Genomic DNA, 130,243 nt, shown 5'->3' with positions numbered 1-130,243 from the left:
GTTTCTCAGCCCAGATTGAGTGTAACCTCTAATATTCAAGTTAAGCGTGTGATTCTTTGCCATGTTTGTGCATCTCACTTGGATACAGTTCCTGCATAGTACCTAATGTATGAACATTCGATTTCCGAATTCGGCATTAAACCAACTCCGTAACATAGACCAATTTAATTATATATGTTTGCATCCGCCTCTCCTTCTTATTGGCGTCTAGCTCACAGGTAGTAAAACATGGGTACTAGCGGAGGGTTCAAAAACATTAATAATACGTAGTACAGTTGACTCACAAGTGGATGCTTCCTAAGCCATCTTGGATTATATTCCACACAAACACTCCATCTTATTTCTAGCATTTTCGTAGTTTAGGTCAAGATTTTGATACTAAATTTTAGGTTATTATTAGCTTAGGTTCCAGTGTTTATATATATGGCTCTATATACCTGTTATGATAGATAAAGCCTCTACTGTATTCCTGCCTGGTTATTGATTCTCAGTGGTTTTTCGTCTCACGTATTGGTGGGTAAAATTGATGAATCAAATCAAACTATTGTAGAATTGAATTAAACTGTAAAAGTGATTCGGCCGATCCGAATCAAACTGCATGGGCAATAGTTTAGACAAAATGAACTAAACTGCTTTGAATTGACTGGACTGATTTTGAACTATTATCCGTAAATATCTTATTTTGAAGTATATTTTACACAATTTTCAACCTCACAAGTTATAGTTAAATTTGGTTTAGGGATAAAACAATTCAATTTAGTTTTCATTCAAAATAGTTCGGTTTTTGATTTTTTGTAGTGCAGTTCTATTTGGTTAGATACCAATTCAATTCTGCTCGATTTATTTTAACAGCCCTACTCTTACGTCACACACACAAACAAGTGAAAGAATCCAGTTAGTTATAACTTCTGGTTCATTATCATCAACATTTAATTTGCTATCCGGGTCATGATTATTTTCTTTATGCAAAAAGTGAAACGTGCTGCTGGGTTATGTAAGTCCAACATCCGTCTGAATTAGTGATTAATATTCACCATATTAATAAAGACACTCTGATGGTTGTGTTATTTCATGAGTCTCTCCATGAATTGTGATGGGAATATCTATAAAGACAATCTCATGTTTAAATTAAAACATAAAGATAAGCAAAGTATCAATAATATAGGAAGAGATTAAATAATATAATTTTAATATTCTTTTTTCAGATAATATAAATAGGAATGTCTTATCTTTTCTCTAATAAAAGATACTTTTTAGTATTATGATTATATTTTTATCTTATGACTAAAGGATAAAGTTTTTCTCTTATCTTATTTAAATCTCCTAGATGTTCGTGATCTAAGTAATCAACTCGTCCGACCACCGAGTACGGGGGTTACCAAGTCCGAGTAGAACATATGTCCCCTATGATCTGAAGTTGGTTCTAAGAGCTTATAGAAGTAAAAAAGTTCTATTTCGAGCCGACTATTGGTGTTAGTCTTTGGATTTAGTCAAGTAATTGAGTTTTTTGATCCTTTTCACAACCAAAATTTTAGCTAAGTTATCTGTGGTCTAAGTCAACTATACATAGTGATCTTATTTAAGTCGTCTATGAGTTTTAGTCTTTGGATTAAGCTACGTAACTCAATCTTTTTACAACCAAAATTTTAGTCAAGTTATATGTGGTCTAAGCTGACTGCATGTAGCAGTCTTATTTAAGCCTTCTGCGAGTTTCGATCTTTGGACTAAGTCACGTAACTCAATCTTTTTTGGTCTCTGTGATGTAAGCCGATTGCGCATAGCGATCTTTATTTAAGTCGTATGCAAGTTTTGATCTTTTGATTTAGCCAAATGACTCGGTCTTGTGGTCTTTTTCACAATCAAAATTTTAGTCAAGTTATTTATGCCGACTACGTGTAGTAGTCTTTATTTAAGTTGTCTATGGGTTTTAGTCTTTTGATCAATGAGCCAAACATGAGTTTAGTCTGATTGAATTTTTCGATAAATGGGTGTACCAATGAAGTGTTGCTCCCCTTAGGGTTGTCGGGAATACTCGACACATGATGACATCGTCATCAATGAACATGTTTATTAGGGTGACGAATGCATCTACGTGTTCATATGGGTTAGAGAGTCTTTCGTATTTATCTATCATCAGCGTCTTCCACCTAGGTGATAGCAGTGTCTCCATGATGTCATCAATGAAAAGATGGAGTTGATTCTCCACACTATGGACTTGCTGAGTGACCAACAAAGTTCGTTCCTCCATGCCGTGCCAACTTCATCGATCTCTGGCAGATAATCATCAGGCACTTGACATAGCATCTTTACCATTGTTGTTGGGCTCCCATTTTTAGGGGTTCCCATGGTAGGCATGCCAAACAAGTTGGCCGCCTACTCTAGTGGTGGTACTCTTTGGTTGCCTGTGAAGGTATTATGGTCATTTGTTGTCATTGATAATGATGATGTGGTCAAAGGAAAAGTTTTCTCTAACCCCATGATGGATGCCAAAAGTTCTTATCATTTTTTACAAGACCTGCTCATGGTGGTGCTCCTTCAGAAGTTTCTCCATGATTTGTGATGGGAATACCTTTAAAGACACTTCAATACTCAAGTAAGATATATAAAAATAGACAAATATTAATAGTATGTGAGTGAAAATTAGAATGTTTTACCTAAATCTCGATGGTTTATTATATAGGAAGATATTAAATTATCTAATCTCAATCTTCTCCTTTTAGATAATATAAATAGAGAAAAATAAGATAATTATTTTATATTTCCTCTAATAAAAAATATTTTTTAGTATTATGATTATATTTTTATTTTATGATTAAGGGATAAAGTTTTTCTTTTACTTTATTTAAATCTCTTAAATATTTGAAATCTAAGTAATCGACTAGATCGACCATTGAATATGAGATTACATTCAACATGTTACTTTGAAGTAAAATTAATCATATTTATACCAATAGCAAATACAGAAGTAAGAATAATGAATCATTGCAAAAGAAGGGTCGGAGAACTGTAGAGGATATTTTGGCATGCAGAAAAAATCTCGTACTTCGCGAATTGACCTGGGGTACATCCCTTTACCATCTTTTTCAGATGATGGTGGAACGTCACATTTTTAATTAATACAGTCGAAATGTTGATGATGATCGGAATTGCTTTGAGAAAGAAACAAAGAGACGCCTATCACGAAAATAAACATGACAAGGTCTAATTATTTTGGTCAAATTAATTAGGATCTATCCTGGATCATTAGACTCATCGTCGAGGAGCTCCGAGATTGGTTTTTTTAATTTCTATTGTTTTGAGCTGGTAATTTGAGACTATATATTACTTAATTTCACCATGCATCGCTACAAATTAGTACGTAAACAATAGAAACTGGTTTTCCATAATAAATGTAATGTAACAAAAGAGATAGTGTTTGAAGTTACTAGCTAGCACCGACAAAATTGAGTCTGAAGGGACTTATTGAATTTTGGTTTGTTTTGAATCCTTCCTTCCCTTTCGATCGAAGAAAAGTCACTAGGCAGTAGCGGAATTGAATTGGTTTACAGAATTTACAAGTTGAACGAACGGTACGTCCCTTCCCCCCTAGCCCTTCCTGTCTCCATTTTCGCCATAGCCAGCCACTGTCAATTTGCAACAAGTTAGTGTGTCACCTTATCACTTTCGCTAGCTACCCGACAAAATCATCTAGAGCGTGTAATTTTATTTTGTTTTCACTCAACTACAAGGAATCCCAATTCCCAAGAATGAAATTCAGAATTAGGAGAAGCCATGCTGCCTGCGAGACAAGTGAGATAAATAGTCAACCTGTACGGAGCAGTCAAATGTTAATACAAGTAGACACATGTTCCATATCATTCTACTTTTAATACACCATAATACATCATATCAACTCTTCGTTATTATTTATAAGATATAAATTAAAAATTATATTTATTTTTTTATAAGATTTAATTTATAATATTTTTATTAATTATTTTTATATTAGAATATTCTTAATTTAAAGAAAAGAAAAAATATATTGACAACCAATCAGAAGAGAAAAAAATATTAATTACAAGAATAATTTTGAAAAAATTATAAATTTAAAGTAAAATTATTTTTATTAATTAAGTTAATCATTTTTCTTAATTTTAAAAAAAATAATTATTTTTGTTTTTAATTATTATCCTCGTTATGTAAAAAAAAATATATTATTATCATTGTTATTGGAGTGAGCAAAATTGTTTCAATTATTGAAGGAGATGAAGCAATTGCAAGATTACAAATAGAGAGCTCAAAAGGCAATTAATCAGAAGGCTAGAAAATAATGAATAAAAAACGATAATGCCCTCAACTGCCAAAGTGACAAGAAGGAAAATAAGCAATTATTTAAAGGAGAAAGCTTACGTCATGATTAGAAAAAAAAACAAAGAAGCTAACATCAGAAATAAAGGTGACCCAACCAACGAAATGAAGAGCGTTTAAAATAAGGTTGAATGGTTGATTTGGTTACCTTCGGGCTCAAAATATTTAATCCGATTAAAAGTGAACATTACTATTTTCGAATCATTTCTTATATATATTGTATTTTAAATAATAATGTTGGCCTTACAACTTAGGTAAAATATAACAAAGTCGTTTCATCCAAATAATTACCCACTGGGAGAGGGTAGATGAAAAGGTTCGAAGGTGTTAATACTTTTCTACATTTTATTGACGCTATATATAGTTTTTGTATCCACATGCTTTTACTGTTAATTATAACATTAATCCAGTAAGTGATGATCGATTGCTTGAGTGGTTATATTTGTTTGTTTAATAATTTTTATGGATATTAAATTTGATCAATCTAATCAAGAAATAGAAAATTTATTTAATGAATAAGAATTTAGCATACAATCGTAATTATATATTTTTGGGTAAAACTAAGTAATAGTGGGCTTGTTGAAGTAAGCCAAAACACCAACAAAAGGAGCATTGATGAATGTTGTTGGCTCTGATTGACCAACATTATAGCGCGAATCCCGAAAAGAATCATCTTCCGCAGGTCCTCCAACCACAGCCCCAGTAAGTTTTGGAATATTGGTCTCCTTCACGACACTGGATATGTTGTGGGTTCACATCCACAGGCGGTGGTGTATCTTCTCAGGATACTTGGCTCCATACCCCACCATGTATGACAAAATCAAAACTTACATACTAACTAAACTCAAATTTTATTGAAGAGAAAATGAAAGATGATCGAGTAACCTGCGAAACAAGCATGCTTGGAGCGAGTCCCCATCCAAATTCATCAGGATTGCCCATGGATTGGATGTTTGCTTTCACAAAATCCCGATAATTGGACCTATTAGTGGCTTTATACAACCATGCTGCTCCCCAAATCAACTCATCCTGAATTTGGTGCATTAATAATAATAATTTGATTTTCCCTTTAAAAATTATAAGCTTGAAAATTGTAACAATGTAGCCACTATAATCACAGTAGAAGGGGCATGCTCCCGCACCGAGGCAGTTATTATAAGATCTACGGTATTTATTATTTGCAAAGTCAAACACCTAAATATCCCGTACATAGGGACATAAACTAACATTAATTAGATTTGAAATTGAAATTAATACATTTAATTTAATTAATAGCGTATCCTAAATGCCAAGGAAGATGCTTCAAGTGCGGCTGCAATCTCAGGTTTTAGAAACAAAGTACGAGGTTCGAAGAGTGTCCATGACTCCATGTCTTCTGGTCTCTCCCAACAATCGTGATCGGCATTGGGATTGCCAACTTGCGCCACAACTACATTACGATATTTTGTGGCTTTAAGGAAATAAACACTTCCCCACCGGATTGCTTCCCATGCATTTTGCAACTCTGAACCCATCAGATCTCCAAATTCTAAGACACTCCAACCTAGCATGCTCATTGTGAATGCCATAGGAAAACTGAATTTCACATTGTCGCCAGCGTCATAGTATCCACCTGCCATATTTATCTGAAATTTCCAATAATACAACATTCTATTTTATGAGGTGGGGTGAGAATAGAACTTTAATATTATATTAAAAACTGCAAATATCGATCAATATAATTTTCTGTTAATGCTAAAAGATTAATCAATCTGGTTTGGAGAAAGTAGTATACTATCCTTATCCTTGTCAATAACATTGTTTTAACTAATTCACTAAATTTAAAAATTATTGGGACACTCACTATTTTATTATTTTCACCTAATTTTTTAACCTAATTACCAATTAATATGTGCTAATCATCTTCAATCCTCACAAGAGAAAAAATAATTATCTTTTATTAATTCATAATATTTATTATTGAATTTAATGGTCATATGATGATAACTCTATTGATATTATACATAATGTGTATAACATAGCCTATTATCTCTTTATTGTTTATTAACTAAAAAGTTATAAATAATTAGTATTTTAGCCCATGTAATTCAGGGTTAAATGTTTATTTTATACAACTAAATTTTTTGATAAAAAATACTTCTAAATATATAAATTATATTATAATTAATGTATTTAATTAATAAATATATTTGTACTTATAAATTATATTTATACTTATAATAAATAATTTAAATCATGATATACCGTTATATTTAATTATTGATAATTTCTTTTAAAAAACATTTAAAAATCAAGTTAGAACTAACAAATATATTTTTAAAGATAGAACTAAAGATATTATAGATTAAAAAGAGATAAATATTTAATTGAAATAATTAAGATATTAAAAATATTGGAGAATATACTAGGTACATGCTAGAAATATGTTTGAATTTAAATATGCATTTAAAATTAATTTTGATATTCAATTACAACTGGCTAAACGATTTCGTTGATATTAAATGGAGAAGTTTATTATTTCATGAGAGCGGAATGACAACACTTATAATTTGATATAAAAAAAATGAAAGAAACAATTTAAAAAATCTTATAAATATAAATAAACAAATTATCCCAAAAAAAAAGTCTCACATATATATAAAAAACAAAGATAATATAACCGATTAATATGAAATCTCCAAAAATAATTTTAGATATTGAAAATATAAACACGCGCAAAGAGAAGAAGTTTAATAATTACATGAATATCAGAGCCATCATGAAGTGCAGAGTCTTTCCGCCATTTGATGCGTTGAGAAGGTGGTAACTTGCCAGACCTCTGCCCTTCAAAAAACAAGATGCTCTTTGCTAATGCTTCTGCATAGTTAATTGAAGCTTCCCTTTGTCATTGTGATTGTTACTAACAATGATAGTTTTGACGACATAGCTGCGTTGTTTGCTCTCATATTTTACGTAGTTATGTACCTTTACAATTACAAGTATATGCTACTGTGCAGTGTGAGCCTTCATTCACCTCTGGAACACTATAAATAAGCATACACGTCCCTATTATGATATCCTGAAATGTGCATGATCACAATATTACCATGCATATTAACAGCATCTAACAAGAAGTAGTTAAGATCGTTAGGTTAGTTAGAATAATCAGTTACAACTAACCTAAAGATCCTTCATGTACATATATTGACAAACCTACGTAATGAAAGTATGATGCATATTTCTGTTTTTTTCCAGAACTGAGTCTTGATTCTCTCTGCATAATACGATATCTTTACATTATGGATACAGCGTCTTCTTCTTCATCACGACATATCACGTTTTCTCACATGGTATCAGAGCTCTTCAAATGAGGAGCTCTGCTGCGCACTCACTATTCTCCTATCTTTCTTTCTTCCAAACATTCGTTGTTCATCATGAACGAAGCTGCATTCAACAATGTCGAGAGTTATTTGTACCTTCATCCTAGTGAAAATCCAGCTGCTGCTCTTGTCTCCCCAGTGCTGGACTCAACCAACTACCATTCATGGAGTCGCTCCATGATCACTGCACTTAGTGCTAAGAACAAGCTAGAATTCGTGGACGGAAGCGCACCGGAACCACTTAAAACGGACAGAACATACGGTGCTTGGCGACGATGCAATAATATGGTGGTATCCTGGATAGTACACTCAGTTGCTGCTTCTATAAGACAAAGCGTGCTCTGGATGGACAAAGCCGAAGACATCTGGAGAGACCTGAAGTCGAGATACTCGCAGGGAGATCTTCTGAGAATCTCCGATTTGCAGCAAGAAGCATCGACATTAAAGCAAGGAGCCCTCTCGGTGACAGAATATTTCACTAAGTTACGCGTAATTTGGGACGAGATTGAGAACTTCAGACCTGATCCAGCTTGCACCTGTAATAGCAGGTGTTCCTGCTCAGCTTTCGCCATTATCGCGCAAAGAAAGCTTGAGGACCGAGCTATGCAATTCTTGCGAGGCTTGAATGAACAGTATACAAACATCCGATCCCACGTATTGCTTATGGATCCTATACCAGCCATATCAAAGATCTTTTCATATGTGGCACAACAAGAACGGCAACTGCTGGGTAATTCCTCTTCTCCCAATCTTAATTTTGAGTCTAAAGAAATCTCCATTAATGCTACGAAGTCCATTTGTGATTACTGTGGTCAAATGGGGCACACTGAAAGTGTGTGCTATAAGAAGCATGGTATGCCTCCCAATCACGAGATGAGAAACAAAGGCAATGGAGGAAGGAAGACTTGTACACACAGTGGAAGGATAGGACACACTGTTGATGTGTGTTACCGGAAGCACGGATACCCGCCGGGATATAAACCCTTCAATGGAAGATCCACAGTCAATAACATGGTGACGATGGATAACAAAACCATGGATAATCAGACTCAGCATCACGAATCCCAGGATCTCGTTCAATTTTCCCCAGAGCAATATAAGGCTTTACTTGCTTTAATCCAGCGGCCATCAATCGGAAACACGGCGTCGGAGCAAACCAAACAAGTTGCTTCAATATCGTCTTGCACCACTGATAAGCTTCCTAACCCAGGTATGTCTCGACCTATCATGAGCTCCTGGATACTAGATTCAGGAGCCACGGACCATGTAACATGTTCCCTAAACAATCTTCATTCATACGAGTCGATTAACCCAGTTACAGTGAAGCTACCTAACGGTAATTACGTTCACGCTACCCATTCAGGCACTGTGCATCTTTCAAAAACCATAACCTTGTTTAACGTTTTATACATACCCACATTTACCTTTAATCTCATTTCTATTTCTAAACTCGTATCTTCCACTAACTGTACCTTGATTTTCTCTTCCACTTCATGTATGCTACAGGACACGAACCTTCGTATGAAGATTGGTATAGTTGAAGAGAGACATGGCCTCTATCACCTTATACCAGACCAAAACGACAAAGCTATTTGCTCAACCATTGTTCATCCTAAATGCAATATTATACCCATAGATCTTTGGCATTTTCGAATGGGCCATCTATCAACAGAAAGGCTGCAATGTATGAAATCTTACTATCCTATTCTAAGAAATGATAAAGACTTTGTGTGTAATACATGTCACTATGCCAAACACAAAAAGCTTCCCTTTTCCTCGAGCATATCACATGCATCACATACTTTTGATTTGCTTCATATGGATATATGGGGTCCATGTTCAAAAACGTCTATGCATGGGCATAAGTACTTCCTAACCATTGTTGATGATCACTCACGATTTACATGGATACATCTTATGAACACTAAAGCTGAAACGCAAAACATCATCATAAACTTCATTGCATCCACTGAAACTCAATATAATAGGAAAGTCAAAACGATCAGAAGTGACAATGGGTCTGAATTTCTCATGCCCAGTTTCTATGCATCAAAAGGAATCATGCATCAAACAACATGTGTAGAGACACCCGAACAGAATGGCATTGCTGAACGCAAGCACCAACACTTGCTTAATGTGACACGTGCACTCTTGTTTCAAGCTAACTTGCCTTCGAGTTTTTGGTGTTATGCATTATTGCACGCAGCATACTTAGTAAACTGCATCCCTACTCCCTTTCTACATAACGCATCTCCCTATGAAAAGTTACATGGACATATTCCAGATATATCTCATCTCCGCATTTTCGGTTGCCTATGCTATGCTAGCACACTCAAAGCAAACCGAAAGAAATTAGATCCTAGAGCACATCCTTGCATTTTTATCGGATTTAAAACAAACACGAAAGGATATTTGATTTATGATTTACATTCACATAGCATCACTACATCCCGAAATGTTGTGTTTTATGAAAATCATTTTCCGCAAATCATTAACCCACAACATTCAGATATAAAACCCAGCACACTACTCCCAGAACCCTTCTCCATTACCCAACATGACCCAATTACAGGAACCTCACCAACACTACCTCCAGTACATGAACCCGTAAACATTACACGTGTGGAGGAACCCATTTTCTCACAACCCAGACGCTCAACACGACCCAAACAAGCACCATCGTACCTACAAGACTACCACCGTGAACTCTCTTCACACGATACCAATACTTCAACGAAGGTTTGTTACCCCCTGAGCTCGGTTCTCTCTTATTCACGGTTGTCACCCACACACAAGCACTTCGTTATGTCCATTACATCCACAGTTGAACCTTCCTCCTATGCCGAAGCTTCTCAGCATGACTGCTGGCTTAAAGCAATGAAAGCTGAATTGCAAGCTCTGCAATTGAACGAGACTTGGCAGCTTACTCCTCTTCCTCCTCATAAGACCGCCATTGGGTGCAGATGGGTATACAAGGTTAAGCATAAAGCGGATGGCTCCATAGAAAGGTACAAAGCACGTCTTGTAGCGAAAGGCTACACACAAATGGAAGGGCTTGATTACCTTGACACGTTCTCTCCAGTGGCGAAGCTAACCACCGTTCATCTCCTCCTTGCTGTTGCTGCCATGAACCATTGGCATCTGAGACAGTTAGATGTTAATAATGCCTTTTTGCATGGCGAACTCGAAGAAGAAGTCTATATGCAGGTTCCACCTGGTTTAACGGTTACAAATCCGAATCTGGTATGTCGTTTGCAGCGTTCGCTTTATGGGCTCAAGCAGGCAAGCCGTCAATGGTTCATGAAACTTTCCGGTTTTCTAACAGTGCATGGGTTCCAACAGTCTCACTCAGACCATTCTCTTTTTCTCCGCTTTAATGGTTCAGTCACCACGATACTCTTAGTCTATGTAGACGACATTATTTTAACAGGTAACAGCAACACTGCCATACAGGAGGTGCTCACATTGCTTGATCAAGCTTTTAAAATCAAGGATCTCGGAAACTTAAAGTACTTCCTTGGCCTGGAAATCGCGCGTTCCTCTGAGGGAATTCATTTGTCCCAAAGAAAGTACACTTTGGACATATTGTCTGACTCAGGAATGTTGGGTTGTCGGCCAAACACAACCCCGATGGATTCCTCTACCAAGCTTCACGCCACGACAGGAACTCCATTATCGGCAGAGGCTTCTTCTTCTTACCGGAGACTCATTGGCCGACTCATATACCTCAATAACACTCGTCCCGACATCGCGTACGCAGTACAACAGCTTAGCCAATACATGTCTAGTCCCACGGATGCCCATCTCCAAGCAGCCTACCGCATATTACAATACCTCAAGGGCACACCAGGCTCCGGCATCTTCTTTTCCGCCACCGGAACCCCTCAGCTCCGAGCTTTCAGTGACTCGGATTGGGCCGGATGCCAGGATTCCAGGAGATCCACCACTGGTTTTGTCGTTTATTTCGATTCTTCTCTTATTTCATGGCAATCTAAGAAGCAGTCCACCGTTTCACGAAGCTCGTCGGAGGCTGAATATCGAGCCCTAGCCTCAACCACATGTGAACTTCAGTGGTTAACTTACCTTCTTCATGATTTTCGAATGACATTTGTTGAACCAGCTACCATTTACTGTGACAACCATTCAGCAATTCGGATTGCCACCAATCCTGTCTTTCACGAACGAACAAAGCATATCGAGATCGATTGCCATGTTGTCCGTCAACAGGTCACCTCGGGTCATCTCAAATTGCTCCCAGTATCATCCTCCTTGCAACTCGCGGATATTTTCACCAAAGCTCTACCTTCCACTATCTTTCAGCCTCTTTGTAACAAGCTAGGAATGTTAAATATCCATTCCCAGCTTGAGGGGGGGATATTAACAGCATCTAACAAGAAGTAGTTAAGATCGTTAGGTTAGTTAGAATAATCAGTTACAACTAACCTAAAGATCCTTCATGTACATATATTGACAAACCTACGTAATGAAAGTATGATGCATATTTCTGTTTTTTTCCAGAACTGAGTCTTGATTCTCTCTGCATAATACGATATCTTTACATTATGGATACAGCGTCTTCTTCTTCATCACGACATATCACGTTTTCTCACAATGCATCTAAATAGAAATATAAGAAGAACAAGATCTAGAGAAATAAAAGATACTATAACATACACGATATGTTAAACAAAATAAATAAAAAATTTAAAGCATTAATTTAATGAATATTTGTAATATTAAAATATTAATGTATGTATTATCAAACAAAATATATTCAGCCAACAAAGATTATTCCAATTGATAAGAAAAACTCATATCTTTATGAGTTTGATTCCATTATCAATATAAGAGTCTTATTAATAAATAATATATAAGTATTTGTAAGTAATTACTTTTTGAATCTTGAAAACATGCATGTATCCTTATTTGGACAATTAATTACATTGGATTGCCTTTGTTTACGCTAATATTGTGAGATTAGTGCAGTGTTTTTTAATTTAGATCGGCCATTTAATTTGATGTATCGATGACCCACAAAGCAGACGAAGAGAGGCCGGAGAGGGTACTAAGGGAGAGGATCCAGATCCATCCACTGAATCATGTACTTTTATTTATAAAATTTAAGTTTAAAATGATGTTTATTTTTTTATAAGACTCAATTTATAATGGTTATTGTATTAATTACTTTTATATTAAAAATGTCTCCCATCAAAAGAAAAATATATATATTAACAAAGAAGAAAAATACTAATGATAATGAGTTTTAAAAAAAAGTTATAAATTTAAGATAAGTTTATTGTTATCAATTAAATCAATCACTTTTCTTAATCTGAATGAATTAGGAATTAGGTAATTAGATTTTATATGTAAAAACATAGGAAGTAATAAAAAAATATTTAATGTTTAAATTTTTGTCAACCTCTAATTGAAGAAAGTATTGTACGCTTTAATTTTATATTTCTAGAGTAAAAGGATTTCTTTTTTTAATCATTAATTTTATAAATATTTAATCATATATAATATTTATTCAATTAGTATTCTTGAATTAAAATATAATAAATAATTTATTAGTTATCCTGATAATCTGAAAGCAAAGAAAATTAAACAGTTATATTTTTTTTATGAGATGTACGTTATTGATAGTTTAAGATAACCATTAAGAATTTTTAATTGATCGAATCAGTTCAATAATCAGATCTACATTCACCAGATGCATTATTTATATGTTATTATCTTTTATTTAATAAAACTAATTTAATGCTACAGAAAATGAGATCTATATCAATTATTATATTACTATAAAATAAGATTTGGTCGCGTATGGAGAAATGTTACAGGAAATCTAAGTCCGAAAGTTTCTACTTTAGGATGGATGTGAATTGAAGTATGCCAAAACACCTACAAGGGGTGCATTGATGTATGTTGTAGGTTCAGAGTGTACAAAATCTGCTCGAGAATCTGCGTATGAATCCTTCATATCAGGTCCCCCCACAACAGCTCCTACAAGCAAGTTGGGGTTTGGATTTTGGCTGTGAAAATAAAATGATCCTCCTTTGCAACCAATGTGCCCACGGTGCTCATCTACGGATGGCAATGACGACGCACGATGATGTATTCTTTCAGGATATTTTGCACCGTATCCTACCATGTATGACATATTCACTGGATTGCTTCCTAGTATGTAATCCACCTGCATGTACGTACATACATAATAAAATATATGTAGTATAACAATTCAGCAAATATTTTTTTATTCTTATGAGTATCATTTAACAACTTTTTTTCAATATAATTTTATCTTAGAATTCTTTGCTAGATTAATATTTCTTTTACGTATATTATATATTTACCTGGCCTCTTGCTATTTGTTTAAGTCGCTTTGGAGAAGCAAAAACTTTACCGCCACAGTCAATCTCTTTATTCGTCTTTTTCAAATAGCCAGCATAAACCAGAAACAGAAATGAGATTGCTGTTGCATGCTGCAAGTTACTCCCCCCAGGCTTGAATAGAAGCCCACCTAATTTTACAAAAAAGTTTTGGATCAAATCATTAACAGTCAACAAAACAAAAAATGAGAGTTTGGAAAAGGTTCAGAATCCAGTAATGCAAAATATGATAAGATCGAAAGTATATATACTTTAATGTTGATTATACACTTTGGATTATGGGTAATTAATTTACCTGGAGAGTATGAGACCGATACTGAAGGCGATTCAGGTAGCACAGAACAGACAAACTTGTCCGCATTATTGAGGATGAAAGGCTTAGAATTAGAGCTACTATTAATTAGAAGCTGCCAGACATCATAATTAGAAAAAAAATAATCATCAGCCAGATCATAAACGTTATAATGTCGTAAAATATATGAACAAATAAAAAAAATGGCTGCAAAAAAATTACCTTAGAGACGAGCACGTTGATGCCAGCGTCCTTTGAGTCCCATCCAAATTCAGCAAAGTTTTTCAGATTATAAATGTTTTTGTCAATGTAATCTAAGTAGTAAGGGCGTTTAGTAGCCTTGAACAACCATGCTGCTCCCCACACCAATTCGTCCTACCATAGATAAATTAGTTTAAGAATTTTCTTTCTAATATCGCTGGGGGTACGTCATCATAATTAAATATAAAATTTGACAATGTTTGTAAAACTAGAATCCACATCAATCTTAGCACCATCAGCCAAATGAACCAAAGAATGAAACACTAGCTAGGCCTACCTGGTAGCCACTAAAATCACAATAGAATGGGCATACCCACGGTCCGAGGCTGTCATTGTATGATCCTCTGTACTTATCTGCAAAGTCAAAAACCTAATTCCAAAGAAAAGTATATAAATTAAATATTGAGCTAGCCAAAGTAGTATATTTGTGACAAGAAAATGAAGATGTATATATAGGTAGAGGTACCTTTATAGCCCTTTGGAGAAGTCTTGTAGAGTAGCCTATATGATACTTTCTATATACAACTGAAGAGGCTGCAAGTGCTGCTGCTATCTCTGCTGAAACTTCAGAGCCAGGGAAGTCCCTGCTAACAGCAAAGGCTGTTCTTGGGGTGTCCATGTCTTCTGGTCTCTCCCAGCAATTGTGATCAGCATAAGGGTCACCAACTTGTGCAAACACAAAACCGGGGATGCTTGTGGCTTTGAGGAAATACTCTGTGGCCCAACGAATAGCGTCTAACGCATGTTTAAGGTCTGGACCCATCAATTTTCCGAACTCTATTACACTCCAGGCCAGCATGGTTGTTGAAAATGCCATTGGAAAGTTGAATTTCACGTTGTCACCAGCATCGTAGTAACCACCAACCAAGTCAACCTATAGTATTTCGTGTTCATGACTCATTGGAAATCGAAAACCTTTTCCATACTTCATATCTATTATTTCAAAAAATAATTTCCTAAAACCATATCTTTAAGTGAGCCCCAACCCCTTGTCTTATGACTTATGAGACACTGCAAAGAGCCATCTCATTATTTATTACTATTAATTATAATTCCCTAAGCTATACTTTTTATCCTTACAAATAGTCAAGTATCTGTGAAGATCCTTCGAGTACTTTAAAATGAAGTTGGATCTGTTTAAATCTTTTTTATATTTTTTTCATATTTATTTAATTTTTTTAAATATGATTAAATTTAATTTTAATTATAGAGTTTTTGTTCATTTTAATCTATATAAATTAAAATAAAATAAAATTTGTATGACCGCATGAAAAATGATGTAATATATAACAAATCCTATACATTACTTTAATAATTATGACATATCACACTACATATCTAAATAATTTATAAAGATTAAATTAGAATCTCTAAAATAAAATTTAAGCATAAGTACGTATTGTAAACTAGAATTATATTTTACTCTTATACTAGGATGAAGTAAGCAACTATTGATATATATATATTAGAGTGAAGTTAGATATCTTTTCTGTATTCAAAGCAAGCACAAGCATTCCAGTAAAATTAATTCCCAATTTGGGTAAATCTAGTTAAAATTGTAAAGCAAGGAGGCAACCATGAAAATTTAGACTAGGAGCAGAAGAAGACAAGTCAGTGAATTACTTTACGAAGGAAAGGCAAGACAGTAGTATCAGGAATTATATAGACATCTTGAAGCGCAGAATCCTTCCTCCAAGTCATCCTCTGTGTTGGTGGCAACTTCCCTGACCTCTGTCCTTCAAAGAACAATATGCTCTTTGACAAAGCTTCTCCATAGTTATGCTTCAAACCCGTTACACTTAATATGGTACCTGCCAATATAAACAGCAATCTTTGCGGGAAACCCATATCCCTCTCTCTCCACCAACTCAACCCTAAGTTTCTCTTTGTACGTACACCGAGTACTTAATTAGTTGCTTGGAATAGGAGATCGAGGGTTATATATACATAATATAATGTGCGTTAAAAGCGTATATTCTGGAAAAGGATAAGGAAGGGTTGAGGCGTACGGATTATGTTTATCTTAAAAGGCTACGCAAAGCATTTTATTTGCGCTAGAAAGAATGTTGATGATACAGAAATGGAGGAATGGCGGAGCGTGTGTATGAAGTGGCTAAATCATGAATGTTACTCCCAAACCATGCATTTCAATGCTTCTCTCATTCTATACTTATTTCTAATGGCGACTTTCTTTACTTAATTAAATACTGCCTTACTTTGGCTTCACTTCATTTTTGACCTTCAAAACATACATTTGCATACACAACCCATATGAGAATTCAATGTTTCTCTAGAGGCACAAAGAGGAGAGAGGAAATTCTATAATAAAAGTATAAAACAAATAATGTAATAGGGAAATGGAAAAAAATTATAAGTTCTTATATATATTTTTTATTCACATATAAGTTGTTATATGATTTTATAACATGAATAACATTTTTTTTCTTTTCTTTGGCCCTTCCCCCATTCCATGGTACGTCGTGTTCAATGTAAGTATCTTCTTTCAAAGAGAAACGTAGTTAGTGTTTTTTTTCTTCCTAAGGGATGGATTTTATAATATATCCATTCCAATAAATCGTATTTGATTCCTCATTTAATTAAACTCTAGTAAATGCTTCTTCATTCTTAAGAGTTAAGATTGATTTGGTGGTTGAAAGAAAAAGAAAAAAAAAGTCAAGGATTTAAAATTCTCCACTAATATTCTAATAAAAATTAACTACTAACATTTGTTTGTTGATAAAAAAAATATTTTCATTTTTCTTTTAATTTCAAAAGAAATTAGCGAAATCGATTTTAGTTTTCTTGGCTACTTTGTTGCTCAGATTCCACGACTTTATAACAGTTTAAGGCTTTCATAGAAAATATACACAAACTAAATACGTTATGGGCAAGGCTTAAAACGTGTATATCAACGTATGAAAGAGCTGTCATAACAAACTACTCAAATAATATATATTTTTTTAGAAATATTTAAGAGAAGAAAATGATGTCCTAATTAATTCAAGGTCCGAAAAATATTTAAATTCAAAACACTTATCAAAAGCTTATATTTATTTTATCATAAAAGACGGGTGATAATTTGAACTTCTGACCTGTAGACCTAAATTCACTCTCCTGAACTGACACATTTCAATATGATTTTTAGGTAAACATCACCTTCGTTGCTTAACGGTCTATATGATGATCCCCAGACTATGATAATGTATGTATGCGGTAAGTGGTGCATGGAAATTAGTTAGTCAAGTGATTCTATAGGGTCATTCGCAATAACTTTTCTAATATAATTTTGGCTTAACTTGTCCCTAAATTTTGGGATATGTTTTTTAATTCCTGAAATTTAAAATATATTTTTAAATTTTTAAATTTTTAAAAATTATTTATTTTAGTTTCTAACATAATAAACAATAAATTGATACTTTATGATATATTTTTTAAATATTTTGTGATAATTTTTAAATATAAATTCAGTGACTAAAAAAATAAAAATTAATTTAAAACAGTTAAAAATCCTCATAAAATATTAATTTATTATGTCGGGACAAAAGAATACCATTTTTAATATTTAAAAACTAAAAAAAAAAATGCATATTCCAAATTCAATAACAATAATTTAGCCTATAATTTTAGATGAAAGTGCTAAGGTATTAAAGCGCGGGTAGCCTTTCAATCCAATTTTTTTTTTCCGTCGTACGTGTTTAACTGTAACACATTAGTATTAACTTATGAAAAGTGAGAAGTCATCAACGTCCTCTAAACATCTTAATCAATTTGTATATGTGACGGACGAATCATTCTTATTATGTTGCAGTGGCACTTCAAATTAAGGGCTGTTGTAGGATGGTTTGATCTGAGTTTTTAAAACTAACAATGATCCATTTACTTTTATTGGTCAATTATTTTAAGGGAAAATATGCTTTTAATCTTTACAAAAATTATTATCGATTTTAATTTTTATGAATTATAAATTTTTAAAATATTTATATAATATTAACTAAGTACATAATATGTATGCAAACCTCTCATGCATGTTGAATGTTATATATATCAGAATGGTTATTAAATTCAGAAAAAAATAGAGTGATTGTGATAAATCGAGATAGGATTAATTATTTTTTTATCCCACTATTTATTTATTTGTTTCAATTTTGCTCCACTATTAATATACAGTTCAATTCAGAGAGAGAAAATCATTATAATAATTTTTTTTAGGAAAAATAATTATTTTTAATAATTTAATATTATTTATCAAATAAATACTACCATTTTATTTTTAAAAATATTATTAGTAGTAATAAAAACTATCTTTAAGAGATCTAAAGCGAGTATTGGGCTAACCTTTACTGACCATAAGATTGGGCTGACCTTAAGTTTCTGACAAGTATATTTATTTTTAAAGTTGACCATTAAGTCATTATGTATATGAATATATGCATGATTGAGAAAAGAAAACTCAACTCTAGATCTAAACTTATAGTTACGTTAAGTTTTTCCTGTCAAAAGTTTGAGTGATCTAGTCTCTAGTCTATTCCTTGCACCCACGGCTATTTCTTTGCCGTCTCTAGTCTATTCTATGATTAGATCTCAATAACAGAAACATTATTAACTAATTAGTTAAGAAGGAGGGTGAAAACAAACGAATAGATGGTCAGTTTTTCAGTAATTGAAAGGGTATGACTTAATTCGAATATTTTTCCTCACGCGTTTTATTACGAGAGCATGACATAATGGAGAGCTCACCATACAGACGTGTTCTGCCGTGTGAAGAATAAAATACAAGTGTGGTATGTTATACTTACTGTGAAGCAGTTTATTGCATAACTGCGAAACAATACAAAGTTGGTGACTATGATTCCAAATTAAAGACACTTCTTCTAATCCTTTCTATATCTTATTCACATTAACCATAATTGGTATTATCATTTTTAAGGTGGCATAAACCCACATGTAATCATGTACACAATTATTACCATTTTGTGAAAACAAGGTGATGACACAATGGAAACTAGAAAAATAACACAATTATTAAAATGATTAACCCCAGAGGCTATTTCCACGACCTTTTGTTTCATTGATGAAATAAGTTGACAAATCCTGGATATACACAGATAAATAATGTTTATTGTTCTCTTTTAACAAGTCACTTATCACTTTGATGTTAGGCTCGTCTAATACTTGTAATATCATATAAAAATGATGACTTAATTTAACAAACATTACCAGACCCTATACTTTTCTCATTCATGTGGGGGTAGATCATCGTGTAAATAAATAAATAATGGCCTTTGTGTTTTCCGATGGAAAATAAAATAAAATAATGTCCACCCTGATTTGTTTGTAAGGAGCAAGTAGATAACTAGATAAAAAATACAAAAGAAATTACAATGCATGTATCAATATTTTCATTTCCTTCTCCCTAATTTTTGTATGCAGAAAAGGGTAATTTTTTTTTTTTGTCAGTTGGGTAAAAGTTGATATATATATTATAGAGTATATATCCCGTAGTATATATCATGATTACATATTATATTTTTTTATAACAGATGTACCATACCTGAAGTGACACTCACAGCTTTAGCATTTCATGCTCATCTTAGGTACATTATACTCTTGATTTATTTTTGAATCCTACATTCCCATTTTATCCTCGTTCAATGTTACACAACTTCGAGAGGTTCAGTTGGAAAGAAAGGGTAGTCTAAAGGGCAACGTTGTCTTTGGGGAGTATAAAATGTGTAGAGGATAAGCAACCAATACCAACTCTGGCATGGACCCCATAGAAAGCCTACGATTCTGCGAAAAATTGGAGAACATCCATGATGCAAACGAGATAGTGATATCAGAGGTGGGGCCCCATGTGCATTTCAGAAGCCGCATCCCCATTGGATTGCCTTGCCACGTCAGCAACAAGTGATGATTCATCAATGGGGTCTACTTGATTGAATCACAACCCCACATCAAAAGGTCAACTCAGCTTTTTACATTTTCGCATTTATTTATTTTGAAAATTGATTAATGTGTGATTCCGCGAATCCTTATTGGTATTATTATTATTATTGTGAGGTGCAAATAATACCCACGCTCACACAAAACCCAATTATAAGATAACCTTTTCCACAAGAGCCTGTTCAACTAGTACATTGCAAGCCTTGTTCCCATATCCATTTTACACATTTATATTGGTGTACAACCAATATTTTCTTGCTATAAAGACAAAGTAATATTTTGGTTGAAGAAAACACCCACAACAATAATTAGGTTGTGAGTAATAAGTTTGTATTGTTATAATGAGTTGCTCTGCCCACTCGGGGTAAAATTGCACGTGTTGTTGTGCAAAAGTGTGGGAGATGAACATCCCAATTCCCAACAAAAAAAGAGAAGATGGACCATAGTGGGCTCCGCACAACTAAGCCCAACTTGCAATTCTAATCATATAGGCTAGCTCACGCCAGACCATAAGCCGCTACGTACACTCAGCCATCAAACGAAGGTGGGTCCCACATTCCACCACACTGGTCACCGACTCACTGGCTTGGGCTTATATCTCTAAGCCGGCTAGCTTAGCAAGCTTAGCCGCTTTGCAAAAGCCTCGTGAATGGGCCCAATGATTTTACTTTGAAAAACAAAAGCCTTGTTCTAGTTTTTCAGATTTGGGTCCATCTCTCAAGTTTTCTACAAATTTTACAACTGCACATACGTACTCTTGTGCTCATAAAAAGTATAAAAATATTTAACAGTTACAATTCAGGAACTTCAGAATATTTGTAAAATGGATACCACATAACAAATCCTTCCTTCAAAAACAAAGTTATTATGATAACAAATGCACTATTGCTTGTATGTCTATAGTTTGAAACGATTTTGGAATAATCTATTTAAATTTTATGATTGACTTCCTCAAGCTAATTCTCTCAACAACCTAATATACCTTCTAAAAGAATATTATTTGATTTTCCATGCACCCCGGTAGAGTGGTACATTTAATAAAGTCGTTAATCGTTACAAAAGTAACCACGTTTTTTTTTATGTATACAAAAGTAATGACGTTATTTATATATTAAATGTATAACATATATATTAAAAGACCAGAACAAACATCGTATAATGTAAAACGAAAAAAAAAATGTCGCATAAAGATAAAAGCAAATAATGTGAAAGTCTACACAAGAAACTTTAAGAAATCCATAATGGAGATGAAAAAAAATTACTTTCTTTTTTAGCAATTTGTTAATAGTCGTATCTCCCTTTTTACATTTAGGCTGTACAAGCCAATTAGTGATTACCTCTGGGTAACTAAGGCCTAATTAAAATACACTTTTCACAACAACAAAAAAAAGAAGAAAAAGAGGAAGATTCACGCTTAAAGAGAGTGAAGACACTTGGTAACGTTTTTTTTAAAGGGAGTCAAACTCTCTCACAATTAACATCAATTCATTGTTTTCTTTTAATTTAATTTTGTTATTTTAATTCCATTTTAGATATTTTATGTTTGTGTGAACTATATCTCTTTTTTTTTAAAAAAAGAATTATGTATCTAATTTTTTTTTTATATTATTTTTCTTCTCCGGTGTCTAACATCACAAACATGTGACCGATCTTCTAATTAAATCTCACCCAAATGATGATATACAGAGCATACCGGCCCAATTTTAAATTAAAAACTTTATTTTCTTATATGCAGATAAAAATAAAAGTTATTACACATGTGCAAGCAATTAATTATAAAAAAAAAAGTAAAATGATTTTATGGCTAAAAACGAGAGAAAAAAATTGGATGTGAACATCCAGTGTTCAAATGCGAAGGACTGGGGTTTCATGCAATGCTAGCCGTTGATCAAACATGTGAACTCTATCTGAGAACGGGACGGGATTATTTCCAGTTGTTGGGATGGGAACTGAATTCCGTAATAAAGTCCACCACTGAGAGGAGAAACTGTATATACATAGCATCAATTATGACCCTCGATAGTGTGATGGAAACGCATTGGTCGCAAGTAAATTAGTTACATCTAAGTATAATAATGAAATCATGCCAAACCAATGTGGGATTGATTATACACTAATAGGATTTTTTAAAAAATAAAATTGAAAAACATCATTGTGTCGATACTGGAGTAGTGTAGTTGAATAAAAATTTCATTGATCAATCTGTGGTGCACAGGTGATGAATACTTCAATGTTGTATCGATCGATTATGCCTTCTATTCCCTTAATGACTTTAATTCCTTGTAATTAGCATTGCATAATCATCTATCGTATGCAGTTAGGAAGAAAGGAAATTAACTAATTAGTTCGGTGCTTCAATTGAGTTTTCATTTTGGTTGTTTAATTACTGTATTTTTTTAAGAAATAATAAATTCATAAATAACTCGCAACAAATTAACACTTCATCATCTAGCTTTGGATTTCCCAATACTATATCAAGATATAACTATTTTTTTGCGATCTTTCTTGAATGATATTCACAGCACTCCTAAAACAGATACTTTAATTTCACATATATTTGCTAAAGAGTTGGTAATACAGATTTCAATGTACTGTACTAACTCTATTTGGATAAACTCTTCGGTAAGACTTTTGGAAAAGATTTCTCATTTAACTTTGCAAATTTAAAGGGCATAAGTTGATTTTAATTCATCCAATTCATTTACCTTATTTCTTTTATTTCACAAGTGCTTAATTTTCTTTTAACTATAGCATTTTATATTTATCAGTCAATTCACTAGTTGCATACCTGAGAGGTATCCTTGATCGAAAGTTTACTAATTCCTAGGATTTTTTTTTTTTTTGCCAATAATAATGACTTAACTAGCTAATAGATGCTTGTTTGAAAACTTAATTAATTTTATGGAGAGATGAATAATCAATACAGAGGAGTACTTATCAATTGGGAATTCAATTTCAAGCACATAAGAAATTCATGGTCTTATTCAAATTCCTTCATCAATTAATTAACTGAACCCACCCAGCCAGATCATTAATGTATTTCAATTCAAACCTGCCTTTGTAACAATAATTCATGTTTAGATACAGAAAAGTATGTTTCTAGATTTTAATTAATTTCATGTTTTTTTTTCAAATACATCATGAGTTCTACATATATTTTACTAATTCAATCTCTTGGTTTAGTTAATTAGTACCAACTCTGGAATAACAAAATTTATGAAGTACTTATTTTATAAAGTTTAATGCAGGAAATTTTAGTTGCATGAATTTAATTTTTATCTACTTACACTATCATTTAATCATAAATCCTCATTTAAATTATTTTAAAATAATTATTTTAAAAATTAATAAATTTATTATATATAATAAATTATGATTAAATAAATGTGTAAAAATTACATTATTATTGATATATAACTTTTTTCTCAAAGTTATTATCACAAAAAGTTATATAATGTCTCTTAATCAGAAAAGAAAATGTTTGCTTCAAACAATTAATTTTTTTCTTTTGTCTCGCTCAAGACAAATGAAATAATTATTACTTTAAAGACATAAACTTTTTCACATTTACTCTGATATCATTATTAGAGGAACAGCCATCCAATTGTTTGTGAGGGAACAACTTTGGGATTAATCAGGTGAATGAATAAATACATATGTTCTAACTAGTATGGTTAATATCACTACTATAATTTTAGTCATTTGAGATTGATGCAAGGCCTGCAAGAAATGTATCATTAGGCTAATTATAAGACAAACAACCATCACTAGTACTGATACAGAATTAACATGAAAGGGACAAGAAGAGGAACCATTAGCCAAGCCTAGCCTATAGCTTTTGAAGATTTGTCATATATATATGAGGGCCAAATGTCCCGTAGAACATGCACGAGATCCAGTGTCACTTCCAAAGACCATCATCACAATTTAATTACAGTTGAGAATCGAAGGTGGTGGAAATGGTAGGGACTAAGAATGAAGGTGGGGGCCACCATGCCTCATTTGTGTGTGACTTTTTTGTAAAAGCCAGAAAGGGTTGGCTGTTCCAATACGTCACCACCAATTTTGTTTACTCTTTTTAGTGCCTTGTGTTGTGGCAGCCCTTTAAGATTTGTCATTGGCCTGTGCTGTTAGTTCCTCTCTGCCCTTCACAACCTACCTAGCTAGCTAGCTCATATGTTATGCAAACCTTGCAGATTAATTGATACAGAGAATTGAAAGAGACCCTTCTGAGAGAAAAGAAAAAAAAAAGTTGTCTTTCTTGTTTACTCGTTGTTTGTTGGTTGGGTCTCGTTCAGTTTCGGGTAGAGGTGGCACAGCAGAAACAATTTCCTTGCGCCTCTCCCTCTGCCATTTTTCCGCCACCTTCTATCCCTCTCTGACTCAAAAACCTTTCCCACCAATTCAGCTCAACCGACAACGAGACCTTGTTCATGATATATACCATTTATTGTTTGCCAGAAACCAAAGAGAACCATTAGGGTTTTATTTTATTATATTGTTTTTTTCCTTCCTGTTTAACCCTACTTGTCTTCCCTTTTGTTATTCCGTTTCCAGCTTTGATCCTCAGACGTTGCCGCTTTCTGTTCCTTGTTTATGCTTTTTCCTCGGGATCTGATCCCACAAGTAAAACATACACAGCACAGGTTGTGACTTGTGAGAGAACAAAAAGTAAAAATAAAAAGTTGACAGTTTCTATTCCCGAGGACTTGTGTTTGTTACTGTTTGAACCTTTTTTTAGTACTTTTATTGTCGTTGAAAATCTTTGTCTGGTTTAGGAGCTTCCACTATATATGTTGGAGTTAATTAGTTGAGACATATTCCACCACTTTCATCTCAGTTTATATAAACACCAACTCATTTTGGGACGAAAATCGATTTGTGACTGCACCACCGTACCCAGATCTGTGAAGACGGCTATTGCTAGTTAGCTTAATCTGTGAGCTCTCTTTATCTTTCTGTCTAAATTATTTTTGTATCTTCGATTCCTTTTTTAGTTTTTTTAATTTGCTTTGTCTGTGAAGACTGAACCACCTTACCCGGATCCTTTCTTCTAAATCATCGATGTGAACAACTTGTTATCATATATATAGAACTGGGAGACTTCTCACTTCTCAGATCTTAAACTCAACGAATCCTTAAAGGGGCTTTTCAATTCATTTAATTTGCACCACCCTCCTCCCCAGGGGCTAGGGAGGCTCTTTTCTATATGATCTGGGTTATAAACCTTAAGCATACTGTTAGACATTATAAGAAGGTTCATGAACTTTATCCCTACTTTATAAGCATGGCTCATATATTAGTGGCAATCACAATGAGTGACAATCACTTGTATGTTCATCTAGTACTAGTAAGTCTTGTGAGTGTCTCTTATTGCATGTGTGTTGACTATGTGAACATTTCACACGGATAATGATGATCATGCTTTTTCTCCATACATATTATATATATACAAAGAAACAAATACTAAATAGCAACTCTATTCTTCTTCTCCAATATATTCACTATCTGATCTATATAATCTTTAATATTATCAACGTCTTGTATATAGACATTTTGATGAGATGCATGGTAATTTAAGTATATCATTTATTTTTTCTCCCACCTTTCTTTTGGAGAAATTAAAGTTTATTTTAAATTATACAACTTCGATCTCTTACTACTTGAGAAAGATGGGAAGAGAAGAGAAAAAGTGATATAATTAAGATAGGTAATTTGACGGTTAAAGATAGAGAAAAAAAAGAGTTGTAAAAAAAGTATTTCTATATAAAAAAAAGTTAAGGTTTTAGATTAATCCTCGCTTGTGAAAATTTAGGTCAAATAAGTATTTAAATTTAGGATTGCTAATAAACTTGATGTTTATTATTCACTTTATCTTCTGAAGTCAGTACTGTGTAGTAAAGTTATGCAGAAAAGTTGAGCTTATTTGTCTGTACGGTAACCTCATTCCTTAATTTTAAAAAGTTACTATTAAATGTTAAAACTTATGAGTGGAAAACTACTTTTAACTTACTCTAATCATGGTTACTGTCAATACATTCAGGGAAAATATTATTAAACAAAAAGAAAGAAAAGGAACAGAACAATGCCACAATATTTTCTTAATTATTCACGAAGGGTGAAAATTTCAATACAATGATCAAATTTGCCTTATCAAAGTGCAAGAGAACAGTTATTTGTCTTTCCCAATTTGGAATAGCTCAAGTGACAGGGCGGACAGATATTTGATGTTAAAATTGTTAAATTTTTTAATCCATGTGTTAAAGTAGTTAAATTTTTACAATTCTCATCTCCAGTTTCATTTATTAATCCTTTCACCTGGGTTGAAAAGGAAATTAATTTTATGAATATAACTATATCTGGAAAATCAATTGGCTGATCAGTTTCCAAACTATATATTGAAAACTTCCCTGTTGCTTGTTTATTTCTTTAATATGACATTTTTTTTTATTTGTATGCGGTGTACTGGTATACAGTAAACTTGTTGACATGATGATAAAAAGCCAAGTTTACTTGATCATACTTTCTATCATACTGATGTTTAAATTTGGTCAAGCTAGTAAATTACGAAGTATCGGATGGGAGTATCTTATATGATCCAATTTATTTAATTTGCAGGACTGATTACAAGAGTGGGAGAACATGAATACTTTTACTCATGTCCCCCCCGGTTTCAGGTTCCATCCTACGGATGAAGAACTTGTTGATTACTACCTTAGGAAGAAAATTGCTTCAAGGAGGATTGATCTAGATGTGATAAAAGATGTTGACCTCTACAAAATTGAGCCATGGGATCTTCAAGGTAGAACTGATCGAGTTCAATTCATAGCATCTAAATTCTAGAGGGGCGATTTTATTGGTGAAAGATATATTGTTAACTTTGCATTGTTTTTTTCTTTTCGTTTTAAATTTTAAAGAGATTTGCAGAATAGGAGCAGAAGAGCAAAATGAATGGTACTTCTTTAGCCATAAAGATAAGAAGTATCCAACTGGAACTCGCACAAATAGAGCAACTGCAGCAGGGTTTTGGAAAGCAACAGGAAGAGACAAGGCAATCTATTCCAAGCACGAGCTGATAGGCATGAGGAAAACCTTAGTCTTTTATAAAGGTCGAGCTCCAAATGGACAAAAGTCAGATTGGATAATGCACGAGTATCGGCTTGAAACAGATGAAAATGGCACTCCACAGGCAAGTTATAATTTCTCAAGTCATATGCTTTTAAACAAATTAAAACTGTTTCCTGATATTTATTTATTTAATTAATTATAAGTGTTTGTATGAGAGATGGAATTGAATTTTTCCAAAAGTCTTGCTTGACTTATTGATCTGTAGAGAGAGATATAAATAGAAAGTTTTTATAGTGAGTAAAAATTTATGTGGAAAAATCAGACTCTTCAAAATATAAATAACCCTTTTACTAATCTTCACTTTTGAACATCACCCTAGAAAAATAAAGAGCTCCACCTTGAGTTCATTTTATAATTAACAAGTCACAAGCTGTTTGACGAAATTAGTGGAAATTAAATATACAATTGTGCAAAAGCTCTATCGATCGAGTGACAAGCAAGTTAAACGTAATTGGGAATCATTAATCCAACGATAAAAGTAAAGAACATCATGCATGTTGCATTATCTAGTATAGAGTTCATCTTAATTTGATTCCTTATAATTGGTTAGCTTCTATTAGCTTTGTTAATTAGTTAGCTATATGTACAACTTTCTTTTTGGTGAGTCTCTCAATACATCCCCATAAACTAACAATGGTTTTGTCCTCCACGTGGACTCTTTGAATTTTGTATGTCTGCATGGCTGAAGCAGGAAGAAGGATGGGTTGTGTGTAGAGTATTCAAGAAGAGAGTAACAACCATGCGTAAAGTGAGTGAGCATGACTCCTCCTGTTGGTATGATGAGCAAGTCTCTTTCATGCAAGACTTGGACTCACCAAAGCAAACTTGTCAATCTAATTTGGTCTACCAGCAGCTACCATATCCTTGCAAGAAAGAGCTAGATTTGCCGCCATACCAATTGCCTCGTGACCACTTCCTCCAGCTTCCACTTCTAGAGAGCCCAAAACTGCTTCAATCTGCTTCTGCCATAGCACCTATTAATAATCCCATGGAAGGATATGTTCTAGACCATGTAAACCACTCAACTTCTCTGCTTCCCCCATCACTCATACAACAAGAACATGTTGGTCAGCAAAACTTTCAGGCAACCTATGGCAACATTAACAATTCCAATGAACAAGCAGTGGATCCAGTGACTGATTGGCGAGTGCTTGACAAGTTTGTTGCTTCACAACTTAGTCAAGATGCTTCCAAAGAAAATATCTTTCAAGGCACGGACAATAGCAGTGTACAGTTCAGACATTTGGACAAACAAAAGCTAGTGGTGCCTGAACAAAATGCATCAACATCAAACTCCAGCTGCCCAATTGATTTGTGGAAATAGTGTGGCTGCATTATAAATTGGTTTTGGGTACATACTAATTATAGGGTACTTAATTAGCTTAAAACATCACTTGCAAGTATTGTCTAAGTGCCTGTACATAATAAACGTGCGTAATGAGCAAAACTTTAAATATTGTGGAGCTTCTCGTTCCACTACTTCTATCTAAGCTTCTAGCATATTCAATTAAGAAAAATTAATGGAAGGATCAAATAGTCCGTAAAAAGTCATCTGTATTTCCCTGAAGATGGACAGCTTTGCAGGGTTATATAAAAGTTGCATTATATATTGGCTTCGCATGCATGATGGGTTTTAAGCCAAGGTCCAACAGCCACATCCGATGTTTTCATTGGATTATGACCGGGTGGTCGATATATATATATATATGACATATCTATATCTATGTTGTTACCATTAAATGAAATAGTTACAGAATAAATTGTTCTTTTCTCTTTTTTTAATTTGTTTGTTAATTTTGAACATCTATTTAACAAGTTATTGTTTTCTTTAAGAAAAACTCAATTTATACATCAAAACTATACAACTTTTTTCTCCTACAAATGAGAGAATACATACTGGTATTATGATATATATAGAGACAAAGAGAAAGAGAAGAGAGTGTTATATAAGTTGCAAAAAAAGATTTTATAAATATTATATGTCCTTTTCTTAATCAATTTGAACATGGTTTAATTCTGTGTCTGTGCCTTTGTAACAAAGAATAAATACTTCTTTTTAAATTTCTTTATGCTAAGAATTATTATAAATTTATGGTATAAAAAAATGAGATGAAAATATAAAATCTTAATACATATTTGTTTGGTTTTAATTCATAAATACGATCTTCTCCTTCAAAGATTCTTATATTACTCATAAGCTCTCTTTTCTTGGAAACAAAGATTAAAAATATATATAATGATTCGTGATGGTCCATCAAGAATCAATCTTAAATACTAAGACAAATCAAGGGTTATTTAAGGATCTATTCTCAAAAGTTAGAAATCTAATTAAAAGTTCATTACCCCGCACCTATGGGCCTGATCTTGATTTGGCTTGTGTGATAATATTTGATGATGAAGCAACAAAAGAAAACAGTACTTAACACACACACAAGACAACCAGATGATGGTACCGCATATTCTTTGCTCCTAAGTCTCGCAATATATACCCCGCATATGCACTGAAATCTATCTGTGATTTGGAAGGCAAGCAAAAGATGTCATATACCTAGCCTAGCTATAGACTTGAGATTGCGAATACAAGAAGTTAGCTCTTTAATTAGTTATTCCGAGGGCACCAAATCATGCAAGCAAATCATTATAACCATGATAGGAATTTCATGTCCCATATCATATATACGTAACTCCAACGCCTTGTAGAAGACTCCAACTATTTTTAAAACAAATGCCAATATACCCTCTCAAATAAAAACAAATGTCAATATATATGGGACACTATTTTATTTTATTTTATTGCTGAATTATATATGGGATACTATAGCACTACCCTAATAATAGCAATCAAGCACAAAGTGTAATGCCTACAAAAAAAAACACAAAGTGTAATAATATAGGGTTGAGTTAGGTTAAAAAAATTATATTATATTGAGTTAGGTTAATTAAAATAGAATAAATGGGTGACAAATAAATGAAACTTAACATTTCATATTAATCAAAGTGTATAATAGTTTGAGGATCGATCGATAAAGCAACTTTGACCGCAAAAATAAATGTTCATAAGGATTTTCAAAACAAAGTAGACAAAATGTGTATATTCTTATATATTTTCCTAAAAGATGGTTATATCTTTGTTTTGGAAATATGTATATCAAATCTTATTTGAGTCAATCGGTAAATTGTTAAATAATTACCTGTGACTGAATTACACATCTGCTATAACGACCTTTCTATCTAGCAATAGTAAGGGACTAAGGGTAGAAAGAAAGTTGCAACTCAGCCACTTGTGTACTATAAACAGAAAAACATATGAGGTAGAGAATTGCATCACATGCAATAATCTTACTAAGCTTAAAAAAAAATACTAAAGAAGCTCTTCACAACAAATTCAGAGTGTCTGATATTTCTGATGAAATTGTGCAATGCAACACAAGAGAGTGAGTACTGTGCTCGCCGGAAAAAAAAAAGAAAGAAAAAGAAAGTGTGGCAATTTTAAAACTGATATATAAACGGGTAAGATATGAAAAAATATGAATGTCATACGCAGAAAAGCACGTGAAACCTAAGTTTTTTGTTTTTTTTTTTTGTGGAACAGAGAAACAATTCTGATAGTGGTATACCTAGCTACCACAAGAACAATGGCCTAGTAGAGAAGTGACTGCAAAACCTAATGAAGCTAGCTAGCTCGAAACAATGAAGTGAAAAAATATACGAGCTAGCCTACTAGAGCTTAGAGCTTGATTTATAGCAACCTATTGGTTTAATATATACGCAAGAGAAGAAGAAGCAGCACAATGGATGCTGATGGGAAGTGCAAAGGTGAGAACTGTTAGACTTTATTCATTACTTAAATATACATGGCAATGACATTTATTTCTTGTGAAGTCAAGCTTGATCTTCCATGCACTCTTCTTCACTTTTAAGCAATTATGTTCCCAGACGACACACTCATGAACCATGTTCCAGGTGGAAGGAGATAAAGAAACACAAAAATGGAGGCAGTGATTAAGTTGTGGATTCCAAGGTAGTAAAAGAGGTTCAAAGTCATAGCTATTTTCTGACTTTGCTTTCGCGTGTCTATTCCTTTTTGTTATTAAGTTGTGACAGAGAGAGAAAGAATGTGCATGCGTTTAAAAATTAGCCACACCATAGAGAGTGGATGAATAATTAGAGTTTACAGTGTGACATTTTTTTAGAATATACTTATATGTTATTTGTAATGGAAGGAACGGTAAAGTATCATTCGTTCACACATAGGAACATCTCCATGTGAATGCTATTATGTTCTCCCATCCACTACATACACAAATGTAATTTGTGTCCCACCATGCATGAATGTAAAAGCAGCACCCACTCGGCATGGTGTGTTTAGTGTTTGATAGTAAATATTACCCAATTTCTACGAGGGAGAAGTGTAAATTCATTAAGGATGTTTACTTAAAGCGTATAATTAATGTGGTTTAATTTGGAGTGAAGTGAGTTTTACAATATTAATTTCGAAACTTCGTTATTAATAATATGAAATTGGGGTCTCAGTCTAATAAAATCCGTTGTACTGTATTTTTCAGCCGACAAATACAATACAATGATGTTTGGAGCTTTGGACTTTTTCATGATTGATGTCCTGTATGGTATATTGCCAAGGGAGTATTTAATAGTTCAAGTTGTTACCTTATTTTATGGCTATATATGTTGTCGTCTATATAGTTCTATATTCTTTACGTTTTCAAGAAATAAAATGTATTTATACCTACCAAGAAAAAAGGGAAAATAATTTAAAAAAATAGTAATGTCTTAGTTATAAAACTAGTTAAAGAGAAAATGTTTACTTAGAAAGCACGAGTAACATGCAGTATAAAAATCTTTCAGTAAGAAAAACAGTATAAAAATCTTTATAAAGGTAAAGTGAACTAAAAATAAGCTCTTTAAAACTTGGATTGATTTTTTTTTTCCTAGTAAGTTTCTGCAACTCGCAAATACTCGTGATATCAAATAAATTTTCTTATTTGGAGTTTAAAACTAAATATAAAACAAAATATATACTCTCTCAAATATAAGTAACAATTAAGAAATTATGTTAATTAAGAAAAATAGTTAATATCATTTAATTTGGCTACATTCAAAAAATAAAATTTGTTTTCTTGACTGTCCTTTATTAGAAATTAATTTCAAAAATAATAATAATAATCATTTAAATTAAAATGCAATTTTAATTAAATGAATAATATTTTAGAGATTTTTTCATTAAATGTGGTAAAATAAGTTACGATTGATATATGTTCCACAAGTATTTATGGATTTTTTATTTTTATATGAGAAAAAAAATTATATATTCACAGCATAAAATAATTTTAGGTTATTATTGATAAGTTAGACTTTCAAAGAACTTAAAACATTAATGTATTATCCTTATTAGTTATTAAAATTTGACATATGACGCATAATTAAGATTTTTTTATAAAAAAAATAATTAATAAAATAAACATTTAGTTTTTATTAAAAAAATTAAACGGAAGAGTAATAATTATATATGTTATAATGTAACTCTCAAAAGTTGATAAAAAAAATATCGGTTAATAACAGACAAATTTTTATTTAACTTTTGAGATTAAATTAAGTTTAACTTATGTTTTTTAATATAATATTAAAGTTTATATTAAATTTTATAGTGCAGCCAAGGCATCCGAAAGGTCCCCTTAAAAACTGGTTCATAAGGGGATGGTCTATCCAGCTATATAAGCACTTATCATGTTCTTGAATTACCCGATGTGGAACTATTCTTAACAGTTTATGCTAGCTAATTTTAACAGTGAGCCATTCACGTATATATTCGAACTTGTAAGCTTCACTATTTAGTATTTACGTTACGTATCGACTGTCGAGGGGGGGAAATAGTAGAGGAGTTTCTATATTTCTAAATATCTTTTAAAATGGATGTATATTTATAATTATTAATAAAGATAATTATTCTTTTTAATGTACATATTTTTTTTAAATTATCTTTTAATATATAACTGTTTTTATCTTTTTCATAAACTTTTAAGATGCAATTACAATCATTTTTCTTGAAAAAAATTACTATCACTTTAACTGCTTTTTCTTTTTATTTTTTAAAAATATAGATAGAAGCACAAGGTACTTCTTTTTCAATCGGTATAGATAATAAATATTATGTCCTATGTAACAAAAAAGAAAAAGGAATTCCTGTCCGACATAATGATATGTAATATCTATTTCATCACTATCCACTTCTAAGGACACAAAACTGACGTCATTTTGGAATCCATATATCGTTTTATTCAGTAGTATTTCTTAAGGTTTACACATTAATTTATTATTTTGTTTTATTATTTTGTTTCATTATTTTTTCAGTTCTTCGCTAGACACAGATTTTCTGAACTTAAACTGCAGCTATAGGTCTGCAATATTCATCGGCTGGCATTGTGCCTCTCAATTATTTTGAAATTCTCCGCCATTCAAAAGTAAGGCCGAAAATCCTCATCCGATCGATCTTCATTATATTAGAAAAAGAATTGTTCAACTTGAGTATGATCTAGACGTTTGATGGTGCTCTCATTACTAATATAAACTTATATGGTATTTATGATTGTGTGTCAACCATAATGCATTGTTTGGTTTCAACAAGGTAATAGAGATAGAGATTTTGACAATGGAGGAGAGAAAATATATCCTCTTAATTAGTTTTGTTGAAGAAGAGAAAAAAAAATGAAGTTATTTATCATTATATCCTTCAGGTAATAAATAAAGTTATTAAAAGTTTAATTTAATTATTTTTCTTCCACTAAATTCTTACAATCTTAGAGGAGAAACAAGAAAGAGATTTTAGCATATTCTTCTCTCCTTTAGCATTTATGCAACGAGCTATTTTAGACCGAAATCTTCTATTGGTTGTTCTTAATTAGACACATGATAAAAAAAATGTTCTATTCCAAATATCAAAATATCTAATAGTTATTTTTAAGTATTATAAAACATTTATATTATATATATATATATATATATATATATATATATATATATATATATATATATATATATATATATATAGTATACCCTTATAGACACACAATTACTAACAGTTAGTTTTTTTTTTAAAAAAAAATACATCATGTTTCTCCCATTTCTCCATTTCTTCGGGTCAAATACTACGTAAAAGAAATAAAAAAAACAATGATTTACATAAATTTTTTGTGTTTAAACTTCAAATATAGCAATGATAATGTTAGTCATCTAATGCGCAAGAAAGGCCGTTCACACAAACACAAAAAAGGTGCATGGGCTTCCACAAAGGAGACAATCATCTCCCTACAGCATAAGTGGCTTACATATTATTTCTATAATATAAGAAGATTAATAAATGTAAAATAATTTTTAAAAATTAGTAAAATAATAAAATGTGTGTGGTGTTAGTATAGCAGATGACTTTTTCTGAATAGGGACAATAATTAAGTACATGCATATGTAGTTAATTTCAAATCATTTCAACAAATTAATTATCGATTACACTAATTATATTATAACATGCTCTTTTTTATCATAAAATAATTAAATGTCATTTTAATCATTTTTATTATATATATATATATATATATATATATATATATATATATTAAATTTAAATTTTCACTTTAAAACATAAAGACATTTTTATTTTATCAAAATATGATGTGAAATAATTATAATAATATATTATTTTATAATTATTAGACAGTTTTGACAATGTACATTCGTGATATGGTTGGATAGAAATGAAATAGGACGTAAATGAATAAGAAAAAAAATAATAAGGATGGACCTAAAAAAATAGAATGCGAATTATTTAGATGAGTATAAATAAAGGGGAGCGGGGAGTGACGATTTTTTTTTCGTTTATTTGAGTCGGTTAAAAAATAAGTGAAAATAAATAAATTGTATAAAATAGATATTATTTCTAAAATAATAATGCATTTCCCTTCCAAATTCATAAAGTGCTTCTACCGTTATGATTAGTTATGAAGTGGACGCTTTGAGCAGAGACTCGATCGGGCGAAAGGATTCACTGACTAGAGCAAAACTCATTGAAAATGGGCAAGGATGATCCAATAGTAGTTTTTTTTTTTTTTTGTTGAAATAATAGCAGCTTGTGTTAGATTTATGTTGCTTTTTGCATCACATTTATCTTCTCACCCTGATGTTAGTTAAATGAATAAATAGTCATTTAAACTATAAAAAATTATTCTGCTTGATTGTGATTGCCACACAATAAAACATTATACAAACATATTAAATACAATACATAATATCCTCATCATTGAGTCATTGTTACTCACACAATATTTTACATTATTGGTTAATGACAAAAGAAAATTTAATGGTCAGAAATCACACTTTTCTGACTTTTACATTACAAACTTATCTATAAAAATATTAGAATAACACAATATTAATGTTACAAATTATTGCAAATTAGGCTTGTGCAACGTTCATGCTTCATACTTCACTATTTAATGTTATGAAACACAGCCCAGTCGCCATTATTTCCTTTATTAAAGCATGTAAACAAAACATTGTAGAAACAACCCATTTAATAGAGTTGAAAACCCCCATCTTGTACAATTAGTGGGTAAGAAGTATCAGTAGCAAATTCAGCAAAGTTAGAAATCGCAGTATTCTCCACAATCTGTAAAATGTAATGATATAGTAGAATTATTTTCATATTAGAGTATAACATTACAATAATATTATATATATATATATATATATATATATATATAAAAGAAAATTGCATACTTATAAATATAAACGAGCTATTACCTTGTCATGGAGATATTTATTTGCCGCTTTAAGTGTTCCCTCCTTCAATTCAAAAAGGTAAATAGTTTGGTTCACTCATTGATATTAAAAAAATAAGAATTACATACATACACATGAAATATCATTCTAACATAATCGAGGTTCCTTCTGTATGTTAATTATCACATTTCATTAATTAGTTGTTCATGGGGTTGAGTATTTTAAAAGGTTAAGTCTCATGTATATTGCTAGATTTTACAGGTTTTTAATCCTTTATAAATCACCTCGTGTTTTGAATTTTCAAATAATTAAGTTAGTAAAGGCTTGTTAATAAAATGAATATTTATTATTGCAAATCATTAGTGTGAATAATGATTGATGAAAAATGTTTTGCTGTAAAAGTTGTTTAGTGTATTGCACAAATTGGAGTTCAAAATTATAACTTCCTCTAATAAATATTTCTTTTTCTTATAATTTAATTTCTTTACATTATACTGTCTATATAATGACAATTTTTTATACATTTTCTCTAAATGCAATATATAAATTTACTAACAATGATATATATATATATATATATATATATATATATATATATATATATATATATATATATATATATATATATATATTCAATAAGAAGTTTTGCTTACCTTATCTTTCAAAGCTTGAATTTCTTGTAACATAATGTTCATCTGTTATTCATCATATACATGCATACTAGTTACTTATCCATGTCTAACATAAAAGGCAATTCGTTAATATTTTTACTATATAACAAAGTATTTGTCCGTACCTTCATTGAACGAATATGGTATATCCAAGTTTCGAGATTCTTCTCTAGCAGTTGTAATTCATCAATTGCCATAGTCTTATTTCCTCCTTCAAACAAATAACTAAGAAAAATGATAATAAATATTAATTTTCCTACTTGTTTATAAATTTTCTTTCTAATTATAAATTTATAATCATACTTAAATGATTGATTTGTTTTAAACAATTATAGAGGCATAATACAATTATGTCCAAAAGACATTTTTATCTGAAAACAACAACACACGAGATATCCTCTAAAAAAACAACACACGAGATATTTTAGTTTTTATTATTTTGAAGGTAACTATAAATTTTTAATGCATAATGTATTTATGCCATAAAAATTAATTAACTAATATCAGTAATCCAATTTTATTTTTCTCATTGATTTTCTAGGGATTGCATGTGGAGGTGTTTTTCCACCCTCTACAAACTAATGTTATTCCAAGTATCAACTAGAAATACCACATAACCATTTCATTAATATCTATAATCTAGACATAGTCAACAATAAAAAAATTGAAATCTTGATGAAGGACAAAATTAGAAAATTATTCTAATTTATTTTTTAGTTACATCATGTACATAACATTATAATATTTTGTTGGAAGACAAATAGTATAATAAAAAAATATTTGATATTGTGTACCTGATACCCTTTTGCAATGTTTGGATTTCTTGTTTTAGCGCGTTAGTTTCCTCTTTAGCAACCTATACAATAATTACGCGATAAAGTGAGTAGGACTTTAAATAAAAAAAGCATTATCATAATAAACCAAAGATATAAATTGTTAATTATTAATAATGACAATACAAAATACATAATACCAATAGGTTATTGGTCTTGATAGAAATTATCCATCGATAAATCTAATGAATTATAACTTGACTACAATTATAATTAAATACATAATAGGATATAATCAATGTAAAAATTGAAGGCATACCACATACAACATACTATACAATTGTATTAATGTTTCATAACAATTATTTTGTTCATTCATTTTATATTATCATAATTAAAAATCATTTTTTTATTTATATATTAATGATGTAGCATATGATTTTATATAAGAAATGTAAAACATTGTACAAATTTGATGTGGATAAAGGAAAAAAAATTGGGTAGTGAATACGACGTATGAAAGATTCGATCAAAAGCAAGTTTTTAGAGGCATGTGAATGTCTTTTGTTTAATTTAGTGTCTTTCATTGGATAGTATTCTTGTAACTAGGTCTTAATTGAAGACCTAGTCTAAAAACATTCAATTAAGATAATAATATAGCTGGGGTTCTTGTCCACGGATCTTCCCCTAAAGCCTAGTAAGTAGTAACGGTAATCCTCACCTTTAACTCTCCATTAATTGTTTTATGGGCATCCTGTAACGGCATTTCCTGAAAAATCATTACAGCTTCCGATTGATACAGGCTTTAAAAAGGGGGTGGGAGGTTACGCGGATGATGTAACTTTTATTGGAGTGAGTGGTAATGCTTGATATCCAATCGATATAAGACTTAAAGGTACAAGTCCCTAATCGATATAAGAGATTTCAAGTTTGGTCGCATAAGTGTATGACACTTGTACCCCTTTAACTTAATTTTTAAGCAACTAGTCATGCTAGATCATACAAAACATGACATAGTAATTAGTAATAATAGAATCTAACCCTGTATGAAGTGGAGGGAGAACAAAACATTCGGAGATTTTATTATTATTATTATTATTATTATTATTATTATTATTATTATTATTATTATTATTATTATTATTATTATTATTATTATTATTATGCATCATGCAAGCAGCTAGCATCCAAAACCACTGATGATTAGTTCTTTTACAAATTATAATGACAAGAAGGATAACTATTCCATTTTTTAATTTCTTGGACTCCAAAAAAAGTTGCCTTATTGGCTAAGCTATTTTGTTCTTTCTCCTATGATCTTTGCAATTGATTAATGCACACATAGAGAGAAAGGGAGAGTGGTTGCGTACGTACCAGAAGAGGATGTGCTTCAGGTGCTGCTGCTTCAGGCTGAGCCCCTCGTGTGAACTTCATGTACCTCTCAATGAGCCCTTGCATGGTTCTTAATTTCATGCATACATACGAAGTGAAAAGTCGATCGATCAGAGACCATAATAATACATACATATATATCATAAGTTGAGAGAGAGAGAGAGAGAGAGAGACCCTTTGGTGGCTAGTTCATAGAGCTTTCCATGGGCGGAGAAAATGAAAAGGCCAATTTCAGCATCGCACAGCACAGAGAGCTCCTTAGCCTTCTTAAGAAGCCCAGCTCGGCGCTTGCAGAAGGTAACTTGCCTGTGCACAGGGTTCTCAATTCGCTTCAGCTGAACCTTTCCGCGAGCCATTAATTCAAGATCAATGCTTAATTTGTATTAATTCTGAGTATGATGATGACTTTTTCTGTAATTTGTTTGTGCTTCTATGCACACAACCTCCCACTAGTTTGAACTAGCTTCGAGGTTGCTGCAGCCTGCAGGTACGTACTAGTACCCTTTCTCTCCGAGTTTTATCTCTATCTATCGATCTTGCTTCAATTTTGTGGAATTGAAGACCTTATATAACAACCATATATTAAATATAACATTTCGCCTCCCACCAAGGGAATCATCACTTATTTAAATACTAGTAATAATCATGTTAATGACTAGTAATGTATTCTATGAAATATGTGACCACCAACTTTACACCACATTAATTAGCTTTTTGTTTACCTCACTAAGAAGTGTATGGATTCCAATTAATTTGATGATAAATCACATCAAAGCATGTGATACTAAAGGTGATGGACATTATGGTGGCTGCACCCATAGAATATGGTTCATTTTACTAAATTATTTCTGCGTAACGTTACCTTTATTCCTGAATTCCTGTGTGTCGAACTGTATATATTATATCGTGCATATGCTACTCTGTTCTGCGCGCGCCTTTAGGAGAGACTGCTTTTTCCATGTTTTCCATACATTAAATTAACACAAATGGCTTTCATAGTGGATGCTACTGTGAGCTGCGAAAAGTTACAGCAACTTTATCGTTGTCATCCGTTATTCACTCATAGAAAAAGTCACATTCCTGATGAACAACTTGCTGTGAGGAGTAGAATGGTCATCCAATTTGTTTGAGATAATAAGAGTGGTTGTGAGAGTTTTCTTCTTCTTTGAGGAAGAGAATTGTACTTTCACCGTACTTAGTACGTAAAATTGAAAGATCATCTTATATCAAGATAGAAATATTATAATTTTGTGTATACTTCAATAATGAAAATATTTTTAGGTTCCGTGGTTTTTTCTTCTATTCTTACACTTTTATTCACTGAAAAGAAAAATGTGCACTATTAATTCCCGACAATAACTTATACTGAGGATGTAATCGGAAACTCGTTTGAAGCCTTGTAAACAAAATTTTCCACTTTCGAAAGCAACAAACGTACGTAGAAGGAATGAAGGGATGAGTTAGCGTTGAGTTGAATTCCAAACACAAACTGAATAGTGTTTGAATAAAACCAGGAATCAAATAAAGTGGAAGAAAGTAAATCATTAAACGGTCTTGAGCTAAACTATTATTAAATCCTATCAAATCCAGGAACTATTCCCCTGATAGGCTGATATCTATTTTCCTGATCACATTTATTATGATGCACTCTGCACTGAACTACAGAACGAGGAATCACATATTAATATCAGTATATAATCAAAATCCGAATTTTCTTGCATCACAATTGGGTCCAATAATTCTAACTAAATAATAGAATTGAGGACCGGGGATAGCATAGCTTAAATTAAAATTGAGCGAGGAATGTTTCTGAAGAAAGCTGAGTGCCATTAAGTATAAAGTAATTGACAAAAAATATTTTTGAAAAATTCTTATTCATTCCCATTGGCCATTGGCCATTTCTGGCTCTTGCTTGTCACTTTATAAATAAAAAAGTTATTAAGTTAAAGCACGATAAATTAACTTGACGCTGAAGAAACAATTGTCAGGACAGTGTTTATATTCAAGAATAAATATCTGCTGATATGAAATACCATAATAGTAGCAAATGGATAAATATGAATCTAGGAATTGCATCAGTAACGGGAAAAACAATGATACATGGACACAATGACACCCATATGCTATTTCAGAGAATAAGAGGGAAGTGTAAGAATGATATGTATATAATATGATATGAAAATTAAGATAAAAATAAAATAAAACAATAGAAGGCTCTTTTGTATATAATTACTCTAGTGGTAGACTTTAATGACTCTTGACAAATTCCAAATAATATGGATATCCATGGCATGGGTATGCCTACAAGCTGTAGGATAACTCAAGCTAATTAAACTTATCAGCTTTATGCCTTTATGCATGTTGATGCCACAAGACTTTCATTGTTTCCTTAGTTGGCAGGGGCAATAGTAATAACCGTTTACAAAATATATAATGCAAATGTGCATCCATAGCTTTGACTTTCACAACTTCTGGTCAAAGGGGAAGGGGCGTATGAAAGCTGAGTTCAATTGCCAAATCTTGAGCGAGGCCTTGATGTTTATGTCCGTCGCGTTGTTGAACAGAAACAATCTTGCAGCTCCATATATTGCTTCTGTTGGATAAACTCTAGATGTGATCACTGTTCTCCCTCCCTGAGCAAAGCTCTCAATGATAGAATGGTCGACCTGAATCATATTGTAAATTTAATTGTCATATGAACTTACATAATAATGCTAACCAAGAAAGCAGTTTTATCCAAAACTGAAAATGTGTAAGCATTCCTTCGTCCAGAAACTAAATAAAAGCTACAATGGCTAGCTGATGTATACACAATAAGTGTGTGTGTGTATATATATATATATATATATCTTATTCATACTTACCAATACCCTCATTGATAATTTTTCATCACTGAGAACTGGAGCTTTGCTTCCAAAAATGAGCTTTGAAACATCAGGAGCCTTTGATGACCTACATTATCCAATAACATTTCATGCTCATGAGATTAGATTTCACGGTTTTGGTCTTATTAATTCAAGTGATGAAAACTGCCATCTTATTAACCAAATGAAAACTATAGTACCTAGTTTCATCAACACAGAAGGAAGTGGTTAAACTGCCATCTTTAGTAGTACTAGAAAGATGGAAATAAATTGGTGTTAGTTCAGAAAGTTGGTCATCTGCAATAGCCAAAATACCGAATGGTCCAAAAGCACTTCTGTCAACAGCTCCATTTCCACAGTCTACATTGTCCTTGCCAATTCCTTTGGATGCTAAATCTTCGATTTCAAATTCAGCAAATATGTCCAACTGAATTTTTTTTCAAGAAATGTATATATGTATGAGTTCACTAATTCACAACTTATGTAACAAGAACCGAGTAGCTTAATGCTATTAACAAACCTGTGTGGCCGGGCCTATGTCCAGTGGCACAACTGAGCCAGGTTTAACCACAACTCCTTCAAATTCGGAGTTGCTAAGTCTTAAGCTTTCTACTTCTTCCACTGGCCAGTGAAGCAAATTAGTTCTAGTCTTCTTGTCAAACACAACTGTTCTTGGAATAGTCTGATTTAAAAAAAACAAGATTGTGGATGAGAATTCATAACAACCTTAATTAAAAAGAAGAAAATTATGATATTATTGTCAGTTGCCAAAATTCCTTTTCTTCTGATGTGCGAGATAGAGTTACCTTCAGGGGTTTGACAAACTCTCGGTTAGCCTTAATACATCTAACATGGATACACTAGGCAAGAAAAGTATTTACGAATCATTAATATTTTTGGAGCCCTTTAAATAAATTCACTCAAGTCAATTTAAATTGGTGTCCATGTCCAAAATTATCTTTTGATATCGAGAATCTTAGACAAGAAAAAATAAATAAATTAAGTACACTAGATTTATTAAATAATTTGTCCTAACGCTATTGAGAGAAATATGTTCCATGCATATATATATACCTGGAGAGATGCCCAACCCTTTTTCAAGTCAGCGGTTTCACTATCTGATTCATTAATCCAACCCCACAGGATCCTTCTTTGTTTTTGTTGGTCATAGAATGTCTTTGACGCATAGTATCTCCCATAGTCCAATTTCAACCCGATACCCACATCCTCATTCGGGTTATCGGGCACCCATGTATCATTTTCAATGAAGTAGGTTCCAATTGCATAATGATCCACCTTAGTGTCATCCAAACTAGCCTTCAACACATGCTTCACATCTGGCCCATTTTCAGATGTATCCAAACCGTTAGGCCCGTTTACTGAAACCGGGTAAAAGTCAACGCACTCCCACATGCCGGTACCCGGGACTTGATGCAAATAGCGATCACTTTGCTCATAGTGGATGAAATCTTGGGTTTTATAAAGCAACGAAAGACCTGTCTTGTTGAGCTTTGACCCAATAGTGATCCTCCACTTCTCATCTGGCCCAATCCACGCAGTGGTTGGGTCACGAAAATCCTTTGGCCCAATGCCTGGTGGGGGCACCAAGACGGGGTTATTAGCGTATTTGACCCAATCAAGGAGGAGGGGATCAGATAGGTTGGCGGGGTACGCAAGATTTTGGACTTGCACGTTTCGATCGGTGTTACCCGTGTAGAGCATTAGGATTTTGCCATCTGGCAAAAGGGTTGCTGACCCTGACCATACACCACTGATGTCAAACCACTTATCTGGAACCAACGCAATGGGAAGGTAGAGCCAGTGAATCAAGTCTCTGGATACAGCGTGGCCCCATGTTATGTTGCCCCACACTGCTGAATCAGGATTGTATTGGTAAAATATATGGTACCACCCCATGTAAAACAATGGACCTGCAAACATTAAAAATACCATTTCATCATCAATCAATAATCCAATCACCAAACTTTCTAGTGAGTTTTATAAACATTATAAATTTCTCATAATTAATACTATCTTTTAACAAATGCGCAATGCATGGCCAACATTAAACTATTTTCCCAATCTTTGACACCCATATGATATTGACTTTCTTATAAATAAAAAAGTGACCCATGCATGATAGCTTCAGCTGAAAACAGGGTGTTGGGGATCCCCAAGCCGACGTCAAACTCTCAATCAAGCTAGCGTTTAATATAATTTGTTTGTTTTTTCACTGAAACTTCCAAGTTTAACCCTTGACATTAACGTTGCCCAATTCAGAGTTATGAAATTCAAATTGCATAATTTTAATCATAAAAAAGAAAGTATAACACTATAACTTGTCAACACGATGGATTCCAAGCTTACGAGTTTGACGGTAATTAACAAAGCAATGAACCAAATGATCACGATTTTAGTTGCGTTATTAAATTGAATTGAATTTTCTATACCAACAAAATTATCTATCACTATGATATATTATATTATTAATATAAACTTATAATGACTGAGTTTATTTATAATATATTATAGTTAAATAAAAAGTCTTCATTCATTTTAAAGTTGGAAAAATAATTCTCCTATTTTTTCAACGAAAAGTACATCTTTATACGTAAATATGTGATTCAGATTAATTTTATGAAATTCTAAATCAAAAGACTCTATATCACCCAGAATCCCAGATAGAGGCATAGCCTCTTTCGTTTGCCGAACCAAATGACTATACCAATAAAGGCTAATTCAATACTATATGTATCGTTAATAATATTTTTACTCGTGATATAATCAAAATTCTTATTTCATATATGTTTGCAAATATTATAATTCAAGAGATGCCAGCAAGTTAAACAGCATTTATGAAAGATAAAAGAAGTCAAGAACTAACCCAAAAAAAAAAATATAAAGAGTAGTTGGCAAAATGCAAATGAACAGACGACTTACCGTTAGGATCTGCAGCAGATACAACCAAACATGCGCACAGCAACCCCAATAGAACAAGGAGACATTGTTAATTAGCCTCTTCATTATAGAAATGAAAACGAAAGGAAATGAGGAAAAAATGGAATAAGGTGCAATTATTTGAAGAGATAATTAGTCATAAAAATATCAACAATATATTCTTTGATATATTTTTTTTATTTTCTGATTGATTTTCATCGGGATGTTACTAAATAGAAATTTCATTAAATAGCAATAGTCCACTTTAAATATATATTTTCAATAATTTAAACCATGACATCTTTTTAATTAAATTTTATTTATTTTAAATTTTTAAAATGTGCTTTTAGACTGTGATTAATTAATCAGGAACTAAAATGTGGTATTCTATTATTTATGAAATATTAAAAGTAAATATAAATTAAAAATTGATATATTTCATATAATACAAATATACTATAAGTCAAAAATTCATTTAAAGATCATTAAAGCTAGACAACTCCCAAGTTAGTTGGAGAGCGAAAAGAAAAGAAAAAATTAAATAATGTAAATTTGACATTTTGTTGAGTGATTCATTCTTGGTTAAACACATGTGTAATGTAAGCACTTAAATTAATAGCAGTACGTGTAAATATTTGACGTGGCGTCATTACAAAAGTTGAGCTTAATTACCGTTCATCCAGTTCCTTTGAGGTTGAAAATGGAAAGCTGTTCTTTGCCAAGATAACATGGCATTTGTCCAATTATATGAAGCTTTCTGTGATAGATATGGATTTGACTTGGCTGATACACCCTCAGCGACCCCTCTAGCTATAGGTAGTAATGGCACCGTTGTGATATTGTTTTCAAAGCTGGGCTCATGGCTCTGAAGGTTTATGATGATAAATGACAATAGGAAAACAATCGAGACAATGAAAACAAGGGTACCCTTTTGCGTTCTCCTTCCACTTTCCCCTGTTGGAGGATTCAGCAAGGGAATTTGTGGAGCATGCTCAAGATCAGGGTTCATGGCTGCCATGAATGAATTAGTTGTGTTGGTGGGTGTCTATATACTGTAGTGTTAATGAGCAGAAATGACAAAATGAAACTTATATAGACAAAAAAATTACTATAGAAGAAAAAAAAAGGAAGTGTATAATTGAATATGGATAACCAATGATAATGATACGATATGGGAAGTTGGATTGGTGGTTCCAATTAATCTAACTGGAGATTGAGCAAACACGTACGGAGAAAGAAGCAAATTAAAGGGATGAACAGGTAGGCTTCTTTTAATGCATACATATACATATGGATATATATTTTATGGCAACACAGAAGGACAGGTGGGATTTTTGGATAAAAATTTGGAAATCAAAATATACTGTTTATGGACATAAATTATGAAAAATAACAACTTGATTATTTGATGTGCAGGCTTGCACAAGACAAAAAGCTCATCTTGACCGTTGATCAAACAAAGGCTGCACGTAACTTCATACTTAATTAAGGATTTATTTGACATTTTTCTAATTTCAAACTCGGGAACCAAAATGGGGATCTATTCAAATATTAATTGATTATATATATATATATAATTTAAAATATGTCTAATACGTTTGATTGTAAAATTTGGATATTTTTTTGTGCTCTTTTATTGAAAAAAATCTTAATTACGTCCCTACCTATTTATAGACGAGAAAATATGAGAAAACAAATAATTACTAGTATTAATTATTAGCACGAATAGACGCCACGGCATCGTGTGTGGATTTAATAAGGAGATTCCAGAAGAAACCCCAGGACAAGACAGGGGCTGGGAGAAAAGTGCCAAAGGCAAAGTTTCACGCCAATCATCTTTTTCTTTTTTATGGTGAATTTTACGCTAATCACTTAACCCCTGTGATAAGTACTTTCGCTCGTAAAGTGCTGTATGAATGATGAATCTCGTGAATCTATGATGAACTCTCTTTTTTGAAAAATGAAATTCTTTCAGGCTTTCAGCTATATCAAAAAATTAGTTAATTTCTCTATAATTTCAGGCTTTCATCCTTTCAAAATAAATAAATAAATAAAAGGAAGAAAAAGATAATAATTAGTTAATTTCTCTATAAACATTTAAAAAAGTATATCAAAAAATAAAAATACATTAATTTTTTACATAAAAAATATTGGTGTAATATTTTTAAATTTAAAGAGAAATTATTATAAAAAAATTAAAAAGAATGAAGTTTTGTGTAATTTCACTAATTTAATAAAAATTTATAGAATGTTGTTGTAATTTGCTTCTAACAAATTGAGACAACATATTATACTTAAAAGAATATCAGTTCATATTAAAAAAAAACTAGTATAGTTCTGAAAAGATGACTAATTGGTGGACAGCTCTGGTCTTTAAAACCAATATAGTTAACAAAAATATATCGATAATTTATTTTTATTTTTTACGTTAACTATCGATAATTTGATTTAAAGTTCTTATTCCTCAACTCCAATTTCCAATTATTGGGCTTTTCTTTTTTCTAGAGTTTCCAAGTCTAATTACTCATTCGTTTTAGGCCTCCAGCATACAATCAGTCATCTAGTCCTTCCCAATTGACTAATCAGCCTCAGACAATTCCTCATCAACTGAGTCATTGGATCCTTTATACAATTTAAATCCCCTGCCTTGCTTTTTTTTATTACAATTTAAATTAGTGCAATAAAAGCTAAGTAACCTTTTTATTTTCTTTTTTCTTTCAATGGGCAAAAAGAGCTATCACGGACATGAATATCTGATCAAGAACTATCGTAAAATATATTATTCAAACAGTCAAACTACATGCAAAAAGAATTAACAAATGAATGATTTCGCATGTGTAACTCCCGTTTTAGTGGTTAGATATAGTGATTAAAACTGAAGCAGCAATGATTAAATATCAATACATTTGTAACGAGAGGAAACCAAAAAACAAAAAAACTCAGCACATTTTTCTTTAATTCTTTGAGATATTTATAATTATGAGCGACGAATTTACAGCTACCACAGGAGCTTTGAGCAAAACAACTGGGTAGCGACAGCGCTGTTGTTACCAAAAGAGGTTCTTCTGTGCGTAAATCTGGCTCCAGGAAACCTCTTGGAATGTTTCCGAGAAAAACCAAAATCGAAAAAATCTGTTTTTTTTTTTTATGATATAGTATAGTATAGCAGAGTATATTCTCTCCCTCTATACACTATATAAGGCTTTTTAAGGTGCTTGATTTCCACAACACAAGTGACTTGAGAAATTCCATGACCTGTAGATACAATCATATAAGGTAAATTTATGTCAGGACCAAATAATACCAACATGATGCACAACGAATAATGATCTATATAGTAGCATTTAACAGTGTCTGTTGCTAAAAGCCTTTTTAGTACAAAAAATTAACAAATTACTACAAGAAAAATTTCTAACAAAATATATAAACTCAGTTAAAAATGAGATTTACCTCTGATGGATCACGAAGAGAGTAAATTGCGTTGCTTTCTTTTGGTGCTGAAGACACCAAGATCCCATAACCTTTATTTCCCTCTCTCAAAACCTGAAACAGATTGTTCCATACCATATCAGTGTTAAAGAAATCAACAGAGCAAAGTGAAAAATAAAGGGAATAGGTGCAACAGTGCATCACTGGAAGCTAAATATTACCTTAAATGCATCTTCGTCTGTCCGATCATCTCCAATATATATAGGAAGCACATCATCACAATTGTTTAGCCCTAAAAAACAATATGTCTAATATCAGTTACTGCAAAACAATGTACTGTGATCATTAAAAAAAGAAACCATATTAAAAAAACAAAAACGGAACTCACCAAGTGACTCAAGTAGAAACGTGACAGCTTTGCCCTTATCCCAGTTAATCACAGGTCGGATCTCTAAAACCTAAAAATAGTAAGCAGAAATTATAAACGAGAAATTTTAAGCATTGAACAGTTGAATCTCCTAAAAAATGAGTCAAAAGGTTGGCTTTGGCACTAAAAACAGTACCTTCCGCCCATGAGTTAAGCGCAAACGTGGATAGCCCTTCAGAACATCATGAACACGTTGCCCCACCCAATTCCAATACTGTATTATTAAATTGAAAAGAAAAATATTTAAGAACATAGCATGGGTAAAAAGTTCAGAAAAAGGAAAATCAAGATAGCAGAAAATTATAAGTACAAAAGCCTATAACCTTTTCATCTACATTCCGGTAGTGCACAGATACACAAAATTTATTGTTCTCAACTTTAGCTCCTTTAATGTCTTTTGTACACTCTTCAAGAGAATTAAGTACCTGCCCCAAGCATAAGCCAATCAGGATAAAAAGTTCTGATGAAGAAAAAATATTGAAAGATGGCTCATGTTACTAGTTTTCAAATGCATACCTCATTAATCATGGGCAGAAATTCAGCAGCAGGTTGGAATAAATTTACTTCCTTACCCTGTAAATTTAAAGATAATAACAGAAGCCATTTAATGAAATAATTCAAGAGAACAGAAAGTGAGAGAGATATTCACAAAACAGATTGCAGATAGAAACTTTCAACTCCCTGTACCTGCTTGTCTGTAGACCTAATGCAATTTAGGTGATTATCAGATACAGATTGTCTAACAGGGCCAATGATGTCCATTCCATGACTACCAGCGTAATAAAGTTCTGTTAGTCCTACAAATTGATATACCTGAGCCAACAGCGGTAATACGAAAGTTAGAACCAGCAACTGACAAGGAAGCTTCTTGGGAGCAGGAGTGTATGCAGTGGTGCTCAGATAGATAAGGGAATTAAAAAGAGATAGAAAATTGTATGTGTTTTTCTAAAAATTGTTCAACTACCTTATCACGACTTCTTCCACTAATTATTGCCGTTGGAAAATATTCTGCCACCTTCTTAACAGCAGCACGCATCTGCAGAGTTAACAGAATTGTAATTAGCCAAAGAAAAATGAGAATAGAATAAAACCCAATTGATGTTATTATGGATAGTAAACCCAAGGAGAGTACCACATACATTGTCGGACATGAAAGCACAGTCAGGATTATCCACAATCGGTGAAAGAGTTCCATCATAATCCATAAACAACGCAATTCTTTTCCCTTTTGCATAGTTTGTGATTTGATCAAAAGATGTAAGTGCTGATGGGTATTTTAGCTGTGAAATTAACAAATATGAAAAAAAAATAGCATAAATAGCCACCTAAACATAGAGAAATTCAGAAAAGAACCAAAAGAGAAGTATGTAATACCAGCCAGCTAAAATAAGCACCAGCAGTATCAGAATCAGATGATGCAAACCCAAGACCAACATCCTTTGTTATCTTCCTGGCTGGAGGTGAAGATGATTTCATGGCATCCAACCAACCACTACAACGAACATCTTCAAGAATTCCTGTCTTCTTCCTCGGGATAGTCAATAACATTCCATGTGTAAAGGTTGTCCCAGTATGGGAGTAAGGCAACAAACTGGAATGCACACCCAGTCTAGACTTTGTTACAGGTGCAGCATCAGTGAGAACAGGAGTATGATTCGACTTCAAGTCCATGGGATCCAGATTTTAAATCAATTTACAGTCCAGCAACAATGTAAGAACTTTAAGGAGTATTGAGCACCAATTGAACTAATACTTATCGGATTTCCACTTCACCCAACTCTTTTATCAATAAAAAACCACCTCTTTAATGTTTTCTTGTCACTGCTCTTGGGGTAACAGTCCATCAACTGCCGAGCTCCTGAAAATAATGATCATATAATTGATTTACTTTAAAGTACTTGAATATCAGGACTGGAATAATTTAAACAAATGGATATCTTGAGTTTGAGTGCACTTTCATCTTCCTATCAACTATCAGGGATAAAAGAGTTGCAGGCATGTATTGGAAAACATGATTTTTAAATATGTAAAATTCTAATAATAAGAAGCATCCGATAGAAATGGAAAAACAACTTGTAGGTCTGGCAATTGTGAGAGAAAACAGTGCACATGAAAATGCTAAAACCAATATCAAATCAATAAATAACAAAAGATGCTTGAGATGTATAGAAGTTATACTATGAAACACATGAAGCAAGCAGAAGCAAGAATGGGGAGCAGAGAGCGGAAAAGTGAAGGGAGACAGCTTTGGGAACAGCTGTTATCAAATGCTGCACAATTATATAACAGAAAATTTAAATAATCATTTGAAAAAATAAAAAGCAAGGAAGTATTATTGATTCTTCCTATTAATGATTGGTCTAAAAATGCAATTAACTAAAATCCAAATAAAGACATTAAAGGGTCTATCCTACTTGTAGTGAGCTATATACATACACAAAGCACCAGTTGGCCTTAATTGACAACTAAACATGTATATTAGAGTTAAAGGGTCCATCCTAAAGACGTTAAAGGGTCCATCCTACTTGTAGTGAGGTTTTCCTTGAACTATAGTTGAGTAATATATTAGAGTTAGGATCATGTATATTCAGTTGTATATGAAATGGTTGAAAGAGAAAAAGCATCTATGACAATAGTATGCACTTACACTCTTTTGGCTTTTGTAATTATAATATTAAAAAAATAGCAAAAGGGAAAAGGAAACAGTTTATCCTTGATTGTTGCTTATAAAATTGTACAGCAAGAGCAGGTAATGAACAGAAGAATTAGTATCATTTTCACAACATATGTCGCTTGAGTAATTAACTGTTATATTGACAAAAAGAGACACTCATATGACTGGTACCAAAGGTCAAGTCCTGCTTGCAGATTCGAATCTTTCCATATAAACTCAATTACCCCAACTTAACAGGGATAAAAGAAACCCATTTTAAGAAAATCAAAACATAACATAATCTTCCACGCTTGATTACTAAAGAGTACTCCACTCTAGGAAAGGTTTCAATCAATGAGAATTGATCGTGACAACGATGAATGTTGTAGATATTTATTAAAGAATGGACAAACTACTTATATCTACTACAGAGTAACAACTAATTAAATATGACAGATGATAGAAATCACTAACAATGACTACAACATGATGCAGAATAAATATGAAAACAGACCAAACTACACTTAAAAAATCAGGAATGAAAAAATCCAACCACCACTAACAAGAAATAGGAAGATAAAAATTTTCAACGGCTTAAGTGTAAGCTGTTAATGATTAATGAAACAATTAAGAAATTGCTGATTTTCTGCATAATGTAAAGGTGTGCTACCCCACTTAGTGGACACGAAAGAAAACAATACCATATGCAACCACACAATTTGGGCCTACAAAGAGTGGGAGTCAATAATACATATGGACCCAACACATAAATATTCTGCGATGAAATAGACAAACTGACGTAGAATATCAATAAACAATGACAAAGAATACATATTTTCCCAAACTTTGTAAGGCACATTTCCTTCAAAACCAATCGTAAATTACAAGTATTTCCATGGTATAAATTTAAAATACTCCGAAAAACAACCTCATGACCGGGAAATTGAACACAGAGTGATGTAGACTTCAGAAATTGACTTTTTCCTCATTTCCTTTTATATTTGCATTCTTTTAAATGGTTCACATTAGTTTACACGATGAGGACAATAAACAATTAGACTAAAAAAAATCAAGGGTGTAAACAAACAACATCACATCAGCATAATCAAAAACAGCTTCAGGGAAGACAAATCAGAATCAATAATCGACAGCACCCATCTCACGGTCGGGAAAAACTGAAAAAACCGAATTAACCAATCAATCAAGGATCGGTCAAAGTAGAATATGATTAACTAGAAAAAGAAAATGAACCCAAAAAAAAAACAATTTTTCAATCAAAATGAGTTGAAAAGAGAAAATAAAAAGGTGGCTTTGAATCCTAGATTCTGACCAGCTCCCAAAACTTTTAACACCAGATTGAATAATAATAATAATAACAATAATAATAATAATAATAATAATCACTAAAAGCGAAGGTAACACGAAACATTCACAAGTCAAAACGGCACCGACCCTTCTGAATGTCTTAGCGTTTCACCCAATCGGCACCGAATGAAAAGAAAAAAAGAAAAGCAACCAAAAAAATTGGAAGGCAGATAAAATAAACAGAGGAAAGGGGGCAAAGAAAGAGAAGCATACTTTACCTAAAAAACGAGCTCAAACCAAGGGAAGAAAGAAATGAGATTAGTCATGAATCTTCAGAATCAGAATGCGGATTCTCGTTCTCGTCTAAATATCTTCAAAAGCGAAAACGAAGCCACCAGTCAGAAGAGGAATACCAGATTAAAAGGCGCAAACACTGATATTTTTAGTTTGGCGGCCAACAAAAAAATAGGTTATACTAATTTTTTTAATTTTAAAAAAGAAACAAATAAGAAAGGAGACAAAAGGCACAAGTTGTTGTTTGGCAGAAGCTAAAAATGGGGTAATATTATGGGCAGCCAAACACGGACACAGAGAGAGAGAGACAATAGGAAAAGGCAATGCGTTATTTGTACTTTCGGGGAGAAACACGAAAGCGCAATAATAATATTCACCTGGAAAAATAAAAAACAAAGAAAATGGACTAACGAAACGGAACGGTGCGCAACAAAGCAAAGCGGCGAAGAAGGGAAGAAAGGAAAACGTTAATAAGGATCCTGGTATTTATAGCGTTTCGCCCCTCACGAACCGTGCTTTACAAGGAAACCTTCCTCGGTTGTTGAATTGGGAAACACCACCAATAAAATACGCCCCTTATGACTCTATTCATCTTCTTTCCCCCGCGCGTGTCCTTCACTCTCCAACTCTAATGCTGGCAGCGCGTGATCAGAGATGACGGCGCGTGGGTTCCTTATGATTAACGCACAACCAACGTACGAAAAAGGGAAGATTTGATTTCATTGGTTCGCGAACCTTGTTTTGATTATTATAATACAGAGGAGAAATCGCTGGAGTGGGTCCCGCGGAGTGTGTGGAGACACGTGGCGGAGGAAAAGCGCGTGGTGACACGTGTAAATGAGACGAGGTCGACGTGGCCACGTTGGGAAGCGGGGCCCGCCACGTACGTGGGGACGACGTGTGCTTGCGTGTTGTCGCTTTCGGGAAACGAGTGGTAGTCGTCGGTGACGGTGGGGATTGTCGGGGACAGCCACTGAGATGGTCCCACGTGGCAAAAGTGGGGTCCACGTTGGGGGAAATGATGGCCTCATAATGAAGTGAAGTGGCATGGGATGGGCAAGGCCCGATATTGTCATTTGTCAACCCCATCAAAGGGACACATGTCTACAGTAACACTAAATAATGAGGTCAATTTTTTTGAAACTTCCCTCGGATTGCATTCATTGTTACACTTACGTAGGACTACATCGTACAAATACTTTTAATTATAAAAAACATATGTACATTGAATTTAAATAAATACTAAAAATTAAGTAAATTATTAAATATTTCTTGTTATAATTATTAGCAATAATAAAAAAAATCTTACCTCATACACTATATATATTATTAACTTATATAGTCTAAAATATATTTTTTATCTTATTAAAAATGAAAATATTTAAAATTCATTTTTTAAAATTTTAAATAATTTTTTATCCTCGTAAAATTATAATGGTGATTTTTTTATCCTCGTAAAATACTTAGAACCTATGATTTTTAATCTTAATTTTAAAATATGATTTCGGTTGCACGTCTGGGTTGGGGTTTGGGTTTGGGTCGCACGCCATCACCACCACAGCCCCGAGCACCACGCGACCACCCATCCTACCCCGTCTCCTCCACATCATGCCGCCACCTCCTCCTCCGCGTCGCGCTGTCGCTTGTGCCACCTCCTACACGGCGCGCGCGCCTCACCACACCAACCAACATCGTCACCGCGCGCACGAGCAAGCACACTAGATTTGTGCGCATGAGCCAAGAACACCAGATCTACAAGCAAGAGACAAGGACACCAAACATCAACCAGTATCATCTCCTCTATGCCGTCACTGCACGACGTTGACCCTGACGCCATCAGATCTGCGCTCTATTTCATCTCCTCTGTGCCATCATCTGGTTATTGTTATGGTTTGTGTGTTTAGGTTAGAGAGCTTCAAAGAAGATGAAAAAGGAATTAAAAAATTGTGGCAGTTTTTGGGAATTTTGTGGGAGTTTTTTAACCCCAACGAACAAAAAATATTATATTTTAATTTTATGAAGAAAAAAAATATATCAAAAGTTTTACAGAAATAAGTTTTAAATATTTCAATATTTATTAGAAGGGAAAACATATTTTATCCTCTTGTATACAAATGCTAGACGGTGTGAAACGAATTCGATGAAAATATGACAACAATAGTATAGTTGTATAGGCTGATTTCTATCAACTCCCCTCCTGTGTCTCGTTGGTGAGATTATTATTTAACCAATGAGACAGATAATGATTCGTCGTTTTTACGTACAAAAAATTTTTGTACCATAAAGCTTATATATAACCTAGCACTAAATTTTAAATATATGATTATAATTTATTAAAAAATATTATTTTCATTATTATATGCTTTATGTCAAATCTTCAATCATTTTAAAGAATATAAAATTATTTTTTTAAGGTTTTATTTTCCAATTCCCACACATGAATGTATCTATCAAATATTAAATTAGTAAAAAAAATATTTCAAATAAATGATGAGAAAATTAAGTACTCCAATATACAAACTTTAAAATTAATTAACTCCTTTAAATTAATGAGCTAAAGTTAAGTTTTTTTTTTTCTTCCACAATTGAGGCTAAACTTTAAATTCTTAACACAACTACACTCCAAAATATCAATAAATGTGTTTTAAAAAAATTCATAAACATCAATATTCAAAATATCTAGGTATAATTTCTCATGCATCTTAATTTGGTGCCATAATTGCAAGTGGTGTGATTCTTGAGGTGAGTTGTTTTCCTAACAATGAAACGCCAATCTGGGCCCATGCTCAGATGAATGGTCTTCAATTCCGATCCGTTGCATTAACATTAATCTTCACCGGCTAGCTTCTTAATTTCATTTTGAGTCATTGACAGAGATGCAAGCATGACATCATCAATATGAGAAACTTTTAATCAGACCTAGCTATCAAGTTTTTAATGCAAGAAAGCCACGTTTGACAGTGAAAGAGTAGATTGTGTAACTGTAACCTTCCCTAAATGCCAAGCATGCATGTGGTTTCTTTACCACCACACCCCAGATCCAAGCTATATATAATACTATCGTAGGTGGTTCTTAATGTAGCTTAATAATGCAAGCATTACAAATTTACATAACTGGAAACTGGGGGAGGGGGTTCATTTAAGACCCACCAAGATGTAGCATCCCACACACACATATACGGATGTATAAATTAAGTAAGATGAAGTAGTTAACTAGTTATACGAAAGTGTGAGAAACTCTTGCCTAAACACAAATTTAACACATTGTTTTTAGGCACAACCCAATAAATATAATAATTTTTGTCTTTTTAATCTAATAATTTTGGGTTTGAATCCTGACATTTATTTGAAATATACCCATGTTGAAAAGAGAAAATTGTGTATCTTTTAATATTTTATATTGTTTTGTTAGTGTGTTTGACCAAGATTTTAAATTTAAAAAATGGTACTGTAATGTGATTGATTTAATGTTTGAATGAGGTTTTAAAAGTGTTTGAATAAAGCACTAAAATATTTTAAAAAAAAGTTTGAATTTTGTGATTGGAAAAGTTGGAAAGAAATTTTGTATCATAAACAAAAAACTATTCAGGAATAAAAGAGAGAATTTCAAAATTCAATCCTAAATATGAATATTTAAATTTTAAGTTTGTATTACAATTTTTTTAAAAGGCTTGACCAAATTAACTATAATAAACAAGTTTTGCACATTGGTTCTAGGTTTCTTTCCTAAATTAAAACTTGTGAAATGAATTTCAAGTTTCAATTTTTTTATCAATAAGAATTAAAAAAATATCAAAAAATTTATAATAATGTATGTATTTTGTTCATCTAAATAAGTTAAATTTGTTTTTTTTTTGTCTGGTGATAAGAAAAATGAATCAAAGCAGATTCATTTTTTCATCACAACACATAAAACGTAATTCATTTTATCAAGTTTCGATTTAAATATAAGGTTCAAAAGGCCGGCTCGAATTGGATCTAAAATGAATTACATTTTTCGTCCTGTGATAAAATAAAATAAAATGAAACTGATTTTATTGAAGTGGTTATGTGTGATTGCGGCATCTACAACCATATATGAGGTGAATGTGAATCTACGTTACTCTGAAATATCATTTCATCATCTTAAAGTAAGCCATGGCTTCAACAGCATTGGACCTTTCACCAACTTCAGATTCTATACTTCAGATTCTATATGTTCTGCAAATTGGTTGCTACAATCGTCTTAAATTATCTATTGTCTCGTTCCACTAAAAAATATGTCATCTAATTAATTTTGAAGTCCTATAATTTTAGGTAGAAACAAAAAGGGAGGTGTGGGCCGAGTCCTCGCTGGCGACAGGAGAATGTAGTAGAAGTGATGGAATATGATAACGTCATAGTAACTCTTTGGGCAACCCAAACCAAAGTGCTTCCATTTTCTTTAAGAAAGAATAATTGATATTGGTTTGCAAAATTCAACGCCGTGATATTAGGGCATATATACAGATCACAATCAACTGTCTAGGGCAGGCAATAGGCAATAGGCATAGCACACCACACCAAAATACTTTCAATAGTCTTCCACTCTAGAAACTCCAACTTTCTAGGCTTCAATGCCAACAAAGTAAACCAAGTTTACTAATAATATGTTTAGTTTAGGAGGGAAAAAAAATGAAAGAAAACTCCAACCAGAATGCCCTTCTAGAATTCTAGTTCTAGGTTTCTACAAGCCACGCTTCCATGCCAAGTAAACCAAGTTTACTTACTAAACTCAACCATATATTTCTATTAAAGATTTTTCTAATAATTTTATCTCGCAGATTTTGACTTTTCTACATTTTTTTTTAATTTTGTGATGTATTTCTAAAGTTTAATTAAGATTGATTTGACTTAACAATCAATAATAGATCACTACATTTATTTATTTCTGCAAAAGTAATAAATTTATATTGAAATGGTCAAAAAGGCTATTAAAGAATTTAATAAGATGTTTATGTAGTATTAAAAAAATATTGATCATGTAAAAATATTAATATTTTTTTTTCATTATAAACACGCACATGGATATGTATTACTGAATAGCACAAAATCTTATTTTGGTTTTTTGCAAGTATTTTTCACTTTTGCTCTAAGTCATGTGTAAGATCATAAAGCTTTTTTACATTCAGTGTTTAATATAATTCTATAGTTATGACTCAAACTTGAAACTAATTATATTACTATATTTTACCAGATTTTTATTATAACATGTTTTCTTTTAAATTTTAAAAATAGGATTTAAACTGTTGGGTTCGTGAAATATTACTGGCTTTAGTTATGTCTCACGGATTAGTCTTTCTAAAAGACATCTTAATGAGTTAAGAGAAAATAATATAGAATAAAATATAATTGTTGTCTCTTATATTTTTAAATTTGTGATTTTAATTTCATTATTTTTTAATTGAAACATTTTGTCTTTTATTTTTTAAAAAATTCATAATTTTAATCTCCTTATTTTTTAAAATTAAGATATTTTATTCCCACTTTTTAAAAAATATGCAATCTTAATTTTCTTAGTCAATTTCAAACTTATTGACAATGTACTTTTTAATAAATTAAATTTATTAACAATTAAATAATTAAAAAAACATTTTTCATGTGTATAATAAATAAAGAGAGACAGTTTTCAAAGTATATATGTCAATATTTGAAATTAGTGACAAGGATTAAATTTCTGAATTTTTTTAAAATAAATGACCAAATGTATAAATTAAAAAATGAGAAATAAAATCACAAACTTTTTAAAAATAAATGATAAAATACCTCAATTAAAAAGTAAGTAGACTAACGGTGCATATTTTAAAAAATCGAAAAACAAAAATTACATTTCATCCTAACATTTATAAGCTACTTTTGATCGGTTTTCCAAAATAATGTGAATCTTTTTTATATACCAAAACAATAAGTTAAAAAAAACTTATTTTAATAAAGTTACACATAGATAATATTGGAATAAGATTACAACATTAAAAAGGTTTATGAGGCACATACATAAACTCAAATAAATTCTTCCAAATGGTTTGATATCTAAAATCCAAGTGTGGCCAAGGAGCAGGAGGGAAACCTTCAGTTCAGAGTAGTGCCACGAGAAAGAAGATGGGGGTAATAATGGAAGGTAGAGCTCCTTACTGTGAGTGACTCAGCATAGAATGAGGGAGGTATCTCCAGATTTGGACTTGGCATTCCAATTTGGATTGGGCTGACATAGATGAGCTCTGAGGCATTCAGTAGTTTTAACTTTTAAGTCAAAAGGGGGATTTTTTTACAACAAAAAAACCGAGTTCGTTTTTCCAATTACAATAATTTAATAAATAAATTTACATATTTATAAGTATGAAAAAAATAAAGCCCAAATAAAAATACCGTAACATTATTTATTTTAAATAATTAAAATAAGTATACTCTTTTCTATCTTTTGAGAAAAAGAATTTGGATTAAAGCTGCCTCTTACGTCAAAAAGAGCTTAGATTAAATCCTGGATTTCCAACCCCTAAAGAGCAATATAACATTTTTATATATACACATGAACGTAGACAAATTTGAATTTAGGAATTATAAACTTACACTCACTCATATAGAACTAGTGTATAAATAGGAAGAAAACCAAGCAGCTTTGGAAAAACATAGTCAACCATTTAAAGCGAGTAAGGTGTGGGATCACATCTTTTTATTTCTCTATTTCTCTGCTGCTACTTGTGTGCTAACATGGTACCGTAAGTATATCAGTATCAGCATTAACTATTAAATGACTCTTAACACTTGTGTTGCTCACTCACCAACAACCAAATTATCAACCCAACCAAACCAAGATCACTCGCCATAACTCAAAGATTGTGAAAGCTACCAACCTGTTATTAACTACCCTTTCCCTGTGATCTCAACCGTCCATTTGCATCACGTATCTTACATCTACAGCTTATTCTTCAAAGGATGTGAACAACATCAGGGAATTATTTTACTTTGCACGTCAATCATTTCCATTGAATAAGTTCTTAAATCATATGAAGTTAGAGTAAGAAGAGTTGAATAAAAAACATCCAATGTACATTGGCATTTTTTTTTAGTGAAACATGTCAAATGGCTGAAATATCATGTTCTGATCATGATTGCCATTAAGCTGGAGCCTGGATGGTAATCATGATCAGCATATGACATTTCAACTATTTGATACTCTTCACTAGAAAGAAAGAAAAAAATGTCAATAAACCAAATCAATATGTAATGTTCTGATTCATGTCTTCCTACTCTAACTTTATGGCCCAAACATGGGATGAGTACAGATAACATTAAAATCAAGTCACAAATGTCAAATATCAAAGAATAAGTTTTTAGGTATTTCTTTGTCTGAAAGTACATCAACAAATAAAGTTCTTCTCTTCAATCTCTGCAAGGGCAATGATTTAAGAACTTTCTACGTGGAATTGATTGAAGTGTAGCGTAAAATCATTTCCTGATGCTGTTCAGTGTCCACAAAGATCATCAGCGTCAATTAAATAAGAAACCTCCAATTCCTGAGCCACGTGGGAGACCTTGATGCACAATAGTTTTTGTGATAAACTGACCAAATTTTTCTGAATCGTTTGACTTGTATTTGCTAAAACCAACTATTGTAATCTTGAACTTCGAGTTGTTATTAGACTGGCTTGAATAGTTTTGACTTGTAATTTGCTGAGTTTAGCAACATGACTTTTTTTTTTTAATCAATATTTAGCAACATCACTTGATTACACTTGATGAGGAAACCAACAACACCAAAGAAAACAAGAGCAAAAGATAGCAGCAGTTTTTAATCCTTGTTGCAAATGGCCATTACTTATTTATGGTAGTTATTAGCAATTGCATTGCAAGAACAGTCTTTAGCCTTCTTACTTTAAGATTAAACCAATTCAACTTAAAAAACAGCAGAAATCATAACATAAAACTGAATTCATGTCGCTATAATGTACTAAACAAACAGCATTAAGATCATAGTAAGCCTTCAAAAACATATAAACACCTGCTGAATACCTATCATGATCCGCATAACTCATTTCCACCAATTTGCATCCGTGTCTGCTAAACCACGTTGAGCAACTTCTCACAAAACGCCATTCTCATATTTATTTGGTCTTACTGTGACATATCTTCTTTTCTAAATAATTAGTTGAGTTGATTATCTTACTACTTTATATGAAAAAGTATTAAATAAAAAAATCATTTAATGCCTTAAAAAAATCAAAACTAGGAAAATCAATAAGAAAATAGTATATAGGCTTAATTATATATACTTTTGGTCATTGTTTAATTTCAGTTCATCAAATTTTAATTGTCTAAATTGGCTCTCTTAAATATAAAAAAATGTAAGAATTTAATCCACATATTCTAATTGAGTCAATTAGGTCTAATTGGTATCGCAATTGTATGATTGTAATTCTTTCACCAATAAAAATTTGATGATGTGACATTAACGATGACATGTCACTTTTCATGAACTTGTGAAACCAAACAAAAAAAAAAAACCTGCACAAAGACTAGAATACTCTTAAGGTTTTTTTAACAAAATATTTTTTTTAACTGTAATTTAATGATGTTAAAATTTAGTTAACCTTTGGCTTAAAACTCCAATAATAATTTTGAGGTCTGAATCATATCCAAAAAGAAAAGAAAAAAGTTATATCCTAAATAATTTTACATTTTTATCTAATCATAAATTATCATATATCATAAATTTATTAATTTTTAAAACAATTACATTAAAAAATTATATTAATAATAATTTATAATTAAATAACACTATAAAAATATCTTTTATTGTCAACCATTAATTACCAATAAAATCAATTGAAAAGTTATAGAATTGATTTTTTTTTATATCATCCTAATTAAGATCTTAGATTTTTCAAGATCAAGATATCTTCACAGATTTAGATTCTTTGAATCAATTATGAAACTAATTATTAATCAAAACTTAATCAGACTTAAACTTCATCGTCCCAGGTCCTCTCCCCGAATTCATTCGGTAATTTACATTAAAATTGTGAGGAAATAACTGATGAATTAAAACTCCAGAGAAGTTACATGGAGTGTAATTCATCCTTAAAAGAAACTTCTCTATTCTCTATTCCCACACACATATTATTGTCTCTGCTTTAAATGGCTTAGCGAAAGATAGAGTAGAGCTAGGTGTTATTCCGCCCACACCTCGTTTAAATAGATATATTCGCGAACGATAGAAAAGAATTACCTGAACAGAGAAATAAGATGCATCGCATAACCTATGTACAAATGAACAAGGTTCTGAGTCGTTAGTTAAATAACACAGCTCTAACACAAGCCAATCTTTTCGTTCAGAAAGTGCCAAAAGTTCAGCAAAACAAATACCATTGGATGGAAAGCCTAATTTAGAAGTCTTGAAATCTTAGACTAAAATACGTCTCTGCAAACAAACTACAACAGCAGAAGGAAAACACGAAATAAACAGATAGATATTACTTTCTTGATCTCACGGTCATGCTTCACTACTATTCTCTGCTTCTTCAAGCATTTGCACAACCTGTGCAACCCCTTCTTCTATTTCCTTCCTGATGACTCCATCAGGCATATCAAATGTCCTTCTTTTGAAGTAGAGCGATGCTGATCTTCCACCAGGCTGGGGATCTACCACATCAAGCATTGCTTCCAGCTCATCCACCATTGACCTCTTCGCAGATCTTACCATAATATCAGATCCCTAGGAAACAGGAAATGAGCAACTCTGTTAGAAAAACCAATAAATGGTGGTATTCTGTTCCTTTATGGTGTTAGGCAACTGTCAAGTATTTCTCCTTACTCTGACTGGTATGCAGTTCCTTCCCGTTTCTTTGGCTAGTAAAACATGACTAAATAGATAAAGTATAAATGCCCATTTGGTTTAGAATGAGTTGATTTTTAGTGACTCGAATTTTTAATAACTGTATTTTCATTCACATCATCAGAATCACTGTTAAAATTCTATAGAAATAAGAGAACTTCCATGCCTAATTCCTGAACCAAATATAGAGAAATGTATATTAGAAACAGTGTCCGGGATGCTTGCATAACTGTTAAATAAGGTAGTAAAGATAACGATAAAAACGACGTCAGCTACCTATGAATATTCAAACTCATCTATATATACATGTTTTCTACTAGGTTATATTGTGCTGTCTGGACTATAAAAGTAAATTACAGACTTACTAATATATTAACATTTGATATGACGTTTAGCAGTTCAAAAATTGTGGAAAAAGTTCAATCTGTTCCACAAAGAAAGATCCAAAAATGGAGATCACTACCTCAATGGCATCAACAGTGAGGAGCAAGACAATGATTTTCTCAGAAAACCGCTGGCGTTCCTCCGCATCACGAGCTACATGACGTCGGTAGGAAAAGTTATTGAACTGGGCTCTGATTTCCTTTAATTTAGACTTTGCAATGGCCAGTTCTCTAAGGGCACGGAGAGCCTTTGACCTACGGATCAAGTAAGCTCTAAAGCTGATCTGGATCAACAAGGCAGCATCTTGAGGAGACAGGTCCTTCTTTTTGCCCCTCTCATTTTGAACAGCTCCAAACCTCTTGGCAAATGCCTTCCTCAATAAGAAGTTAGATAAAAACAGAAAAACTCAGCATACTCAAAATCTTCCAAATTTTAAATATAGTAGCATTTATTTGTATGAATCTAAAATTCATTAAAATTTAAAAAAAAAAAATACACCGGGGATGATAAAGGTGAAAAGCAGCAAATATGCCACCGGCAGAAACTCCAATGCTCACGGACATGTTTATTTGATAATGCATAGTGACTGTCACGGGCACAAATCAGAGTTTACCTCAAGTCATGTTTCAAGTTAAAACCAAGCCATGCTCTCTACTTCCTACCTACTTGTCTACATCTAAATTAAATCTACAGCCAAAAGGAAATAAACAAAAAAAATAAAAATAAAAAATCGAACGTGCAAGCAATGGACAGGTTAGTATGAAAGAGGCGCAGAGCAACAAGGAAAGAAAACATGAGATGAATAGCCAAACGACGTCGCATTTAAACAACCTAACAGTGAAAATCTAAATGCATCACTGTCATATGACCCTGATATTCACCTCAACAACCAAATCACTGGCCTACCAATTTAATATTCAGAAACTTCAGCCAACGAAAATGAAACAAGATCACATGGCAAAACTCAAAAAAGGGAGTTAAAAGCTACCCAACCTGTCTCAAAACCACATCTCTATGACCAATTGGCTCCTGAATCTCCACAATACGCAATCCATTCCCATTTCCCTTGTTCTTTTTCTCCTTCTTCTCAGCATCCCCACTCTGCACCTGAAAAGTGTACTTCCTCGAGCTCCCACTGTTCTCCCCTTTTCCCGTGATCTCAGCCGTCCATTTCACGTTCCTCGCAACGCCCTTCAGCAACTTCTTCTTCTTCTCCTCTTCTTCCTCAGCATCCTCATTCTCCAGCTGAAGAGTCCACCTCGCGCTCTTATCCTTCAGCACCTTCACCTGCTTCTTCTTATTCTTCTTCTTCTTCTTATCTTCCTCCTCAGCGACCTCCGCAACCCACTTGTACTTCCTATCGAACCCGTTCTTCTCCGCTCCCTTGATCTCCGCTGTCCACGTGTACTTCCGATCTCCGCCGAGCACACGGTCGAACCGCGACTCCAGCTCCGCCACACGGTCAGAGAGGCTCTGCAAACGCAACTCATTCTCGAGATGCCTCTCCACGCGCCGGTAAGCGAACGACGGCGCGTGCACCAGATCTGCGAAAGCGTCGAAGTGGCTGGGAAGTGGCAAGAGGTCGAGGTCGAGAGAGAGTGAGTCTTGGAGGACGAAGGAAGGGAAAGAGTAGCAGGAGTGGAAGAAAGGTGGTTGTTCTATGAGCTCAAAACGCCTGAATCGGCTCATGGTTGAGTGAGTGGAATCGGTGTCAACTCGTTCGGAGTAAAATAATAATGATGATGGATGTTTGTATGTGTCAGCTCATTGTGATGTTGAAAGGGAATGGGTTTAAAGGGAAAGGGAATGGAGATGGCGACAAAGAAATGAGGAGTACGAGGACGAGGAGGAATCAAAATAATGAGGGTATAAGTGGAATTTTAACTGGGTGGTATTGGTTTTGCGATGGAGGATTAGGTGTGAACTTGGGGCGCCGCGTACTGAATTGACCAAAGTGGGGTCCGGGGTTGGATTAAATTACTCGTTGAGGATGATTTTTCGCTTCTGTGCTTGCCATGTGAGCTTTTTGCCCTTTTCTGATTTCTTCACCCCACCTCTTTCCCACCATTTTTTCTCCCTTCTCCTTTCTTGTTTAGTTAAAGGTAACTTTTACAATTTAATTTCAAGATCGGAGGAAAGTATTTCTGGAAGCAACAGCCTTAATAATGTGACATCAGTATATCCTTCTGGTGTCAGCATTTTTATTTCTTACTTAAAAAAAGTTTAAATCAGTTAAAGTTTACATGGGTTAAATTTGATCAGACTTTAAGATTTCTTTAAGCCTTACAAATTGTCTTTATAAATGTACTTATAAATTATTTTTCAACAAAATCCTTGTATTAATAATAAAATTTAAGCATATCTTCTTTGTAAAATATGAATTCAATTCTTATTATTTGGATAAATTTTTATTGGCACTTTTTTTTATATAAAGCACATGTATAGTATAAGAAAGATAATAATCCTGCTCAAATCTACTAACATCAATTACGGGTGGTCCAATTTTTAAATTTTGATTGGACCAATTCTAACTCATTTCTAAATTCAAATAAACCTAATTATCCGTGGATAAAATTTGAACCAGGTGTATTTAGGATCGGATCGGATTAATTTAGAATATGAGTAACATAAATATTTACTTTTATTGTATAAAAAATATTTATGTTTAACTAATGTGATTGAATTTTCAAGAATGATTTGTAATTCATCATTGTACATGAAATTATTTAAATTAAGCAATGGTGACTTAAAATTCTTAGAAAAAAAAATTACGTCTTGGCATAAGTCTTATGAAAAATATACAAAAAAAAGTTAATGAGTAAGAATTTTTTAGTCAAACACAAATAATGAAATGTATAAAAAAAAAAATACATAATGACTGTTAGTAAAGTTAGGAATGAAAAATTGACGCCTTGGATTGGGTCGAGTTATGTTTGACCTTAACTTGTCCCTAAATTCATTTAGTCAAATTTTTGAGACTTTAACTCATTCTTAGACTCCAATTCATCTAATATTTATGAGCTAATATAAGATGAGTTGGGTCAAGTCAAATTTAAAGAATCAAAATAGCTTCAAATTTTGCACCTACTTGGATTCACTCGAAAATATAACATAAGGTTTGTTTAATTGTTTTTTTTTTAAATCATTTTAAACATAATTATTATAAAATATTTTCCAAATAGGAGTGCATGTGTTAGAGGCTTATTTTTATTTGTGTGCTGTGAATATCTAAAGTGGTTCCACTATATTTCTCATCCATATATCACTCACTCAAGAGAGACCTTCACAGGACTTATTTATATTCTTTTTGTATGCATTATTTGAGAGGATGACTAGGGAGCTTAGTGTAATGTATCATAAGAGGATGATTATTGAGCTTGCTTACATTTATAAGAGCAACACTTATTGTCACTCACACAATTAGAAAACAAGTTCTCCTTGTGTATTGTAAAGTGACACACACTGCTACTTTCAACTACTACGTAACACAAACTTATTTTCACTGTATATGTGGAGTAGATACAAAACATTTTTTTTCTGTTATGTATTTTTGTTTAGCTACACAACAACATAAATTTTTTTCCATCAAATTTAATTTTGTAAGAAAAAAAGGTTGTAAAGTGAAAAGACAAAAAAGAGGGATATTGCTCCCTGATTTATTTTTTTTCGGAATGATGAATCTAAAATGTAAAATTACATTTTGCGGAGCACTCTCTTTTTCGGCTTTCAGATGATCTATTGGAAAGATAAAAAAGCATTCCAAAAAATTGCTAATAACAAGGCCCTAAAATCAATTCAGTAACTTTAGCTAGGATATTTCTAAACACAGCTCCATCTTTACTTGTGCACCTCCTTACACTCATTATTTTTCCAACTATATCCTGTTTTTTTCAGAAGTTAGTGCACCCCCTTCTCTGTCCCCTTTATTCTTTATTTCGTTCCATACTAGTATCTCATTGTCATTATCACCGAATGAAATCATACAAATGAGCAACATTCAAGTAAATGAGTAACACTAAAACTCCAAAACCTTATCAAGGAATCTGATTAGGGAAACTCCTTGCCCAAACTCTCTCACAGTAATTAAAAAAAGTTTGTGCAGTGAACCCAGTCATGGCAACACAAATTCCAAATTTCTAGGCCTACTAAAAGACATTAAATTAATTATTGAAGCAACCATCAATGAATTCAAATAACATTGATTGCTGCAATTATAGTTTTATACCTGTGATTTTAAATCAAAGTGAAGCAACAGGTTCTAGGGATTGGGTTCTGTGCAATCTAAACAATAAAATGAGAATAAAATTGTGCTAATCAATTTGTCATAAGGGTAGATTGAGTTTGATTTGGGTGCTTCATTTGGATTTAGGTAATTATAAGAGATGGGGAGGGTAAGTTTTGTCTCAAGTTGCAGAATAGAAGGGGGTGTAGTGATCTTCATTGAAAGAAAAGGAAAGGATACACTTGAAACAAAGAAGTAGAAGTGGGTGTAAAAGTAAAGATGGAAGGTGTATTTAGCAACATCCCTTTAGCTAAAATTTAGGCCCAGCCTAAAGTAAATGTGAAGTGGAATAAGCAGCCCAATGAAAAGTGTCAGAAATTTTTTGGGTGAAATGAACCAACCGGGTGGAACAGTTTTCATCAGAAATTAAGAACCGAGGACAATATACGAAGGTGAAGAGGGTTGAGTTGAGAGTTCAGACTTGAGAGAGTGTCGTCGTTGATTCCAATTCACGACGCAGGAGTGAGGAATCACAACCTCCACCGGCGAAACCTGTAACTGTCGGCGACGCTCAACACTCGCACTACGCCGACAGGTAAACCTCACCAACCGATTTCACTCTCTACTGCATGATAATCACTATCTTTTCACTGTTTATTTGTTACAACTTGCTAGAAATATTGAAGAATTGGAAATTCTGTACTAGTTTTTTATTTTAATTTAGGTTTTATAAATTTTGTTGCGTTGTGTTGATGAATGTTGACGTGCAACAGTGATGGAGAGTGCTTTTGCAAGCGCTTCTGCGATTACAGACCAGAGGCAAAAGATAGAGCAGTATAAGCAAATACTTGCTGCCGTCATTTCATCTAATGACATTGTTCAGGCTAGGAAATTCATAGATCACAGTTAAGTCTCTTTTCCCATCTAGGGTTTTTATGCGGTTAGTGTTCAACATTATCAAGCTCTCAGACCTTCGAATTTCATATTTCAGTGTTATCAGATGATGTTCCATTAGTAGTGTCTCGGCAGCTTTTGCAGACTTTTGCTCAAGAGTTGGGAAGATTGGAGCCTGAGATACAAAAAGAGATTGCTCATTACTCCCTTGCCCAAATTCAGCCTCGTGTTGTGTCATTCGAAGAGCAGGTTTTGAATTTTGTGCATTCGGCTAACATACTGCATGCTTGTAGTAATGTTTTCTCTCGGTAAATAGGAAACGTTTAGTTATTACTTCTTAACTGCAATTGGGATTTTGTTGTTGAGAACAAAATCGAAAAATTAAAATAAAACTACGGCTCTGTGTAAGCATGCTTGTCATTTTGTTGACTAATCCTCTGCCCTTACTTTGCTAATAATCAATTATCTTGTAAATTTTCATTTAGTTTCATGGATATTACTTATTTACGTGTTTAGGGATTAAATTCTACAGTACAAAAGATAAGCATAAAAAAAAAGGCAATTTAGTTATTTGAACACAACAATTGTGCTCTTTGGCCCAATTGCATAAATTGTAGTGAGGTGGTGGCTGGGAGAGGAATGAATCATTCTTTTTATTCAGAATAACAGAATCACAAATTTTAGTTATGCATTCAAAGACTTCATAAAAAAAGTATAGTCATCAGGGTTTTTGATGTCTGGAGAAGTTGAAACAAAAAGTGAAGTTAAATTTTGAGAAAATTAAATAAATTATTTTGTACTAAGTATTGTATGAGGAAACTTGTAACAAAAAAAAAGTTCTATGATGAAACTGGCTAATTGTAATTGTGAATTTGGTCTTTGCTTCTAAGCAAAAAGTTTCTCTCATCATCACATTATGTATTTTTGTTTTGGCCCATCACCCAATGCATGTTTAAGTATACATTTTTCCTTCCTCTTGCATTTGGTTGACTCAATTCAATTACTCTAATGGCCACTTGTTGTTTTATCATAGGTTTTAGTTATTAGAGAGAAACTTGCTGAGCTTTATGAATCTGAGAAGCAATGGTCAAAAGCAGCTCAAATGCTCAGTGGTATTGACCTTGATTCAGGAATGAGGTTTCAGAATTTCTTACCTCCCATATTTATTTTCTTGTGTAAACTATTATAATTATAATTCAGCCAAAATTTAAGATGTCTCTCTTTTACTTATTTGTACTTTCATTTATTTTATCAGGGTGATTGATGATGGATTCAGGTTGTCAAAGTGTGTCCAAATTGCTTGTTTATATCTTGAGGTATTGACTCTTTTCTGCAATGAAATCTATATTTGATTGAAGTAGCGGCTATTGGGAGTCATAGCAAGCCACACAAGAACATGAGTATCCATATCTATAATTTTTAGTCTTAAAGCATGCCCTACCTGTTCTTGTTCTACATCTGCATATTCAAGAAGGTAATATTTTTATAACTGAAATGTTTATGTTTCTCGTACTCTTATACACATGCCTAAGGAATAATTTTAATGCAGTAAGTATGGCAACTATTCTTCCTTTTTTTAAATATGATTGCACACTTGTTATTAATGCGAGAGCCATAAAATTTATTTGAAAAAAAATTTGCTTATTTGGCAGGACGATGATGCTGTCAATGCTGAAGCTTTTATTAATAAAGCATCATTCTTGGTCAGCAACAGTCAGCATGAAGTTCTGAATTTAAAGTACAAGGTTTGAAAATGATAGCTGCTAAAGGGTAACGGAGCTTAAAAGATAGATGCCTGTGCCTAGCCTTATCTGTTTTTCCCATTTTTTCCTTTTTGTTTTCAGGTTTGCTATGCAAGGATTTTGGATTTGAAGAGGAAGTTTTTGGAAGCAGCATTACGATATTATGATATATCTCAAATTGAGAAAAGGCAAATAGGAGACGAGTATGTATTTTCATGTTATTTTTCCCTCCCTTAGGTTTTACATAATCATTTTAGGGTGAATGAAGAGAATCTGTTTGCATATATCTTGACTTTGTGTCATTGTACCCCCCATCCTTTTTTTTTTTCTGTCATGGGAATAGTCTCTCGCGTTTGCCTATATATTCTTCAGCTTATATTTTCTTTTGAAATCACTATTGTTGCAGATCCCAGAATTTAGCTTGATACTACAATCCAAATCCTTGTTTCAATTGAGAAAATAAGGGGTTGTTTGGTTTGAGAACTTTTTTTTTTCATTCTCTGTTTTTTATTTTTAATTACAAAAATGACACCCTATTATTGTTTTCTACCCAAATTTTTGAAAATAGTAAATAGAGTGAAAACAAGGTGGCATTTTTATATATTTATAATTGAAAGTAAAAACAGAAAACACTTTTTCATATCCTATGGCCCCTAGGATTCCAACTAACAACCATACATGAATGCTTGATTGAATGCTTAATACTTGTGTACCTGATATTTGTGCCAGAGTATGAATCTTTGACATTGTAAACGAAACTGCCTAGTGTGTGTTTGAAAAACTATCAGAAACTGCATTTGATGCCAATACACCATTTACTTTCTTTCACATTTGATGCCATTGAAAGTGGGGCAACACATACAAACACACTGTTTTCAAGTAGTTTTTGCAAACTGCAATTTATTTGTTAATCTTGTGCATTAGTACTAGATAAGGGTTGTTGCCTTCCTTAATTCTGATGATAACATTCACATTTTTTGGGTCCATAATGAATCTATTTCCTAAACTGCATTCTAGTTTGGTCTACAAACAGTATTACTTTCTCAGTCCATTGGGAGGCAATATCTACATCTTGTAATTGACATTCTGTGTTTTAAATGTGGTATCTCAGAATTTATTAAACCTATAGAAGAACTTAATATGTGAGTGAGGGCCAAATGATGCTAAATGTTATACATATCATGAACATGGGCCTTCAACTTGGCTGGTCCCCTGGCCAGGAATAAGCTCATATTTGTAATATCTTTGGCATGTGTCCAATGTGGTTTATGTTTAGCCTATATATTACATTTATCTGGAATGCTATGGCTCATAGGCAGGCAGTTATCTTTATTTATAATATTATAGGGAGATTAATGAGGAAGCACTTGAACAAGCTTTATCTGCTGCTGTTACATGCACAATATTGGCAGCTGCAGGACCTCAACGTTCCCGTGTTCTTGCCACTTTGTACAAGGTGAATGTTTACACATTAAACAATATACAGATTTTAGAATCCTGTTTGCAAAGGTCAAATCTCATAATATATAATGTTTGTGGGCTTGGATTAGGATGAGCGGTGTTCAAAGTTGAAGATCTATCCAATACTGCAGAAGGTATCTCCCCCTCCCCATCCCTCCTCTCTCGTATGGCCTTCCACACGGATCACATAACATGAATCTCTTGAATATCAGGTGTATTTGGAGAGAATTCTCAGAAAACCAGAAATTGATGCTTTTGCAGAAGAATTGAAACCACATCAGGTTATTTTAGTTATATGGTATCTTCATATATTTTGAAGTAATAGTCAGTATGCTTCAGCTTTTACTTTTCGAACAGCAAGCTCTTCTTCCAGACAATTTCACTGTGCTGGACCGCGCTATGATTGAGCACAATCTTTTGAGTGCTAGCAAACTCTATACTAATATCAGGTTTGGGAAATTATACTACCAGTTTATTTCTTATGTCTAGATCATTTTAACATTATTAGGTTACACGCATTTTAAGCTATGTGTGCCTCTCTTGCAGCTTTGATGAGCTAGGCACGCTGTTGGGGATCCCACCTCACAAGGTATAGAATTTTGTGTCAAACAGTTATACTTATTTTTTGGCAAAGAGCAAATAACAGCGGTGCCTTTTATAGAAAGAAATATACTTCTCTGTAATTTACCATGTCATGTTTCTGGTGTATGTCCCTTTTTCATGTTGAAGATTTATTTTTGTTTAATCATCCAATTTAAATAATGAAAAAATGTTCAATGTTCCCAAGGATTGACTTGGTGATGATGACTCGTGTTAATTACTGAACGAAGGTTACAAACGAGGAAAATTGCTCTTGTATTTTTTCTCTAGGAATGCTAGCAACACAGTTTAATATACTCTATTATTGGTTAAAAATATTTTGGAACTACAAAATCATGAACGAGACATTAAATATGAAGTGAGACCACAAAATTTTATAATTTCCAATAAGATTATGCCTATCATAAAGAGCGTGTTATAAAGAATGTGACAATGTGTTGTTAGTTCTCTCTCTCTCTTTATTAACGTTCGATGGTCCTAAAGTTTGTTATATTCTATTTATGTTGATATTTCTTTCTCTCTAATAATAACTTTTCTCAGGCCGAGAAGATAGCATCAAGAATGATTTATGAGGATAGGATGAGGGGCTCTATTGATCAGGTATAAATAACAATTGCGACCTCTGTTTATAAAAGTATTCTAAGGAAATAGGAATAATAGTTGAAGGAATCTTCTTGTTGGATTGCTGTATGGGAACTAGGAAAAGGTTTAGGGTATGATGTAGGAGGAGAGTTTTTAGCTGTTCTGAGAGTGGGGAAAACATTATTGCAAGGTTTTTTTAGTTTCTAAACCTCTTTAAAAAGTTATGGTATATTTTTATGATTTATTGCAGGTTGAGGCTGTGATACATTTTGACGATGACACTGAAGAGTTGCAGCGATGGGACCAGCAGGTAATTTTGTTATAAACATCTGATACTTTGGATGTCAGTGGTTGTAGGTTGGATTAAATGAATAATCGGGGAATGATTATAGGTGGGTTAAATGAATAATCAGGGAATGTTTGTAGGTGTATTAAATAAATAATCAGTGAATCTCACACTCTCACATCTGTTGCAGTTACATAAAAGTTGTGAAAATTTCAGTGATATATTATAGCACACATTTGAATTCTTTTAAAAAAAATATGAATAGCTAAAACTCTGAAAAATTAAACATTCTTTCCAATTTTAATATTTCTTGAAGAATGAATCTCAGAAATAAATAAGTTGATGTTGAGTTTAAGTTTTCGATATAATCAACTCCCATGGGCCTCAAGAAAAGGAGAATTAGAAAAGTAATAGTTGACTTGTATACCTTATGTATGTTACTTTTGTGCTTAAATTAAATGTACTTGTAGGATGGACTTGTGTTTACATTATAGCACGTATACTGTGAGGACCATATTGTTTAACTTCTGATTGAGCGAGTCAGCGAGTTGTGCCGCTTTAGTAACCATCAATAGTTCAATTTCCTCACCCTTTTACTGATGATGGTTTTCGTTGCAGATTGTGGGCTTATGTCAAGCCCTCAACGATGTTTTGGATAGCATGGCCAAGAAGGGTTTTCCGGTTCCTGTTTAACGTGGATGGTTGACAATTTCTTTGTTTATACATTCTTAGTAAAGCATCTTTTTTTTCTTTTGTTGATTTTTTGTGAACTTCATTATACAAACGAAACCATTAATTTCCTCATATATTTGGTCCAAATTTGGTTTACCCCAAGGGCTTGTTTAATTACTGCTTCTGCTTAACGAGTTTCTGAAGCACATCTTTGTTGTGCTTTTTGGTTCTCCGCAGGTATTTACATTCTCGAAAATTTTATTCGGGACATCTTTTGTTTGTGGTTAAATGATGTTGTCCACTTATTTCTTATCTATGGCATTTTATAAGCAACTTTATTTAATAACGAGAAAGATTGTGTTCCACTAGTTTCGATAAAACATCTGCAGGCCATTCAGGGAAAAAACCCGCAGAACTCTTCTAGTTATTTCGTTATTTACAAACAATTCAGCTACGAAGTATCATAGTCACGACTTGCCACACGAATACCACAACGTCTATAAGTGAATGCATTAGTTTTTATAATTGTAAGATATGTTTGGAATAAAATATTAGTATAAAATTTCGTATTTTTTTTATATTAATATATCACAAAAAAATAGTGTAATATTAATGTAAAACCAAAAATCCTAAATCAAAATAAAGATAATAGTTCATAAATTACAATTGAAATTTGAATGTGATGTTGATATAACAAATTTTCATTTATTTAATCAGTATGACATTGCATTATTACTTTTAATACTGATAAGAATATGAAACTAATTAGTACTAATTTAGTAAGAGTTATATAATATTGATATAATATTCTTCAGTTTTCTTCATCACATAATTTCTCTTATAATAAATTTCTTCTTTCCCCACTTTCGTACAAAATATTGTAATTTTTAACACGTTCAATAATCAACATTTATTTGATATCACAAAAAAAAAATCATGCCTTATTAAATCTTTTAAAAAAATAGAAGTAAAAATAAGGAATGAGGAACAATCAAGCAGGGATGACTAATCATTGTAAAGAATAACTTCTATTTCTATGAAAATGAAAGATATTCATCTCTCAAAGATATCCTTCTCTTACCATGGGATTAGTAAGTAACACAAATATGAGTATTTTATATTTCTAGCTGTTTTTGTAAAACTTGTACTAAACATGAAAAAGTGATATTCCTAAGTCTGCATTCTCAAGAATCTTTTTTGATACCTTGAAACAAATGTCTCTTTACAAAGAGATGAAATATTCAAAATTCATCCACTCAAGTCAGAGTTAGTTTGAATATACACAATATTTTGACAGAACTGATCTAAATCATAAATACGAAGTACTTATCAACCATAAGAAGTAATTTTGTAGAATGTCTTTGAAGTAAATTGTGTGCAAGAAACACCAGATGCTTAATTTACCATTATTTAGCTGCCCTATTTCTAAGTTGGAACGGCATAGCTTGCTTCTTCTGCATAATGAAAGCAAGCAGAAATATTTACCATAATGAAGCCCATCAATATCATGCCAATGACAAATCTCCAGCAGCCAGTGCACAACATCTCTCCCCAAATGTACTGTGTCTACTTTCTTCTGTTTCCAAATAATTTTCCTTCTTACCCTCAGGTTTTCTAAGTAATGCACCCTCAAATTCCACAAGTCCCTTGTCTCCGGCAAAGTCTTCTAAAAAATCATCTGCGTCTTCATAATCAAAAGATTCCAACTTGTCAAATCCATTCTTCATTTCTTCCGTCTGTTTCTCTTCATCAACATAGCCAGTTGCCTCAGCCACAGCACCACTATATTCCACCATAGCCTTCTCACAATTGGAATCAAGCAAAAGCCTTTCTGGGTCTTCAAAAGCAATCAAATCAGTTTCATCATCATTGTTGAGACACGAATCGGAGCAAGAGCAAGTAGAGAATCTATGTCAAAATCATGACAGGGGAGTGATCTAAAAGAGTCCCAATGATGAAAATCCCTCTCCATTGTGGATAACCTCTCTGAAATGTGGTGCAAATGATGGGGTTTTGATGGATGATGAGAAGAAACTTGGGCAGCTAACAGGTTTCCTATGAAAGCGAGTTTATGTTTGATGTCGTTGGAGATGGAGTCCTGGGACTGAGTCTCGGGGCCAAGCAGCAACGCTTGGTCGAGTATAGATTGGAGTTCTTGGAGTTTTGCCTGCAAATTTTTGTAACTCTTTGCCATTTTCTTCAGGCTTCAAACACTGCCTATTGTGTTTCGTGGAAACGTTTCCACAATTGTCTCTGATTATAGATGGTAACTGTCACCCCATTTACTCAACCGTTTTCTAGATGAAATCAAAATTATTGTCGTGCCAATCAATAGGTCGTTTTTATTTATAAATACGAGTATAATTTTTTTTACATATTTTAAAGAAGATTGAGTATCAAACAATTTTGCATTTTAAATAGAATTTATATTTATTTTTGTCCCATTAATACTTCCTTTTTTCTATTTTAGTATTTGAATGAATATTAAATCAAATGAACATCAAAGAAATTATAATTTCTCAGAGGATAAAAATCACAGATTGGATAGGATAAATAATACGATAAGACAATCACATCAAACAATTGATTCAAATTAATAGGATAGAATAATTTACTAACGGGATCTTAAAAGGATAAATTTAAGTATAAGTATGTTAATATTATTTTTAATTAGCAATATACTTTCCTTTTGTAACTCCCACATTACTAGGAGGAAACTTCAAGTTTAATTAAAAAACAGTGCTACCTATTATTTTCCCATAATATTTTAATTAAAAGCAGTAGTAAAAATACTTGCAGGATTGTAAGTAGATTGTTTTCATACTAAATAAATATAGAGGTTTCTAAAGATTCTTTTTATTATATAATTCTAAGCATATAATATAAAATTATTAAAAATTAAATAGAATATATGTTTACCATGTAAAATCATGAATTATCATAAGATTATCAAATTTTGTAATAATAATTTTAAAAATCATATCTAAAGTTATTTTTAATTAAATGATAAAAAAAATTAACTTAATTATATTTCTAATCCCTAAAATTTGAAATAAATTCAATTTTGGTATATCTTATTTTATAATAAAATAAAAGATTAAAAGTATATCTTAACCATAAATTTATCATATTGCCAAATTTAAAATATTTTTCTAGTATTATCTATATAAATTACTTGCTCCGAAATTAACAAACATTGATAAAGTATATATAAAAACATTTCCATATATCATTTGATGATGCCCTTTTCCCTTGTGTTATATATTTTTGAGCAATCTACATCGATGAGGTGTTGACAAAGGAAACGTGTAGTACGAGGGCCAATTTCCAAAAACCTTTTGTCTCGCAACCTCACCTCTTCCTCCTTCAATCTCTTTCGGAATTTCCCAAAATCCTTAGTGGGAGGAAGAGATGGTTCTGACTCAGAAGATTCACGAAGCTTTCAAAGGCACCGTCGAGAGGATCACTGGCCCCCGAACCGTTTCCGCCTTCAAAGAAAAAGGAGTTCTCAGTGTCTCCGAGTTCGTCACCGCCGGCGATAATCTCGTTGCCAAATGCCCCACCTGGTCCTGGTAATTCTAATTTTCATTTTTCCGTCTTTTCCTGATTATATTCAAATTGCCTCTTTTAGCCTTTCGAAATCCCAATTTGAATGATTTAGTAAATGTGTGATTCTGTTTTCCAATAGGGAATCGGGTGATCCAGGCAAGAGGAAGCCATACTTGCCACCTGAGAAACAGTTCTTGATTACTAGAAATGGTATGATTGAGATCTGAGTATGCCTTTACATCATGCGTGTTTTTTTCTTCTTCTCCTAAAAGCAAGCAGTAATATCTGAGAATTTCCTGTTCTGTTTCATGGTCATGCTGATTTTTGGAGTACTTAACAGTGCCTTGTCTTCGGAGAGCTGCATCTGTTGAAGAAGAATATGAAGCTGCTGGAGGGGAAGTTTTACTAGATGATGAAGATAATGATGGCTGGCTAGCAACTCATGGGAAACCTAAAGGTATGTATTGCTATTGGACTGGAGGCTTGTAAATTGTGTTTTGGCTTTAATCCTTTTATCTTTTGCCTTTGCATTCTTCTTCTTTTCAAGAAACCAAATCTGACGAGGATGAGAATTTACCTTCCATGGAAAGCCTAGAAATCAGCAAAAAGAATTCTATTAAGAAAATTCCTTCCTACATGGGAGCTGAGGAGGAAGAAGATATTCCAGATATGGCAGAGTTTGATGATACTTCCAATGTTATTGAAAATGATCCTGTAAGTTGATACCACATTGTTGGAACTTGGAAGTGGGCTTTCTGTTTCCTAACTGTCCTGCATCAATTTCAGACTTGATGTTTCAGTTTTATTGAATCAAATGAAGGACAATAGAAATATACAGTCTGCTATTTGCAGATGTAGTGTCATAGGTCAAAGTTTCTTTTAGGCTGATATTTCCTAGCGTTTATATTCTTTAATTTTGAGAGAGAAGTTGGGAAGAGATGTCTGAAGAGCAGTCATGCTGCTGCACAGTAGTGTCATCACATTTTCAGTATACATTTGAGATTTTGGGTGTCATCACTTATTCAGAATAATCTTCATGCATATGATCAAGGAATAACCTAAAGACCTGTTTATTTCTGTTTACTACTATAACTATGCTTTTCCCCTGCCTTCTCCTTTTAGAGGGCTATTAACTTCTCTAATGGCTGAAAAGCCTGAAATCCTTTATTTAAAGTCAGTTGCCATTTACTAAGTGATCATAAATGATTTTTTTAAAATGACCATCCAAGTATTTTACTAATTCAGTAACTCCAAAATGGAGGTTTGTGTATCTTGATTGAGCATGGTATGCACCAAACCCAGTTGTTTCAGGGTACATCATGTCAACAAATATAGCTGAATGTGCATGCATCATTACAACCTCTTTGAGAATTTAGAATGAAGCCTAGAGTGACCCTAGAACCACATGTTAATGGCACCTAGTTTCTCTACTCCTCATTCACAGTTAGTATGATGGTTCAGGAGATAATTTGAGTTAAATGACTGTTTCACTATTCTCTTCTAATGTTTAAGTAGGTAGGCCATGACGCACCTGATGGTTTATTTAGTTTTTATTTATTTATATAATTTGTAATAATATTTCATATATTTCTCCATTTGATTTATTTATTTATTTATTTTAAGAATTAATTCACTTTACCAGTTCCTGCTATTTATTTGATACTGATTCAATAAATGTGATTCATGTCTTTAATTTGTTCTTATGCTAATGGAGGCCACTCTTCAGTCCACATATCTAGTCGCTCATGAACCTGATGATGATAATATTCTTCGAACCCGAACTTACGATGTCAGTATCACGTAAGATGTGTTTCAATATAAATTTTCTTGACTGTCATTTTATGCATGCTACTCTCTACTTTGAACTCTCCACTAGGTTTATTAAATCTCTCCCTCTATATTAATAATTTTTTATGACTTTAATATCTATAACACAAATTGTTGAAGTGGAGTTCTTGCATCTTCGAGGGTGACTCTTTTCCCCCAAACTCGTTATAAGATAGGATTATGTCTATGGCTTCTCTTTAATGTTTTCATTATGGTTGCTTCAACGAAATTGCTATTTATGATATGATGAAAAATTTGGTATCCATGATCCATTGTTGAGTTTAGTTTTGATACTGTATTTATAAAGTTTTAGGCAGATTCTAAAATTTCACCAGTTATAAGCAATTATTTTAGGAACAAAAACCAGAAACATCTTTAAAGTGTAAACTGAATATGGTCTATTGTTTTAAGAATTATAAATGTGAAACATGTCACCAAACAGTTTTTTTTAAAATGTTTCTGTGGACAAGAACTGTGGAAGTGGTATAATTTTCTATTTTGGACAATATCTTATCTTGCCATAGTTGTACTTTACCACCTTTTAAAATCAGTAAGCCATACCTTACCACTTTTTTAAATTAATAATATACTTCATAGTAGAAGCAAATAGTTTTCAGGCAATGATTTTAAAAGGTGGACCTTGCTCATTTTGCAGGTATGATAAATATTATCAAACACCACGAGTATGGCTTACTGGGTATGATGAGGTTTGTTTTATTCTCTTGATCCTTGTAACTATAATTTAGTCACTTTTGACTAGTCTATATTGGGCTATAGCAGAGCTACTAGAACTAGAATTAGCATTTCTGATTTAAACTAGTGAATAAAACCTGATGTGTCCAACCAAAAAATAAAATAAAAAAGACCTGATTCTTAACACGTGGATGAACTATAGTAAATGTATTCTTCCTAGTTTTTATGAATAAGGATGGAATCATTTGCACAGTCCCCCTGCCATCTATATGAAGTATTGGGACTACAAAAATGAACTTGTGTCTGACATTCGTGTCAAACTTGGAATTTTAGAATGAGACTTTTCTTGTCGCACACGTTATATTCTCATTTAACCCTTTCATCATTTCCAAATTCCAATTCTATAATTTGCAAACTTATGTTCAATCTTGTGGCAGTCGAGAATGCTTTTGCAACCAGAACTTGTTCTTGAAGATGTTAGTCAAGATCATGCACACAAAACGGTGAGATATGGCACATGAATATATATAGGAGATGTATTTAGTGAGGAGTAAATCTTAACCGTACAACTACACTGGAATGGTCAAGATTAAAGGGTATTAAAATCGTATGACTTTAAAAAAATGTAAAAAAACATGATTTTTGTATTTTAAACTTGACCATTCATGGTTAGATCTAATATTCAATATTTATCTCTTTTATTCTCTCATAAAAAAGACCGTCTCACTCTAATTCTCACAAATGTTTTTTGAACTAAAAATGTTGCAGGTAACAATTGAGGACCATCCTCACTTGCCAGGGAAGCATGCATCTATTCATCCATGTCGACATGGAGCAGTGATGAAGAAAATCATTGATGTGTTGATGTCACACGGAGTTGAGCCTGAAGTTGACAAGTAAACCCTTTCTTCCTAAGATATTGCTTTCAATTGGAGAAACTATTCATTCATATGATATAAATCGACATGGTCTTTTGATTAGTTCAATATGACTACCGTTAACCCATGCTGTGGCACCAATGATACAAATATTTCGTACCAATTAGCTTCACAAACGTATAGTCATTGGATATGGACTTTATCCCCTTACTTCTAGTTCATGAGTCTAAAGTGACATAACTGTTCCTAATAACTAACACACACACACACACACACACATATATATATATGTGTCTATGAGGTAATATAATCATATATACTTATTTCTGTAGGTACCTATTTTTATTCCTAAAATTTATGGCTTCTGTAATTCCAACAATTGAGTATGATTATACCATGGACTTTGATCTTGGTAGCTCCAGCCATTGACTAAGGTAATTGCTTATTGTTTGTACTATTTAAATCCTTCACAAGGCATGGTGCCTCATGCTGTGTAGTTATACAGAATATGCACTTTTCATGACAGATATTAGTCATTGTGATGCTTTGTATTCTTTGGTTTTTTTTCAGATTTTAGCTGCATGTTCGGGTATAACACGGGCATATTGTCCATTGTTGCTTTTCATTGATCCAAATCACCAATACTTTTCTGTTATTTTTCTGCGTATAATCGTTGATTGTCACATCACACAGTTGGTGTATATGTCATGTAAATTATGTCCTTGAGTCATGACTATCAGAATGTTGAACAAATCTCCTTTCCGATGTGTACATAATTGACATATCCATTCGTAAGACGACTATCTAATGTTATGGTTGTCCCTATAATATAAATTTAAACATGCTTGACTTCTTGTTCTTGTCAATGGTTAAATTAATCTGTTTGGCATTCGATAAGTTGATGTCTTTCTAGTTAGCAAATAGAAAATGAAATGACAAAAAAATGGAGTATGTTTGGATTTTTTTTTTGTTATTATTAATTAAAATAATTACAGATAACTTTTTCAGTTCTATTTCTTGTTTTCAAGGATTCGGATAATATGAAAATATTTTAGTTCTCATCGTTTTCTATAGTATGTTGGGAAATTTTGTAATATTTTGTAATTATTAATGAAAATAGAATGTCGGAAAATGAAAGATAATGTGATACTCGTAGAAAAAGCTTTAGTTATTAGACTTTACCATTTCAGTGCAAATACTACCAAATCATGGAATTATCAAAAGTTTCAAATGGTTAACAAAACTTAGTTTGTGTTTTCACTTAAGTTGGGAAGATAGAATGTAAAATAAAGAAGAGTATATTATGCTAAGTTAGTTTATGAGATAATATAAACGATTTATAATTTTTTTATACACTTTTTGAGTGAAATCTACTTGGATTATACCATCGAATAAAATCTAGGATAAAGAAGTGTCAGAATGATAAATATATCTAGGCGTACTTATGTCATAAATGTGTAAACACACACACACCATTATCATGTTTTCTAAATTGTATTAGTATTTTTGAACAAGTTTCTTTTATTATATAACAACTCTTGTGTTTTATGTTGATATAAGTTTTAATAAAACAAAATGGGTTAGAAAGGATGAAAAATAATGCAAGATACCCAAAATAAAATTCTCAAAATAAATAATATTCATAGTATTAATTAAGTTAAGAGCTATTCTAGTAAGATCAAGACCACTATGAGCGATTCAGCGAAAAAAAGGACCACTATGAGCAATAGTTTTTTTTTACAGAACTATGAGCAATAGTTTTTTTTTTACAGAACTATGAGCAATAAAAGCTCAAACTTTATGTCAATTAATTCTTATAATTAATTAATTAATGTAAAATTTATACTCACATCCGGTAAAATTAATTCTTATATTTCCTCATAAATCTTTTTACACTAACATCCAGTAGAATTTAACCATTGAATCATGTTAGTATAATCATTAAAAATTACATTTTAATTTAAAAATATCGAGTCTTCCTGTATATTGTGTCTTATGTTACCACTTACCAGAATGAATCTTGGCCTTCATCTTCCGCAGCGGTGTTAGGGCTTGTGGAGTTAAAATATCGACTCTCAGTTTCAGTGAAATAGAATATAGCAATTCACCCAACTCATATCTTCGTTTCTCTAAACCACGAAATCCAATTACATCGTGCTTCTGCGTTTCGTTACGGTAAGACATTTTGCTTCTTCCTTGCTACCAATTATCCTGTTTTCCCATTTTCAAGCATAACACTGGACGGGATTACTCGATGCTCATTTCCTTATTTGAACTCCAAAATTTAGTTGTTTTTTTTGCTGTGATATTGTTTTGATTGAATTAGTTGCTATTTGATGTAAAGTGCAGGATCTATATATTCTCAATTGGAGCTCATGGATCAAAAAGCAGGGGATGATAGCAGCTGTGTGAAGAAAATAATTTCAACATGTGATGTTGAGGCTTTAAAAAAGTGCTTGGAAGAGAACAAGGGAGACTATGTCAAATGCCAGTCACAGATTGAGTCTTTCAAATCATCATGCTCACTCAGGAAAACAAACCTCTCTCTTGATTCCGCTTTACATTAGATTAAATTAGATGGTTTGATTTTGAATTGTGATTTCTGGCTTTTCCATTTTTGGCTAAAGGGGAAAATGTGAACTGAATTTTGTGTCTTTCTAATGATATTCATAAGTTGTATCGATACTTAATAATGAATGTGAATGAAATTATAAATTTCAGGAGTTCTCATTCATAGCAGTGATTGTTTAGGATGAGGACTAACACTGTGCCGAAGGATTCCAATTTCTGATGCTGCTGCCACACTTTTGTGCATTGATCTTTCCACCTGCTTTGTTCCCTTGCAAATGAAATTATAATATTTTCAATGGTTACAACTTACAAGACTTGCAGCGTTGATCTGATACTTTATTGACTTGGTTGAACATTATTTGCTCCTCTTCTGTTTTCTTTTAAATTGTGTCTTTTTCTTGGTTTCTTTGTCTATTTTTTTACTCCATTTTGAGGAGTTTAGCTTGAAAATATACACCATATTCAAGAGCCTGTTACTGTTATTATATTGTTGCACGGATAAGAAGTATCAATATGCTATATTAAAATCCAACAATGAACTTGAATAATGTAGAAGGGCAAAGTGTAGATTTTTAGTGTTGCTTTGATTTTTGACAGGGGAAGTGAGAGTTAAAAATGAACCTCAGGCTCAAGAAAATAAAATTTACAGAGGTTATTAGAGGCATTTTAATGTTATACCTTTGAAAAAGTTAGGAAGTTGGGTTTCTGTCAGGATAATTAGATATATCCTATCAGTAACATTAGTTGAGGTAAATATGGTACTAAAACATCCGTTTATGACATGCAAATTAAGCCACATTTAACTTCATTCATTGGAATTCAATTAACTGTGGACAAATTGAAAAATGACATACATAATTAGAAGGTAAGTGCAAGATGCTTCCCCCACTAACCTTGCATTTGGTGCAACTGCCACATGGATTACAAAATATTTACTGTGCAAATGCTGATTTAGTTTACTGTCTTATCATACTGTCCCCTTCCTTATTCATGTATCCACTTCTTTGCAGGAAGATATAGAGCAACAATGAAGAGAAGTTTTTAGGTAGATAGATATATTTATCCAAGAAATCAGAGATATAGACTAGGACCAAAAATGTACAAGATGCATCAGATTTAGAATTGACATATTGTTTCATTTTCACATCTACTGGCAATATAAAAATCTACTTGGAAGAGGAGACAAATCAGTGATTGCTGCAAGGGTGAAACCTTCCAATTCTCCTCTTAAAACAATGATATTGGATGGGGAAGGAGTTTCAAAAGCTGCATATGCCGAGTAAAACCAGGAAATATAATTTTATCTCTATTCCTTAAACTAATAATCAAAAAAATCTTTCAACCATCTCGAGCTATCCTTCTTTTATCTTTATACTTAATTTTCTTAATCGATTATCACTTTCTATTAAATCTTTTTTATCTCTATTTCTAAATAGAAAGTTAATAGTAAAATAAAATAAATATTGCTCCAAATTGAATTTACTCTTTCAAAAAACAAAATAAATATTTATATTTCATAATTTACAAACTAAAATACTGCTTCAAATTGAACTAATTAAACTCTAAGGACTCATTTGTCAAACAAGATAAGATGATAAAAATATATGATATGATATAAAAATTAAATTTAAGATAAGAACATCTAAAAAAAGAGAGTAAGATAAGAACATGCAATTGCAAACCTCTTATACAGTTGCAATTTAAGTCATTTGTATCCCATAGATGAATGATCCCTCACACCTGAACTCGAAACACATCGTTTTTCTCTTTCATAAGAAAAAAGGCCTGGTGGAAGATTTGCGTTAAATATTTTCGACTACAAACTAGTCTTTTTGATTATGCAATAATAACATCACAAGTGAATTTTTTATTTATTAGTAATTAAATATTAATGCTAAGTATTTTTAATCCATGAGTCATGACTATCAGGATGTTGAACAAATTTCCTTTCCGATGTGTACTTAATTGACATATCCATTCGTAAGACGACTATCTAATGTTATGGTTGTCCCTATAATATAAATTTAAACATGCTTGACTTCTTGTTCTTGTCATTGGTTAAATTAATCTGTTTTACTATTTCATTGAAAATAATGCCAAACATGAAATTATTGAAATTTTCAAATGGATGTCAAATAAAAAGGAAGTAAGAGTATATTATGCTTAAGTTAGTTTCCTAGATAATGTAAGCGATTTATAATCTCTTTATACGATTTTTTAGTGAAATCTACTTGAATTATACCATCTAATAAAATTTAGGATAAAGAAGTGTCAGAATGGCAAATATATCTAGGCGTACCTATGTCATAAATGAGTAAAAACGCAAACACCATTATCATGTTTTCTAAATTGTACTAGTATTTTACTGTTGAATAAGTTTCTGTTATTATATAACAACTCTTGTGTTTTATGCTGATATAAGTTTTAATAATAAAAAAAAGGGTTACAAGTGGATGAAAATAATGAAAGATGTCCAAAATAAAACTCTCAAAATAAATAATACCCAAATTATTAAATAATAAGGACCACTTAGAGCAATAGTTTTTTTTTACACAACTATGTGCAATAGTTAAAAGCTCAAATAACTTTATTTCAATTAATTCTTATAATTTCTCATAAAACCTTTTTATACTTAGATCCAGTCGAATTAATTCTTATAACTTCATGCCCGAATGATCATTAAAAAAATTACATTTTAAATTAAAAAAGATCGAGTCTTTGTCTTGTGTCTTATGTTACCGGAATCCATCTTGGCCTTTGTAATCAACAACTATTAGAATAAATAGTAACGACTTTATTTTTAATCAAATGATTTAGGTTTTGGTTCTTGAGTTGAAATAAATTATGATAGGAAGAGAATTATCATAAAAAGAAAATTGACCTTCATCTTTCATTGTGGTGTTAAAGCATTTTCAATTATAATTTCTTTGATGATTTTTTAACTTGGTCCTTAGAGTATCATGTTATTTATAAGAAACTTATACACAAATTTACTTTAATAAAAAAGATCAAGAAATTCACACTTTTATATTTTATAACTTTCACTTAATTATGGTTAAAATAAAATAATTAATTTAATTTTTTAAATTATTATCTTCTACACTGTGTGTGGTTTTCCCAAATCTCTTCCCTGAAATTAGATCCCGTGTGAGGTACATCAGAGGTGTGGTGACAAGGGAGGTGTGACAGGAAGGCTAGGTTTACGGACCTGTGATGGTGCAATGTAACGACAAGGCTAGGCGAGACGGAGGTGTAACGTAAAGGCTAGGTGTGAATAAAGGTGCAACGACAAGGTGAGGTGTGACTACAAAGCAACCGTCGACAAAGGTGTTCTGTGTTGTTCTTCTCCTTCTTCAATTTTAGTTTTTTGCCTCTTTTTTGGGTTGTTAGTTGATTGTACTTGTTTGTGTAAAATAATAGTTTTTTAATAGTAAAGAAATAGTTTTATGGCGAAGAAATGGATCTTGCTCGCGATAGATATTGTGTGCTACATTAGTTTGCTCCAATGAAGAACAAACAAAAAAAAAAGATTTCTTCACCCACTAAATCCTTTCAATTGAAATTCTTTCATTTTTTAAATTTTGTGTTTGGGTAAATAAATTAAATTTCTTCATTTTTAAAATTTTAAATTAGGCTCCACATTCTACCCCGAACTCTCTTCTCCACCATAGCCTCCAAGCCCAACGTCACTCGCAAAGTCACCAACCACCGCGACATCATCTAACTCTCCCTAAGCATCACCTTTCGTGTGGTGGAACACAACTACTTCACCATGAAGAAACTCCTAACCAAACACGACCTAATGAAACACAAGACAATCACGCTCCACGATTGCCTCAAAACCATAGGCGAAACCTTCGACGAGCTCAGAGAAACACATCACAACCTCGAGCTTTACCCTAACATGAAAACTTTGTACCAACATGTTGACGATCTCAAAACCCTCATGAGCGCTGCCATAATAAATCAGGTCACGTGCCTCGACGGTTTCTCTCACGATGAAGCACACAAGAGAGACTAACCTGAGAGAGAAAGCAAGGTTATGAGTGCGAGTAAGCGCAAGGGGGTTACGAGTGTGAAAGCAAGAGTGCGGGTGTGAGGTTGCGAGCAAGAGGTTGCGGTGCGGTGTGAGCGTCTATAGAATAAGAGAATTTCAATTTCTCACGTTTTAGAAGGAGATTAAAATTTCACATTTTCAGTTGTTTAAAATTCCAAAAATTTAAATTCTTCATAAAAAAATCCAAACAATGAATTTTAGATTAAAAAAATTCAAATTCTTTAATAAATTACTTTTTTAGTTAAAATTTTCTATTCAAATAAAAAATTGTCGTTGGAAATGCTTTAGGAAACTATTATTAAAGATACTCTTATTATCTCATTTAAAAAGATATATTTTTTTATCTTATTTAAATTGACCAAATATATTCTTATATAAAGATATATTATTATCTCATTTAAAATTGATTGGATATATTTTTATCTAGTAAAAAAAAAAGATGTATTATTATCTCGTTTACCCAAACCCGCATTCTATCAAATTGAAAGCATGGTACCTATTGATGTTAGGTTCAAAATAAAAAATATAAACGATTTACGGGTAAAATATTTCATTTATAAAAAATAGAAATATATAAGTAAAATTTTCAAATTGTTTAGTTAGGGTATAAATGATTGATTTTGTCTCATATATTTTATTATTTATTTTTAAATAAAATATTTATACACATAGATCATTTTTAACACATGCTTACATAAAATGAGTGCATGACATTATGACCCTAGTTGTAATTATTTGTAAATTTCTTAAAACTTTTTTTATCCAATCCAATTAAAAAATCTTGAATTGAGTCGGATTCTAGTAATTTTGATATAAATCAATCCAATTCATGATTAGATTATGATTAGACCAAAATGTAAAATATAATTATATAAAATATGCAAATTTGTTGCATAAAGAAATTTTATGTTTATATTATTTTTATATTTATATTTTATTATTAATAATATTAATATTTATTATTATTATATGATTGGATTAGATTAGATGAGATACGGATAATTTTTAACCCATTATTCAACCTAAATATAATCAAATCTATATTAAATCTAAATACTTTTAAAATTAATTAAATATAATTGAATAAGTTGAACCGCAAACCATGATCACCTCTCCTGTTTCATTATATCCTAAGAAAAGGTCTCGTGGAAGATTTGCGTTTAATATTATCGGATCCGGGTTTACCGTACCCGTAGATCTGGATTTCGTATCCAACTCGTGCTGCATATATAAAGGGGATGTGTTAGGTGGACACTTTATAAATAAATAAATCATCACAATCTGAATTTCATTCTGGAGTCTTTGTGGTGGTGTTACTTGTTTCACTGTTCAGATTAAAACCCTAACCCTATCTCTCTCTTCCATCCATGGACGCCCTCGACTCAATCCCAAATCTCCCTCCCCTCCCTCCCTACGATCCATCGGAGTATCACAAACCGCCGCAACATCAATCGGAAACCGGAGAAAACGGTAACGGCACCAAGAACGGCGAACCATCGGAGAACGGCCAGGTCGCCGCCGACAACAACGGCTTGCATCTTCAGATTTCGAAGCCATTGCTCTCCGAAGGAATGACGCGCAGCGGCACTGACAGGGATCAATCCGGCGGCGAGGAGGAGACCACCAGCAAGCGGCGCCGCCGGAGCCGATGGGACCCGCAGCCGGAATCGAACGACCAGAGCGGTGGCGGCGATTCGGGGAGCGGACCGAAGAAGAGGAAATCTCGTTGGGCGGATGACGAGCCGAAACCGGTGATTCAGCTTCCTGATTTCATGGGCGGTATTGAATTCGATCCAGAGATTCAAGCTTTGAATAGTAGGCTTCTTGAGATTAGTCGAATGTTACAGTCAGGTTTGCCCTTAGATGATCGCCCTGAAGGTGCTCGATCCCCTTCGCCTGAACCTGTATATGATAACATGGGCATTAGAATTAACACTAGGGAATATCGTGCGCGTGAGAGATTGCAAAAAGAGAGGCAGGAAATTATATCTCAGATTATAAAGAAGAACCCTGCATTTAAGCCACCTGCGGATTATAGGCCCCCCAAGCTTCAGAAGAAGCTTTATATACCGATGAAAGAATACCCTGGTTACAATTTCATTGGGCTTATTATTGGTCCTCGAGGTAACACCCAGAAGCGGATGGAGAAAGAAACTGGTGCTAAAATTGTGATTCGTGGTAAGGGATCGGTGAAAGAGGGTAGGCTTCAGCAGAAGAGGGATTTGAAACCTGACCCTTCGGAGAATGAAGATTTGCATGTGTTAGTTGAGGCAGAGACACCGGAGTCGCTTGAGGCTGCTGCGGGTATGGTGGAGAAGCTCTTGCAGCCTGTGGATGAGGTATTGAATGAGCATAAGAGGCAACAGCTTAGGGAGCTTGCTGCGTTGAATGGGACGATCAGGGATGAGGAGTATTGCAGGTTGTGTGGTGAGCCTGGTCATCGCCAATATGCGTGTCCTACTAGGACATCAACGTTTAAGAGTGAAGTTGTGTGTAAGCATTGTGGGGATGGTGGTCATCCAAGCATAGATTGTCCGGTGAAGGGTGCTACTGGGAAGAAGATGGATGATGAGTATCAGAATTTCCTTGCAGAGTTAGGAGGTTCGGTTCCTGAATCTGCAACAAAGCAAACCAGTACATTGGCAATTGGTGCAGGCACTTCTGGAAGCAATCCTCCTTGGGCTAACAATTCTGGTACTGTTGGCGGTGCACCTCAAGCAGGCTTAGGGGCTGCTGCAGTAAAGAAGGAAATTGATGATACAAATTTGTATATAGGGTACTTGCCGCCCAATCTTGATGATGATGGCTTGATCCAATTATTTCAACAGTTTGGTGAGATTGTTATGGCGAAAGTTATCAAGGACCGGATGTCGGGTTTAAGTAAAGGATATGGTTTTGTGAAGTATGCTGATATCACAATGGCAAACAATGCAATCCTTGCCATGAATGGTTATCGCCTTGAGGGTCGAACAATTGCAGTGAGAGTTGCTGGTAAGCCTCCTCAGCCTGTTGTACCTCCTGGCCCACCGGCGTCTGCTGTGCCAACTTATCCTGTTCCAAGTCAGCCACTTGGTGCGTATCCATCCCAACAGTATACTGCTGGTGGCCCCATTGGGACTGCTCCCCCTGGGAGTTACGGTGGTGCCCCAGTGCCATGGGGACCCCCTGTTCCTCCTCCATATGCTTCCTATGCTCCTCCTCCACCTGGGTCAACTATGTATCCACCTATGCAAGGTCAACATATGCCTCCTTATGGGGTTCAATATCCTCCTCCTGTGCCGACTGGCCCTCCCGGTGCCCCATCCCAGCCTGCAACTTCTAGTGAAGTGCAGCAGAGTTACCCACCCGGAGTGCAGTCTGACAACAATAACTCAACTCAGTCTGTACCAGCTAATATGTATGGTAACTCAGGACCTCCAATTCCACCTCAACCTACATATCCTGCATCTTATGGATATCCACCTTACTATAATGCAGTTCCTCCACCACCTCCCCCTTCTGCCCCCATGCCTGTCTCAACTTCAGATCAATCCCACAACATTGCAAATGTGCCTTGGGCCAGTAATTCTCTCGTCCCACCTCCTGCTTCATCAGCAGACAATCAATCCCATAGCATTGGAAATGTGCCTAGGGCCACAAATCCATCAGTGCCTCCTCCTGCTTCATCAGCTGATTCAGAGTATGAGAAGTTCATGGCAGAGATGAAATGATTTTGATCAATTTTGGTTCAGTGTTCCAAAAGGTGCGTTTACCATCTTGATTTCTCGTGTTTAATAGTTGACCATATACATTTTATACTTTGATATGATTTAGCTTTCAATTCCTGACTTGTTTTCACAACTTATTTTGCCTTAATTTTTTTTTTATTTTGAAGTATGGAACCCTTTTAGAATTGTTGTTTACACGAGTTCTTTTAGAATTAAAATGTTACTAATCACCCGTTTGTAAGTGACATTTTAAAGTTATTTCAGTGGATGAGCACCCCTGAAAACCATGAGCTTTTTCTGATATTCTTCTAACTGAAGACAGGTGGGACCAACAAAATTTTTGGATTTGGATTGGTCCTAATACATAATGCTATTAAAATTAACTTTTATGTGCCTGGATTATGCTGTGTGGCCTCTTCCAAGTTGGCAATAACCATAATTATTGCTCTGGAGACAACTTTATTTGCCTTTACATGAACTCTACCAATTTTCATCTTAAATAGGGTTATTGCTATTTGTATGCACATTTTTGCTTCATTAACATATCTTTGCTTTGTTCTTGTTGGATTTTTAGGTTTCTTAACCTTCCCAAGGTTTCTGAATTTTGATATGTATTAATTTTTGCTGTAGTTTATTTTTCTGCAAATAGAAGGCAATGTTAGCCGCAAAAGCCTCTCTTCGAAATCTCTGACCCCAAATAAAGCTATTTTAGCTATATAAAATATTGTATTCAACATTCTTTGTTAACTTGAATTCCACCTGTTATTTTGTATAATTGAAGGACCCTTACAGAAGAAAGGGCAAACTGATATATGATTGTGTAAGTATGTGATATCTACACAAATTTTCTTGTATTTATTTTCTCCAGCTCATGTATGAATGTGATGGTATCTGGTCTCCTTCATAATATTTTTGTGCATTGGAGCAGAAACTTGATACAGTTTATGGTTCAGGTATAAAATCTGCATCTTGATGTGAATTAAAAAACAAGGAACTGCTGTCATGATTTATGTGTTGGCTGATTGGTTATGTTTGAATGCGTCATTTTGAAGATTACATCCATAAATTTCTTCTATTGTTTTCAATGATCTCATGCATCTGTTTCTGCTTCTTGACGGTGTCCATTCTCAAGCTTTGTAATCATGCATAAAGTTAACAATGGCCTTTTTGCATTTCTATTTGATATTTTTATCATGGTTTTACCTCTCTTAACTCTTCATTGTTATGATGTAACGTTGTGACAGGCCTGATGTTTCTTGGAGCTCTTGTGAACCTGATTTCTTAACCTCTTGCCATGTCTTTCTTCGAAGTTTGGGACTCACTTCTTTAACCTTGCTGTACTGTTATGAAATTTGCAGAGATTCGGGATAGAAGTTGATAGCAGTCTTCATATGGCAGAAGTCAAAAAAGCATATTATAGTTATGATTGTTATTAATCATTTCTTGTCATGTAGGACTTAATGTCTGGTCGCTAATGTTTCCTTTTGAAAGTTTGTTTGGTCTCTTATGGCAGCTGGTTCCTGGTGTTTCATGTTGATACTTTTCTGTTGTCACATTCAGTTGTTTTAGACTTTTAGTTCATTCACAACTGATTCTAACTTGTTTATAGTTTTGGTGATGAGCTTAATTTTTTTTGGTTTGAGGACTCTAGTTCTCTTAATCACTTGGTGCTGAAGCTGCGTTTTAGATGCCTTTAATCATACATCTCTCATCACAAAGGTAATCAAGCCTTGCCATTTGCTTTTGGCATTCTGGGTTGGTAGTAGAGATTTTTTTTAAGGATGGTTTGATCATGCAACTATAAAATGTACTTAACAGTTCAGTGTGACAGGTAAAAGGGTTGAAACGTTTCTCTGTTCCTGGCATGATAAATGTCAGACTTTGGTGGCATTTTTACATTTTGCCTCAAATTAAAAGTTTGGCTGACATGGTGTTATGAACACCAAGTTCTTATATCATGATACAGGCAATTATCAAGTTTCTCATATGTTTCTGAAGTGATCATGTGGCCCAGTTGACACGGCCAATGTTATTTGGCATAAGGTGAAGGCTGAGGTGAAAATGAGAGTGTTTGAGTTGTCTGCACATGCTTCGTTTAGCTCTGTTGCTGGGCGAAGATAGAGTAAATGATCAAAGAATTGGACTTGTAGAAATTTTCTTTATTTTCCTGCTTCATATCCTGCTTTTTGAATTAATACAGCTTTGTATTGTCACTAGGGATATATAAAGTTTTATAATTCAACTATGCGATATTAGGTCATGGTTATCACATCCACGAGTCATGCTATTTCGCTGGTGTGCTTGGTTTTTTTCAGTCTCCGTCTGCCAAAAAGTAATAATATGCCCGTTGTTTAAGTACTTTAAGATGTGAAGAATTGAAAGGATATGTTGTTTTCATGGGTTGATAACAATAGGAAGCTTTTTTTCCTTCCAGAATCTACTATTAGGGAAGTCAGATTCGCCAAACGTAGTTAGTACTAGTTTAGAACTCGAACTATGCCATTGAAAAGACTTTTACTCAACTGTTTGGGTCCTTTAACCCACATTTTACTAAAGCCAGAAACCTGATAATCAATTAATTTTCACTTGGGTATACATCGATCGTTGATGTCATGGGTCTATTTTTAGGCAAGAAGATCGGTGTTTTTTTGGATCATTTGGAGATTGATATTGCATCAAATTTGACGAAAGTTTGAGACTGAACTGGGTTAGGTCTACTGGATGACAACAAATAAGAAAGGAAGTTAAGGATTTGAGATATGTGAATAAAAAAAAAATGAATGAGATTGAACATTAAGATCATATATGTGAAAGGGAGGAATAATGCTATGGAGAAGAAATAAGAAAAATTTGTGAAGATTGGTCGTGTAAAATAACTTTATTTTAGTCGTATTAATATACGTGAGTTTATTATGCAAGTGTTACATTTTTTATCGTTAAAATATTATCGTTCAATGTTTTAACGTTTGTTGCACTTTTCAATTGTTTGCACGTTTTTTTAATACAAGAACGACAATTGAAGTTTTTTTGACACTACAAAAGCCTTGATTGGTGCTTGTAGAAACAACCGATCCTTATTCAGCTCTTCCTCCAATGGTGACAACTTAATACGCACTGATTCCTATTCCAAACATCCACCTCCAAATTGCATATTCTCTTATGTTATAGCTTTTAACTGCATTAGTCTTTAGTTATCTATTATTGTACATCTGTACCACAAAAGACTACCTATAAATTTATGTAACATGAAAACTTTGTCAATGATTTTTTACCTAGTTGGTCTAAATGTATTTGATTGTGTTATTCGTATAACTTGAATGTACCCCAAAAAAATGGTATAACTTGAAAAACGTTCAATACAATAGCAATAGTGTAAGTCGACAATTAAATTGTCGAATTTGAAAGGAAGTTGACTCTCTCATCGTCCATTTATTAATCTATGCATTATTTAAAATCGAAAGAGTCAACAATCCCCTATTGTGTGTCTCTTGTGCCCATGTATTTTATTATAATTGTAATTATTTTCTTGATAGAAGGTTTTCAATTTTGTTTTTTTTTGTCTATAATATTTTTTCCTTTAGAGAGAAAAGAGCCAAATTTCTTTCTTATTACTTAAAAAATCCCGTGCTAAAGAGTGTGGAGTTTCAAGGTTTTATTTCATAGGTTGTTTGGTTGGTCTGTATCTTTCCTCATTTCATTCATGATGGGTCTTAATATCAAAAACTCATGAACCATGAATATCAATTTTAAAAAATTAACCAAACTTATTAAATTTTCTTATTAAATTAAGAAAATAATTACAACTTAATAAACTCATGTGCAAACAGTTTTTTTTTAAAAAAATTCACATGCATTCTCTTTCAAATATGATCTTATTTGAGATGTGGTCAAACACTAAATATGAGTATATTTTTTCACATAGAAGACCAGCTTTTTGTTAGATCCCAATTCCTGTTGGGAGTTTGAAAGACTAATTCAATGTTGAGATAAACCTAGGACAAAGAATTAAAGGTAAAAAAAGGCTAAAGTTGAGATAAATTATTAGATAGGCTAATCATTTAAGTTGTGACTCTTAAATAATTTGAATTGTAATAATATTTATCTATATGATTGTACCATCAAAAATACAACTTAGCCTAAATGAAAAAAAAAATAAACTCATTTTTCTATAAGTATAGTCGAAACACATATAGTGTAATTGTAAAGAGTAAATTTTAAATTTAAAAGAAATGAAGTTTTCTCTATTTTAATTTAATGTAGAACATAAAATGGTTATATTATCTCTGCAAGTAACTTATCAAATTTCCTCAACTTAGAATTAGTTGGGTGGAATAAAAAAATTCATTTTCTTTAAAAAATAATACAAAAAGGATATTAAACGAGTGTAAAAAAACATGAAGGAGATTTTTATTATCATGAAATATTGGTAAAATATAATTTTTTTTTATATAAAATTGCATCTATTTATAGCATATTTTTTTAAAAATGTGATAATTTTATATATGTTTGCATTTGGTCAAAATATGCTAGATTAGAGTTTTTAGGTGTTGATTTAGAGATGCTTAAACGGATCAATTATGAAAGAACTATACCTTATTGATCGTGTGAGGTGTGATCATACACATATGAATATGATATTCAAATAAGATTTTTGTTCAACAAGAAAATATAAAAGTTCATGAGAAGAGAGCATACCTAATTGAAGAGACTTGTTGTTACTGTATAGTGGTCTAGCAGTTGAGGTACTAGTTAATGAAACACAAGAGTAATTGAGATGTGTGACCAAGTTAAGTTGCTAAGTAAGGTCCAAAATAATCCTTTTCACTCATCTTACATGAACGACTAAAGCTGTTTTAACACAATTATTTAAATTACCTATTTCTTTAATTTTTAAATGTTATAAATTCTCTTACCAGAATTAATCAACATTATTGTCATGACTCTTACCTATTTATAATATAAAGTGGAGATGAGGTCATAAATAGTGTTGCCCGTTCAGTGGTAGAGTTCCCGAGCAACGAAAGCTAGGTCACGGGTTCGAAACCATTTTTCGTGAAAATAGGTGTTTTTTTTAGTTCGTCGTTTTGCTCTTCGTGTTGTTGAAGTGCAACGCCATGGATCCAGATCAGGGCACTTCAAAAGCCCGGAAGGTACTCACAGACAACGAATCCGTCTCCTTTTCTCTGAAAATGTTAATTTTGGTTGAAAATATTGTTTGTTTGTTTTTGTATTCTTCATTCAGCCCAAGTTCAAACCCAGGAATCTCAAAGCAGTCCGAGCTCCCAAAACGTAATTGAGCAAATTCACTTTGAATTCCGCATAGATAGATTATTTTTAGTATCTGATTGTGGAAATTGCTTCGATGCAGCGAAGCGGATGATAAGCGAAACGAAGATAGCGAAGTGCCTCGAGCTCTCTCGCGTCGACGACATGTAAGTCTCTCTTAATCATTTCATGTTCATTATTACTGTGCAGTGCTCCAAATTTATTATTATGGTAACTTTTGAACTGCTGTTTTGTAATTAAACTCAATTGCTGTCAAAATAACACTAGTTAGAACTCACCCCCTAAATTTTCATCTTAGATCGGTTAGCCAAAATGAATTATAAAATAAGTTCTTTTACAAGAAAAAAAAGAAAAGAAAAGAAAAGTCAAAATTCAATATTAAATATTTACGCAAATTTCCTTCCTTTTGTTTAAATGCTCGAAAGAAAAAGAGGTTAGAATAGAAATCAGAACGTTTATATTCGTGAATTATTTAGTCAAAAAGTAGCTGTCTATCAACACTCTTTTTTTTTTTGGCGTTCGTCTATCCACACTCTTTAACTACAGCTATTATTTTCAAATAAGAAGTGCGAAATTAGTTATTTTTCTGTCAAACTTTAAAATATAAAGATTGCATTTTTAATTTTGCTTAATTTCGAATCTATAACTAAAAATAGTTAGTGAAGAGTGTAAATAATTAATTGGAAGGGTTAACAATTTTACCAAATTTTGTGTGTGCTGCTATATGTGTGAATTTGAATTATAACCTTTTATATTAAAAAAAGTATAAAATAAAAATTTAAGCAGAGAACTTTTAACATAAAAGAAGGATTTTTATTTTCCTACAAAAATAATCAATACCAAATACATGCGAGTGTGAGATTTTTCAGAGATGCAGTGTTACACTCAAAGGTAGTCATATAAAACAGTGTGATGGGCATTGCACCCAAAATGCCATGTTGCACTATATGAATAAGAGCAACGTGCTCGTGTTCTCTAGTTACCTGAACCATAGTGAAGTTTAATTAATGTTACGAATATCACAGCAGGATGTCATGCCTCATGACACGTGAGTCTGTAAATTTACTCTTTTTGTCACAGAATAGTTAAACTGTTTGCTAGGGAACTTTCTGAGAAGTTAATCTTTTATTAATCCTTACCTGAGTTCCCGGCAATATTGTTATTGGCACTATATCAAGCTCTATGTCAATGAGGTTGCCATGAAGACTACATGGACTTAACTCGGTTAAATTATATCATAAGTTAGCAATTGTTATGTTAAACTAACGAGGCTTTTTCTTTCCCTTGATGCTAAAGTGTTACTGATTTGCTGTTATTTACGTTTGCAGGAAAATCCTGCAAAACGCGAGCCTAAAGTCGAAAGAAAATGTAAGTTTTCATTAGTTTTTGGTTGTAAAATTTCATTAGTTTTGCAAACACTATTTGTCGTTCGTTTTCATAACCTTACATGCCAAAAGACATCATCGTTGAAAATATGAAAAACATTCTAGAACATTATTAATCACCCTATTTCGTATGATAGTTGCATTGCTTTTTGAAAAGTTTTGTGGTTAATGTTGAAGATTTTGGAATTGAAGACAGTTGCTACGCATGGTGAGTATAGGTAGTATCTGTGTAAAGGGAAAAGCGTGGTTATAGTTTCAAACGAGATATAGTACATTTACATGAAATATGTTAAGCTTTTCTGTTTAACAGAGAAGTCCCATGGAAAATACTAGCCCGGCATTTTGACTGCGTGAACATATATCTTGGACTCCCTCATTAGTTGATTGTGTGGCCTGCTCACAAAGATAAATTACCTTCACCTTCCTGATTAATATTTTATTCATCTTGTTTGCTGCTTATTTTCGGTGTTTAAAACTTACAGCTAGCGTGGAAGTTGCATTTAGTCTTGGAAGTTCATCATCACATTCCCTCAGGACATATGGCACAAGCAAATCTATAGATAGTGGCACAAGCAGTGGTTCACCATCTAAATATTTTGCCAATGAACAAATTCGTTCAATTGCTACTGAGGATCAAAATGATGCTTCTAATGCATCTGCCAGGAAAATCAAAAGAGAGTACAAGGAACCATGGGTGAGAATTTGTCATCACGCATCTGTTCTATTCTTATCTGCTCATACATCTAAGCATCTGAACCTTTAACCACAGGATTATGAAAACTCTTACTATCCGACTACTCTTCCTTTGAGGAAGCCAAATTCTGGAGATCCAGGTTTGCTCTCATATACATAAACAGATGAACTATTAATAGAATTAATATTCATGAACTATACTGATAAAAGACAGTAGAATACTTACACTGGGTAGAAAAATATATTTTTAGCAAGTCTCCAAAGGATGCTTCTTTAACAATGACAGTCATGTATTGAACTTTTATTCTGGTAGAAATTCTTGATGAGAAAGAATTTGGTGAAGCTGCTACTAGTGTGGAGTATGATGAGAATACTGTTAATTCTGCTGCAGAACTCGAGATCTTGGTTAGTAGTCATTAATGACAGATATATAATGAAGTAATTGTACAAACATTACACAGCAAAAACTGTGATATAATGCATAGATAATTTTGTAACAGGAGAGTGAGGAACAAAGGATGTTTTTCTTTCAGATTCCTACTCCTCTGCCTATGGACAAGCAGAGTAATAAGGGGAAGGAGAAAATTGGTACATCAACAGTATCGGGAGAGGCCACAAAGTCAAAGAATGCCTTGGAAGAGTTGCCGAGGGGATATATGGGCAAAATGCTGGTGTACAAGAGTGGAGCAATCAAACTAAAATTAGGAGAAACTCTGCTCGACGTAAGAATGCTATTTGCCCATACATTTAAAATAAAATAAAAAAATACCCTTTGCTATTTGTACATCTCCTCAATTTATTATATTTACTAAAGTGCATAGTCAGTTTAGTTTTTCCCTTGTGCGTGCCCAATTTAATTGTAGAATGTTTTACCTTGTAACTACAATTATTGCATTTATAATTTTGTTTCTGTTACAGGTGTCTCCAGGTTCAAATTGTCGATGTGTTCAAGATGTTATGGCTGTGAACACTGCACAGAAACAGTGTTGCAATCTTGGCGAGATTAGCAAAAGGGTTGTTGTGGTTCCCGATCTTGATTCAATTGAACTGTAAAACACTCTAGACAAATATGACTAATGCACCACATACAGGGATAGTACAGTACCTTGTTGGCTTATGTGAATATATGTGACTAAAAAGACACGGACAATTGGCAAGTGCCAATTGGATACTAGACCTAGCATTTGATATTAATGAAATATCAAGTGGATGATTGAACTCATTATTTTGTTATTGTTTTCTTTTATCCGTAGAAACCAAATCAGGTAACAAGAGATTTACAACAACTTACGCACAATGTTAAACTAATTAAGGGATCTACATTTTTTCTGTTATTGCTTAGTTAGATGATTTGATTCTATTTACGACAATAAATCCTTGGCAAGTATCAATAATATTTCACTTGCTTCAATGGATTTGATCTTTTAATTGTATGCATTGCAGACTGTGGATACAGTTCTGACTTTTTTGGTAATTGTTTTACAAAAGAACCTCTCAAAATCTCCATCCTAACTTTTCTCACTGCAACAGACATTTCAAGGAGTTAGCACAATCCTACATCGTGTGTTAATTAACAGAAAATACAAATACAAGGATAGAATTGTTAATAAGGATGAGAATTAGAAAGCCCAGTCAATCAATTATTGTACAAATAAAATCACAAACAAATTTCTCCACACCAGATTTGGAGATTAACATACGTACTATATGCTGACTGACACTATATGCTGACTACGTAAACATCATTACATCAAAACCCCCACCGTGAAGGGAACCACATTAGTTTTGGATCAGCCATTTTTCTTCTTTTTCGTTTTTTACATTATTTTATGGGAGTAAAAACAATTCCACTCGACATATAGAAAATATAGCCAAGCTATCTTAGCTAGAATTCATGCACCATATGATAGCTTGCTCAGATTTTTTTTTCTGTGAAGAAGCAAAAAGGGACAAAAAAACTAGTCCCAAAAAAAAAAAGTTTTACCCATAGAAAATAAGGCCAAACATTCAAAGAGAAACGATCTACCACCACCATTAGGAAGATCATTATGGAAAGCATGACAGAAAACTCTCAGCTTATCTGTAAATGAATTAGATTTTCCTACATACGCAGCTTGGGACGTGTACTTTGAAACAACTTTTCATCATCCTCGTAATTTTCTCAATTGCTTCCATGAGTTTGGCTTTTGCAGCATCAGGTATCTTCATAAAAAAACAAATTTTGTATTCGGGGATTCATTGTCATCAGTTTCATTCGAGCTCCTATCGATCTCTCCACAATTCAAGTCCAAATTAACCAAATTGTGATACCTACCTACATAAATGTGGGAACTGATAAAAAAAATTAAGTAAAGGAACTATTAAATGTAAGAGAGAAATTCTGGATTAACTTAACACTTTATTCATCAATAAAGCAGCCTATATATAGGCATTACAACTCAACATTCTACCACCAAACTAGGCACTCATATGAATATGTAAAATAGAAAATAAAACACGTACCCTCCTATAGACCAGTTAAAACTAAAGACCATATCTTGCAATAATACGAAGTTGAAGAAACAATTCCTAAAGACTAGGACAAGAATAACATACCCACGTGATGACATTTTCAACCATTAAACTTCCCAAGAATCCTGTTTTACACGGAAGAAGCAAGCTCATTGATGTTAAGTATCTTTTTTAAGAAACCACACAAAAGATGAGTTATTGATCCTGTTTACTGCAGCAGTGAAGACCAAGTTGCTGACATCTTTACCAAACCCCTCAGAATGCTTGCGTTTCAGAAGTTGAGGAAGTTACTCGTTTTCCACTTTGCAAGATCGTGATTAGAGGGTGTTTGGCTGTTGACATGTATTAAACGGAGTGTTTGTAAACATCAATTTAAGAGAGGGGTCGTTGAAAATGTCATCACGTGGGTCTGTTATTCTTGTCCTAATCTTTAGGAATTGTTTCTTCAATTTTCTTTGTTGTTGCAAGATGTGGTCTATTATGAATAAAGTGTCAAGTTAATTCATAATTTCCTCTTACATTTAATAGTTCCTCTTACATTTAAATGTTGAGTTGTAATTTTTTTTTAGAGGATGTTTGGCTGTTGATATGTATTAAACGGAGTGTTTGTAAACATCAATTTAAGAGAGGGGTCGTTGAAAATGTCATCACGTGGGTCTGTTATTCTTGTCCTAATCTTTAGGAATTGTTTCTTCAATTTTCTTTGTTGTTGCAAGATGTGGTCTTGAATAAAGTGTCAAGTTAATTCATAATTTCCTCTTACATTTAATAGTTCCTCTTACATTTAAATGTTGAGTTGTAATTTTTTTTATCAGTGGTATCTGAGCTAGAGAGTGACAACTGGATGAAAAAAAAAAAAGAGAGAGGGTGAGCCAAGAGAGAGTCCGTGGACACTGCTGCCTGCCAAGAGTGAGTTTAAACAGGAGAAATTGAGTGAGTCTAAAGGCAGGGAAAATACGTGAGGTATAAACGTAGAGCAGCAGCTTTGTTCCTTTCTTTTTTGTAGTAGCAACAAACTATGGTTTCAGAAAAAATTTGTGCAACCTGCACGAAAAACATGAGTGTATTTTTTGCCGGAGAAATCTGAAGTTTTGCAGCCTTTAAAAATATTATAAAGTACGTGTTGAGAAAGAAGAAGTTGGTAGTCCAATAAAAGTTCTCTCTACTGATCGTCGTGGAAAATACAACTCACATGAATTTGCAACTTTTTGTGAGACCCATGGATTAAGAGGCAACTTACAGCAGCATATATGTCTCAACAAAATGGAGTTTGTGAAAGGAAGAATTGCACTATTTTGAATATGGTGCGAAGTCTTAACGAGGAGTGGCATTCCAAAAATTTTTTGGCCGAAGCTGTTAAATGGAGTATTGATATTTTGAATAGAAGTCTCATTCTTTCTGTTCAATACCGGAGGAAGCATGGAGCGGAGACGAAGACCGGCTAGAAGTGTATTGCTTATGTCCATATTGCATATGAGAAGAGGAAAAAGCTAGATGACAAGGGAGAAAAATGCATTTTTCTTGGTGTTAGTGATCAATCAAAAGCTTATAAGCTATACAATCCTAGTACTAAGAAAATTTTAATCAGTTGTGATGTTTCTTTGATGAAGAAAAAACCTGGCTCTATACCACTGATAAAAAAATTAAGTAGAGGAACTATTAGATGTTAACTTCACACTTTATTCATCAGCCTATATATAGGCATTACAACTCAACAGCCCAGGTGATGACATTTTCAACAGAAAGTGTCATAGTAACACATCCAACATGTAACAAAAGTAAAGAATGAAATCATGTTTCAACATAAGATAATATGTTTTAGTTATTGGTAAAAACATAAAATGAAAACAGAAAATATTTACATTTACAGTAACAGTAAGTATGAATAAAGTAAAAGAAACCAATTCTACCCGGTAAACTATTTCAGTATGCAATACTTACACACCAACCTGCACAGTTATTGTATTCCTTAGCTCCCGTGCAGCTTTATTATTCAGCTTAGCTTTCCAAACACATTTATCTGATTATAATGATTTTACCCTCCTCTGCAGTAATAGTAAGACAATAGTTTTTCAATACCTATGATAATTAACAAAAGTGTTACTCATAAGATTAAGTACAATACATTTCAAAAAAACCAAAAGCTTGAAAACATTAATATAATGCAGAACCATCTTTAAAAAAACATTACTGAGGCTAACAGGACCAAACCAAACCATTTACTACTTTTACTTCATTTAGTTCTAAAATAAACAGAACACTGTCCAATATTATGCAGATCAATTCTGAATTTCTGCTAGATATCTCATAATTTGGCATCCAAGAATAAATGACAGTAAAAGGAATCATCATCACCATCATCTTGGGGATTGTTGTGTGGAGAAAAAAGACGAAGTGGGTGGGTAACGGAGAGGATTCTTATTGCGTCCTCCTTCTCCTTCGCCGTACAAAGGCAAAACATCGGTTCGGAATAAGACGACCGCCATAGCGGCGGAACAGTTACACCACAAAGACAGACACATTTTTATTTTTATCTCAACTCAACACACATAGATCCGTTTATAGTATTAGCAATTAGCATGCAATGATTCAGCCCAAGAATCCTAACAGAAAATATTGCTTAATCCCCTTTTATGCTATTTTTTGTGTTAATTAACCATTTAGTATTTCTAGTGAGATACCAAATATTAATATGTAGAGATTTTTTTAAATAGAATACTAGTATATAGAGATTGAGAAAAGTTGAACTAACATTTAGCTTGATTGTTGAAATAATATTTAAATTTTACAATATTCACTTGTGCGATTTTATCAAATTTAACTAACTTAATTGTCAATAATGGATTTAATTATATTGATGAATATTATATATGGTTGTTGAATATTAGTTAGATTTAACAAATTTAATTATATTAAATTAAATATTTAATAATATTAAAGAAAGGATGAAAATGTTTTTAAATTCAAATACTATTTTATTCAACTTTGAGCCAAAAGCTTTCAAATAATAAAAAAAATCAATAATGGATTTAATTATATTGATGAATATTATATATGGTTGTTGAATATTAGTTAGATTTAACAAATTTAATTATATTAAATTAAATATTTAATAATATTAAAGAAAGGATGAAAATGTTTTTAAATTCAAATACTATTTTATTCAACTTTGAGCCAAAAGCTTTCAAATAATAAAAAAAATTTATTGAACTCAGTGACAAAAAAAATTTCTTTTTTTTTTTCAATTAAGAAAGGTTAGGTTATTAGTTTGAACCGCAAATTTTTTTAGAGCCGTCAAAATGGGTTCCGGCCGTGGGCCAGCCCAGTTCAGTGCGGATTAGAGGTGGGTTGAGCTCAATAAAAAAAAAAAAATAGGTACCGGCAATTTTTCTGCCCGCCCCACTTAACCCGTGGGTTAGGTGGGCTCAACCCGTGGGTTGGTGGGTCAGTCCGTCAACCCACCAAATTTAAATAATATATTATTTTATTTTATTATTATTATAAATTTATAATTGTTAAAAAATTAAATTTTTATTTGGTAGCTAGTAATAGCGTTAATGATGCGCAACGCAACTACGCAAAGCCTGCACCTTTCTTAATTTCTTAAAAATATAATTTCTTAATATTTTATTGGTATTTAATATTATTTAATATATATATATATATTAATAAATTTATCTTTTTCTAAATATTTAGTATCATATTAAATATAATTACATTAAAATTGAGAAAAAAAATTAATTATATTTTTAATTAAGCAGGTATTATCTTCAAACATATTTAAGCCCATTGAAAATTTCCATGATTTGTTCCTTATGTGTATAAATTAAAAAGAAATTAGTAAATATAAATTTATAATTATTTAAATTTAAATTCATTAAACTTTTGCATTATAAAATATTTATAAAATAAAATTTTTATTATTTTATAATTTATTATAAATAATTCATTATAAATAAAATTTTGTAACTATTATGAATATCTTTTAAAATTAAACATATTGATGATCAACCTTTTCATGGGATTATTATCATAAAATACAATATATCAAATATTATAATTTATTAAAGTAATTTATCATATATTTTCTTATAACCTGTCTATTTTATATTTATTAATATTTAAATAAGTAAAAAGAATAAAATATAAAATAATTAACTTAACTTTGAAATCATCAAAGATATGAGTATAATTTTATAGCATATAATCATAATAATTGTTCTTAAAATAATCATAACAATAATGTGAGTAAATTTCACATTTATATAATTTCTCACTCACATAATCAATGTGAAGTAATGGGTAAAAGTATAACAATAATTGTTCTTAAAATAGTCATAACAATAATGTGTGTTGTTTTATTTATTTGACTTATTAATGATATTGTTTTTTTTGTTTGTCTTTGTAGATGAAATTAATGGGTAAAAGCATAACAATAATTGTTCTTAAAATAATCATAACAATAATGTGTGTTGTTTTATTTATTTGACATTGTTTTTTGTTGTCTTTGTAGATAAAATTAATGGTGATGTTGAAAAAGAATAGAAAGTTGTTCTGGATTTCACAGTCCATGACTCTAATGTTTAATTTCAATCGTTTAGAAGTTTATTTTTTATGATATTTAAATTTCAATTATCTCAATGTTGAATGTTTATTTTGAAGACTTCAATCACTTTAATATTCAATGTTTGAATTTAATTTAGTTTGGTTTTTATATTGGATTTTATTTTAAGTTGTTTGGAATAATTTTATTTTATTTTTACAAAAAAAAAAAAGTTGAAAAGTGGGTCCGTCCGCATAATCCACCAATCCGTGATGGGTCGGGCCGGGCTGACATTTTGTTAGCCCACACAAAAGTGGACCGAGCTAAACTAGCTTATTTTTAGCTCAACCCGTTGCCGGCCAACCCACGTGAACCGGACTGACCCATTTTAACAGCTCTAAATTTTCTTCAATGACAAAATGGATTGGCCTACTTATGCTTGGTGGGTTGAATATCTTCACTCGCCCGGTTAGATGATGGACTACCACATTAATCATTGAAAATGTAATTTAATATTAGATTAATCATCGAAAATATAATTTAATATTAAATTAATTTTTAAATATTATAATTTAATAATATAATGATCTCACCAACTTTATCATATAATGAAATAATTATACTTTTTACATATTTAAGAATTAAATTAATTTTTTTTTCTTTCGAAGATTAAATTATCACTTATTTACATATTTAAAAATTAAAATGATTATTTATGCAAGTAAAAATACATTAAATAATAACACACAGTAAATCCCACAAAATTTAAACTAGGTTACAGTTTAATCTTCCCTATCAAACAAGCTAAATAATTTTTATCTCTTCCCTCTTTCCAATTTATTTTTTCTCTATTAAACAAAGTTGAAGTCTTTAATATGTTATATTTATATTTATTTTATTTTTTGCAGGCCCCCCAAAAAAATGTTGTAGAAAAGCAACGAATGGTTGAAGATTTTCAAAGCTATGCCTAATGGAGAGGATATTTTGTAACAAATGGAGAGGATCCTTTGGATATTTTGTAAACAAACAGTGGTGGTCGCGAACATCCTTTTGATTTTGGAGTTATTATGGTCAACAAATTTTCTATCCGCCACAATTATAATTTGTAATGTTGATAATAAAATGCAGAGCCTCGAATTTTTGAACCCAAGCTCTCTCGGTACCTGGATACCTCCCTGCATCTCTTTCGCCTTGCCTCATGGCTCTTCTCACTTTCCCTCACTTTTCTTCCCATTTTCCTTTACTTTCTTCCCATTTTCCCTCACTTTCTTTTTCCTTCCCAAACACTCGCTCCTTCTCTTCAACTCGGCGCTACTGTTCGATGAAGGCAACTGGAACGGCCATTCTGTGGTTCAAGCACGATCTTCGAACCGACGATCACCCTGCGCTCCTCGCAGCCTCCGCATTTCCATCACTCGTTCCTATTTACGTCTTCGATCACCGCATTCTTTCGCGTGAGTAACCAAATTTAACGCACTGCGATTTCTGTTTCGAATCTCACCAAAGCGTTTATTGGCGCTGCAGGTTTTTCCGATGAGACGCTGGAACTGGTTCTGCTTGCCGTGGAAGATTTGAGGAAGTCGTTGAAGGATCGCGGTTCCGATTTGGTGATCAGATTCGGCAATGCGGAAAACGTCATTCAGCAACTTGCAACAGAGGTTGTTACTTCGTTAGTTACTTACTTAGCATTTGCTTGCTTAATTTACAATGCATTCATGTCGTTACTTTTATTAAGTAAATTCATCGATCAGGACGGAACAGGTCAAAGCCACTTGTGTATTTGCGGAACAAGAGGTGGAGTATGAGCTACGTTTCATCATAGATGTGGTCAAGCAGCGTTTGAAATCCGTCAGTGTTCCACAAGGGAGTCCAAGGATTGAATTATGGCGAACTCCATTTTATGATATAAAGGTAGGTGCTAGGTTGTTACTTGTTAGTGACTGACTAGTTGTGTTTGCTACTTTGCTACGTTCATTTGGCTTGGTTGAGTTGATAATATAGAATGTTTGAACTCATGTCACTGAGGTGATTGTTTTGCTATTTTAGTATTTCTGCCATGTTTGAATTTGATGGAATCACTATTATTGTTACTATTACTATTACATTGGATCTGCAAAATGTTGAACTCATGTAACTGAGGTGATTGTTTTAATTTTTGAGTAATTCTGTTGTGTTTGAATTTGATTGATTTATTAGTATTCTTACTATTACTATTACATAGGATCTGGAAAATCTTCCTGCATCATATGATGAGTTTAAGAAACTTCGACTCTCTGTGACTACACCACTTCAGTTGTCAGTGTCAAAGTTACCTGGTGCAGAAATAGAACTGGACTGGGGTGAGTTCTGTGGTGGATGAAAATTCTTTTCAGGATGCTTTGCTTTGTTGTTATTGTCTTTTTTCGAAAGATTATTGGATGTTACCTTTTCTATTGAATTGATTTAATTTCCTGTACTTTATAATGTTGCAAAAAGTTATGTAATAATTGTTCATTTAATTAGGTGTTCTTCCTTCGTATGACGACATAAAGGGATTTTTGACTAGCAACCAACAGAAATCAGGAGAGAAATGGAGTTTAATGAAGGAGACATCAGCTGAAACCATTTTACGCAGAAAAGTATTGAAATCTGGCAATAACATTGAAAGGAGTTCTAGGTTTGGGCTAACGCAATCAAGGGAACGCAATGGATCTGTTTTTGTGACACAAAAAGGAAATATTGTAGGAGGTAGTACAAACAATGTACTGAATGCATTGGCTGCATATCTGAGATATTTGGAGGGAACAGCTCGTGATGACTGGCAGGAGTATGCAGACAACTTACCTTTTGAATTTTTTGTTTTTTTTGGTAAATTTCTTGAAAGTATGGGGGCTGAAAGTAATTTTTTATAGTTGGATTCTCATTATTCTCTTCATTTTAAGGAAAAAGCGTTCTCAAATATATAAAAGCTTCATAATGTTTCCCTTTTTTGGTTTTCTGTTTCTGTTTTGTAAGCATTTCCTCTTTTCTTTTATTACGTTCTATTTCCCTGTATAGTAAGAAGGGATAAGAATTGTTGTGCATAGCTGTGTGTACCTCACATGCAGCAATGCTCATAGTCTACTATTTGGTCTGTTCCACCTAGGTCATTGTTGATTACTGATTAATTCATTAAAACTCACAATGTGTTCCTTCTCATTGTTCTCTAATCTCTACAATACTCTTGTCATAAAATGAAAATTACATGTCATGAGATGTACTTTCACCTTAAATTTGTGCAGGGTACATGAAAAAGTGCGTGCTTCTGAAAGTCGGAATGGAGCATCATTTATTGGACTTTTTGGCCCTGCCCTATCTCTTGGCATTATATCTAGAAGAAAAGTACATTATGAAGCTATCAAATATGAGAAAGAACGAAATGCAGGTTTCTTATCACCCTTTGGATATTCAGCTGCCACAATTGCAGCAGCAGTTGATGCTGTGTGCTCAATGGAGGTGCTAGTTATAACTTTTGAGCTGTATTTGAGTAAAAAGAATGTTATGTACCTTATTGATTTGGCTATGTTTTATCTGTAATACCAGGGTACTTGTCATGACCTTTTTCTTTTCTTCTTTTATCAAACAATTTATTTATTTATATTTTTTGGTGTCATAGTGGTATTGGCTTCTGGCTTTGAAAAATCAGAAAAATAATCACGGAATACACTCAACACGGATATGGAAATGGAAAGGATTTCTTATCCAGGTATTCAATTGATAGACTCGGGGTCATTATTTGATTTCCCATTAAGAACCCTTTTCCATTCAATTTTCTTTTCTCAGTGAAATGAGTTAAGAACCTGAAATACTTAGTACAACTTAAGTAAAATATTTATAAAATTTCCTGATAATTTATTATTTAAATTGATATTCACAGTATTCAGTTGCTGGTGAAGATGGTCCTGCTATTCTTCTTGTGCATGGTTTTGGTGCCTTTTGGGAGCATTACCGTGACAACATACATGGTTTAGCTGAATCTGGAAATCGAGTTTGGGCCATTACTATTTTAGGATTTGGCAAATCAGAAAAGCCAAATGTTGTATATACTGAACTCTTGTGGGCTGAACTATTGAGAGATTTTATTGTTGACATTGTGGGTGAACCAGTTCACCTTGTTGGCAACTCAATTGGCGGTACGAGTTAAACATAATTGGGTACCTTGCCACAAAAAAATTGTGTCCTTTTCAGTTTTCACACATGCAGTATCTTGGTTCTTGTATATATATATATATATATATATATATATATATATATATATATATATATATATATACCTGTTTGTTTATTCTTCCCTGTTGATGATTCAATCATTTAATAATTACTTTCACCTACTCCAGGTTATCTTGTTGCTATTGTTGCTCGTGTTTGGAGTGATTTGATCAAATCCATTGTCTTGATCAACAGTGCAGGCAATGTCATCCCAAGATATTCATTCATACCATTGTCTACAGTAAGTGTAACCAAGAACAACTCAAGTTCATACAACATTTGTTAGATAATATGTTTTTTCTATTGGCTTTGACCAAAAAATTGAAATTTGCTTCTTCTTGCCATGGTAAATTTTTGCTGCTATTGATATGTTGTCAGCTAGTTAGAATTGTACAAATGTGTCCATTATACCCTGTCTTTTTAATAACGTATCATTTGTTTATTGCTTCCATTAGAAATCAGATTCCCTAGATCTTAAAATCTTAGTCTTCTCCGGAAATGTATCATGATTGGATAGTTTTCTTGAATAGAGAGAACAGAGAAGCATCTAAAAGTGCATAATGTAGTGGTGAATGAGTCTTAGAAGTTGGGATTTTGTTATTTCTTCAAACATTTCTTGCCATAATTTGGCATTGTTTTAGTGTGAATACAACATAATTAGTTTATTCTATTTTAAAATTTGCGTTTTTTTATGTACTTATGAAGATTCAGGATAGACAAACTTCAGGGGCTTCCTGGTTGGGTTCTCGCATTCTTGTATTCTACTTGAGGCTAAGAACTCAAGAATTACTTAAGAAATGTTATCCAACTGTAAGTGTAATTTTTGTTGCTAATTTTCAAATCTCATAGATTTGTTATACATTTGTTTTGATGGTGACTGATTCTGGTTGCTTTGCAGAGGGTTGAAAGAGCAGATGATTTTCTCATAAGTGAGATGCTAAGAGCAGTCAGTTTTCTCAACTTTTAGAATCTAAATTATTTTTATTGCACCAGCAGGTTTCGCATTCTGATACATATAATTCTTTTTGACATCTCCTTTACATATTAAAGTCATATGATCCTGGCGTGCTTGTGGTGTTGGAAAGCATCTTCAGTTTTAATCTTTCCATACCTCTTAACTTTCTTCTTGAAGATGTCAAGGAAAAGGTCCTAATTATACAGGTATTATAACGAGGATATGAAACATTATGGGGAAAAATGAGATGAAATAATATCTTTGAGAAATGCTCTGATACACATATATTGTTATTGATTTCTTTATTGTTAGGGGATGAAAGATCCAATTTCAGACTCCAATTCGAAGGTGGCCATGCTAAAAGAACATTGTGATGGAGTTATGATTAAGGAGTTAGATGCTGGTAGGCTGGTCGCTAGAGTTTTATATAACAAGGTGTCTCGGGCTTTATTTCAAATTGATCCATTTTTTTCTTTCTTGAAACTACAGGTCATTGTCCACACGATGAGGTGCCAGAACGAGTGAATACTATCATTTGTGAGTGGATACTTGGTGTGGAAAGTAACAACATTTTGGCAGAGTGTGCAGTGTAAATTTTATTGGTATGTAGCAACTGCCAACATGGTAATTGTCCAGCGCATATTAATACACCAGTACTACGCTTTGTTGGCAGTTAATTGGTAACTGGATTCAGCACAAAGTTAATCCAACAGCTGACAAGACTGCAAAGAAGACATGTACATGTTGCGCTGTAAATTTGTAGAGTTAGCATTCCTGCATTTTGTTATGTAATCCTCCCATTTATTTATTTATTTTTGGTTCTGTTCCCTTTCTGTGTTATTAGTATGTTGTTATAATGGGTGTGAATATCCAGACTAACCATGCAGTGTAAGTCTTCGCACACAAAGCCTAGACACTTAAACCTATCCCAAATTTTATACTTTTATCCGATTGCAACTTACTATTTAAATTATCTTAAAATAATTATTTTAAAAGTCAACATAATAATAGTTATGATTAGATGACTGTACTACACTGTCGAATAATTCTTTTTCTATAAACTTATCTAGCTGATGGGATTTGATTATTTCTTTTGGGGTGCCGTTGCATATATTTTCCATAAAAAAAAAATTTGGGGTACGGAGCTGTAACCAAATATGATACATAATTTTCAAACATGTAATTTAATAAAATTTAAAAATTAGTTTAATTAATCAAATATTTTTTCTGATGATGATTTCTAAATATTCTATTATAATTAATGTTAATTGGAGAAATATAAATATTCATTAAAATAGTTAAGAGAATCGGTTTTTACTCAATAAATAAAGAAAGAAAAATGTTTTTATAAGATATGCATCATAAAATAAATAAATAAATAAAAACACGTGGGTACCAGAAAAAAAATGTATGCATATGTTATATTATATATATGAAAAAGAGAAGAAACATCTAAAATAAATTTGGCTAGCAAGAAAAGTGAGAGTGTTGCATATTCACTAAGATGGTAGGTTTTGCTTTTGTTTTAGATCAGATAAAGTTCCACATAACAAAATCCTTATCAATTGTTCAGATTTGAATAATTTAAGATTAATCTATTTTGATAAGATTAGATTTTACTATACAAAATCCTTATCAGCCTTATTTTGAATTTAGTTTTGATTTAGACGTTTAGATAAGATCTTATCAATTAAGTATTTTTTCTTAAGCATTATAATTTCCTATTGGATTCAGTCTGCTTGCATTCACTATAAATTGCAAGGTGTCTATCCTGTCTAGACCTGTGACTCAGTCCTACAAGGCTCATAACATAATCTTTGAGCTTTTTAATTAAAGTCAATACTTTGTGCATTGAAATTTGCTAATTATTTTCATATAAGTTCATTGATGTATTGAAAAGAAAAAAATATTTTATAACTCAAGTGCTTTACAATTGTTATAGAAATAACATTTCAAATTATTATATATAATTGTCTATATTATAATGTATTAACTATCAAGAAGGAAGAAAGCAATTTCCACAATGTAAACCTTTGAAATATACATTTTGCATGTTTTTTAATTAAAGTCAATACTTTGTGCATTGAAATTTGCTAATTATTTCCATGTAACTTCATTGATCAATTGAAAAGAAAAAATCATTTTATAACTCAAGTGTTTTACAATTGTTACAGAAATAACATTTAAAATTATTATATATAATTTTCTATATAATGTATTACTCACGAAGAAAGAAAGTAGTTTCCACAATGTAAACCTTTGAAATATACATTATGAAGTGCTCTTTTGCTACTGCAGGTAAGGCTCCTAAATTCTGGATTTTGGTGTCTCATGTTATTCACGGTGTTACATTTAATTTTATCACTATTAGTTCAATTTTTTTTTTCTTTCTAACAAAGGAGTATTTTTGCTGATTGTGTATTTGTCAGTTATTCATATATTAGTTTGGGTGTGTATAGCTTATGGTTGGAAGCACCAACCATGAATGAAGACAACGTGTTTATCAGAATTTTTTTTTTTAATACTTAATACAAGTAGTTTTCAGAACGGATACATTAGGATAGATGCTCATATAATATTTGGTTTTTGTCTACTTTTCATTAACAAGAATATGACCTACATTAAATAATGACCATAGTTTTTTGGTCCAATGATGCCCTTAGAGAATGATATTAGAAGTTTCTTGCTTATTTTATACCTTTTGAGATAGCTATGTTCGTGTTTGTCTTTTGGTACTTTCTTATACTTCTTATTTCTTATAAGTTCATGTTTGATCCCTCTTGGATTGATATGTTCAATTTCCATGCAATATTAACAACAACATATGCTACCATCTACTCTTAAGTTAATTCAAAATTTGTGACCAGTAATTCTATCCTAATCATTACATAAAAGTTTTGAAACATAGTATTTAGTTACCTTGGCAAATAATTAACAAAATAAAATTAACATTGATATTTTTACACATTATGCAAATGAATCAATTATGTTGATAAATATTTACGATAAAATTTAGGTACTCTTGCTTTCAATAATTGTTTACAGTACATTTTTTGATATGAAAGTCTAAAGAAGAATAATGTCAAATATTATAATACAAATTTTGTTGATAAATATTTTTAAAGATATACATTTGTGCTGACACTAATCAGTCAATATTTAAATTTATGATTACATAAAACACTAGTTTGTTAATATAATTTATCATTAGATAACACTTTATCACGACAGATTCAACCATAACTACACTTGCTATAGACTATACATTGACTAACTTTTGTCAATTTGGGTTGTAAGTTTCTTTTGAAAAGGGTTTGTAATAACTCTATTTGGACATCCAAATACAATTATGGTGTTTTGCTAATTTGTTTTAATAAGCATAGTTATATTTAAGACAAAAGATTTGATTAAACTCATTTTTTCAATATCATAACTCTGTCTTCTTGACTATATCGTTGACGGTCAATCTTAATTGTGTTATATACATTTATTTTAAAAGACAATCATTGACAATATTTTGCTTTTTAAAAAGTCAATCAATAATATATTTCTCTCCTAAATATATAGTTTTAATTAATTATTCATTTCACACATATATATTGTTAGTCAATTGATATAAAAAATGCATAGGTATCGGCATTACACACAAATGTCATACTAGTTTTCTAATGAATGTAAAGACTGGATGTTTAGGAGTTGAGATCAATTCGGCTAAACCTGTTATTCAATCTAATCAATCTTTTTTGAGTTGGGTTTTCAATTTTTTTACATACCTAATCCAATTTGCTCAATGTTGGGTCAAGTTTGGTTAATTAGGTCTCAATATTTTTAAAAAAATTTAAACATTTTTAGAACAATAATTTATTTATTCTTAAAGTTTTGAAGTAAATATTAACTAAATACACTCAAAAGAGATTAAATTGTAACAATATTTAGTTAAAAAATTAATAATTTCAATGCTAATATGATATTTTTATTTTATATAAAAACAAAGTATTATATTAACATAAAAAAATATAAATAAAATCAAAACAGAGATAAAAATAATGAATAATTTAATAATAAATTATGTGAGATAAAAATTAATATATTTTTATATTTAATAATTAATTTATATATAATAAAAATTTTAATTATATAATATGAGTTGAGTTAGGTTAAAAAAATAAAACATAATATTCAATCGGTGTATGATTAAATTTTAATTAGGTTAAGTATGATTGAAATTAATCCTAATACTTAAAAATTTCACCGAATATAATATAAAGATAATTTATTTTTGTTGTAAGCAGCAACATTTTTTTTTCCTTTTTTCTCATTCTACTTTTTTTAAGTATACATCTTGACGAGAGAGATGTTTTTTTTTTTTGAAGGCCAAACAACAGAAATATATTACTGACAGTAGAATGTTACACAAGGTGTGCACAAACTATCAAGAAGAAAACAGTACAAATAGTAGAGAAATAAGAAAAATAAGACCCCATGCTGCAGGTTCTCACGACGAGAGAAATGTGACTTTTCTAAATTGTATTGTAGCAGCGTGCGTGAGTTAGTAATTTCGCCAAACACCCTTCCCGCAGAAGTCTATGAACCTTGAGTTGTGGACTTTATAATATAATTCTTCAAAATCAAGCGCTTCCCATTCATATAGTATCGCCTCATCGTGACCGGAATTCAACGGAACCGCTTCTTCATCCTCCACCGTCCTGGGTAAGCTAAGCTAGGTATTTCACTCTCTCTCCAAAACGTACCAGATACGTCTACATTGCCAAATCTAACGTATGTTCTATCTGATCCAAGAATCATTTTCATTTCCGCAGCTGCCATGTCGAAGGATAAAGACGCTACCAATCTCTCACGCACCTTCAAGTACCTATTAGGTCAGCCAACGCCGTCTCACCAATTTACATTTAAAATACATTCGTTAGACATCTGATATGCTTTTTTATTTTGTACTATTATCACTGACAAAGCTTTATATAATGAATCCAGCTACTCAGTTCTTGTCAAGAGGAATTCCATTTATATTCAATACATGGATTGTAAGGCATCTTACTCAAGAGGACTATGCGGTAACTCTTCTGTCTCCATCTTCCCCGTGCTTTACTTCTAGATTTCTTTATTTGGTTCTCATTCTGACTTGCATCATAAGCTTTTCTTTGATCCAGCTGTATGCAGTGCAGTTTCATTTGCTAGTCACATGTATTTTATTTCTTAGCCGGGAGGGCTTTCGACGAGCATGCTTGCGGATGGACCTGAAATGGTGATCCCTTATGCTTTTCTAATTCTATTATGTACATTGAAAACTGACTGAATAAGAACAGCTGTTTGTCTGTAAGTCCATTAAACTAGCTTATTAGTTAGAAGAGAATGGTTACATAAATAGGCGAAATAAGATTGTGTAGAGGGCATTCGGTGTATTTGACAGGTTTGTGAGTGAATGGAGAGATCCTTTGTGAAGGGGAAACCTTTGGGGAGACTTCTACTCTCCATTTTCTGTTCTGTTTTGCAATGATACGGGTTTACTCTTTTGATTCTTTCTATCTAGTTTCCATTTTTTTGACTTCCTATGATCCTATCATCAAGTTAGTTTGGTTTAATTTAGATTCCCTGCTCAAATCTTCCTTAGTGTTTGGGCTTCTTCCATGCTTGATGATGAGGGATTTGTTAGTTTTTTTTATGCCCCTTTGATTATGCTTGTATCATTGTGGGCTACTTTTTGCAACATGATTCAACAGAAAATGAGTTTTGTGTTAGGTTCAAAGCTACAGATTCATAGATGAGTACTGACTGTTTTATGATGCTTTGGGTAAACTGTGCTACTGGCTGGAGAATGCATATGTGCTGAAATTATATTTAAAAACCTGTTTATAGTTTGGTTGAAAGATCTAGTAAAAAGTTCAATTGAGGCTTTCAATTCTTTGATAGTTTAGAATACTGTGTATTTAAAAAATATTATAATTCCAATAATGTGAATTAAGGGTTTATATCTTTCATTTATTTTATTTTTTTAATTCTCTTTTGCCACACTTGAGTGAGCTTCATTTGTAATATGTATTTTTTATGTGATAGTGATGGCAGTTCAATGGGAGATGTTGTGAAGCTGATGAAAGTAGTGTGGATGAGTTTCCCACTTGGAATATTTATTACAATTGTAGTATGCCTTTTTGTCTTCTGGTGGCAACAAATAAGTTATTCTAGTCCACATGGGCAAGCTATCTTGATCAATGGTAATCAAATGTAATTTTTTGTCATCTCTATACTTTTTTTTTCCATTTATGGTTTTTTCCATAATCTTATCTCCCTTCAAAACATATGAAACCAAATATCCTTAAATAACTCTTCAAAATATCAAATGAGGTAAATTTTGAAATTTTGAGTGAATATCACTTGTTATTCCAGGTTTTGCATGCATTTTGGAGCTCCTGGCTGAGCCTGTGTATATTCTTTCACAGAACTTGGTCTTGCTTGAATTACGGCTGATGGTCGAGACTGTAGCTACTTTGTCACGGTGCTTGACAATGTATTTTCTAATTGTAAAGCAAACTGGAATGGTAAGAGCTTAGTTATACTGAGCCATAGATTTTGATCCTTACTTTAGTTATCGTTAAGCAGACAATCAGTGCTTTTCCTGTTATTCTTGTAACATGCTAATGACTGATTGATTATTGGACTGACTTTTATTTTGCTAGTTACTGTTGTTTCAGCAAATTTCTGTTTCTGTTGATTTTCTTTTTTGTTTACTAACATTTGTTCATAAATATTGGAACATTGGAACACCAGACCAAGGGTTATATTCTTTTTTGCTCATTTAAATGATTCATTTGTTACTTTCTTGAATCTTGATGAATTGAAGGTTGTTCAGATGAACCAGACATGTAATCCAATCACAGAAAGTGAATGTTGTGGAAAATAGAGAAAACAACTACTACACTAAAAATAAAAATCAATTTGGATATAGATGTTTTCTTCATGTCTAGAATTTCTAAGGGACTGTTTGGTTAGAGAAAATGTTTTTTGTTTTTTATTTTCACTTTGTTTTTGGTTTTTTGAAGTTTGTACAGGAAAAAGTGAAAACAAAAGACAATAAAAAGTTGTTTTCATTGTTTGCTATACTAACTTTTGAAAACATGAGTGAAAACAGAAGCCGTTTTCATAAACCAAACAGCCCTGATATTAGTACTATTGAAATTTGATTTGAATTTTTGCTCACACACACACACAGATATGTATTTGATAAAAAAGTCCAAATAAAAAACCTTTAAAAATGTTTAATATTACTTATGATAATGCTGTAATGGATTAACTCACTTATAAGCTTACGCTATTAGGTGGAGATTCAAAATATGTTTTGTATTTCTAAGTTCTAACAGATACATCCATGTAAATGTAAATATGCAACTGATTCAGAGTTAAATGACCATTTTCAGGAAAAATCAATCATATTTGCTTTGTCACAGTCTGCATATGGAGCTTGCTTATTTCTTGGTTATTGGGGCTATCTTTTGCTTTCCCAAAAATTTAGGGTTTCTTACCTTTTTCCATTCAGGTATAGCTATTTTATTTTGTCATATCATAAATATCTCTACATGGTTGTTACCTGATATTTTTTTATCATTTTCTCTTCCAAAAGGAGATACAGTGAATTAATAATATTTTGACTGTCTGTCAATCTGAAACTAGATAGTCACTTATGGAGAAGATTCTTAGGAATTATATTGGTTTTGCTCTAGTTAACTTCACGGAAATTAATTTTCTGCACTAAGATGCTCTAAGCAATGGTCTGATGAGCCTGCTTAGAATTAGAAATATACGGCTTGATCTTCTGAGGTCATTGTGAAGGGATCATGTTTGCCAGATGCTACCCCCTGTAATATTTCTTGCTCATATTGATTTTTTTTGTTTCTCCTGATATATGCCTCTAGTTTACTGTAGGTTGAACCGTGCTTAATTTCATGTCTATTTCTTTCAGCCTTATTTTCTGATGAATGCTTGGTTATAATTATAACAATACCTGATTTATGTGTAAATTAAATTTTTGCAGAGAAGGAAAAATGATTGATTTTGACCAGCAGTTGTCCAAGATGTGTATACTATTTACCTTTCAATCCTTTCGAAAATTGATCCTTCAGGAAGGAGAAAAGATAGTACTTGTATGGTTGGATACCCCATATAATCAAGCAGTATATGGACTGGTGGACAAATTAGGTTGGTATTTGGTTTGGGTAATTTGTTTCATAAATCTTAATTATTATGTTCTAAATTTAATTGCATTATTAAGATTTAATGGTGTTTCTTATTTTCTTGAGAAACATGATGAATGTTACTTACTGACACATTTGTCTTTTTTTTTTAATCACCACCTTTCAGGTAGCTTAGTGGTGAGACTTGTCTTTTTACCTTTTGAAGAAAGTTCATATGTAACATTTGCAAGGTCTGCTTCAGGTTCTATTTCTCTCTTGTTTACTTTATGTTTGGACCAGAAAACCTGCATGTCTAGCATTCATTTAACTATTGTTTACTTCTACTTTAGTTTTGCTTCTTCCTTTTGTTTGTTTCTTCATATTGCATTTTTTTTTGGGTGTAATTCTTAATTTGCCCCTCATTTCTCTCTCCTTCATTTACCTGGGTAGTTGTGTTTGTCTATTAGGTTTAAGTATCAGTGCTCTCATATTATTTGACATAAACTATTACTTTAAGAAATTGATCGACCAAAGTCAGTCTATTAATGAAACATTCAAGTGGGATGTGCTTCAGCATATGTAACTTATATCACACCATGGGGAGATATATCTAATTATCTATTTTTATATAGTATATGTATGACATTCTTTCACAAGCATTAAGGTCTTGGTCACGATTTCATGACTATGTTAAGAATATTTTATCTAGACTTCTTTTAATTTTATGTTCTAGGCATATTAGACCCATTTTCTTTCATATTAAATAATAAATTTTAATGTTTTTGGTTGGGCATACAGCCATAGCAAAATTGTTTTCAATTTCACAAACTGAAATATGTTTTGGTCATTCCTGACAGGACAATATCCAGGAAAAAGCAAGAAATTGGGAAACAGCTTGACAGAATCCCTGAAGTTAGTTTTGTTGATTGGTATGTCTTTTCATTTAATTTCATATCTTTCCTGGATACATATTTCTTAGTTTTCCTGTTATTCAGTCAAAAGAAATTATTTCTGGTCCATATTTGAAGAAAGATGCAAATTTACCTGTATCTTAGTAAGACTAAGAATGATCAATGGTTCTGCAAAGATTGCAAAAGCAATGTTGATGTTAAGTCTTCCTCAACATAGTTCACTTAAGTTGTATCTAGACATAAATTACTTTTCTCTTCTGCAAATATAAGAAAACTTAAACCTATGTGTTTCTCTTATTTTCCTGTATTAATTTCTTTTTGTGAGAATTGAGAAAAAAGAGTGAAAGAAAGCTTGAATCTAACTCTTAGAGACTGTTACCCTTCCCGTTGGATGAGTATTGGGTGGACACACTAGACAGGATAGAATTTGGAATGTGTGCATGTGCATTAGAGAAAAGGCTGAGTAGTACTACTGTAGAAAAATGGTAGAGTTTCTTGTTTGGGCTTGTGTGGAGAATTCAAGGGGAGTAGATCACAAGAAAATAGCCCTAACGGCTAACACTAGAGGTAGAACCATAGAAAGAAGACCGAGTAAAACTATATGCCAAGCCATTAAGAAGGATTTAGAGGTCAACAATTTGGCAATGTAAATGAATCGCAATAGAACACTATGGCTTCATTTGGCTCATGCAGCCAACCTCATCTAATAGAAAAGGGCTTGTTTGTGGTTGTTGTTGACCCTTCCCCTTGGAAAAATAAAAAGAAAATAAAAGAAGGATATAACTATGTGAATGGAACATGTCACAAGCAAAAAGAAAACTATGATACTGCATGCCATAGGGAAGAGCCTTTTCACGAGAAACTGGAAAACATGTTGTCTGCTTGGTGATTGACATTTGTGAACATATAATTTGATACAAACAATAATACTAGATGATCCCGTAATGAGCATGTTATTTAAGGCATAGATCTGGTTTGCACAAAATTTGGAAAATTAGTACTTTTTATCATCGTAATGACAACTACACAACTTTTTTGGTCACAACTCACAAGCAACAATTATGAGCAGCTGCATGACTCCATCTGAGTTTAGGTGGCCTGCATAACCTTTCCTCTGTAAAACTCAAATTGAACCACTTATGCAGTTGTAAAGAAAGAGTTGTGTAAATAGCTTTATTTTTGTTTTCCACACCTGAAGAGATGTTTCGGACATGTTATGCCTTAAATTGCATATTTTATTGTTTCTTTGTGGTATAATATCCAGCTTTATGTTTTGCAGGCCTTGTTTTTATGGCATTTGGTCCAAGTTATTCTTATTCACTCATTAGATTGCTTTATGGTGAAAAATGGAGTGATGGAGAAGCATCAACTGCCCTCCGCTGTTATTGCTTTTATGTCATTGTTTTGGCCATGAATGGTAATTTTCCTTGTCTCTTGTTGCTCATTTTTTTATTCTGCTAGTACATCAATTGTTTGCAGGTTACAACCATGACATCTCATGTTTTTAATTCTTCATATAATGTAATTTTTTTGCACACATTGTTTTATGGGTATTGTCTTAATATAGGAATTAGTAAATTTGTTAGATAAGCTCTATTAGCAGTTAGGCCCTGTTTGGATAAGCTTCTCCATATGCACTTATAGGAGTGGAAATAAGAAGGTAAAATGCATTGAACTATTTGTACTCTTTTATGTTTTTCTTTCTATAATTCTAAGCCAGTTTCTATCAAAATGGTAGTGGGGGGGGGGGGGGGGGTGTATATATTTTACATGTATTTCCCTTGTTTATGACTAGCTAACTGGTGATCAAATTCTTCATTCTCATAATTATAATATTTCTTTCCTTGCTTCAGGAACCTCTGAAGCCTTTATGCATGCAGTTGCAACAGAGAGGCAACTCAAGCGTTCAAATGATTCACTACTTATATTCTCTTTGATATATATAGTTTTGAATGTCATGCTAATAAGGTTGGCTGGGGCAGTTGGCTTGATTTTGGCAAATTCTCTTAGTATCCTTTCTATTCCTTACAGTTATTTATTTCATGCTATTTCACAATTTACATTTGTTTTTTCCTTATGGAAAGCCGTGTGGGTGCTCAAACATTTTAGTTATTACTTATAACCCCTATTGGTCAAAATGAAGGTTAAAAGAAAATATGATTTAAATGTGAAAGAGATTATGACTGAAAATAAATAAAGGGTATTTATCACCAAAAGGATAACAATAAATTGAAAGAGAGAACCAAATAAAGGAAATATTCCATTTCTTGGGCTAATTGTGTATTTTACTTATTATTTTAAGATATTTATTAACATGCTGAATTGAATTCCTTTTCTCTTTTGAATCTTGCATCTAAAATGCAGCTCAATAGCAAATAAAGAATTGCCCTTGTATACCAAAAATAAAAGGGAATGTAACAACCATTACTTGATGATTTTGTGCCTGTGAGAAACAACGAATAGGAATTTGTGTATTCTGTTATTAGCATTGGCTTTTCAGCTCTTGATTATGGTGATTGAGAACTGTGTGTAGGTAATGAGAAAATTTCCGGTTGCTGCGTATTTATATGATCTCTATGTTCTATATTATGGAGGCATAGACACGTTAGATCGAATGGCTGTTGTATTGTCTAATAGCATGTTCCTGTCTCTTATCGTATTTTTTGTCTAGACAATTAATGCTGACAGCATTTGAGCATACCAATTTGTTATTTCACAGCTAGACTCAGTAACCTAGATACTTCTGCATAAGCTGCTAAAATCTAGTGTCATTATTAGTTCAACTATTACTAGCATACCAATAAGATAATATTGTAGGATTTCTACAAATGTTCCCTGCGTTGATCTCCCAAGAATTTTGTGTTCCTTGTCAATTCAACCTTTGATTTCCATATTTAATTTGCAACATTTGTGGAAAAGAAAAAGTCTTCTATGGTTACTTGACTCGACTAAAGATATGACCTTGAGGATTTTATACTCTGCTACATTCATAAAGAATTACTTCCAGGTATGGCTATTAGCTTTGATATGGCTGACTGTGATTTGATGCTAATTCTGACCCCGGATTTCTTAATTTTTGGTCCACAGGGATCTTCTTCGTTTTCTTTCTGTGGATGCTTGCCGTCAGGATGGATTACTCTGTTACTGTCAGGCGTAATCACTCTTGTTTCTGAGAATGTACTTTTGGACCGAGATAATTTCTCGCTATCATTTATGTTCCATCTCTCTGTTGGGCTGGCTTGCTTCTGTGTGTCATCATATGTGATGTATATTCTTCTTTCCTTTATTTGTTTATTTTTTTTACTTCTAAGATCCTGTGTTGAATATATTTGTTTCTTGTTTCCTTTTTTAATTAATATAATTGTTTTTGGTCTTTTAGTTATTGCCGGGAAAAACCTTTCATCAGAAGAATTATTCGCTTTAATGATCATGTGGACTGAAGATTTCTGCAATATAACTTTGAGGTGAGTCTTGTTTCTATGAAACAACTAACTTTTTAAGATTTATCCTTCGACATGATAAATAGCAATTTTGATGCAGTTAGTGAAGATGATGGATTGTCGGTTAGTTTTCTATGGGCTATATCCTAAGCAGCAGAATAGTGGCAGATGCAACCTCACTGGTACAAATTTTGGTATATGTATAATATTTACATTAGCCATGTTTTTCTATAAACTATTGACATAATGAATTCAACATGACAATAAGTTCTTTGTGGTTTCTGCGGTGTCTATTTATCTAAATTCTTGGCGATATTAAGCAGAGTGTATCGTGTACGGTATACATAACAAATTTGGATGTGACGTGTATAAAAAGAGAAAAATAACGTTCTCTATTGTTCCTTTATTTCTTACCTGCATACTTTCTGGAAGGTTTCAAATTGCACTTCTTACGGGGGAATACTAGTGAATATGTATTACATTTAATTTCGAGAAAATAAAAGATTCCGCATGCGCGTTTCATGGTTGTGGTCATAATGTTTAAAGTTGAAAAGGTCATTGGATTTTCCTTGTTGCTTTCTGTATTAATAGAGATTCGGTATAATTGCGTTTCATTTTGATTTTGTAGCTTAAAAATATTAATTGTTTCTTTTCAATCACAATGATAAAAAAAATCGACAAATTGCACTTATATTTCTCAAGTTTTAACTTAACTAGGGTAAATTAAATGGACACTCCTGTAATTCTTTTAAAACTGACACAATATTTTAAGGCCCACTGTAATTCTCCTTAATTGTTTAAATATATTACACCATTTATTCTTGTTATTTGAAAAACACATTATACTATGCATTCTTGTAAGGGGTTGGTGTGGAAGTTAAAAAGGTAAATATATAATTTGAAATTTCAATAAATTGGAGAGTATCAATATAATTTGTCCATAAAAATTATACTCGGTATGTTTCTCTTATTACATTATTTTAATATCTCTTAATTTATATAAATTGGATGAGATGTGTTAACAAGAAAAGTTTAATGAATATGTATGGATAGTGTAAGTCTGAATTACACAATCACCTAATTATAAATAACAATTTTTTTTACTTTTGAGATAATAATTGTAAAAATTAATAAATTTATTATATATGATAATTTCTAACGAGAAAGATACACAATATAACAATACATAATATTATGAAGTTATAAAAATTTAGGGAAATTTAATTATGTAGAGTCTAAAAAGAAAGAGGCATCTAATAAAATTTCATTAAAGAAATACTTCATCTGGCCTTTAATATAATAAAAAAAATGTTTTCTTGGTCTCAAATATAAAAAAATTCTAACTAATTTTATTTTATTTAATATTATTATCTCTAAAATATCTTTTATTTAATTTATGTACTAATTTCAATGATTATTTCTTATTCTTGATATAAGTTCTAATGAAGGATAAATTAAAAAAAATATTTTATAATTAAAATTTATGAAATTAAATATTATTAACTAATTTTCTTAATTAGCATGTGATATTTTTTTTCTTATATTTAACGTCAGTACGGGTATAATACTATAATTTGACAAAAATAAACATGACAAAAAGGGTGGCTTTCTATTCACTAAATGGAATTTCTAGACATAATACTTATAAAATTGTTAAATCCTCGTATCGTGATTGAAAAATTGGAGAAAAAAAATGGACTTGTGAGGAGCATAGATATCTGTCAGCGAATCTGTCATATAGGTGAGTCCGAAATTACAAAAGTCAAAACCAATCCACGGAAAGCAAAACAGTGGTGAAGGGAATTGCTAGAAAGAAACAAAGTTGAATTCATGGGACACCCACCGCCACGGGCGTGTTTGTTGGCCTCCAATGTCACTAGAAATTATCAACAATGGTAATTATAATCTTTGAAAGCTTAGAAGAAGAAAAAAGTAGAAAGAGGAGATGAAGCTTATGATTAAAATGCAGACTAGGATTTTAGACTAGTATCCAACCACCAAAACTATAAAGTAAGTTCCATCTTCTAAAACAGAATGATGTTATTTTTTGAGTTTTGCTTAAGAGGTTGGATTCTTTGGTGGACTTCACTACAGTTTGGTTTTTTGCTTCATTTTGCAACATTGCATGGGTGCCTCTGACACATGTTCAGGGAAGATAGAAACACCAAGATTGAGATCACACACAGCAAAAGATAACTAAACTTTTGGTGCCAATTGTTCAACTTTATCGTGATAAATATTTTGGAATATAAGCTTAAACATACTTATGTCGTTGATTAAGAAAGTGTGCGCGCGGGTGGTGCTCGTTTTAGCGGCTTAAGAACGAAATGGTAAAGGACATTTTTGTTCTAGTAATTATTTAATGAGGGAAAACATAAAAGGAAAGAAGCATGACACTCCTTGGTCAATGAAGTCAAGCCATGTCAATTCTCAAAGATATGAGAATCAGAACAACCCAAATAAAACAATTTAAGTGTTACTTGAACTTCGGCATAGTGGCAATCTGAATCTCCACATGGAGGTGCTCCATTTTCCCTTTTCCCTCGCAATGTTTTTTCATTTTAATATCTATTATCTATCCAAATTTTGTGCCCTGATGCATTAGGATTTAAAAAAGGAAAAAGTAAAGAAAGAAACAAAACGAAATTGTATCCAAAATGTTGATATAAGCAAGCTTGAATGTCATGCAAAATGAGCCTAGTATTAATAAAATGCTGAAGTTAAGAAATGATTCATTGTGTTATTATGCAAAAAAAAAAAAAAAACACACACACACACACACTGGACTGGCATCGACATTATTGACCAAATATATCAACATGAAAAGGAAAGCTGAAGATATGACAAATTTTTTTAACTTCATTGAGATATTGAGGGAAAATTCCCAATTCTCTCTTGCCTCCCCACCCCCTCCCAAAAAGAGACTCTAAATTCCACTAGTATTGTGCTTTGTCACATTACTTTAGAAGGTCTAAATCATTTGCCTGTCTATTCATCTCTTCTAATACTCGCAAATAACTAGCAGTGCTCTCTCATATATTGTGTTAAAGCATCTTTTTTGCAACAAACAACATATGAATATGATAAAACATGACATGTAATGATTATAATGGGACCCTATACTCTCAAGTTCTCTTGATAACTCTGCTTTAGTTAAATTCACCTAAGGCCTCATAAAGGTTCACCAACAACCAAAGCAAAGGTTTCAAATTCCTCATCACTATGAGTTATTGATCACATGGATCTATCATCTATCTCCTAATTATCCTCTCTAACTTTTTCTAATTTGCCAACAAAAGCCTGGTTTATTTTTACGTGGTACACAACTGGTTTTTTTTCTCCCTTTAACTTTGTTTTCAATTATAGGTTAAGTTGGTTGTAGTTAACTTCCATCCTTTTCAATGTGATCTTTTATTTTTGTTTCTCTCGTCTTCATTTTTTCCTTGTCTTTTTTTTGGTGGTGGATCTGTGGTGGGCCTGCTATAAGTCTTTCATTCATTTTTTTATGCTAATCTTAATTTATTCCTCTTTAAGTTACAATACTTTCACATTTGTTTTTATTTATATACTATATATTCAGGAACGGACTCAGAATTTAACGAAAAGGTGGTAAATATGAAAACTAAAATTCATTCAAGAAATATATTAACTAGCATCAAAATCCATTTTGTGTATTTATAATTATGTGTTTTTTAAATTCATTTAAAAGCATATAATAAGAGAATATATTTACATAAAATATAAATTAAATATTTATGTAAAAGACCCAAAATTATAAATCACACTCACCAATTTTACGAAAAATCTTCTTATGTTAAAATTCATTTAAATTAGAATAAATTATGTTACTCATTATATTATCTTTTACAACATTAGTAGCCAATAGAATTAATTGAAGAATAATTTGCTTTCAAATATAGTTAAAAAATAGAATAAGAAAAATATTGTGTCATGACAGAAGCTACAATTTTATAATAGACCTTTGACACTACTTGATATATAATATGTTTTCCTAGGTTTACATACCACACGTTTATGAACTCTTACATTTGAAACAAGAAAGCATGTTGGAACCTCTCACAAACATTAATAAGAAGAACAAAGAAGAGACGGTAGTATAAAAAGGGTAATAATTAGAAGATAAAATATTTGTTAGTGTTTCAAAATTTAACTTATCAAGTCCTTAGTTTGTAATCCTTAAATTCTCAAATCAATAAAAAGAAAATGCTAATAAAATTATTTCACTACAAACAAATTATATATAACTTTTAAAATAATTAAAACATATTAATTATTAGAAAGAAAATTATATCATACTAGATCAAGAAAAAAAATCCAATTATTTCTACGGTAAATGTTACAAAAGAATAATAGAGTATTTTATTAGAAAGTAAAAAAATATAAATAAGACAAAAATGATTGTTTTATATGGTTTGATTGTTAAAATAATGTGTGTAAATTATTATAAACTGTCATTCTACAAATAACCAAAATAATAACATAATTAAATCTCTATTGTTTATATAATTAAATCACTAATAAAAATAATTATTTAATACATACATATAATAAAAATAAATTGAAAAATTCAGGGGGGCCAAGGCCCCCATGAACTCTACGTCCGTCCGTCACTCTTTATATTGTATAACCAAAAAGTATATAGCATTCCGAATTTTATTTAAGCTCGTTTAAATGATACGTATTCTTTGCCACTAAGTGTAGATATTAATTGTTTTTTTTTTTTTTTTTATCTTTTTGTGATGAGACCATCCATGTTAGTTCTAAATTGCTTTTTAAAATAGATAAAATCAAACACTGATCACCCTGTGGTGAAAAGACTAGAACTCTTCCACAGAGTGCGTCATAATAGACATAGTTGAGCCACTGATATTGTAAAATTAAATTAATGTAAAAAATGGTTGTAGCTTGGGAGGATAACAGCCCCCAATTATATATATATATATATATATATCCAAAATTCTAATAAGCAAAACTTTTTGTAACACAACACAAAAACTGAATTTTTTTAGGATTAATTTAGCATAAATAATATAATCTCGATCTTAGTCACATATATACTATTAATTAATTTAATAATAAAAATAAAAGGAAAGGGAAAAAGTCTCAGAAGAAATTGTTAAGCAGTCATAAACTATTATAGGTAATCTTGATCAATATCTATGTAACAAGTATTTTTTTTTAACTTATAAGAAAGAATTAATAATATTTAATTATATATGTCATAAAATATAATCATATTAATCCTAAACCATCTAATAATTACATGCCATCTAATAATCATGATAATATTTTTTCTTTAAAAAAGAACATCTAATAATTTATCGTATCATATCCGACTAAGAATTTGCAATTTGCGTCTTTATAAATAATAATATCATCTTAGCAATTTAAGCTGTGAATGATTGAATTTAACTGAATGTAGCGCACATTCCGTAAGGGGTGGAACAGTTTGGTTAGACTTGGGTTAAATTAAGTCTGATCAATCTTGACTTAGAGGAAAGGTGTCACATGCTCTCACTTCACTCTTCTTCAAACCCTCATTATTCTGTTCTCCACTTTGATTAGAAATTATCATAATTAAAATAATAACGCAAACTAAAAGAGATTGAGACAAGCACATGAGAGAAAGAGAATAAGGGGGGTAAAAACTGTTAAGTCAAAGACTAATATTAAGGAGTGCAATGCAATGCAAGGACACTGCTATTATTCTCTGCAAAAAGAATGTGGATGGACCCCAAACCCACTTTTGCCACCCACCTCATTCTCATTCTTCCTCTTGAGAGTATAGGTTTCAAACTTTTTCATCATTCCCTTGTGGACCTCTCTAATTAATTATCTCTATTCTCATAACAGTTTCCGTTATATATATGCATACTGTCTTGTCCTTTTACAGCTTTGATATCCTTAATTAATTTGCTTTCCTCAGCCCATAAAATAGAATAGGAATAGAGGTAAGAGGTTGATGCATGCAAAAGAAAAAGTCATAAAAACTGTTTAATAACATTGAGATGTCTGCGGTTCTTGGGTCTCTATTTTTCCGAGGACACAACATATACTACTGCCCCATGTCACATTCTAGACATTCACTAGCTAGCACAACCATAGTACCCTTTTCCTTCTATTCCTTTTACGCATACATAGGAACGTGCATGATTCTCTCTGCATTGCATTCAATTCAATTCTCTGATTTTGAAGTGAACATCTCAATTTTGAATTGTGCCTCTCAGAGGGAGGGAGAGAGGGTTAAAAAAAAAACGACTAGTTTGGTTAATTATAGATTGTATTTATGTCAAAGGACGGATGTTACATTTCTTATCCGTAACAATTGATTAAGGATCATATAATTAATCGACATTTATGGGAGACCTCTTAACTCCAAACATCATGGGGTACATTTTTTTAATTGTTTTGGTTACCATGGTCACACTCGTACTGAACTTTTAGCTTTTAACCTCTAACCTCTTTCAAATTATTTGATTCGAGCCTTTTTTTTCACTACCTCACTCCTAAATCATAATGGCTTCCAAACTTGTGGAAATTCAAAAACAGTAGAATAGATAATTAACTATATAGAGAGACAATTGTCATGCTGATAATTAAGGTCTTGTTTTCAGAAATTGACTTTCTATGAGAAATAAAAATACTGACTTTTATAGACATCACACACTAATACAAAGTAGAATAATTAAGTTTATATTTAACACCCAACCAGTTGTTATTTTTGGGTAAATTTATAAGGAGATCTCGTAATTGAGAATTAATACAAATCTTTTGAGATATTAAAATTTAATTAAGAGACTAATTTTTCTCTAATTATCTTTCTCATCCATACACTTCTTACTTACATACAGATGTAGGATCC

At 32.3% G+C, this 130,243-nt stretch overlaps 12 protein-coding genes, 1 long non-coding RNA gene and 1 pseudogene across 25 annotated transcripts; 7 read left to right on the top strand and 7 right to left on the bottom strand.

Annotated features, from left to right (window-relative positions):
* Positions 1 to 4,930: 4,930 nt before the first annotated feature.
* Positions 4,931 to 7,650, bottom strand: LOC100816383 (endoglucanase 1-like; annotated as a pseudogene).
* Positions 7,651 to 13,483: 5,833 nt separating this feature from the next.
* On the bottom strand, positions 13,484 to 16,889 carry LOC100775752 (endoglucanase 8). Its single transcript, XM_014761793.3, has 7 exons — positions 16,269 to 16,889; positions 15,112 to 15,519; positions 14,923 to 15,015; positions 14,607 to 14,759; positions 14,388 to 14,499; positions 14,057 to 14,223; positions 13,484 to 13,896 (listed from the first exon to the last, which is right to left on the bottom strand). Exons 1-7 carry the CDS (start codon positions 16,491 to 16,493, stop codon positions 13,570 to 13,572), a joined length of 1,485 nt encoding a protein of 494 aa, XP_014617279.1. The 5' UTR covers positions 16,494 to 16,889; the 3' UTR covers positions 13,484 to 13,569.
* Positions 16,890 to 24,472: 7,583 nt separating this feature from the next.
* LOC100815845 (NAC domain-containing protein 7) lies at positions 24,473 to 29,498 on the top strand. The gene is made up of 4 exons (XM_006587647.4): positions 24,473 to 25,527; positions 27,207 to 27,390; positions 27,506 to 27,777; positions 28,408 to 29,498. The coding sequence occupies exons 2-4, from the start codon at positions 27,231 to 27,233 to the stop codon at positions 29,038 to 29,040; spliced, it is 1,065 nt and encodes a 354-aa protein (XP_006587710.1). The 5' UTR covers positions 24,473 to 25,527; positions 27,207 to 27,230; the 3' UTR covers positions 29,041 to 29,498.
* A 6,498-nt stretch (positions 29,499 to 35,996) lies between these two features.
* LOC100815314 (agamous-like MADS-box protein AGL12) lies at positions 35,997 to 39,936 on the bottom strand. Of its 2 annotated transcripts, XM_003533467.5 has the most exons (7): positions 39,517 to 39,925; positions 39,325 to 39,412; positions 37,972 to 38,033; positions 37,303 to 37,402; positions 37,160 to 37,201; positions 36,528 to 36,569; positions 35,997 to 36,393 (listed from the first exon to the last, which is right to left on the bottom strand). In XM_003533467.5, exons 1-7 carry the CDS (start codon positions 39,696 to 39,698, stop codon positions 36,298 to 36,300), a joined length of 612 nt encoding a protein of 203 aa, XP_003533515.1. In that variant the 5' UTR covers positions 39,699 to 39,925; the 3' UTR covers positions 35,997 to 36,297. The 2 variants fall into 2 exon arrangements, with proteins under 2 accessions (XP_003533515.1, XP_040861064.1); XM_041005130.1 differs by lacking the exon at positions 37,160 to 37,201 and having other exon boundaries at positions 39,517 to 39,936.
* A 1,432-nt stretch (positions 39,937 to 41,368) lies between these two features.
* On the bottom strand, positions 41,369 to 46,474 carry LOC100814788 (beta-fructofuranosidase, soluble isoenzyme I). Its single transcript, XM_003533466.5, has 7 exons — positions 45,816 to 46,474; positions 45,147 to 45,155; positions 43,281 to 44,137; positions 42,727 to 42,888; positions 42,407 to 42,633; positions 42,207 to 42,294; positions 41,369 to 42,008 (listed from the first exon to the last, which is right to left on the bottom strand). The coding sequence occupies exons 1-7, from the start codon at positions 46,159 to 46,161 to the stop codon at positions 41,805 to 41,807; spliced, it is 1,893 nt and encodes a 630-aa protein (XP_003533514.1). The 5' UTR covers positions 46,162 to 46,474; the 3' UTR covers positions 41,369 to 41,804.
* A 1,423-nt stretch (positions 46,475 to 47,897) lies between these two features.
* On the bottom strand, positions 47,898 to 53,970 carry LOC100775207 (trehalose-phosphate phosphatase A). Of its 6 annotated transcripts, XM_014762349.3 has the most exons (14): positions 53,629 to 53,970; positions 53,236 to 53,328; positions 51,178 to 51,269; positions 50,374 to 50,857; positions 50,139 to 50,279; positions 49,964 to 50,035; positions 49,687 to 49,812; positions 49,516 to 49,572; positions 49,323 to 49,424; positions 49,136 to 49,213; positions 48,961 to 49,030; positions 48,794 to 48,864; positions 48,594 to 48,686; positions 47,898 to 48,398 (listed from the first exon to the last, which is right to left on the bottom strand). In XM_014762349.3, the coding sequence occupies exons 4-14, from the start codon at positions 50,668 to 50,670 to the stop codon at positions 48,336 to 48,338; spliced, it is 1,170 nt and encodes a 389-aa protein (XP_014617835.1). In that variant the 5' UTR covers positions 50,671 to 50,857; positions 51,178 to 51,269; positions 53,236 to 53,328; positions 53,629 to 53,970; the 3' UTR covers positions 47,898 to 48,335. The 6 variants fall into 6 exon arrangements, with proteins under 6 accessions (XP_014617835.1, XP_003534412.1, XP_014617837.1 ...); XM_003534364.5 differs by having other exon boundaries at positions 53,236 to 53,970; XM_014762351.3 differs by lacking the exon at positions 51,178 to 51,269 and having other exon boundaries at positions 53,231 to 53,328.
* An 8,527-nt stretch (positions 53,971 to 62,497) lies between these two features.
* Positions 62,498 to 65,249, bottom strand: CBP (putative calmodulin-binding protein). Its single transcript, NM_001354324.1, has 3 exons — positions 64,479 to 65,249; positions 63,565 to 63,855; positions 62,498 to 62,981 (listed from the first exon to the last, which is right to left on the bottom strand). The coding sequence occupies exons 1-3, from the start codon at positions 65,172 to 65,174 to the stop codon at positions 62,760 to 62,762; spliced, it is 1,209 nt and encodes a 402-aa protein (NP_001341253.1). The 5' UTR covers positions 65,175 to 65,249; the 3' UTR covers positions 62,498 to 62,759.
* Positions 65,250 to 67,685: 2,436 nt separating this feature from the next.
* Positions 67,686 to 74,100, top strand: LOC100819593 (COP9 signalosome complex subunit 4). Its single transcript, XM_003534363.5, has 15 exons — positions 67,686 to 68,302; positions 68,481 to 68,612; positions 68,699 to 68,850; positions 69,635 to 69,738; positions 69,857 to 69,917; positions 70,254 to 70,346; positions 70,446 to 70,546; positions 71,691 to 71,799; positions 71,894 to 71,938; positions 72,017 to 72,085; positions 72,162 to 72,253; positions 72,351 to 72,393; positions 72,945 to 73,004; positions 73,237 to 73,296; positions 73,891 to 74,100. The coding sequence occupies exons 2-15, from the start codon at positions 68,483 to 68,485 to the stop codon at positions 73,963 to 73,965; spliced, it is 1,194 nt and encodes a 397-aa protein (XP_003534411.1). The 5' UTR covers positions 67,686 to 68,302; positions 68,481 to 68,482; the 3' UTR covers positions 73,966 to 74,100.
* A 3,078-nt stretch (positions 74,101 to 77,178) lies between these two features.
* On the top strand, positions 77,179 to 81,740 carry LOC100814257 (autophagy-related protein 3). Of its 2 annotated transcripts, none has more exons than XM_041005127.1 (10): positions 77,179 to 77,516; positions 77,633 to 77,703; positions 77,834 to 77,950; positions 78,041 to 78,207; positions 79,208 to 79,293; positions 79,976 to 80,027; positions 80,451 to 80,516; positions 80,782 to 80,909; positions 81,224 to 81,325; positions 81,462 to 81,740. In XM_041005127.1, the coding sequence occupies exons 1-9, from the start codon at positions 77,356 to 77,358 to the stop codon at positions 81,318 to 81,320; spliced, it is 945 nt and encodes a 314-aa protein (XP_040861061.1). In that variant the 5' UTR covers positions 77,179 to 77,355; the 3' UTR covers positions 81,321 to 81,325; positions 81,462 to 81,740. The 2 variants fall into 2 exon arrangements, with proteins under 2 accessions (XP_040861061.1, XP_040861063.1); XM_041005129.1 differs by having other exon boundaries at positions 77,180 to 77,516; positions 79,220 to 79,293.
* Positions 81,741 to 88,773: 7,033 nt separating this feature from the next.
* On the top strand, positions 88,774 to 93,471 carry LOC100818518 (splicing factor-like protein 1). Its single transcript, XM_003534361.5, has 2 exons — positions 88,774 to 91,261; positions 92,471 to 93,471. The coding sequence occupies exon 1, from the start codon at positions 88,887 to 88,889 to the stop codon at positions 91,227 to 91,229; it is 2,343 nt and encodes a 780-aa protein (XP_003534409.1). The 5' UTR covers positions 88,774 to 88,886; the 3' UTR covers positions 91,230 to 91,261; positions 92,471 to 93,471.
* Positions 93,472 to 96,200: 2,729 nt separating this feature from the next.
* LOC100817982 (uncharacterized) lies at positions 96,201 to 99,812 on the top strand. 2 transcript variants are annotated; one of them, XM_006587645.3, is made up of 9 exons: positions 96,201 to 96,376; positions 96,469 to 96,515; positions 96,595 to 96,658; positions 97,841 to 97,880; positions 98,380 to 98,591; positions 98,667 to 98,730; positions 98,904 to 98,995; positions 99,124 to 99,312; positions 99,509 to 99,812. In XM_006587645.3, exons 1-9 carry the CDS (start codon positions 96,341 to 96,343, stop codon positions 99,641 to 99,643), a joined length of 879 nt encoding a protein of 292 aa, XP_006587708.1. In that variant the 5' UTR covers positions 96,201 to 96,340; the 3' UTR covers positions 99,644 to 99,812. The 2 variants fall into 2 exon arrangements, with proteins under 2 accessions (XP_006587708.1, XP_003534408.1); XM_003534360.4 differs by having other exon boundaries at positions 96,202 to 96,376; positions 99,091 to 99,312.
* LOC102667598 (uncharacterized) lies at positions 98,599 to 103,716 on the bottom strand. Of its 2 annotated transcripts, XR_005886422.1 has the most exons (3): positions 103,457 to 103,716; positions 103,051 to 103,146; positions 98,599 to 100,904 (listed from the first exon to the last, which is right to left on the bottom strand). It is a non-coding gene; the product is annotated as an uncharacterized lncRNA (long non-coding RNA). The 2 variants fall into 2 exon arrangements; XR_001382858.3 differs by lacking the exon at positions 98,599 to 100,904 and having other exon boundaries at positions 100,972 to 103,146.
* A 2,951-nt stretch (positions 103,717 to 106,667) lies between these two features.
* LOC100813721 (uncharacterized) lies at positions 106,668 to 111,802 on the top strand. Of its 2 annotated transcripts, none has more exons than XM_006587644.4 (14): positions 106,668 to 107,098; positions 107,169 to 107,302; positions 107,406 to 107,555; positions 107,866 to 107,983; positions 108,147 to 108,450; positions 108,905 to 109,118; positions 109,279 to 109,368; positions 109,540 to 109,795; positions 110,000 to 110,112; positions 110,577 to 110,681; positions 110,770 to 110,817; positions 110,922 to 111,032; positions 111,139 to 111,229; positions 111,316 to 111,802. In XM_006587644.4, exons 1-14 carry the CDS (start codon positions 106,843 to 106,845, stop codon positions 111,417 to 111,419), a joined length of 2,094 nt encoding a protein of 697 aa, XP_006587707.1. In that variant the 5' UTR covers positions 106,668 to 106,842; the 3' UTR covers positions 111,420 to 111,802. The 2 variants fall into 2 exon arrangements, with proteins under 2 accessions (XP_006587707.1, XP_014617831.1); XM_014762345.3 differs by having other exon boundaries at positions 107,083 to 107,098; positions 107,396 to 107,555; positions 111,316 to 111,798.
* Positions 111,803 to 115,264: 3,462 nt separating this feature from the next.
* On the top strand, positions 115,265 to 123,640 carry LOC100817452 (protein RFT1 homolog). Of its 3 annotated transcripts, none has more exons than XM_006587642.4 (16): positions 115,265 to 115,550; positions 115,647 to 115,706; positions 115,819 to 115,898; positions 115,995 to 116,089; positions 116,908 to 117,056; positions 117,229 to 117,380; positions 118,257 to 118,375; positions 118,871 to 119,034; positions 119,197 to 119,271; positions 119,867 to 119,938; positions 121,200 to 121,337; positions 121,774 to 121,929; positions 122,875 to 122,927; positions 123,008 to 123,186; positions 123,300 to 123,384; positions 123,461 to 123,640. In XM_006587642.4, the coding sequence occupies exons 2-15, from the start codon at positions 115,652 to 115,654 to the stop codon at positions 123,358 to 123,360; spliced, it is 1,548 nt and encodes a 515-aa protein (XP_006587705.1). In that variant the 5' UTR covers positions 115,265 to 115,550; positions 115,647 to 115,651; the 3' UTR covers positions 123,361 to 123,384; positions 123,461 to 123,640. The 3 variants fall into 3 exon arrangements, with proteins under 3 accessions (XP_006587705.1, XP_006587704.1, XP_003534407.1); XM_006587641.4 differs by having other exon boundaries at positions 115,266 to 115,536; positions 116,899 to 117,056; XM_003534359.5 differs by having other exon boundaries at positions 115,267 to 115,550; positions 116,899 to 117,056.
* Positions 123,641 to 130,243: the final 6,603 nt, after the last annotated feature.

This window comes from Glycine max, chromosome 9 (assembly GCF_000004515.6).
Source record: "Glycine max cultivar Williams 82 chromosome 9, Glycine_max_v4.0, whole genome shotgun sequence".
In the NCBI taxonomy this organism is placed as follows: domain Eukaryota; kingdom Viridiplantae; phylum Streptophyta; class Magnoliopsida; order Fabales; family Fabaceae; genus Glycine; species Glycine max.
This window is presented reverse-complemented; position numbering and strand designations above follow the sequence as displayed.

Coding starts and splice junctions, on each gene's coding strand:
- LOC100817982 (XM_003534360.4), top strand. CDS start 96,341: ATGGATCCAGATCAGGGCACTTCAAAAGCCCGGAAG. Junction 96,659..97,840: donor CTCTCTCGCGTCGACGACAT/GTAAGTCTCTCT, acceptor TTACGTTTGCAG/GAAAATCCTGCAAAACGCGA. Junction 99,313..99,508: donor TAGGAGAAACTCTGCTCGAC/GTAAGAATGCTA, acceptor TTTCTGTTACAG/GTGTCTCCAGGTTCAAATTG.
- LOC100815845 (XM_006587647.4), top strand. CDS start 27,231: ATGAATACTTTTACTCATGTCCCCCCCGGTTTCAGGTTCCATCCTACG. Junction 27,391..27,505: donor TGAGCCATGGGATCTTCAAG/GTAGAACTGATC, acceptor TAAATTTTAAAG/AGATTTGCAGAATAGGAGCA. Junction 27,778..28,407: donor ATGAAAATGGCACTCCACAG/GCAAGTTATAAT, acceptor TGGCTGAAGCAG/GAAGAAGGATGGGTTGTGTG.
- CBP (NM_001354324.1), bottom strand. CDS start 65,174: ATGAGCCGATTCAGGCGTTTTGAGCTCATAGAACAACCACCTTTCTTC. Junction 63,856..64,478: donor GAGATGTGGTTTTGAGACAG/GTTGGGTAGCTT, acceptor TTATTGAGGAAG/GCATTTGCCAAGAGGTTTGG. Junction 62,982..63,564: donor TCACTGTTGATGCCATTGAG/GTAGTGATCTCC, acceptor CCTGTTTCCTAG/GGATCTGATATTATGGTAAG.
- LOC100813721 (XM_006587644.4), top strand. CDS start 106,843: ATGGCTCTTCTCACTTTCCCTCACTTTTCTTCCCATTTTCCTTTACTT. Junction 107,556..107,865: donor CTCCATTTTATGATATAAAG/GTAGGTGCTAGG, acceptor ACTATTACATAG/GATCTGGAAAATCTTCCTGC. Junction 110,113..110,576: donor CATTCATACCATTGTCTACA/GTAAGTGTAACC, acceptor GTACTTATGAAG/ATTCAGGATAGACAAACTTC.
- LOC100818518 (XM_003534361.5), top strand. CDS start 88,887: ATGGACGCCCTCGACTCAATCCCAAATCTCCCTCCCCTCCCTCCCTAC.
- LOC100819593 (XM_003534363.5), top strand. CDS start 68,483: ATGGAGAGTGCTTTTGCAAGCGCTTCTGCGATTACAGACCAGAGGCAA. Junction 68,851..69,634: donor TTGTGTCATTCGAAGAGCAG/GTTTTGAATTTT, acceptor GTTTTATCATAG/GTTTTAGTTATTAGAGAGAA. Junction 69,918..70,253: donor TTGCTTGTTTATATCTTGAG/GTATTGACTCTT, acceptor CTTATTTGGCAG/GACGATGATGCTGTCAATGC.
- LOC100817452 (XM_006587641.4), top strand. CDS start 115,652: ATGTCGAAGGATAAAGACGCTACCAATCTCTCACGCACCTTCAAGTAC. Junction 117,381..118,256: donor TTGTAAAGCAAACTGGAATG/GTAAGAGCTTAG, acceptor GACCATTTTCAG/GAAAAATCAATCATATTTGC. Junction 122,928..123,007: donor TCATAAAGAATTACTTCCAG/GTATGGCTATTA, acceptor TTTGGTCCACAG/GGATCTTCTTCGTTTTCTTT.
- LOC100814257 (XM_041005127.1), top strand. CDS start 77,356: ATGGTTCTGACTCAGAAGATTCACGAAGCTTTCAAAGGCACCGTCGAG. Junction 78,208..79,207: donor ATGTTATTGAAAATGATCCT/GTAAGTTGATAC, acceptor ATGCTAATGGAG/GCCACTCTTCAGTCCACATA. Junction 80,028..80,450: donor GGCTTACTGGGTATGATGAG/GTTTGTTTTATT, acceptor ATCTTGTGGCAG/TCGAGAATGCTTTTGCAACC.
- LOC100815314 (XM_003533467.5), bottom strand. CDS start 39,698: ATGGCTCGCGGAAAGGTTCAGCTGAAGCGAATTGAGAACCCTGTGCAC. Junction 39,413..39,516: donor TATGAACTAGCCACCAAAGG/GTCTCTCTCTCT, acceptor CATGAAATTAAG/AACCATGCAAGGGCTCATTG. Junction 36,394..36,527: donor ATAAATATCTCCATGACAAG/GTAATAGCTCGT, acceptor TACATTTTACAG/ATTGTGGAGAATACTGCGAT.
- LOC100775207 (XM_014762350.3), bottom strand. CDS start 50,670: ATGGACTTGAAGTCGAATCATACTCCTGTTCTCACTGATGCTGCACCT. Junction 49,031..49,135: donor GCTTAACTCATGGGCGGAAG/GTACTGTTTTTA, acceptor TACTATTTTTAG/GTTTTAGAGATCCGACCTGT. Junction 48,399..48,593: donor CTCTTCGTGATCCATCAGAG/GTAAATCTCATT, acceptor TTGTATCTACAG/GTCATGGAATTTCTCAAGTC.
- LOC100775752 (XM_014761793.3), bottom strand. CDS start 16,493: ATGGGTTTCCCGCAAAGATTGCTGTTTATATTGGCAGGTACCATATTA. Junction 14,500..14,606: donor TCAACGTGCTCGTCTCTAAG/GTAATTTTTTTG, acceptor GATGTCTGGCAG/CTTCTAATTAATAGTAGCTC. Junction 14,224..14,387: donor ATCGGTCTCATACTCTCCAG/GTAAATTAATTA, acceptor TTGTAAAATTAG/GTGGGCTTCTATTCAAGCCT.
- LOC100814788 (XM_003533466.5), bottom strand. CDS start 46,161: ATGGCAGCCATGAACCCTGATCTTGAGCATGCTCCACAAATTCCCTTG. Junction 42,889..43,280: donor AGGGTTGGGCATCTCTCCAG/GTATATATATAT, acceptor TTTTTAAATCAG/ACTATTCCAAGAACAGTTGT. Junction 42,634..42,726: donor ACATAGGCCCGGCCACACAG/GTTTGTTAATAG, acceptor AAAAAAATTCAG/TTGGACATATTTGCTGAATT.